The sequence below is a fragment of the Mustela putorius genome, unplaced genomic scaffold (genome assembly GCF_011764305.1).
Source record: "Mustela putorius furo isolate JIRA1106 unplaced genomic scaffold, ASM1176430v1.1 tig00000929_pilon_pilon_pilon, whole genome shotgun sequence".
Lineage (NCBI taxonomy): Eukaryota > Metazoa > Chordata > Mammalia > Carnivora > Mustelidae > Mustela > Mustela putorius.
In genome coordinates this window covers 179,723-301,618 of record NW_025421520.1, presented here as the reverse complement: position 1 = coordinate 301,618, position 121,896 = coordinate 179,723, and the positions used below count along the sequence as shown (strand labels likewise).

At 52.1% G+C, this 121,896-nt stretch overlaps 1 protein-coding gene across 3 annotated transcripts; it reads right to left on the bottom strand.

The window, feature by feature from the left end:
* Nucleotides 1-8,829: 8,829 nt before the first annotated feature.
* On the bottom strand, nt 8,830-67,241 carry VIPR2 (vasoactive intestinal peptide receptor 2). 3 transcript variants are annotated; one of them, XM_004766020.3, is made up of 13 exons: nt 67,014-67,240; nt 64,520-64,619; nt 44,825-44,932; nt 40,927-41,024; nt 25,182-25,279; nt 24,174-24,315; nt 20,225-20,342; nt 19,480-19,540; nt 17,832-17,901; nt 17,241-17,332; nt 14,175-14,304; nt 14,063-14,104; nt 8,830-13,437 (listed from the first exon to the last, which is right to left on the bottom strand). In XM_004766020.3, exons 1-13 carry the CDS (start codon nt 67,074-67,076, stop codon nt 13,264-13,266), a joined length of 1,296 nt encoding a protein of 431 aa, XP_004766077.1. In that variant the 5' UTR covers nt 67,077-67,240; the 3' UTR covers nt 8,830-13,263. The 3 variants fall into 3 exon arrangements, with proteins under 3 accessions (XP_004766077.1, XP_004766076.1, XP_004766078.1); XM_004766019.3 differs by having other exon boundaries at nt 20,225-20,375; nt 67,014-67,239; XM_004766021.3 differs by lacking the exons at nt 8,830-13,437; nt 14,063-14,104; nt 14,175-14,304 and adding an exon at nt 14,323-16,912 and having other exon boundaries at nt 20,225-20,375; nt 67,014-67,241.
* Nucleotides 67,242-121,896: the final 54,655 nt, after the last annotated feature.

The window sequence follows — 121,896 nt, the reverse complement described above, 5'->3', positions numbered from 1 at the left end:
GGCAGTCGGTTTTTATGTATTCTGAAATAAGACCCACCGCCTGAGTTTAAGCTCCCAGGGGAGCGCGGCCGACAGCCGCTACCTTCCAACTTGGGCCAGATCCCTGCACCCTGCTGGAGCCCGCTCGCTGACCTCAACACTCACGTGCGAATCATGATGGGGCAAGTTAGCAGGGACCTGCTTTCTGCAGTGGCTTCTCAGGGTGGGGAGGCAGAGGTGACCGAAATGTCGTTCCTGTCTCAAGAACTCAAGAGTATAGGGGAAAAGGGAGACTAGAACATTCACAGGGAAACTTATCATTAAGTATGAAGGAGGTACACAGGGGACATTAGGAACAAGAGAGGCGCAGAATGGGGCTACCAAGCCGGGAGATGTGAAGAAAGACTTCCCAGGAAGGAATACCTGGTATCTCCTTGTGCAGCCGGCAGAGGAGGGTGTGCTGGTGGGGGCCACACCAGCTGTGAGGACATGGGGAGCATCAGCTGGTTGGGGTGGTGGGAGCCAAGGACCCGTGTGAGTCATTTGCAAGACTCCCACGTTTATGGTGGTGGAGGGCTACTGAAGGTGACAAGAACTCCAAGGTACGTGTTGCTGGAGGGATAGCATGATGTCAATGACATGCTGGACAGCAATTTCTGTGGCTGATTTGGGGAAGGGCTGGGGTGGTCAAGTTTGGCTGAGACCACTTAGGAGACTGCTGGTTTAGCCCCTTGCAAAATAGTGAGGCTACAAAGAGGGGAATGCGGAACCACACTGAAGAGCCAACAGGGAGACAGTGGTGGGGTAGTGATGGCAAGACCCTTGGGTGTACCGGCTGGATGAGGAAGAATTTTGGGTGCCTCCAAGGCTTCCGGCTCGACAGAACAAGAGAAAGAACAGACTGGGAAAGAAGCTGTTGATTTCTTCTTCTTCTTCTTCTTCTTCTTCTTCTTTTAAGGTTTTATTTATTTATTTGACAGAGAGAGAGAGAGAGAGAGATCACAAGTAGGCAGAGAGGCAGGCAGAGAGAGAGGAAGGGAAGCAGGCTCCCTGCTGAGCAGAGAGCCCGATGCGGGGCTCCATCCCAGGACCCTCGGATCATGACCCGAGCTTGAGGCAGAGGCTTTAACCCACTGAGCCATCCAGGCGCCCCTTGATTTGTTCTTCTCATGAAGTGGAAGCAAGATCATTGATTTTTCTCATTTTCTTTGCTAATATCTATATTTTTTTATTTTAAAAATTTTTAAATTTTTAAATTCACATGTAATGTATTATTAGCCCCAGGGGTATAGGAAGTCTGTGAATCGCCAGGTTTATACTTCACAGCACTCACTATATCTATATTTTAAGTTTTAAAATTTCCATCGAGGATTTCTTTAGTTGCATTCAACAAATTTTGATACATTGCATTTTTGTTTTCATTCAGTTCAAAATATTTTATAACTTTCCTTGTGATTTCTTCTTTCATTTATTTAGACAGATGTGTTGCTTAACTTCATGTTCAGTGTTTTCTACTTGTTTTTGTTACTGATTTCTAGTTTAATTCCATTGTGATCAGAGAATCTACTGTGTATGGTTTTGTTCATTTGAAATCTATTGAGACTTGCTTCATGGCTTAACACATGGTCAAGTATCCGTGTGATCTTGGAAAGACACACATTCTGCAGTTGTTGGGTGAAGTCCTCTGCCTGTGTTCACTAGGCAAAGTTGGTTGATACTGTTCAAATTTTCTATATCCTTATTGATTTTTAGAGAAGTGGTTAAAATCTCCATTATGTGTGTGGATTTGTCTGTTCTTATTTTATTTTATTTCATTTATTTATTTATTTATTTAAAAGATTTTATTTATTTATCTGTCAGAGAGAGAGCGAGCGAGAGTGAGCACAGGCAGAGTCAGAGGGAGAAGCTCCCATGACGCCGGGATGATGACCTGAGCTGAAGGCAGCTGCTCAACCAACTGAGCCACCCAGGCGTCCCTGTTCTTTTTATTTTTTATTTTTAAAAAATTTTGTCCATTCTGCTTTGTGCATCTTGATGGTCATTAGCTGCCTGCACATTTAGGGTTGTTTATATCTTCTTGACAAATCAACTCTTCATCATTGTGAGACGGGAAGAAGATGCTGAATGTGGGATGGGCTATCAGGGAGGCTATCTGATGTACAAGTGGAGATAGGAGTTGGGACCTCAGGAAGAGACACCGAGCTGTGTATGAAGATGGGTTCCATCCTTGTCGTAATCGAGACCCTGGGTTAGATGAGCTGGCTTTTCCTTTTCCAGTCCATTTGATCAAAGGTGGTTGTCTAAATTTCATCCTTGAATATTCTTGGCAGGTGAGCATTTGGATCAGATAATTTGCGTTGCACTCTTAATGGTTTGCTTGGTAGAGTTAATCATTACAGGGAGGCACAATGGTGAGTGTTTCCGGTTGAACCACCCAAGAGAGCTGTCTCAGGCAGTAAATGCCTCTCAGATTACACAGGGCAGCGACTTGTTCCTCCTGCTTACTTATGGTGACTCTTTCCCGTAATTTTGAGCTTGTTCGAGAATGTTCAGCCTGTATGTGGCTGACTCAGTGACTTTGCAAAAGATGGATTGGCACATGGCCCCACTTTCCTCATGGTACCCTTGCCCAGTGTGGACCTTCCATGTCAGAGTCTTCATCCAGTAGTCTAAATCACAGGTTATTTAATCATCCTTAAGTGACCCAACATTTTTATTGTTTTCAGTTCTCTGACATCGATATTATAAATAACATCATAATGACCATTTTTGTACATGAATCATTGTGCACAACTCTGAATATTTAATTAGGGAAAACCCCTAGAGATAAACATACTAACTGGAATGAACATTTTAAAGTTATAACAGGTTTATAGGGCACCTGGATGGTTCAGTAGCTAAGCATCTGCCTTTGGCTGAGGTCAAGATCTCAGGGTCCTGGGACTGAGCCCCGCATCCGGCTCCCTACTCAGCGGGAAGCCTGCTTCTCCCTCTCCCACTCTCCCTGCTTACGTTTCCTCTCTTGTTCTGCCTCTGTCAAATAAATAAATAAATAAATAAATATCTTAAAAAAAAAGATAAAGTTCTAACAGGTTTAATGTTTATAGAGGAAATAAATACAGGATAATAATATGCTTATATGGTATAATAGGTATATTGCCTTGTGGTAAAACTATGATAGATAATAAACCCCCCAAATATGAAATATATAACACTATACTACATAGTATAACTCTAACCTTGCATCATCATCACTGAATAGTGCCATTTTGGGAAATTAAGGTATCCAGTTTTTTATTTTACTTATGGGGGTGTATAACTTTTTCCTTATTACTGTTTTTATAATTTTTTGTTCTTTGATTATCTGTGTTGTTTCTGATAGTCAGTTTTCTAAGTGTTGGACTTTTTTGTTTAATTATAAGCTCCTCATGGGAAGATCGACATCCCTTCAATTATGAAATGAGAAACTGCTAACCCTCAGTTAGCCCTTACTAAGGGTTGGGCCTGATTCCAGAGCTTCCTGCAGTTAACAAGCCCATCTTCTCAGAAGTCACGAGCTGCTCACAGGTCTGGCAGTTGGGAGGGGGTTTGGGGTTCACATCTCGATGCTCTGGACCCAAGCTGTCTGCTCACAGGCACACTTGTAGGGCCTGTTCATCCCTTGTGGGGACTGCTGGGACATCTAGCAATAGTGTCTGCTGGAAAGTCATTAAGGCCCTCTCTGATCAGCTGCCTTTGGAGGGGGGTGGACCTTGGGGAGGGCTGAGAGTCAGGGAGGCTTCTGGAGCTTCTCTGATACTAGGCTTCAGGAACCTATTAGATTCCCATTCATTTGAGGGATTAGCTGTGCGTGGAGCCCACCTGAGAAAATCCCAGATCTCCCAGTCAAACCATTTCCTTTCTGCTTCAGAATGACTCCTGTTCTCTGGAGTGCATATCCTGCAAGGTTCATTTGGCTGAAACAGACTGCTTGAGGGCATTTCTGGAAGGGTTGGAAGGACAGAGGGAGCTGTAGGATAGGTGTGCCCAACCCCACAAGAGAATGTGCCTCCATAAGGCAGCACCAACAGCTCCTGATGCTGAGGCCACATGCTGGAATGGGGGCAGTGAATGTCTTCCTGGGCCTGGACCCTTGCCCCATCCAGAGGGAAGGAGAGGGGACTGGGGCTTGGATGAATTCTCAGAAACTTTATTCAGGTGAACTAAGAGTCAAATGCTTTGCTTCTCCAGTTCATTTTATAAATCAAGCAATTTTTTCAGCTTGCTCTTACATATATTTTGGGGTTTCTTTTTTAAAATTTAAATTTAATTAATTAACATATAATGTATTATTAGCTTCAGAGGTAGAGTTCAGGGATTCATCAGTCTTATAGAACGTCCAGTGCTCATCCCATCGTGTGCTCCCCTTTGTGGCTTCACCAGTTAACCCCTTCCCTTCAACAACCCTCAGTTTGTTTCCTATGCCCAAGAGTCTCGTATGGTTTGTCTCCCTCTGTGATTTCATCTTCTTTTATTCTTGCCGGGTTTGTTTCTTTTAGTAACCAGAATTGTGCTGTGTGTATCTTTGATGTGCGTGTTGGAGATATTCTTAGCCTAGCACACTCCTTTTATCCATGATATAGTCCATAGAATTGGTGTCACTATTTGGATTGCTTCATTCTGCAGTTATAATTATGTCCACTTTTGTGCACAAACTTTAGCACAGGGGCTGCAATTTGAGGGGAAGGGTGTCAGTTTCAGTCCTCAATCTGTGGTGAAGGCATGTTGATTTGGCATTGAGCAGGCTGTGCATGTGACTTGGGGAGGAGGGAGGCTGGACTCTAGATTTCAGACTCACAGGCTGATGGCATCATTGTGATGGGAACATGGCTGGTTTTGCTCCTGGTCTTGAATTCCTTTAACTTTTGTTCTTCTGGGAAACTCTATCTCTCCTTCTATTCTAAATGAAAGCCTTGCTGGATAGATTGTTCTTGGTTGCAGATATTTTCCTTTTAGCACTTTGAGTATGTCATGCTGCTCCCTTCTGGACTGTAAAGTTTCTGCTGAAAAATCTACTTATAGTCTTATGGGGTTTCCCATGTATGTACCTGTTTTCCTTTCTCTTGCTGCTTTTAAAATTCTCTTTACCACTGCTTTTGGCCATTCTTATTTACTTTGTATCTTGGTGCAGACCTCTTTGGATTGGTTTTGTTGGGGGCTCTCTGTGCCTCCTGTATCTGGATTTCTCTTTCCTTCCCCAGATTCAGGAAGTTTTCAGCTATTCTTTCTTTCTTTTTTTTTTTTTTTAAAGATTTTATTTATTTGTCAGAGAGAGGGAGAGAGAGCAAGCACAGGCAGACAGAATGGCAGGCAGAGGCAGAGGGAGAAGCAGGCTCCCTGCCGAGCAAGGAGCCCGATGTGGGACTCGATCCCAGGACGCTGGGATCATGACCTGAGCCGAAGGCATCTGCTTAACCAACTGAGCCACCCAGGCGTCCCACAGCTATTATTTCTTCAAATAAACCTTTGCCACCTTTCCTTGCTCTTCTCATTCTGGGATCCCTATGATGCAACTGTTATGCTTGACTGTGTTGCTATGTTCCCTGGCACTCTTCTCATTCTGTGTATCCCCTGCCCTCTTATCTGCTCACCTTGATCACTTTCCGTGACACTGTCCTCCAGGTTCCTGATCCATCCTTCTACTTCCTCTTGTTTGTTACTTATTCCAGGTGGTCTGTTTTCATTTTCATTAAGTGAGTTCATTTTCTCTAATTGGTTCTTTTTAAGGTCTTCTATCCCTTTATGAAGGGTGTCAGGGAAGTCCTACACTCCTTTCTCAATTCTAGTGAGTACCTTTATGAGCATTGCTTTAAACTCGTTACCAGATGTATTACTCCTCTCCATTTCATTTAGATTCCTTGCTATGATTTTGTTTTGCTCATTCATTTGGGACATAGTCCTCTGTCTCCTCACTTTGTCTATATCTGTTTCTATTTCTCTGTTTTAGGAGAGCCAGCGATGTCTCCCACACTTGGAAATAGTGGTTTTGTGAGGAAGAGGCCCTTTAGTGCCCCACAGGGCAACATCTCCTTTTCACCAGAAAATGGTGCTTCAGGGGTATCTCCTATGTGTGTTGCTACAGGGGTGTCCTGCCATTGTGGTGTAGCTCCATTTGCCTTCACTCTAGACTGTGATGGCTCTCTGCCTGTTGTGGGTAGACTCTGGTGCCCGTGGTGTTAGTGGGCTGGTTGGGGGCTGCCTTGGGCTTGAGTTGAGTCAGAGTAGGTGTTTGCCAGAGATGCAGTAGTACCAAACTGTGGCACTTCCCCTGTGTGGTCCCTGAGAAGAGTTTGCTGCTGGGTGGGGCCTGCAGTCAGACCAGCTGCCTGCCCCCAGCCCACTGCTGAGACAGCAGTCAGACTGGTGTGTGTGGTAGTCCTCCCCTTTCCTGGAGGCAGGAATCAATTTGGAGTGATGCTGGCCCTCATCTGGGCTGCTTGTACACCACCCGCTGGTGGCACTGCTTTGATGGAACCTTGCCAAAAGTGATTAGAGGGGCTAGATCTGCGTCGTGGTGGCCTTTTGTCTATGCTTGGCTATGGAGAGTCCATGCTGCCAGGCTTTGGGTTGCTTTCTGGGTTATTTATGTGGATGTAGGTACTCTCTAGGTGGCCACATTGCAAGAGGTAAGCCCAGGGTTCTCTTACTCTGCCATCTTCCCAGCAGGATCTGCTCTTTCTTACATATATTTTTAAGAAGTTTGTTGCGATATGCTTCCCTGTGTGCTCCAGGCCCTGGGGCATCTGGAGGTTATTTTCTCTCTCAGTTCCTCTCGCATGGCCCAAAGCCCTCCCAACAGGCTGTCTGGTGCAGGTCATTTCTCCACCAGGAAAATATGCCGGGGCTTCCTTCTGAGCTCTCCCCTAGGGCCCAGCACCTTCCTGGAGTGACAGGCTCCTTTCTGTGGCTTCCCCAGGGAGCTCTCTCTCAGGTCTGCCAGCCACCATCTCCAGACAGGTGTGTTTGTTGGAGCAGGAGCCTGCTGCCTTGCTCACGGAGGGTTCCTGGGCATCCCGGCTGACCCAGACCTAGACAACCCTCAGGCGGGCGGGAGCTCCACAGTAACGTGCAGTGACGTGTCCTTGGTTACCTCTGGCAAACCAACCCACTTGCATGTCTTCACAGGGACTTCTATCTACATGGGTCAAGGGGGTGCTGAAGGGGCTGTGGGATACGCTTGTGGGCAGGTATGAGCCCTTGAAATGGGCAGGAGGGCTGTGAGGAGGCCATAGTCTTGCAGGGAAGGTGGCTGAGGCAGATTATTCAAGAAGTTCACCCCAAACCACCACAAACCCTGGTGTTCCCTAGAGCAGCCCTGACATTTTGGGAGCAGAAGTGTCACCTGGATCTCACTCTGCTCAAAGGTCCCCAGCATAGACTCTGAAAAGGTCCCCAGCATAAACTCTGAAGAGACTGAAGCCGGTGTCCTTTCCTGATTTCCTCTGCTGGACACTCACATCCGGAGAGCTGTCTTTCATGGAAGGAAATCATCCTGGCCTGGGCCCAGAAACAGGAGGGGACTGCATGGGGACCCCAGGAAGACCTTAGCGTGACTGGCCAGTGCAGGACCGGCTGGGTGGCTGCAGGAGGGCTGGCGTTTTTATGTATTGCTTTGTTGGCCTCCATCCCCAAATTCAAGGCAGCTCACAGTAGCAAGCAGACAGCGGGTGGCTGAGAGCAGGGCACTGTGGGGACAGTTCCAGGGATGTGTTCACCTTGGGGCCCAAGCAATGTCTGTGGGCTGTGTTGACCTGGGTGGACACTGTCTCTCTGTTGCAGGGACATCATATGGGTGAGATGCTGACCAGTGAGGCTGGCAAGCCAAGGTTGAGGGGGTGCCACAAGGGTGTGGAGTGGCTTTCCATGCCATCCTCAGTAATCCGCTTTGGCCCAGCTGGGAAAATGGGCTGTAATATGGATGCACCTTGTGGGATCGACTGGGAATCCCTGATCACAGGGTCCTCGAGGCACCCCTGGACCAGCCTCGTGCTTTTCCTCAACAGCACCCTGCTCGGCACAGTGCTGCTGCCCCCCACCCCCCGCATGGTGCCGTCGGAGACGGGTCAGAACCCACCCAGCCTGCCTGTGTCTGGGGCATAACTGTCCTGCTAACTGAACTTTTGCAGGTCAGACATTTAACAAACGTCCCCCTTCCTGTGGCCCTGACCTCCCCTCCACCCCTGGCTGCCTCTGTCTTGACTTCACGATTCCTGACATCGGCCTGGCAATCTGACCTGAACTTCAGCTACTGAGTCTGGAGGGTAATTCTCACTGACACACCCTCCCCTCACAGCCCCTCACAGCCCCACATACCCAAATGCCCCAAATAGGATTCTGGGGTTTAACTTCCATAAGCATACATTTTGACGTTGCTTACGGGAGCCTGTTGTGTATCTAGCTTGACAGCAAGTGGAGGTCAGGGAGGGTGGTTGCCTCAGGGTCCCAGGTTCGAGCTATGTATGGTCTGTTGAGCTGGAGACCCCATGGCGCCCAGAATTGCTCTCTGGGTTTGACTCAGATTCACTCTGGATGCTCTTTCTTTGTTTCGGCCTGAATCTAGTTGCGCAGATTTCGATGTGTAGCTCTCTTTCTTTGTGGTTTCTTACATCACCGAAAGCACGTTCAGAATCAGCGTGGCTTGGGGTTGTACAAACCCACGTGATCCCCAGAGTCTCTCCTCCATGTCTCTTATGATGTGAGTGGGTTTGTGATGCTGTCTTGTCAACAGAGGAGATCGGAGGGAAAGCCTGTCTCCCGCCTGGCCCTCGGACACCCTCCTTGGGGCTGCTGGTTCCATCAGCCAGACTACTATTTGAGAAAGCCTCGCATTCATTTTATTCTGAAAGCGTCAGAGTAAACGGCGTGAACGCGGCGACCTCTGGCCCATAGCGTGCTTCACTGTCATGTGGGCATCCGGGGACTCTCCTGTGATCCTGGTGTTGCCTCTCAGCAAACTGTCCCACCACAGGTGTGGCTCCCCGGCTCCTGGCCTCGATAGCCTGTGCCACCTTCCCCTCCTGTGCGGACCAAGCTCACAGATGCTCCACGACACAGCCTCTTTCCCAGCCATCAGTTCGCTTCTGAAACACAGCCTCTGCCTCGTCATTCCCCAGCTCCAAAGCCTTGGGAAGCTCCCAGTCTTCAGAAGAAAGCCTGTTTCATCTGCTAGGGGCGTCTGGAGCCTGTCTGCCTGACTGCACCTCCGGCTTCCTTCCTGGACACAGCGGAGCGGGGCCCCTTGGCAAGCGGCTTTAGCCACATCACCCTATTGTTAAGTTGTTCCCTTTATAAATTCCACATATCCCCTGTAACCTCATTTAATGCTGTCTTTTCCTCAAAACCCTCTTTGCCTTGCTGAACTCTTGTCTTGCAGAGCCATGAGCAGTCACATGGCCAGATGGACAGGCGGACAGTGGACATGGGGGTTAGGACACAGTGCAGACCAGATACACGTATCGATCTACGGTCCGTGGTCTCATTCTCAGGGAAGTGTGACATGTGATCAAAAGCACAATCTGTGCATCTCCAGGAATTTGAGCAGTTCATGCATTTTCTTACTCCACAGAGGCCCCTTGTGCGTGCTGGTAGCTCCCAGTCTTCTTTCTTCCTTAGTTCTCGCTCTCAGCGCAGAGCTGCGCCTGGGCTGTGTCATCAACGCCGCCCAGGGGAAGGCCTGGAGCGCAGGTCCCCATCTCAAAGCTCCAGAGGTTGTCTGACAAGGAGGGAGAGAAGAGAAGCTTATGTGAAGCCAGACAAAATCCTACCCAGACAGCGGGAGGGGGGCAGGCGGGCGCACACCCACGGGGACGCGTCCTATCTCAGCGCGCGTGTGTCTGTGTGCCTGCGTGTTTCACACACGAAAACTGGGATGAAGTGTACAGAGATCATGACCCACACCTCCAGCTTCCATAGAGCTATAATAGAGAAGGGTTTTCTCACTGCAGGTTGGCAGACCTGGGAGACCATAATCTACTCATGCTGCGTGAAACTCTGCGGAATTACGAGTGACCTTGAAATGAGGCTTTAGTGGAGTGTGTTTTCAAATCAGAAAGGAATTGTAGTTATTTACGTCGTGATTTGGAAAACAACATTTGCGTATTCTAGATTCATAATTATAATTATTGAAACTATAAAATCTCGTGTTTCGGAGGTGTCGGGTTTATAGACTGCTGTCTTTGACTTGATCACTTACAACCTTCCACCCAGGAGAGGGTATGCATAAGCCGGAATCTTACACAGAGCTGGCATCTTACGTGACCCCACTGTTTCGTTTCCTTCCCCTGTTGTTCCTTCAGTTCTGGGTGTTGAACAGAAGCAGCTTTAGCAAAGGTCCTGTGCTAGCTGAGGGGTCGGTGTTCAGGCTACGACCTCTGACCTTCCGCTCAGGGCTCGCTCTAGGGCATCTGGAGAAGGTGGGACTGTTTTTCGTTTTGAGGAGCGAATCTGCAGACCGCCTCTGCCCGCTCTACTTCCCTAGGAAACCTTTAGTGACCATGAAGGATGTGAGCGTCTTTCTTTCCAAAGAACACTTTTCTGTATAAAAGATGCCCTAAATCCTTTGTAAGGTCCACAGGCCGAGGGGTGCCTCTTTACGTGCTTGTCCGTTGAGACACAAACCACCCACGGCCTCTGCGGAGTCTCGGCCCCTGTTTCCCAGGAATAAAGAAGCAGGTTTGTAAAAGAGCAGCGGACCTGCATTGGGGGTGGGGGACGCCTGCCGGGGGCCGGGGGTTGGGGGCAGCCGTCTCATGGGGGATCAGGCTCCGCATTAATGCAGAACCAAGGGGCAGGTGCTCCTGTGGCTCTTGCCTGGAGGCCGGCAGACTGGGGCCCGGAAAAGAGGAAATGTCAGCGATGCTGGGGTTGGTGGCTGGGGACCGTCCCAGCTGCCACCGAGGGAGCTGTACCTGCCGCCGCTGGTCCACTGCGCTGGGCTGTGCCCAGCACGTGGGAGACCCTGTTCTGGGGGAGTCCCTGGGCGTGCGCACAAATGCTCGTGCGATACCTCGACTTGTATCGGGAGGGAGGGACGGGGAGCCCGGGCCAGTGACTGTTCTGCCTGTTACCTGAAAACCTGAAAAAAGGCCCCTTAAAAGCTGCATTTTTGGTAAGAAAGGAGCAGGCCCGCCGTGGAGAGGGTCTCCTTCAGCGTGGCGGGTGCACAAGCCCACACCGCTGTCTTCCTTGAGCGTCGGGACCGTGGTCCTCCCTGGACTCCCGGGGACACCCTCCCCCCCAACCCGGCGCTGTGCCGAGGCTGCCCTCCTCCCCGGTGGGCCTCCAACCTGGCTCTGAGAGTCTGCATTCCACGGCCTGCCCTGCTCCTCCGGAGGGGAGCGCGGGCTGCGCACAGACGGTGTTGACGCAGATCTTACGGGCCGAGGCGCACGGGGTCGGGGCACTCGCAGACACACATGAGCGTGCACATATGTGTCAGCCCTGCCCCTGCTTCTTGGCTAGGGTGGGTGCCGGAGCTGCTGGATGCTGGGTGGCCACTTCCACTGCCCTGGGTGCCCTGAGGAGGGCAACCTGGCCGGCGGCCTCAGCGCCCCGGGAGAGGTGGCGGCTTCCAGGGCCTTGAAGGCACCACGGGGCTCCCGCTCGCCTTCCTCCGCGCAGCTGGCTAGGCCTGCAGGGAGAGCTCGGGGCACGGGGACGGCCTCCGCTGGGCACGGTGAGTCTGCCCTCCGCGTGGGAGCCGAGGGCCCGGGACCTGCAGACCAGTCAGTCTAGAGCCTCTGGACAGGAGCTCAGGTTTTCCTGAAGTGCTGCACCAGTGACTGTGGACGCCGCCGCACACTGCAGCAGGTCAGGACCAGTGTGCTGACCCCGCGCTGCTCCTAGGAGACGCTCGCTCTCCCGGCCTCCTCCCCTTTCCCAGGCAAGACAGACCCGCCCACACCCGCGGGGCCTCGGCGCAGGCCAGCAAGAAAGAGGCACGTCCGGCTGAGCACGAGCCGTGGCCCCGCGTGAGCCCGGGTCGGGCTTTCAGTGGTCATGGGGATCTGGGGACAGTGACTCATCTGAGGTGGAGGCCCCAGCTCAGGGACCTCTGCACACAGCCGCTGCTTGTCCAGGCTTTGCCTCAGGAAGAAGACCTCATGGCCTCAGGTTGGGGGGCGCCAGGAGCATAAATGGGGTCGGACTGCTGAGTGCAGCAGCTGGGGCAGCTGGACGGGGTATGGGCAGATGGTCCGTCTGTCCGGTGCTGCAAGGCCGGCCGGGCATGGGGGCGGACTCCCTCTCCTCGCCGGCCGCCTGCCGTCTCTGCAGCTGCTCAGCACTCAGACCAGCTCCCGAATCCGCAGACATCAGGGGACCTGGAAACCGGGGCTGCTGCTTGCCACGGTTGGACAGAAGCGCTCAACACGTTTTTATATTTTGTTTGAATAACCTCCGTTTAAGCAGAAATGGACTTTAAAATTATTTTCATTAAAAGATTATTTCATTAAAAGGAAAATAGCTTTCTGCTCCAGATAAAATGCCTGGTGTCGTACTTGCCCTGATGACCAGGTCCTACAAGCTGGGCCGCAGGTCACCCAATCTTCTCACGCCTGCGGGGGGAGGAGGCCTGACGTGGTCTCAGGGGGAGTCTCATTAGGCTCGGGTGCCCTTGCGGGGTGACACGCCACTCGCTGCCGTTGTGAACTGACAGCCTTCTCTGCACTTTTCCTGGTGGACCAGCAGGTAGGGGTGGCCCTGGGCCAGGTGGGGACGAGCAGGGGCACCCAGCAGGGGCAGGCTCTGCTGCACGTCCCTGTGTCTGGCAGATGAGAATGCTGTCCTACTGAGGACTGGGCAGGGGAGGCCAGAGCTGGGGGTTATGCAGGGGGACGCTCCAGCCCCCAGCTCAGGCCTTTGCCCCCTGCCCAGAACTGGCACCATTAGAAACCCACCTTCATTCCTTCCAGGGTGGAGTGGATGGAGCCAAGTTCTGGGCCACTGTGTCCCGTTTCAGAGACCGCTTCATCTCCCTGTTCTCTCTGAAAACAGGTTCCCCTACTTGGCCAAACAGCATTACGAGGAAAACTGCCTACACACTGACGTTTAACAGGGATCAGACTGAAGTCCTAGCCGGTGCCCACGGGACCCCAGCTCCACGGAGGGGACAGGCAGAGACCAGCTCTGTGGAGTCACCCCTGAGTCACCCGCCAGGGCTCTCCCGCTGGGGCTCCCACATCTGTCCGCGCAGGCTCTCCTGGCCTGCGGCTGCCCACATCTGTCCATCTGCAATGGGGCACCCGTCTAGATGACCGAGGTCTCCGTCTGCAGGAAGGATGGGGCACGGGAGCCGCGGTGGAACTGCAGGGCGTTCTCTGAGTCGTTCCTCGAGACAGACGCGCGGCGGAGCCCGTGGTCCAGGCCGCAGGGCCATCCGGGGCACAGGCTGCGCCACTTCCTTTTCAGCTCGCTCTGTACCTGGGCGAGGACGAGGCGACGAGGAAGCAGGGGTCAGGCGGACGTGGGAGCTGACACACGCCCTGCTCTGGGGGAGCCGCAGTACGGAAGATGCGGCCGGCCAGGCGGCCAGCACCATGACGGGCAGCAGCAGGCAAGGGTGCTCGGAGCCAGGTGGGGTCAGGACTCGGGGACCCCCCAGAGCAGCGGAAGGGGAGCAGGCTCCCGGAGGGCATTTGAGCTGAGGGAGGGAGAGGCGCAGGGCTGGAAGCCTGGGGGCTGGGGCCACATGAGGCCTGGCAGGGGAAGGCACACGGGAACAAGCAGACCAGGGCTCTGCTCTGGGGGCCTCACGCACGTCCATCCTCACTGGCTGTGGGCAGGGAGCTCAGGGAGCAGGGCTCCCACCCCTGGGCCCGCCCCTCCCCATCCCGATATCCGGGTTCAAGGAGTAAGGCCTGGGCCACACCAAGGGCAGGATTGCTCTCCGCCTGCCGGCCGGGGAGCTTTCTCAGGAGCTTTCTCCCTGTGGGAGGGCAGGCTTGGTGAATGGGGCTGCCAGGACAGAAGACCTGAGCTCTCCTGCAGGTCGCGGGGCCACGTCAGGGAACCCACCCACGTCCCCCGAGCTGTGACGAGCACTTACTTCGCTGTTGAGAAAGCAGTACAGAACAGCCACCACCAGGCCCTGCGAACGAGAAAGGACTGTCAGAGCCGCGCCCCTACGCGGAGGAGGAACCGCCCCTTCCCACACGCACCTGAAACGACCCCATGCACAGCTCGAACAGAATCTGATACTTGGAGGAGATGCCGATAGGAAACACAGCAAACACCATGTAGTGGGCTCCGAACAGCGGGATGAGCAGCAGCGTGGACTTGGCGAGCCTCCTGCGGGACAGACAGATGCTGAGCGCGGGGCCGGCCCCTGGGCTCCGGGAGTGGCGGGGGTGGGGGGGCTTGCTGGCTCAGGGCCAGGGCCTCACCCTCGGAGCCCTGCTGCTCACAGACCGAGGAAAACCAGCCTCCCCCGCCCAGCCGCGGGCAGAACGTGCCGGCCCGGTGACAAACAGGACCTCCTAACGCTGCAAGGCTCCTCCGAGACCTCCTGCCGGGCCCCCACAAGGACGTGCGTCTGAGGGCAGCCTCCCCGCTCGGGTCGTCAAGTCTGACTCTGTGTTCACAGGAGCAGACTCAGCAGGGGGGCAGCCCCCCGAGCACCGTGTGGCAGCGGGACGGGCGCCCCGGGGTCTGGGTGCCCCCGGCTCCGTGGGGTTGGTTGACCTGGACCCGATGTAGCTGTTCTGTCCGTCGGGGAGTCACTGCCCCCTGATGGACACGCAGCTTCCTGCTCGCTGGGCTCTACGCCTGGAAGAAAGACCGCCGAGCTCACGGCCCCTTTCCTTTAGCTGCTCTCCCCAAGCCCCGGCAAACCGTCTCCTTTCTCTACTGGGGGTCCCGTTCGAAGGCCGGTTGCTGGCCCCACCTTCGCGGGGCTGGCTCTCGGGTTCCTAGAGGTGCTGCCTCTGCTGTCTGGATCCCACTGGAGAGCCACTGCTCTGAGCTGGGGCCTCTCCTTGCTGCGTGTGAGAGTCATCCGTGGAACCTTCTAGAGTCCTCAGTCCAGCCTGCCTCCTCACAGCGACTAAACCAGGTCCCCGCAGCGGGGCCCGCGCTGGCCGCTCTAAAGTGTCCTGGCTCGTCCTGGCCTGTGGCCAGATCTCGTCCTTGTAGCTCCAGCATGGACAGGAGCACTGGGGTCCCGGGGGCTCGTCAGGGGCACTGGGGTCCCCGGGGGCTCGTCAGGGAGGATCCTGCCCCAGGCCAAGTCAGGCCACCCGGTGGAGTGTGTGCATATCAAGGCCCCTAAATGAACATCTGGTAGCCTCTGCAGGGACCCGGCGGCCTGATCCCGAAGGAACCCAGCGAGAAGGCTCCACTCCGCCCCTGCCCCGCCTCCTCCTCTTCCTTGGCCTTAACCCAATGCTTAGAAAACGTCACGAACTTCTTAACATATTTTTAAGGCACTGACCTCGTACCTAGCACTCAGAGCCTGGGATGTACGTTCTAGAAATGTGTCCATTTCTCCTGATTTCCCCACAAACGAACCATATCCTGCGGTGTTTACAAGTGGGCCGTCCATGCAAACCCCAGAAGCCCGGTCGCTGTGCAGCAGGACGTGGTCCAGCCCCGTCGGCAAGGACAGCCCATCAGTGGGCGTCACACCGCTGTCCCCTTGCAGATCCAAACATCTAACCTCACAAGGTTGCTGCATTTCATCCTGTTTCAGCGCTAGCCTGGTGAGCCCAAGGTGGTTGTGTAGGGAGCTGTGCCCTTCAGTTCAGTGTGAGGCACAGAGTCTGCCTGAATTCCCTTAGGTACATGTGGAATCACTATCATGCTCATTTCTGGAGACAGATTTCTAGCAAGGCTGGACCTCTGGGACCCTGTTCGGGGACGTTTGTTACTGTTATAAAGATAGTTCCAGAGAAAAGACATCAAGATACAACCAGAGGGCAACATTGCAGACTCTGTTTCTTTTGTCATCCTGGGAAAAGAACAGATTATATTTTCCTACTTAATTTTGTTTCTAAAATAAAAACATGTATCTCTAAGACGTACTGAATGGACACTCCCAGAGACCCCAAAGAAAAGGTCAGCACAGAAGCTAAACAAGACCAGCTGAAAATCAAAACTGAGTTCGAAGAGCAACGGAGAGCCGTCCTGTCCCCGCCGTGGGCGCGGGCGGGCTCAGGGGCCAGGACAGGTGCTGCCTGCGAGGGACGACATGGCTCTGTCCTTTGTGGTCTGATGTGGAATCTCGTCTGTAGGTCTGGCCTTCTGTGTAGCTTCCTTGAGTCGACAGAGCAGAGAAAGGGATGCCTCAGGTTGTGTGTAGCCTAGGGCATGGTCAGAAGGGTCTGTGCACAGATTTCCCCACAACACTTACTGGTGCCGGCACTAAATGTCTTTCCAGTACTAACTGTATTTACCCTCCTTAGAGATGATCATCATTTCCACTTTATAGATGAGGACACTGAGGCCCAGAGCAGTGAGGTCACATCCCCCCGGCCTGCAGCTGGTGTGTCAGCCCAGCACAGGGCCCCTGGCCACCAATGCCAGGCCCACCCCTGGCTGTAGTCAGGTCACCGGCCCAGGGTCACACAGCTCCAGGCGGCTGTGATTCCAGCTGTCTGTCTGAGTCTGGGGCCCCCACTGGCTGGACCAACCACCCCATGCTGAGCTAGTTCTACTTGATAATAAGTTGTGGGCATTTCCTTTGTAAGTTCTGGACAGAAATTTATAGAATCTTCACGTTCTTTTATCGAGTCTCCAGGTCCTCATTAATTAGCCGGATGATTGTGGCATTACTTGACCTCTGATCTCTTTCCCACTGAACGGACATGATGAAATCCATCATGTAATCATTTGGCCAATAAACCACGAATTATTATCCAGGACGAGGCCTGGCCTTCGATGCCGGCAGGAACCATGTGGTCTGATGGGGAACAAAGAGTCAAGCATGAAATACAGAGAATGTGTGACCGAGGAGCAAAAGTCAGATTACGAAACAGGAAAGCGGGCAGAGGGCTTCCGTGAGCCCTAGAGGGTGTCCGTGCTGAAACAGGGGAGGGGCTCGACCGGAGCCGCCGTCACCGGCCTGGGAGAAGACACCGCCGCCCCAGCCATAAGCACGGTCCCGTACCCACAGGGGTGAACGCGGGCCTTCGCTGCGTGCACAGAGGCACGTCCTCCCCGACTCTGGGTTTCCAGGCCACGGGAGGCTGTGAGGGCAGCTGGGCTCTGGGACCCACACACAGACTCACTTGTACTGTGATGGGTCAGTGCCGCCGACATCTGGGGACGTCAGCTTCTGTAGTAAAATCCGTATGATACTAACAAAAAGGACAAAGTTGACCTGCACAAAGAGAGACCACGTGTGTGTGTGTGAGCTCCCGGTGGGGAGGTGGGTGTGGCCAGGTTGTCTGCAGCCCAGCCCGGAACAGGCGCTCTGCCCTGCCCAGCTGGTGGCGGGGGTGCCCTCAGAACCCCAGCGGACTGGGTCTCCCGGCAGCATCTCAGGACCCTGGCTGCAGGGGCGTCAGTCCTGAGAGCTGAGAGCGGAGGGGACACGGTGACTCCTCCAGTCGGGGCAGGGCTGGCCCCGCCTCCCTGCAGGGTTCCTCCCCACCCCTCTGGAGAGCTTGCCTCTCTCTCCCCACTCCCTCCCCCTTCACTGAGCCTTCCTCCCGGAGGGGGACAGAGTCCAGGGCAGACCTTAGGAGCTGGGCCACTGCGTCTCTCAGGGAGCCACGTGGGACGAGGCTATTCGTATGTAAAACAGCGACGTGGGCTCCCTCTCTGCCCAAGCGCGCAGCCCAATGGATAGCTCACGTTTCCATACAGAGATGACTTACTATAATCGATATCAGAATCGGTGTCCGTATAACCCACCAGGGGACACTGTGGTCATTGGTATCCCAGCAACTAGAGAAAAGAGAGAAGGAAAACCATGTCACCTCCGATTCATGCACAAAGCAAGGGCAGGAGGGTCCACGCACTGCCTGTGGATGCGCCCCTTATGCAGGGCTGGCCACACCGGGCTGGCGCTCCAGCCACGCGGGCCTCTGGGCCTGGTGCGTTCCGAGACCCCTCTGTGGGACGGCGCACGCGGGACCGGGACGGGCGGGTGGCCGCTGTGAGAGCAGAGCTGCTCCTCGCTTAGGGACCTGGCTGCAATCCGCCCCTGGCCAGTGACCTCACTCCTCCTGACGCGGACGTCTGCTAACAGAGACGTGAAGCCAGAGCAGAACTCCCGGAGCAGGACAATGGGACACCAAGCCGCACGGAAGGCCCCTAACTAGGGAGCGGGGGTCTCATGCTCACTCCGGCCGGCGTCCGACAAAGGGGAGTTTTTCTACTGAGAATTAATTTCTTCTCCCCTCCTGAATGGTTTGTGTTTGGGTCTTGAATGAAGGTTTAAAACGTCTTCGGAGGAACTGAGGCAGGCACAGCTAGGAATGTCTGTCCAGCGATGTTCTCACTCCGGTTTCCAGGGTCAGGGCTGTCTCCAGTAGCAAGCTGGGGGTGGGTTGCAACGCCTCCATCTTTCCCTGTTATCCCCACCCCCAGTGGGGCTCTGCAGCCCCTCCCAGCAGGGGCAGAGGTCAGCCCTCGCCTCAGAATCCTAGCGGGTTTTGGCAATAAGATGGGGAGCGCTTGGAACCTGCAGGACAGAAGGGAGCCTGCCAGCTGGTGCTGCCCCCGCCCCGCCAGCCCTCGGCCAACCCAGCAGGGGCCCAGTGTGGGAGCAAGCCGGGTAGCGGCCAGAAGAAGGCCACGGGAGTCTGTCCAAGCTGCCCGGGCATAGGAACACACCCTAGAAACTGCAATTATGTAAGCCACTGAGTTTTAGGGTGGTTTGTTACCACTCGTAGAGCACTGGTAGACCCGGAGAGCCCTTCACGAGGTGCAACATTCATGGTGGGAGCCTGGGGCCTGATTCTGGGGCCCTGATCCTGGTGCCTGTGTCTGGGGCCCTGACCCTGTACATTGGGTTGGTTAAAAACAGAAAACAGAAGAACTTCAGACCCTGCTCTGTTGCGTTTTAGAGAACTATCTCAGAGAGCTGCACTCCTGCTGGCTATTTTAACCTCGTCTTCAGCTGTCACCTCTCCACACCTGGCCCCTGGCAGACGGTACGTGCCTTCTGCTCGGCTCCCGTCTGTGAACACGGCTTCCGCTCCCGGAGGTGCTGCTCCCGCCTCCGCCCAGTTCATCGCAATCCCAGCTCCGCGGCAGGACCTGGTTCAATGCCTCCCTCACACGGACCTTCTCCACGTACCGTCGCCCCAGCGAACCGTCACGAGGTCTGAGGGCTTCCCGTGGGCGGGCTGCTCAGACACTGCCGGTGGAGCTCTTCGCTCAGTGGCAGCCACAAGCACAGACCCTCCTTCCACCCAGAGAGCGAGCTTCTTTCTAGTTTCCAAAGACTTAACGATGCCGGCAACTTGGCCGGGAGTGGTCCACCCCATTTTACGGGCAGAGGCGGGACAGAGCACTCACCCTGTGTCTTCTAAGGAGAGCCTGGCTGCCGTCCATGCAGCTGTGCAGACGGTGGGGATGCCTGCCATAAACCAAAGTCACCTGGTTATCCACAAGCCCACACGAGCTAACAGAGACCGCCCCAAGGGACAGAAGTGTGCACCCTCATCCACCAGGGGCAGCAGGAACCGGGGCTTTCTGATGGACGGGTCAAGTGGAAATGCTTCATAATCGCTCCGACGCTTATGCTCATTACAAAGCAGTGATGATACACGTGGGTTCGCAAGCTGAAGCCCCACCGCCGGCAAAGCTTCGCCGTGCACCCTAAGTGCTGCTGCGGAGTATGGGAACCATGACGGCAGGGGGGCCCCTCGCCGCGCACCCAGGGGGACCACTGCTTGCGCCCCTTCCAATTCTGGCCAATGAAGGTCCTGCTAACTGGTGGGTTGCCGGGACCTCCTGTGAGAAGGGCTCCCTGCCCTCCTCCTCCACGGCACTTCTTTCTGACTTTCCAGCACAGGAAGTTTATAGCAGTTTTAAACTAGGTTCCTGGTTCCTAGAAATCTGAGGGTGCTGCCTCCAGGAAACTAGTCGTGCCAGGAAGGCTCTTCCTAATCTAACCAGAAGGGCATCCTACGGCGCAGCAAAGGGTTTTTCTGAGCTGAAAGGTCTGCATTTCTAGGTGAGAGCAGTGGAAATCAGGCACCTGGAGCGTTGGCAGGTGGCTGCTGGGGCATCGGGCATGCACAGGGGAAACAGTCCTTACCCCATCCAATCAGGAGGTAGGCCACGAAACGCCGGCTGGGGGAGAATATGGCCACCAGGAGGGTGTGCAGGTACAGTCCCTCCACCAGCAGCCAGTAGAAGTTCGCCGTGATGCAGTACTGGAAGAACACCAGGCTCAGCTTGCAGCTGACCTGGAATGTCAGAGACAGAGGAGGAGAGACAGACCCCGTCGGAGTCAGGGACAGAGGCGGAGAGACAGACCCCGTCGGACACAACAGTCCACGGCGGGCGGAGGAGCTCTAGGACGGAAGGCACGTGCGCGTCGGGAAGGACCCGAGGGGCCCGAACAGTGGCGTCGGGCGCTGTGCTCACCGAGGCCCTCGGCAGCCCCAGCCCTGGGGCAGAACTCCCTGGAGGATAAACACGGCCGCTCGGACAGCCGTGGGCTGTGGCGTCGCAGCGGTTAGTCTCGCCGCCTGCCCTCCCCCCGCCGCCGCACGTCCGTGTCCTCGTCCTCTGCCCGCCCCCTCGCCCTCCTCCGGTGGCCCTCGACACCCGCTCAGCAAGAGGCAGAACAACAAAGGGCAGGATGAGAGAGTCCCTCGAGCACGCTATGTTCCCGGCATCTTGAGAGTTTTCCTGGGAGGAACCAGACCCCGCAGACCTTCTTAGAGTCCCACAGCGGTTTCAGCCTCTTGAGAAAACATGAAATTGAGGATTTTAATCAGCGAGTTTGTGTACGTGTGCTGAAGAACGGGACTTCATTTCTCTCCTGCAGCTTTGCTGCCCCCCGACACCACGACATGCGTGTACGTACAAACTGCATACGTGTACAGGCAGACACTCCCTCGCGGAGAGAGGCCACTTTACGTATGTGGGTGTCTCTTCACGTGGACACGTGAGCGTGTCTGCGGCCACACTTCCACACGAGGAGGAGTCCTGTCCGTCTGCACAGCGTGCACCTTGTACGTGGTGTCTGTATTGATACCAGACCCCACAGACACACGTGGGCACGCTGCACACACGTGTGTATGCACATGTGCTTTTATACGTGCGTGCGTGGATATACCGGCGCGCATGTGTGGGGGCGCTGGTGCTGACGGGAAAGTCACGGCAGCCCTTCCATGCCGCCCCGGGGCGGCCAGGAGCTTCCACCAGGTGACCTGTGGCACCTGCCCCCACCTCCCGCGCTCACCGCGCTCCCACGCCGACCTCATCCCGGGTCTCTCTGTCTGCAGTCGGGTGAGCCCCACTGTCTGCGGGGCTGCAGCTACCAGTTCCTGCTTCCTGAGGCTGAGTGCCTGAGGCCCGAGGGGCCGGGAGTGGGGCTGGCACGTAGGTCCCCCCCGAACGTCGTGCCCCCGCACCCTAAGTGGAGAGACGCACTCACGACGCACTGTGGGATCAGGAAAACCAGCCGCGGTGAGCCTGGGACTCACTGAGGGCCACTCACCGGGACGCGGGCGTGTGCTCGGGGTGCGAGGGGAGGTGCTCGGAGCCCACCGACCCTGGGACGCCAGGGAAGCCGCGGCAGACACAGCCCACAGCGGCTCCGACTCTCGGGAAAGCCGCACAGTCACCGGCATCACAGCTGTAGAGCACAGAGCCCTTCGAGGCAGCCTGCATGGCGGCGCCCGTCGGACAGAGCCAGAACAGGCGCAGAGACTCGTGTTGCGGGGAGTCGTGGTGCCCATCATTGGCGCGGTGGTTCCACATGTGACATGTGCTGGGCCACGGCCGCCACCATGGACACCCCACCTGACCCCTCCCGGGGGCTCAGGCTCACGGGGAGCACCTCGGAAAGCCCGAAGCTAGGTTTCTCAGAGTCCCCATCGACTCCACATGTCGTCCGTTCTGGTCTCAGTGAGAATCAGCTGCTGGGGTTGCAGCCCGCCCGGGGCAGCCAGGAGGAGACACACTGAGCCCAGGGCTCAGCGCTGTGTCCAGGGTACGTGGGGAGAATGGTCCCGTGGAGGGGAAGCCTCCTCTTGGAAGGAAATAGACTCTGCCTAGTGCTCGGCTCCTCCAAATACCTTGAGAAACAGACCCTTCGGCCTACTTGGGGGAGATGCTCCCTGCTTGTGAGAATAATGTTGGTTTGGTACCCAGCTGAGAACCAAAATGTCCAAAAAATGCAACTGCAAGAAAAGAGGTTTCTCTGGTCCTCATGCTGAGGTCTGCCTGTCTCTCTAACTTTCTCCAAACCTTGCCCTCTCTGGGAACAAGGGGGGAGACCCAGTCCCTCCTTTCCTCCTGCCTCTGTGGGTGCACATCTTGGTGACATCCTGATGGAGGGTGCAGCGTCTGGGGACCCTCTGGGAACTGGGCAGTGGGACTCTGCACCTGACACCTGCTTCTCACACCTCAGTCCTTAGCCCTGAATCCTTGGACAACTTCAGTGCCAGGATGTGTGGGACACGTGCTGTCTGCATGCTGACCGCAGCCCCAGCCCGCTCAGGAGCCCTGCGTCCTCCCGCACAAATGGGCCGGCGGCTCTTCTGAATCATAGGGCCTCCCCAGCAGCATCCAGCCTGGCACTGGAAGGCTGTCGAGAAGTGGGGAGGTGAAGCCCCAACCCCAGGTGGGAGGGGGGTCAGTGACCTTCAGCGTAGGGGCTGGTGGTGCCGGGTGGCCGTGGCAGGGCCCTTGGGCTGCTGTCACTCCCCCACCCCTCAGGGAGGAGCCCGCTGGGTCTCGTCTGCATGGCTGGGAGCACAGGCCTGGGTTGGATGGTGGGGTCTGTGGCCCACTAGACTCACCAGCCCCTTAATAAGAAGCTCAGGGAGGGGGGCTCCTTTGAGCAGAGATTTGAGCTCCCTGGAGAAAGGAAAGGAAGCTTCTCAACAAAAGAAGAACCCGAGTGGCACTGGGGCTCACCCCTGTCGCCCACGCCAGAAACCTCATTGTGGGGCAAGAACCCCAGGAGCTCTGACTCCCACGTGGGGCTGGGGGTCTGCCGGGTGAAGGGTCTTGTGTTACTTTTATTACGACAAACTCTGCCGATTGACTCAGTCCAAGTATGTCATGAACAGATTGTCCCCAGAAATCTATTTACTGCCAGGCCTGCGAAATGCTGGTGTTCTACGGTGTTCTAGAAGGCTTTCCTGTCTGAAAACTGAATTAACTCAAGTCTGTTCCATCCCGGGCAACAGCCCAGCAGATGGATCCAGCTGCCCAGAGCCCGAGGGGGCAGTGGCCAGCGTCCCGGCTCCTCGTGCAGAGAGGGCTGTCCGGGAAGCTGTGATCACACCGACTGCCGGTTGGCCCGGGTGCCTGCCAGAGGTCCCGAGGCAGCCCTAGGAAGGACTCGCACAGACCCCCGTGTCAGAGGGGCGCGGTCAGCGCGCAGCCCAGCCCAGCACCGCAGGCCACACTCAGCACCAGCATGGCCTGGGCGGGAGCCTGGCACAGGAGTGTGCAGCCGTAGAAGTAACTAGCGTGTTCCTCCTCATGGCAGACAGCTGGGCCCAGCGTGGTCACAGACAGGCCACGGGGCTCCTGGTGGGGGCTGCAGGGGCTCGGGCCCCCCTTGGGAACTCTCCCCCGGCAGTCCACGGCTGCTTCTCTTTCTCGCATCTGGGAGATGGGGGGCGAAGACACTGGCACTGTGCCTCTCTACCACACCGGGTTTTCCAGCCCAGAGCTGCCGCCGCAGCTCCCGTGGGGGTGGCGCCCTCGTGTTTTCCCGGCTCTGCTCGGGGGTGAGCGCTCGCGGCCCACGACCTCCCAGCCCAGGAAGGTGCCTGGGACACATCCCAGTCTCACCTGCCAACCTGGACCTGCTCTGAGCCCCAGCCCCTCGGGCAGCCCCTATGCTGCTCAGCCTGACCCTTGCCCTTAGCCCCGAGCACGAGCTGTGAGACGGCATCCCAGTGTCAGGTGGCAGGGACCAAGGGCCCGGGTGGCGAGGACGGAGGTCTGTGGGGCTGCGGTTCGCACCGGCCACCGTCCCCGCAGTGCGAGGACCCTGCTCCCAGGGGCAGCCTTACCCAGGAGGACGGCTGGTCGGGGCAGTGCCCTGTGCCCGAGCTGGAGTACAGCACACCGTCCTTGACCAACACAGAGACGGCTCGGAGGATGAAGGAGACAAACAGGTTCAGGTGGATGTAGTTCCGGGTGCAGTGCAGCTTCCTGCGGTGAAGACGGCAGGGGTGAGGGGTGAGGGGAGGAAGTGTGAGGTGGGGTGGGGTGGAGGGAGCCATGAACACTTTAATAATCAGATGTAATCTTAAGGCTTCTTGTGTTTTTATGGACGTTACTGTCCCTTACTGAATGTGTCGGATGTTCTCAGTTCTGCATTACGGGAACTATTTCTGTAGGTAAAACTTGGTCCTTTATTTCCATCTCCTGAGGCTGGGGCCCTGGAGCAGGACTTCAGAGCGAGAGTGGAAGCACACAGGGCCGCGGCGGCCTGTGCCCACTCCACAGATGTGAAGGGAACATCTTTGCAGCAAATTTCCTGCAAGACCCGTGTCGAATGCCCTGCCTGTGAACTTCACCTCATGTGATATCTGCTTCTCTACAAAGTGCTCAGAACATTGGTTTGTAACGCCCCTGTTCCACTTCCACTCTGCTCTGCAGAAAACCCGACTGGTCTTTGTTTTGACTTTGACTTTTGATTCAGAGCCGTCAGGACACGACGCCCAAAGCGTAGGAGCATTTCTCCCCGCTTGCGGGATGGCAGGGGCAGGCTCACGGCTTCTGTATTTTCAAAGGATTTGTGCAACGGCTAGGTGTTCAGTAGCAGCAGCTGAACTGAATTCTTATCCAAAGTCGGCATCGTGTCTTTACATAAGAAATGCAGACTAGGTAAACAGAAATGTGAATATTAGCACCGTGTTTTGGTGTTCCACATGGGATTCTCCAAGGAGTTTTCCGGGTGTAACGGAGAGAGAGCCGGCTTGGAGACAGTGAATCTCTTTCCTCCTCGGATGGGCCCACCTGGCTTAAACCTACAATTCCTGGTCTCAGCAGAATGGCTCATTCCCGATACTTACCGGAAGAGGCACAGAATGAGGCTCCCGGTGGTAAGGGACATCAGAGAGACACTGTAGCCCAGCGTGTAAACGGCTTTCACCAGAACGTAGAACGTGATCTGCGAAGAGGCACGGAGAGATGCTGGCGGTCAGCCTGGGCCGGAGCGATGCTGCCCGGCCTGGGGCACGCCAGACAGCACCAGCCCACCTCCACTCTGAGCCCAAACGCTTTATTCACCTCTTTAAATGCCCGCCTATTTCCTTAAAATTCATTCTGAGTGACTCTTTGTGGAGCAGGGAGAGGGGTGATCTGAGGGTCCCCCACTTTGCCGTCTGATCACACATCACAAATCTGAGAGAAACTGCCGATGTCAAGAATATGGGTTGTTCATTACGGGGGACTCTTTAAAAATAAGCTGAAATTGTTCTAAAAAATATTTTTTAAAATAAGCTGATACCAGACAGGGGTTGGGGGGGTGCTTCCCATGAGAGAGTCCCAGAAACCACAGGGGGCTGGTTTTGCAAGTATGTCCTGACCTACCCAGGTTTATGCTGCACTGGCCCAGGAGTGTGGACCCAGTGGATGTTCCACACTGGCCCTGATTTCTCCATAGCCCTGTTCACACCAGCTTAGTATAAACCCTACTGAGGGGATGGTGCCCGCTAGGGAGGCACCGAGCTGATCCCCTGCCCTGGGGGCAGCAAGCAAACCCAGGTCCAGGCCGAGGCAGGAGGGACAGGCCTGCTCCTGCAGCTTCGTGGGGCACCTGTGGGCGAGCCTCCTGCAGGCTGGTCCACACCCCGTCCAGCCCCAGTGTTGTTCTTTACAACAAGGTGATGCCCTTGGAGGAGAGTTTCTGTCTCCTTATTACCCTTATTATTGAAGACTCAATATGGGTAAAGACGTATTTCAGAAGTAAATTGCAAAGTTTGGAAAAAATGAGTTTCTCGTTAATATTTAACGAGAAAATGAAATTGGTATAGCCTCTCAAAGACCCAGATGGGGAACCCGCCTGCAGGAGGGCGCGTCCTTCTTCTCTTCCTCCTGGAAAGCAGAGGCGGGAGGAGGGCCTTCCCCATCACTGCCACGGGCAGACGTTCCGTCCAGCTCTCCGCTCCAGCCGCCCGCCGCCACCCACACCTGCGCGCGGCTCACCCCAGCTCCTCCAGATGCTCCGGCTGCTGCCCCGGGAACCAGCCGCCCCTGCGGGCCGCACTGGGGCTCGGCAATGTGCCTACGATTCTTTACTTTCTTGAAATCTCAGCTGTGCCTTTTCAAGCAACACGGTTACACGCCATCTAGCATTTTCGAGTGATTTGTGCTGGGAATTGTTTTACCTCCAATTTCGTACAGAAGATTTTTATTTCTTGCTGAACACAGTTGGCATTGCCATTAGTTTAATTCACCCTGCTCGGCACATGTACCGGGCATTTCCTGGGAACCAGCGAGCGAGGTGCCTTGGGAACAGGGAGAGTGAGAGAAGGCTCCCACCCACGAGGAGTTGCAGGCACATTTTCACTCCTGGACGACTACCCCAGGACACAGCACGTGAACTGGAAATTGAGAGAGGTATGAATTAAGACGTTTTTTCTGTGTCCATGTAAAAAAAAAAAAAAAGAATATCCACATTTTAATCTGTATTACTTTGCTTAAAGTGGTTTAGATTTCACGTTTCTCATGTGCTCAGTCATTTAGAAGGTTTGGTCTGGTTATTTGCAAATTGCCTTTGTTAAGGGCTTCTCGCCCGAGCACACTCTGGGACAAGCTCGAGGCCTCAGAGGCGCGCAGCTCCGGGGAAGTCTCACCAGAACAGAACGCAGGACAGCCCCAGGGCTGAGCAACCCAGAGCCAAGGCTAACGGCCGCAGGGTGACGCGCTGTGTGAACAGGCGGGACGCTTCTCCCAGCCAACTTCTAAGAGAACGGGCGGATCACAAGGACACGGTCTGGGGCTCTGCTCGAGGACAGGGACGAACAACTTCTGGGGTTTCTGTGTACAGCCGACCCGTGTCGCTGCCGGTGGGGACAGAACTGAAGAGTAAGAATTCATGTTTAGAACATGGGCCCTAGAACTGTGTGGAAATGTCCATCTTTGATGCAACTTTAAATCGATTTTCATTAGGGGGCGCCTGGGTGGCTCAGGGGGTGAAGTCTCTGCCTTCGGCTCAGGTCACAATCCCGGGGTCCTGGGATCGAGCCCTGCATCAGGCTCCCCGATCAGGGGAGAGTCTGCTTCCCCCTCTGTCCCTGCCTGCCGCTCTGCCTACTTGTGCTCTCTCTCTAGCTCTCTAATAAATAAATGAAATCTTTAAAAAATAAATTCATGGATGCCTGCGTGGCTCAGTTGGTGGAGCGACTGCCTTCGGCTCAGGTCACGATGCCGGACTTCCAGGATCGAGTCCCGCATCGGGCTCCCAGCCCCACGAGGAGTCGGCTTCTCCCGCTGACCTTCTCCTCACTCATGCTCTCTCTCAAATAAATAGATAAATTCATTTTCATTAGAAGTGGCTTCTAGAACTGCACGGAGGGTCTACACGGGGCGTCTGGGTCGAGGCTCCAGGGTCTTCCCAGCCTCGGATTCCCAGTCCAGCTTCCTGCCTTGGTTCCCCCACCTGCGGAGACGCGTGCTCTGGTCCACGTGGGGTCACGCTGCTGTGCTGTGTACTGGTGGTTCTCCCGGTGTGACCCCAGAGCGGCAGTGACATCATCCCTCAGGAACGTGTCCAAAAGCAAACGCCCAGAGGCCATCAACCCCTGCCTGCCCCGAACCAGACCCTGCGGTGATTCCGATGTGGTTCCTTTCCGAACCTCGGGTCTACACCACAGGCAGGGTTAAAATGGACACGTGACCCTTTTGGCGCTTGCTTAAAACCCTCTGCAGGGCCCCTCTGTTGGTGGGCAGAGCCGTGGGCCACACCGAGGTGGCTGGAGACCCCTCCTCGTGCTTGAGGCCCCTCTAACCAGACGGCGGCCTCCACCTGCGCCCTCACTGCTGCCTGGAGGCCGCCGGCGCTGCGTCTCCGCGGTCCCGCCCTTCCCCTGCCCAGCACGCAGCACTCTACTCAGGGGGCCCTCCTCAAGGAGCTGCCCTCCCAGCCTCTGTCCTGCCCTGGCCAGGTCACACGGCGGTGGCTGGAGCCCCGTGAGCGCAGGCACCCGTCCTGCCCGCTTCGCCCACCCCCGGCGGGCCCCTGGGAACCAGAGATCGCGGAAGTTAACGGTCTCAGCTCTCCCCCCAATGTCGTCAGATCTTCAGACCGAGGTGAACCCGGAGGTTAGGGTGACGACCTCTGCCCGGCAGGAAGGAGAGCTGCGGCTCACGGGCAGTGCGTACGGGGCACGTGGGTGCTCAGCGGGTTGGGGTCACATCCACGTGCCGGATGGATCTGGGTTTGCAGCCCTGGGCTGCGTCACGGCTCTGTCCTTGGCCCATACGACGGGAAAGGCAGCAGCGACCCCACTCCCTTTTTGGTAAGGACTCTCGCTTCAGCTCCTCCCAGAAGCTGACGGCACAGGGCCCTGCCCTCCAGGGCTTCCCCAAGGCTTCTCACAGGAGCATCGGGGGCAACGTCAAGGCGCGGATAAGTCACTGAATACAGCAGGCAGCTGGGTGGGGAGGACCCAGCGTGGGGACCCCAGGGCAGAGGACGAGGCCGGCTTCTCCTTGCCTGGCGGACACAGACTTCCTCCAGAACAAGGCTCTGTCCCTCGGGGGCTCTTACCTGCCTCTTGCCCCTCTTCCCAATTTTCCTAAGACCACAGAGGGTTCAGGCCCGCCCACCTACGACTGTGCCCTCCGCAGGCCTCCATTCACAGGGCACCGGCAGGAACCGGAGGGGGCCTCTGCTTCTGTGTGGGGCGAAGTGGTGTTGCTCCAGAAGAACAGCTGCTAGATTATTAAGTCCCCGCCATCCCCAGACAAGGGTGAGACCTGAAAGCCCAGTCAGCTCGTGGATCTGGCCACTGCAGGCCGATCGAGAGGGTTCTTTTCTCCGCTGACGGATGTTGTGGGTTTCCTCTCTCAGCCGCAAGCACGATGCAGGACAGAGGAGCCCAGCCTGGCGTGGGGCGCGAGCCGGGGCTCAGGGGACCTCGTGAGGGCCGCGACCATGTCTGAGGTGGCTGTGCCAGGAAGCTGAGGGAGCTGAGGAGGCAGGGCCTGGGCTGCCACCCCGGGAGGGCCAGGTGGTCGGGGACAAGGGGGCGGCTCCGTTTAAAGAGATCTCAGGGGAAGGGGGCCTGGATGTTAGATGCGTCAGGAACCTGGGATTTCATTTTCCATCACCAGAAAACATTCGCTTTGTGTATCATATGATATCTTTAATGTGGTCTTCCTTCCCCCGTGGACAGTCCCTACGATGCACGGCCTCGGCAGGGCCAGGGGGAAAATCTGGAAGGGGCAGCCTGGCTGCTGGAGGCATTCGCTCCCAGGCAATGCTGGCGTGATGCTTCCTTGCACAGAAACGGCTGTCAGTACCGCTCGGGTCCTGAGAGCCACAGCACATGTGACCGATGGCCAAGTTCCACACCCTGGAGCAGGAGGACCACCCTGAGTCCCTTGCAGATACACGGCCATGTGTCGAGGTTGATTTCCTTGGAAAGTCTCTCACCACCATCACCACAAATCAGGAAGACAAAGAAGTCCAGGAAACTTCCCCTTCTCAACACTTCAGTACTTGTGAGGAGCCAGCGAGGGTGAGGGGCAGGCAGTGGGGACCCTCCGCCCTGAGTCACTTCGGGCTGGGCCAGCAAACTCCTGCCTAGCTTCTGCTCGGCAGCCCTGCCTGGGAGGGGGCGACGTCCGAGACGGCGGCCAGGCTGGTCCTTCCCTGCCAGCCCGTGCTGGGGACCTGCCTCCTGAGCCGCCCAGCAAGTGTGTGGACAAAGTGATGCCCTCTTCTCACTGTCCACGAGTGCAGGTCTGTGCAGGTGTTGCCAGCAGACAGAGCTCCTCTCACGGACGCGGAGGGCCCAGCCAGTGTCGCCCAAACAGTGGGTCATAACTAGGGTGACGACGGACTACGGTTGGCTCAGGCCTGGCTTGCATCTGGCGTCTGGAGCTCTCATTACTAGCTCCTCCTTTCTCCCTCAAGAGGCCAGGTTTGGCGGACATACAATACAGTCACCCTATTACAAGCCGTTCGTAGGGTTTGCAACCAATTCAGTGGGCAGCGACCCACATTTGAAGGAGAGTAGCCTGGAGAATGCGGTTCTGTGAGATGTTCGTGCTGCCCTGCCCGTGTGCTGGGTTTCCAGCTGTGCACTTTGCCCGAAGGCGCCGAGAGACTGCTGGCCAGACCAGAGACCTCTGACTCACGCCAGCACAGTCTCAGAAGCTTTCTGGTAAAAGCTGCGCCGCCTGTCACCTCTCCCCTCAGCGAACTTGACACAGGAGCTCCGCGGCGCTCTCTCCTGAACCCACGATGCCTTCATCACACACCCCGCTGGGAAAACAATGGTCTCCCAGACCCCTCGCAGAACAGTTTGCCTGCGCATCAGCAAGCACCTTTGCATCAGGGGCAGAGAAAACACCACGGACACGCAGACCCTTCTTCTTAGGACGGGTCCCCCTTGAACTGGAAGGCACAGTTCCCGTCCTCAGGGCGCATGAAGTCCTGTCGGGTGAACAGCACCCAGACACAGCTGGGAAACGACGCGGGAGAGCTGGCCTACGCGTCTCACTCCGAGTTCAGACTGAAGAGCCGAGCTGGGGCAGGAACACGTGGGTGGTGGAGCTGCCGGAGGAGAGCTCGGCGGGGAGGAGAAGCCTGGGGCTCCAGGGGGGGGTGGTGGGGGCGGCCAGCCAGGTGGAGCAGGGGCGTCGGGGGACAAGACCACCACTAGTGACACTGGCTCTGTCCCTTCCCGACTCCAGGGCTCACGAAGTCCGACCCCCTCGTGGAGTGGCCAGCAAGGCTTAAAGGCTGTGCTTGCTTCACGCAGCAGGACACGCTGGAGTGTGATGGCCAGTCCAGGGGACGTCACCTGGGGGCGTGGTTTCTGGGGCTGCGGCAGGATTTCAGGAGCCTGGGGACTAGCAGCCCTCTGTCAGATGACAAGGACGTGCCTGTTCTCGCCATAAAAAGTGGAAACCTGAGGCTTTCTTTGTTTTACTAATTTGTTTATGACTTATTTATTTGTTCGCGGGGGAGGGGCAGAGGGAGAGGGAGAGAATCCCGGGCAGACTCCCACTGACTTGAAGTCATGACCCCAAGATCACAACCTGAGCCAAAACTAAGGGTCAGGGGCCTAACCTCGGTGCCCCAAGGCTTTCTTTGAAACAAACGTGTTAGAGATCACTAGAAACCACCCCCGATTTATGGGGAATGAGGTCCCAGGATCCATTTATTCCCCTAGTGTGCGGCAAGACATCAAAGTCCCACTCCCAAGACGTGCACCCCGTCTCGAGGTTCAGGGCAGAGCTCACAACCACCTGTTGTAAAACGTCGCAAGCGGAGGTTTTCCTCTTGATATTTCCTGGGCAAGTGTCTTCTGAGCCCCACGTTGTCCACTAAAGCCGTTCTGCTCAGGCGACTGTGGCGATACTCAAAACCTTGGTGGAGGGCTCCCCACTTAATAAAATGTGACACGAAATTCATTCAGTTCTCCCAAGAACCTTGGGACAGAAGCAAGTCCCCGTTAACAGATGAGGGACATGAACTCCAGGAGGGGAGAAGCATGTTTAAGGATACGGGCCCTGAAGCTGCCGGCCGGAAACCCACGGTGCCATCCCCCACGAGGGCCACGGTTACTCTTTTGTTTTGATTTTATTCTTTAAGAGGAATTAGTGCTGCCTGTAAGGGGTGTGGAAGTTGCCACTTCATGCTGACAACGAACGAATCAAATTGAAAAACCAACCACCTTTCTTGGATCAGCAAGAGGGGAAGGACACAGGACCCGCGGCTGCCCCACAGCGGGGGACCGGGCGCCGTCACGGGAGTCCCTGCTTGCCGGGGCAGAGTCATGAGACTGACGACTACTTCCACGGCGGCCATCGAGGCGGCCCGGCATGGGCGAGCGCGGCAAGTGGGTAGGGAGAGAGAACAGGGCCCAGACAGAGAGCCATGGCGTTTGACAAAGGGGCAGAAGCAATCCAGTCACATGCCGCCAGAACTTGTGGCAACGTGCGCCCACCAGGACTGGAGGTTCAGAGCTCACAGTGGCACTGGAATGAATGCGGAATAGGTCAGAGGTCCTCCCGAGAAACACGAACCTAGGAAACTGCTGTTGGACGTCCGAGGGGAGAAGGAGACCACCCTGGCTGCGGCAGCAGAGACACGGTCCGAGAAGGGAGTAGCTAATACGCAGACGCATTAAATAACGCATATGATCGTGACTCCCACTCCGCGATGGAGCTGCGGCTGCAGAGACACGGTCCGAGAAGGGAGTAGCTAATATGCAGACGCATTAAAGCCCGACTCCCACTCCGCGATCAGCCATGCTGGAGAGCAGGAAGATGTGCACAGGCTGGGGACACCCCAATGAAGGACGGGCGCACAAAACACACGAAGAACTCTCAGAACCCAACCGGAAAAAGAGAACCCCTTTAAAAAAAAACACCCATTTTGGAAAAACTAGAGCCCCCACCAGAGAACACGTACAGATGCTCAGTAAGTCACGGAGACACACTCCCCATGAAGCACGGAGCGTGGTGCCCGGGGACCTGGGCTTGTGCTCCTGGGATCAACACCACACACAGGACAGCAGGTGCCCCCGGCTCGGGCCTACATTCCACGTCTGCTTCTCCCGGCCAGAAATGGTAACAACCGTGCTGCGTCCCTTGGCCTGTCGGGGATTAAATGAGACTGTCCACACAGGGCTTCCTAAATGCCCTTAGTAAGTGATTTATGTTACTTGGTCTGATTTTATAATGCAAACCGTTGTTACAACGAAAAAGATCTTAAAGTTTATTAATCCAACGATCCACGTCCTCCTTATCGAAGTGAGGAAACACTTGTCAAGCCTGTCCATGGGCTGCATTCACAGAAAAGGTCAGAACCGGCTGGAGAAGGGGCTTCTCTTTCCCGTCCAGTCCAGACGGGCCCTGCAGGGGAAAGCCAGGGCCCGCAGCCAGAGCCTCCCCGTGGCTGCTTCTGAGCAGTAAATCAGGGCCTTTTCTAGGTGTGGATGTGCTTGCAGAGTCACGAGGAAACAGGCACGGGTCCTGCCTGTAGCCGTCAGAGATATCTGGGCATCTGGGACACGTGTTGCCTCCACGTGGGAGCTGGGCTCCATGGGTCAGCGCACACCACGGAGAGCTCAGTGCTAATGATCTAGGAGCTGAGGCGTGCGTATGCGCATGTGTGTGCATGGGTGTACGCGTGCATGTGTGTGACTGTGCGTGTGCACATGCCCGTGTGTGTGTGCATACACGCCTGTGGCCAGTGCCCCACGCCCTCCTCTCCTCTGGGAGGGCATCCTGGAAGATGCCCCGTGGAGGGGAGGTTGACGTCCGAGACTGTCCCAGACTCCTGCTCTCAATAAACGCTGCTTTCCCAGAGCACCTCGGCTTTGCTCTTTCTCTCAGGGCCCGCGGCGATAACGGTGACCTGACTTCGCCGCTTCTCCCTGCGCGGCTACAGGGCGACATCTGAAGGGGAGGCTCACGCCACTCAGCTCGCCGGGCCGCCCCTTCGTTTGAGTCTCTACGCGGAGCGTTCCTTCGTTGGTGTGGAGGGCTCAGAGGAGAGAAATGACTTTCTTTTAAAATCCAAATACGACATTTCTGAGGTAAAGAGCCGTAGATACGGAGCATTTAATTCCCCTGACACCCAAGTGTCATTGTCAGAAACGTCAGAGTGAGCTCAGCTGACGCCATCTCCAAGATCAGGCCGTCTACTGTATTCTTCAGGAACACATCCCGCACAGCAGAAAGACTGAGGAATGTTCCAGACTGGAAGCCGCTCACGCGTCACAACGAGCTGGTGCCAGGACCCAGCCAGCACTGGGGCCCAGACGGCAGACGGGTAGCAGCAAAAACGGCACGTTTCCCAAGCGGGGTTACAGTGCTGAGGTTAGAGATTACGCTCACTTCCATCACGTTTCAGGAGCCACGGGGAGCCCGCGCAGCCGGCGGTTGGTTGGTTGGCTGGTGCCCACACAGCTCGGCGGTTCACGGCCAGCACCGCAGCCGTGGCGAGACTCTGCCTGGAGAACGGGGGACGTGTGCGGGGCCCCCGCACCCTCCGTGCACGAACGGCACCACACGGACGCAGTGGGACAGTTGGGTTTCCTCACCTCCCAACAAAGCCCCGACTTAAAAGGCAAATGTAACTGAGAAATGATCTGACAAACCTGGCATACTTTTAAGAGGTTTTTCTTTTTGGACTAAAATTAGATTTTATTTGAGTACAAAAGTAACATATTCTTATTTCTGAGAAAGTCATAAATATAACAAAGAGACTTTTAAAGGGAGAACAGAGCTCTTACGAGGACCTCCTGGACCCGAGGAGCTTCTGTCCTTCGTCAGCGGCTCTCGTGGCTCTCAGGCCACGTCCAGCTGCAGACCCCGCAAAGCACACCGAGGTGACCATCCGTCAGCAGGGAGCTCCGTCGAACCTCCTCTTCCTCTTGCTAGGCCTCTGACAGAGCTCGCTCGTACCCAGTGGAGCAAATCCCGTCGACCCTCCCCTTTGTTCCATTATTTCAGTCAGTCCTAAGACGCGAACATCGAACGGAGAAACAGTTGGACTACTCGTTGAAGAGCTGGTTGTTCCCCGACTGCCGGGGACCCTCTGTCCTGCTCCCGCCTGTGGCATGGCCAGGGCAGCTGGCATCCGGGCCCTGCAGACTGCCGGCCACCTCGCCTATCTGTCCCGGCAAGGCTGCTCACGGACAAGCCCAAGGGAAGCAGGGGGCCAGGAGGTCAGACCCTTCTTGAGAGCACTGTTCCGGGTCGAGACCCGTCTGGTGTCATTCGACCCGCTGCCGGGGGCCCCAGCCAGCCACCCGAGTCTGCCCGACACACCCAGGTCCATGGATACAGCCAGTCCTCGCCAGACGGAGGCCTTGTGCTCCCCGGAGCAGGGCCCTGGGCTCGTGGCAGAGTCTTCCGTCTCCTGGGAGACTGCACGGTCTCTCTCCCTGTGACAGTCTGTCTTTATATTTCTTAACTTCTCATCCACATTCTTTTTTGGCCTTGGAAAGACGCATTCTTTATTCAGCAAGTATCACACATCGTTGTCTCCGGTTCAGTTAAAAGTAGCGTGAAAATAGCCCATAATGGTGCCTGTCTTCCGAACCTGCCCCTGCTCACGGTCGGATTTCTGCCCAGACCCGAGTCAGCCGTTCCCATGAGCTCGGGCCCTGTCCCTGTGGCTGCAGCTCCGGGTCCCGCCGCTGCTTCCGGCGTTCTGACCCAGGCTTCCTGACGGTGTTGCCCGCTCTGGGCCCTCGCTGGATCTCCGAGCCCAGTGTCTCCGGCGCCCGCCTGGCGGCCTGGCTCCCAGGGTCCCCTGAGCCATCCGCCAGTGCGGGACTCACGCGCCCCTGAAAGCCACAGTGGGAAGCTCGCTCCTGCTGTGCGACGGGAAGCAGAGCAGACGCAGCCGCCGGAGCTGGGTCAGAAGCTGGATTAAACGGGGACCTGTAAGGGGAGCCAGCACGGGCCAGAGGGGCCCAGATCTCCCGTTAGTTGGCGTAGCTAGTTAGTCAGGTTAGTTGGTCAGGTTAGCTGGCACGCCATACCCAGGGCTCTCCTCCTGGCCCCGCGTCTCCCAGGCAGCTGCTCAGCACATCCCTGGGCGACAGGCCCCCGCGCCGCCCCCTCCCCCACACCGCCAGGCAGTGGGGTAGCAGCACACGCCCTCGTGAGGGCTGAGCGAAACGGTGCGGCCAGACACCCAGCCCTGGGGTCTCTGTTGTCAGAGTGGGGAGCCCCGGGAGGCCACACCAGCAGTTAGGCAGCAAGAGTTACTGGTGTGTCTGGAAGCTGAGAGGAGAGAGCAAAAATATTTTTAGAAATATGGCATAATATGGAAGAAATGTATCCGCTTGATGCATGGGGAGGCTGACGTGCCAGACAGCTCTGTCGGCTAAATTTAGCTGAAGCGCTCTTTCTTGAAGAACCGTGTTAGCAAATATACAATATAGGAGACACGTGGAGGGTTCTGTCTTGCGTGTCTGTGGCACACAGGACGCCAGGGTGTCATCGGGGGCTGTCCCTTGAAAGGGCAGGCATGCGCTGGAGGGGAGAGTCATGCATGCTGACCAGCACAGAGCCGAGGGGGCAGGGGCTGCTCTGGGTCCTTCTGTGTTCGTCTGGAAGACTCCTGGTACTCAGGAGAGAGGAGGAACCTCCGACGCCACGGACACTTGTGGTTGCTGAATTTCTAGGTGTTTCCATGTTTCACCAGCTCTCAGCATCCCTGGAGACGGGATGGGGAACTGAGGCAGGGAGCCTGGCCTGAGGGAGTGTCCCGGGCTGGGGCCTCAGGACTGCCCGGGACACGCAGGAGAAAGGCCAAGAGACTGCCGTGGTTGGGGAGCCCCAGGGCAGAGGGCCGGGCCCGCAGGGACGGACGACCAGGCCGGTAGCTCCAGGAGGAGGACCCTCGCTGGCAGTGCCCCCTGAGGCGGAGGGCAGGACCCTAGGACCGCTTCTTCGGCCCAGGAGACCCCCAGCTCCTGTGAGCAGGGATCCTGCAGAACCCCAGGACGGGGGAGGCTTGGGAAAGGACAGAGGGCCGCTCCTGGCGTGACCTCTGTGGGCCCCCGGGGGGCTCCTCAAATCCCCTTACTGGGAGGAAGCACTTTGTGCAAAGATTCGAAAATCAAAGGCCTGAGAGGAAATTGCTCCTGAAGGTGGTTTTGGGGGGAAAGGGTCAGAGGCAAGGAAGCCTGGACCCGGAACCAGGACCTCGTGACAGAGAGAGGCTGAGCCAAGCCTGGCGGGCTTCACGGTCTCACCACGGCTCGCGATGCGAGGCCAGCCAAGCCCCCTGGGACTCGCGGGCTGCCTTGCTGCGGGGTGAGAAGCAGCTTCTGCAGGGGTTCCCGCAACCCTCTGAGCGGCCCCGGGGCTTCGGATCCCTTCACGGGCCTCCCCTGACTTCATTTTATCTTTCGATTCCCTCACCACATGGAGCCAAGCCTGTGGCTTTTGTGGAGGCTAATTTTTTTCTTGAATTTAATTAATTCAGAAACCAGTGAAGTTTGTACGCACAACACCCAGAGCACAGTCTGGCTGTGTGACAGCAGGAAATCCAATTAAAATCATAAAACCAGGAGGCTGGTGCGCTGCTGATGAGATGAGGAATGACATCGGAAGCAGAGTGTGCCGGGCTCACGGCCAGGGCCGCCCTCCCCTTGGCCGCCCGAGGAGACCCAGCTGGTGCCCCAGCCCCGCCGGGCCCCGGCATGACCGCCACGCCGCGTGGTTCTCGTCTTCCGCAGGATTCCTTAAACAAGCAAGTATTCAGAGCGTGCGAACGGCGGAAGCCGCTGTCAGGAAGGAACGTTACTCACTTTGGTTTTGTGCCATCATTGTCTTCGCGTCCCCATGTGAAAATATTTTGACTTTCTCAGCCATTAGTAGGGAATATGCATTCATGATATTTGTAGAATCTCTGAAATGTTTAACCAAGAGGAAAAATGGCTCCTCAGACTGGACGGAAATGCAGGAGAAGCAGCGACACCGCGCTTCACGCAGGCGCGGCCCGGCCGCAGGCCTCTGGGGGCGGGAAGCGTCGTCCGCCGGTTTTCCTGGGAAGGCCTCCAACGGCAGAGCCTGGCGGGTCACGTGTGCCCATGTGGCCTTGGACGCCAGCTCTCAGCCCTGCCCACGATCACGCTGGGCTCGTGATAACGGGACAGATTCACAGCACCGGGGTTCCCAAGAAACGACCGAATGAGGACGGGCCCACCCTCAAACCGGGACCCACCGGCCTGAAGAAGTGCTGCCTGGAGGACTGGGATGTTCTGCGTCCACCCGCCAGGGGTCCGGGGCACCGGCAGAGAGGAATGATGGTTGTGTCAGAGCAACCCCGACTCCTGGCCAGAGGGCCAAGGCCGTCCCTGTCACCGGGGCCTGTCCTCTTGCCCCTGAAATGGTCTGACCACGCCCATTAGGGTCACCTGGGAGCGGGTGTCATGGGCAGCTGTCCCGAAGCCGCTCCTGGTCACTGTGAGGACGGGCAATCCCCATTCCTGGTCATAACGCAGGGACGGCAGGACAGGGCCTGTGAACTCGTCCTGCTCCAGAACCGTCCTGAGGCTGGGGATCGACTCTGTACCCGTTCAAGACCTAGTCTCAGAATGCCGCCAGGATGGTCTCCTGGTTTGGTCCCACGGAACAGCTGAAAGCAGTTTGGGACGAGTCTAGAACCTGACATCCCCAGGCGTCTTCCTGTGAAAACGTGCTGGGAATCCCGATTTGATGTGAACAGGTCACGGACTTCAGGCCACACCCGGCGTCTGCCTGCCCCACGGGTGACCCGCGAGCTGACGTCCCACTGGGGCTTCTTGCAGAATCCCGTCAGGACGAGAGGAAGGACGTGGACTCTCACTCTGCCGTGTAGGATGCCGTGACCGGTGTGCCACGCCCGACGTGGGGCGATTCCCCCACCAGGAGGCTGCGGCTCGGAGCTGGAGGCTGCCGTTGGAGCCGGTGAGAAGGCAGAGGAGCCGAGAGGGCGCGTTGCGGCCTTCGATGCTGAGCATGTGTCCTTGGAGCGATCCTGGGAGCTGCTCTGCGTCTAGGCCTCCCTGGTCACAAGCCCGGCCGAGGGTGTGAACCACCCCTTGTGTCCTCACATCCGGCCCACGGTCCCCGGACAGCAGGGACACACAGGCCCCATGGTGGCTGCCTGCTGGCCGGAGAGCAAAGGTGCCGACAAAGGCTTCACCGGAGGCTCAGCGGGTAGATCTGACCCAGACGCGTCTGGGATCGCACGACAGAAACCGAGCCAGGCCCTGACCACGTCGGGTCACAACCGAAGCTCAGCGTTTCCGTCTGAAAGGCGGGTGGTCACGCAGACGGAAGACCGGGGGTGGGGGTCGTGAGCGATGTTAGAAAAACTGTAGACTCTCAGCTCTAAGGGAGTAATAGGGTCCGTGTCTCACCCCCACAAAACCAAAATAAATAAATATGTGGGGTGACGGGTGATTGTTTGACCGAGAGATCACTTCACAGTGCGCTCATGTACACGCACCGAAGCACCGGGCTGTCACATGTGCCGTGGGGGCCGGTCTGCTCTGGGCCAGCGCCGAGCGCAGGAGCTGTGACGGAGGGAGTCCAGCAAACTGGTTGGTGTCCTGACGCCTGTAAGGCTTAGGGAGACCGTCGCTTCTGAGCGCGCGACAGCATCATGCCCAAGGAGACGACGTACGTACTTAGTTAAAAACTACTTTATTGTTAGAAAATGCTAATTACCCTCCGAGCTTGCAGCGAAGGCTACTCAGTGGTCACAGGTCACTGGAACAAGGATCCCAGGAAAACATCAGAACTACTGCCAGAACGAGCGCCACGTGACACAGAGAGACGAAGTGAGCAAGTATCTCTGGAAACATGCCCCACAGACAGGGCGGCGCTGCCCCTGCGGAAACACAGCATTGAGGGACGCCTGTTCCGTAAGTGCGTCTGCGTCCGCGCGTCCGTCCTGCCTCAATGGGGAAAGGGCACCCGTGATGACACGGGTAAGCGACGCGGCCCACAGCACGCGCTCGGCCACAGCAACGACGCCAGCATCGTTCCCACGGACCGCGGGCCCCGTGTCAGGAAACTCAACCTTCGCTTAGTGAGACACTGGCTGAAGCGCGAGGTTCCTCCTTCTCCAGGTTTACAGATTTGTTTGTAAAGGAATTGGCTGCGAACCGTGAATCTTAGTGAGGAGAGCAAAGACAGTCCCACTGTACAAGAGGGGCACGAAAGGTGTGTCACCCCCAAGAAGCGGACCTGACCGTGACCCAGTAGAGTCTCCACGGTGGGGAGGCGGGTGCGGGGCTGGAGGCAAGGTGCGGGAGTAGCTGGCTGTTCCCCGAGGCTCTCCCAAGGGCCTCCAGCACCTTCCCACCCCGTGGGGTTGCAGGGGACGGGGAACGAGACACCAGGCCTTCACGTTGATAGGGCGTTCGCCTGTCGCTAACGGGCGCTGGGGTCACGTGAAGGAAGGCGACCCGAGGGGAGGACGGTGACCTGGTTTCCCGGTGGCAGACCCAGTAAAACCACAATCCCACAGCCTCGCTGGCTGAACGAGCCGGAAAGAAGGCCACGCCAGACCAGCCCTGGGGCTCAGCGGAGCTGAGCAGGCTCCAGTCGACACAGCATTTGAACAGTCGCGTTCCCAGAGAAAGGGATCCCCCTGCGCACACCTCTGGGGCCATCTGTGACACTCCGGCCATCAGCACACCCTGGGCACGGCCAGCCGGGAACGGCTGCAAGCTCCAGAGCCGGGCGCCTCTCCTGCTGCTGGCTCGCGGCTAGAAACCCCACTGCACGGCTTCTGGAGAGCCCGCTTTGTGGCAGAGTCCTAAACAGACCAAAGAAACGCATCGGCAGAATGGCGCTCATTAACGCTCCTCTCAGGCCTGCAGAGCCACTTAGCCTCCCTGGAGGCCAGCGACAGAGTCAGGCTCTCCTGCCTCCGAAACGACAGAACCCCAGACCGAAGCCAGGTGCCAGGCCCAGGACTGAAACAGGAACGCGGCCCACACTGGCCACGAGGAAGCAGCTCTTTGGAGGCGTTTGTGTCCGGCAGCTCAAGGACACCGTTCCGTGGTCGCTTCCGGAAAAGGGTCTGGGAAGCACGGGACCTGCACGGGCCCTTACCTTGCTGTCGTCCTCGGCGTCACTGTAGCCGCACGCGTCCACGAAGTCGGGAAACATCTCTGACCAGCCGTGACTCGTGCAGTTTTTGCTTATGTTTCCTGGAAGACAGAGTGCGGGCGTCAGGCCTGCAGGTCCCCAACAGCTGGCCTGAGGGGTGACGGCGGGCACGGCCCCATATGCTTCCTCTCTCTGGCAGCGAGGAGCTCAGCCTCAGCCTGTTCAGCCACTTCACGGCGTGCGCCTTCAGCCCTGCCACCCCCGGGCTCCCCACCCACGGAAGTGGGGTTTGGAGGGGCCTCAGTGGCTCGCAGGTGACTTTCTGGTCACGGGGCCCAGCGAGGTGGCTGTAACGGCTGGTTTCTGATTATTTAGGAGCGCAAGGAAAGGTGACAGACTCATATTCTGCCCAGAAAGAGCGTGATCACCAAACCGCAGCCGTTCCAGAGTCGGCCATTCCCCTGCACCCTGCCCCGGCCAGCTCCCTCGCTCGGTCGCCCGGGGCGTGACCCCACAGGCAGCGCTGTCCCTGATGTAGACCCGCAGACGGTCGGGGAGACGCAAACCGCGTGAAATGAAGGCAGTGCTTGTCTCCTGGCACCACTTTCTTTTGGTCTTAATTAACGGAAACACGTATGTTAAACTCAGGAATGCCACGTTCCCTCTAAAAGAAGGTGTCAGACACCGGGTGTCTCAGTAGGTTGAGCCTCGGACTGTTTCCGCTCAGGCCATGACCTCCGGGCCCTGGGACAGAGCCGGGTGTCGGGCTCTGCGCTCAGCGTGGAGTCTGCCGCAGACGCTCTCAAATAAATAAATAAATAAATAAATAAATAAATAAATAAATAAAATTTAAAGGAAGATGTGGTGCTGAGTGACCTGAGGGCCGGACCCTTGGTGACGGCGGGAGCTCGCGGGGCAGGCAGTGGGACGCTCAGGCCTGGGAAGGTGCTTCCCACCCTTGGCGCTGGGAGTTCAGCGGCCGACCAGCCACCAACTTCCTCCCTGACTCATGGCCCCCGGGGCTCTCCGAAGAGCAGAGCCCGACTCCGGTCGTCTCTGCCTGTCTTGGGCCAGTGCCGTGAAGCAGACTCGGCGGGCATCACGCTTCCCATTTTATAGATGACACTGAGGTTCAGTAACATACCCAATGTTCTGTAATGACTGAGTGGTGGAGTAGGTTTACTCACTCAAAACCCCGGGGTGGCCTGTGTGATCAGTCAGACAGAATCTAGAGCCAAGCACACTCACGCTGAGGTGATAATATGCACAAGCGATTGCCTGCACCTTGCGTGCAGGCCAGTGGGAGGGCCCAGACCCTGACCTTCTGGCAAGAAAGGGGGTTAGGGGACCCCGGCAAAGCCCCTCGCAGGGTCACGTGGGCTTGCTCTCTCACTCTCCAACACGGCGTTTCTGAGTCCAGGCCCAAACCTCCTCCTGCTCTCGTCCCAGGGGCCCTGGGGGCAGCTGGAGGGCAGAGACCCCAGTGGATAGTGGAGGCAAGACGGAGTCCTGTGACGTGAGGGGGCCCAGAGAGGTGGGGGGGAGACTGGGCGGTAAGACGGAGGAGCCCCGGGAGGTGAAGGCAGGACCAGGGGAGGGAAGGTGGAGAGGACGCACCCTTCTGTCCTCTGCGGGTGGACCTCGTCTGTGGGACCCTCTGCCCTACAGGAGCCTCACCACACGGGGGGGGGCCTCTCAGCTCAGCTGCACTGCCTAGGGGCCCTCAGCAGAGTCGTGACGGGTGCCTCCGTCCCTGATCCCCAAGGCTGACCCCGGGCGCCCGGTCCTTCGCTCACGGAGCATACGTCTGCGGCGGCTATTGGGAGGGTCCTTGGTCTTCCCCCGAGGCGGAGGGGTGGGTGCGTCTGCACTGCCCAGAGCACCGTGTCTATGGGGCGTGGAGGTCCCCGCTCTCCAGAGAGAGCAGCTCCCCGTGTGAGCTCCGCGTCGCAGGCGCGGCAAGCCCCACCGCCGGCGTGGGGTCGGACTCCGACGTCCGGCTCATCGCGGGGCTTGCGTGCGTCCTTGCAGCACAGGTGGGCGTGTGCTCCGGCCCCTTCTGTCCCCGACGCGGGGCACACCCACCCTCTCTGCCCCCACAGCACCGCGAGGTCTCGGCCCTTCAGAACAAGTCCTGCTCCTCTCCGAGCCTGTCCCCTGCCCCTTCACTCGGCAGCTCGCTTCCGCCCCTTTTAGAGACTCGTTCTGGTGCTGCACTGGGTCCTCGCTGGATGTCGAGACTTTTATCTCTGCCGAATTTCGTTTCTGGGGCCTCAGTCCACTGTCACCTGATGCCTGTCGGCTCGGACCCAGCCCTGCTCAGCCCCCGGCTCTGCATCACGCCCACGTTCCTCCAAGGGATTGCATGAATGCTCCAAGCCTTCCACGTGGGCCGTGACTTGTCAACAGCCTGTGTGAGCACCTCCTGCGTCACATCTCTGTGACCGGCTGAACGACAGACTGTCCAGCTGTGACTTAGGGAAACGCCTGCAAATCTCTGGTGGGAGAGATGCCCCCCATGGTAGCAAGGCCGCGTCCTCCTCCCGCTTGGACAAGAAAAGAGCATCAAGCGTTTAACCCAAGACAGCCTGGGATTCTCATTCCCCAAAGCAGAGGATGCCCAGGGGTTCCACACACAGACAGGCTCTGAGCGGCCCCGGGCACTGGGCGCCCCGACGGCTCCTGTCTCACAGAGGCTGGGCGCTCACACCAACGCCCCAGGAGCCAGAGCTCTTGTGTTTGTCAGCGTGAACCCCTGGCTGCCCGCCGAAGCAGCCAGAGCCATCTGATGAGGGGAGGCCTGGGTCTATGCTAGTTCGCTTGGGATTTCTGGGAGAACATTCTAGCTCAAACCATTTGGTAGAAACATTATTGACGCACAGGATATTTTCTAAACTTCAGCTTCTCCGAGGTGATTTAATGATTCTGAGCTGAAGATGACTGTGACTGAGCACGACTTCCGTCCTCTCTCCCTGTGCCACTGACTGACTAACCAAGGAACGTGTCCCCTTGCCAGTCACAGAGAGGAAAGAAAGCCTTTTTCTTTCGAGCCTCCTTATTCTCACGCCAGTCTGCGCCCCGGCATTCTGCTTACGGTGCTTCAACAGTTCTGGTTCTCAGTGTCTTTACCCTGTAATGTTTGCTCGAGATGAAAACAGTTCTCTAGAGAACGCCAAATATCAGGACTTTCTAATTTCCAGATGTATCTTCTCTTGCCCATTTTTCCAGACAGATTTTCTCATATTATAAAAATCTGGATCGTGTAAAACAAAAAGCACAGCGCAACAGAACCCCCTTCTTGGGGACAAGCTGAGAGGCTGCACCGCTGTGCAGAAACCTGGCCTAGGACAGGCGGCAACCCCTCGTGGCCAGCCCCCTCGGACCCGGGAACAGAGACCGTGGGACCTGAGGAGTCAGTTGCGATGAATACGATGTCCCCTGTGGACAAGGAGCCGTCTGGGCTCCAGGAGAGGCTGGCCGCCGTCCCTGAGTGCCCTGAGCATCAGGGCTCCTTAGAACCTGTGGGGAAGGCTCCCTGAGAGCTCCGGGCAGCCACACATGGAGGAAAGCATGGAACCACATGCGTGTTCTCGGTGCGCAAAGCCCACTGGCCCTCATGGGCATTGCCACCTCCCCCCATTTTGGTGCCCAGGCCCCGTCTGTCCTGTATGGGGCTCATGGGTCCACGCTTGCCTGAGACCTGCTCTCGCCCGGGGTTTGCTTTCAGGTGGCTTTCAGCAAGGAGCTTCTCCGTTCCCCGCTCCTAAAACCAGTTCAGCCCACGAGGCACAGCTGTCCCGACTCCCTTCGTAAAGGAGACCGGCAAGCTGCTTCCTGGAGCCTCAACGGGGAAGCCAACCGCAGCCTCTGCGCAGGCTTCCACAATGCGGACAGACGGTACCTGGTTTGCTGTAAAAGTTGCTGAACACTTTGGGACAGGGCACGGTGACGGTCTCGCCGATGTCCGCGGGGCGCCAGCAGGTAATGTTGTCCCAGACACCAGTGCAGGCTGGAGGGAGAGACAGAGAGAGAGAAGGACTAAGGCAGCACTAGGGAAGCAGAGGCATCGCTGCTCCTGGGGATGCCCAGGCCGTTGCAGCAAGTCGTGGGTTTTAAAGCTTTGCAAGGAGATAGCCCGTTACTCAGATAGTTGTCTGGCAAATTGCTTGCTTGTGGAAGAAGCCTGCGCCAGCGCTACGATGGGGAGTACTCTTAGCTCTGCATTAATTGTGCTCAGGCTGGAGGAGTCGCCGGGCGTGTGGCAGAAGGTAACTGAGCGTCCCCAGGCGTCCTGCACGGGGCTGGCTGCTCCGAGAATGGTCAGTTACTTTTCTCCAGCTGAGGCGTGTCCCCCAGTGTGACCACATGGGTCCTGTGGGGGTTTGTGTGAGTCCTGAAGGCTTAGGGTCTCAGGATGAACGTACCTGTGTGCTTTTAGTGTGTCTGACTTCAAGGGTGATATGCAAATTTAAATATTTGAAAAGCTCACTTGATTTTAACAGTTAAGACGTCATCTGAGTGGTGAAGTCTTAAGTCACCCCCCTGCAGGTATCAGATAACCTAATTTGTGTAACTTTTGCAGATCTCTTACTGGGTCTCGGCGAAGACCTGCCCTGTGCGAGGCCTGCAGACACACGCCTGTCGTCCCAGAGGAAACGTCTCGCAAACTAGCACAGAATCCACACCTGAACCCAGGGCTTTTTACCCCAAGTCCCAGGTGTTTCTACAATATCTTACGACACTTAAAGTGCTGTATTTCACGTAAACATCAGTGTTGCAGGAGCAACGTTCTAGCCTAGGAGGCAACAATGACCAGCGGCTCCACAAGCCGCTGGGTCCCTTGCGGCTGGTGTCCGGCGCCGGCGGGTCTCCACGGTCCTGCCCGGAGCCCGGGAGTGTTCACTCTAAGGACGCAGATACCTCCCATACAGTGGCTGCAAGTCAAGCTTTGACTTGACTTGAAAGTACTTTCTAAAGGTTTTAAAATAAAAGTGAAAATATATTTATTCTAAAAATTTAATTATATGCCAATGATTAAATGAGTGCATAAATTCATAGTGTGTTAACATTGTCACATATGTAAAGAAATACTGCTTTGGAAGAAATATGCAGAAGTCAGCAAGGACCATGGGTGACGAGTGACTTCAGATGTGCACCTCGCGGCAGAGACCAGGCCGGGACAGGCCCTTCAGTGACACCCCCGTGACACTGTCTGATGTCAGCGCAGGAGACACGTGGCAGCTGAGCCCGGCCAGGGCCAGAGCTCCCAGCAGAGAGCCCCTGGGGGACCGGTGAAGGTGTCCAGCTGTCCCAAGAAACACAAGCAGAGGCTGAGCCCCCACCGATGGGAAAGCAGCGTGTCTGAGCACTGGCCCCTGATTATCGGGAGGGTCCAAGCATCCTCACCACAAAGACCACAATTTCTGCTTTAATAACGGAACCTTGAGGGACACACATTAGATCGACGGGCTCCTTTCCGTCAGTGTTCACGTCTCAGCGGGATTTGATTCAAGCGCCGGGAGTCGGACGGGTCAGCCTTTCAGGTGCCTGCAAGCCTTCCCTTTGTGGGTTTACCGGGCCCCACGCTGCGGCTGTGCAGGACGTTACCTGGGAGTAACCAGCCTCCGGCCGGCAGCCCAGCAGGGAGAGCAGTAGGCCCAGCCCAGGGGCACGTGCGGGTGAGGGCCGGGGGCCGGTATGGAGGTGTTCACACACGTGGCCCGTCTGCAGGCAGGAGACAGCCGGTGGAGCCCAGAACTCCTCTCTTCCACGTCCCAATCCCACAAAATGACGTCAAGTTTGAAAGGGCAGCGCTCAGAGATGTCGGTCAGCTTGGAGCACAGAAAGCACACTCCTGTGCTGAGTAATGAGGGAGAGGCCGCCGGGCCTGTGGAGGGCGAGGAGGAAGAAGCAGGTGGCCTCCCTCCCACCAGGAGGGCTCTGGACACGGGACACCGAGCTCGGCGCGGGGAAGAATTTGGGAGCATCACGTCAAGTTTGCACTCTGAGCAGTGAGACCTGCATTCTTCCTGCCCTTGCCAGGTTCTTCTGGAGCCTGAGCTGATGTCACCCAACTGCAGCAGAGCCCATGGGAGGCCCCGGACCAGCCAGGCCAGCTCAGGCCAGAGGACGGAGCACCCAGGAGAGATGCTCTAAGAAGGAAATAGCACATTGCGAGGACTTTGCGTGTCCAGTTGTCTTGAGAGTTACTGGCTGTCCTGGTGCAAAGTGTGATGCTTAATTACTGATACACAGACAATGAAGGAGCAGGAGAATTAGCCACTTAGTGTTCCCGGAAAAGCCCAAAGTTATACCAGAAACAACGGTTACGTGGTCAGCCGCGACCCTAATAATATAAGCCAACAACTGTGACATGACTGTGCTGGAGGGCAGGTTGGAGGGGGACAGAAGTGTGGCCGCAGGGGCCGGGCCTGGTGAGAAGCAGGATGAGCAGAGACGTTACAGTTGGGAGAAAAGGCTGGTGTAGACGCGGTGAGGCCCCGGGAGCCCTCAGGCCGCACGCGGCTTCTGCTCGTGTCGCACGCGGCCTCTGCTCGTGTCGCGTCCTGGCGGCCTCCGCACCTGCTCACACCAGCGGACTCCAAGAGCCGCCCAGAAGCTGGAGCAGCGTCTCCTGATTCTCCAGAACTCGAAGAAGAAGGTAATGTAAGGAGACTGCTTTAGCATAACGAAGGCACTTGTTTCCAGGAGCGGTATGATCAGAAGTGAGGAAACCCGTGTGCACCCAAAGTCAGGGACCGGACGGGACCTCGCGATCACTGCTGTCCTTGAGCGCCAGCCAGGACTCCGGGCTGACGCAGCAGGTAATGGAAGAAGAACCCAGCGGACCACGTCGGTATGAAGCTGAGAAAAATCCTACAACCGCACTTTCCGGCAGGGCAACCACTGGCTGCATAGGACCCTTTCAATTTAAGTCTAAATTAGTTCAAATCAAACACAGTAACAGACCGGCTCCCCAGCTGCAGCGGCCACGCGTGGTCGGCGGCGACGGCAGCACGGTTCCCTCCACACGCAGCCCCGATCGTCACGGGAAGTTCTCATGGACGCACTGACCCTGAGCTGCGTCGAGGCCCACCGACAACCGACTGACGAGCTGCTCTTGCGCATGATGAAGAAACGCAGAGCAGAGGACGCCCAGCACCCGTCGTAGCTGAACCGAGAGTGGAGGGTGAAGGGTCCAGAGACTTTCTCCATGCGGTGGTTTGTCCGCCGAACGAGTCCTCATAAACGCTCTAAGATACTTTATGAATAAATACAAGTGAGAACCTTCTGGTAAAAAATGTGTTTTTCACTTATCCCACAAATACTTTCTGTCTTTCAAAACCTACCAAGAAGATGGAGGAGAAACCCTCTTAATCAAATGATGGTTAGTAGCTTGGTGAATCAAAAAGCCAGAAAAAATGCCTTAAACATCTATTAATTTAAAACACAAAAGTGTGTGTGTGTTCCTTCAACTGGGAGCACCCAGCCAGAGGATTTTTCCCTCGAGTACGGACTTGTCTGCTGGGCCCCTCGGTGTCCCTCCCGTGCAGACGCCCCCGGAGCCTCATCGGGCCTTCCCACGTGGAGCGTCCAGGCTTGCAGAGTCCTGCCCAGCTCGAGTTCCGGAGCTGACCCCAGGCGTCATTCTCACCTCAGCCCGACAGCGGCTCGGCGGGAACTCGCCTTTGCTAGTTTTCCCGAAGCACACACGCCAGGGTTCTCAGACCGAGTGCCTTGCTGGGACTCCGCGCCTCGCGTGCTGTCCGAGCAGCTGCCGAGCAGAGGACTGAGGGGGCGTCGGAGGAGGCGACGGGCCGGCAGGGAGAGCCCTCCCTGGGAGCCTGGCCATGCCACCTGGAGGGGACCTGCCCATTTCAAGGGAAAGCAGGTCCGGTCGCCCAGAGTGAACAACCCTCTAGACTAAGCTGCTCAGAAAACCCACGGAGCTTTCTTAAACCTCACAGCGTTGTCAGCGAGCCCATACACGACGCCGATGGATATGGCGCAGGACAGGCTGCTTTTGAAACGTGCTCCCGGAAGGTCCCAGAAGCACAAAGAACAAACTCTGAGACTTGAGACTTGAGGCTATCTTGTCCAAGGGGGGAGGAATCTGCCGTAATTGAGAAACGAATCCCCTCAAACCCAGTTCTGTCTCCAAGTCGGAACTCCCACCGAGGAGGCCGCGTGCATTGTTTCGAGTTTGGGATTTTGTTCTCATTTTCTCAAAGACATAAACATCCACTAATTCTCAGGCAAAGCACAACATGAACCTTATCCCTTTCAGGTTACACTTTCTGTAGGGAATGGATTCGTGAACACTCACAAACGTTCACCGGTCCGGAGCCACACATTCTCATCTCCGCTTGTCACTGCTCTCACCCTCGAGGGCCCATGTCCCCACCAGCCCTCCCAAGACCTGAGGGCACGTGCTCCCCACACTTCGGTCTTCCATGTTCGAGATACTGTGTTGAGAGTGCTGCACGGAGCCCAAGGCATGTGCCCGAGGCCAGGTTCCTCCTGAAGCCTCAAGTGGGACAGACACAGTCTCCCCTTCTGCGTGTGGACTCTCAGGGTTTGTAGCAAACGCTCTGCCTTAGGTTCCAGATGAGGCTGTGACCATGGCCAGACACATGATGCTGCCCTTTCTGTGCGAGGGTCCTGGGGTGCTGCGGGCACCTTCCTGCCCTGAGAGAAATCCAGTCCCTACAAACACCAGGTCAGAGGGACAGCTAAGGGAACCCGGGGGGGCTTGGCTCTGAGGGATGGACTTCGTGGTTCCCACATGCGTCAAGTGACAGAGCCGCCCACAAGGGCGCCTTTCTTCCTCCCAGCCTGCAAGTGAGGACCTCTCTCCGCCAGGCTTTGTGGGAGGTCAGTGCCTGTCCACGGGCAGCTCCCGCAGGACGACGGCGGCCAGGATCCCGAAGAAAGCCAGGCAGACAGCCGCGCAGGACGACGGCAGCCAGGATCCCGAAGAAAGCCAGGCAGACAGCCGCGCTAGAGGAACTCCCATTGCTCGGGTGTGAAGGGATGTCTGCCAGAGCCCGTGTACTGGCTTCCACAGGCCCCACGTGAAACTCAGATCCGCCACGTCCGTGCGAGTGAGGACGCCAGACACAGCTGGCTGCCGCGAGACAGACACCGCCGGGAGAAGAGATCCCGCGCGCGCCTGCCCTCCCCACCGCTGGCCGTCTCTGTCGTGCAGGCGGCCTGAACGAGGGGGCGGGAGTGGGTGGGTGGGAGGCGCTGGGAAGTAACTGCCGTTTAGCGGCAGGAGGAGAACGCGTCGAGGCCTCCAACTGGGACCCGCTCGGCTCAGTGGCTCCCTCAGTCCCCCGTGAGAAGAAGCCGCTGGTCCAAGGACCTTCATCATAGACAACGAGACCGCATTTACTTCTCATTTCTTTTAACCTTTGCTCAAGAAAGACCAGCAAGCCTCCCAGCCGGCTCTGCCCACGAGCCTGCGCCTGCCCTTCCTAACCCGCAGCTTCTCCCAGTTAGGAGGAGAACGCGGGTGGTCCCGTCAGCGGCGGACCAGGAAACGCTGAGAACCCAGACGCACTGACCCTGTGACAGGCACTTCACGTTCTCCCAAGGCTGCCATGGCACCGGGCCGCTTGGCACAGACTGGGGCTCCGGGACCCTCCCCTGACGGTCTCCAAGACCGTAGGAGCCGAGCCCAGCCGGGCCCGCAGATACGACCACTAAAGGAGAAGCAGGCGGCGTCACAATGTGGACGCTGATCGCGGTCGAGTGGAGGAAACACGGCGTCCTCCGGGCTGCGCACACCCTCGGCTCTGTGGGCTTGACAACTCGTTCACGTCCCAGAACGCCGAAGGCCACTGGGGCGCATCTCACAGAGGACGAGGCTGCCCGAGAGCCCGATTCCATGGCCTGCGTGTCTCCCCAAGCCCTGGCCTACACAGCCTCGGGCGACTTACCTGCGGTGGCTGGGGTCCCCTGAAGGGCCGGCAGGAGGGCTCAGCCTCCGACCACGCTGGGGCTCCACAGGGGTGCCCGCTCCACAGGGGCCGCGCTCCGGGCTCAAGCCCATGGCAGGTGGGGGGTGGGCTCAGCGGCGCAGCCGTCCCTGTGGCCTGTGCTTTGGTTCGGGGTCTTTGGACGTCTCTGAATGGGGAGGAACAACAAGAAGTGTCCCTCTCTGTCTGTCGCTTTGCCATTTCAGTCCCTTCAGGTAAGTACCAGGGCTCGGCCAGGGAGAAAGGGAAGTGGAAGTTCGAGGACCCACAGGGTCGGGACGGATCAGTCCGAAATACGGCGGGGTGCCGGGGTCGGGAAGAAAGTCACAGCTCCTCTGAAAACCTCTGCTCTGTGGATGGGAGGTTGTGCATCGAAGCTGCCAGATTGTCTCAGGTCGTGAGACCCTCGGAAACACGTCCCAAGCCTCCCAGATCTGCTGTCCCACGTGTCTTACTCCAGGGGGACTCACGCCAACCTGGCGGCCTGCAGCCCGTGGAGGACAGGGTGGGCGGGGCCGGACTCAGCGGCTCGGGTGGGGGCTGCCCACACCGTCTCTGGGGCTCGGGAGGCTCAGAGCCGGCCTCCTCAAAGGCACGACTGGTCTTCCTGTGGGTGCTCCTGGCCACGACCTCCACTCCGCTTCTCTGGACAGTCGGACAGGAAGAGGCACTGCTCTGTCTCCAGTCACGGCCCCCATCCCCGTGCACCCCTGCTCTGCGGCGGCTCCAGGGCGGAGGGCAAGCACGAAGTCAGAGAGCGGGATGAGGTCTTGGCCGGTGCCCTGATGGGAACTGCTGACGGCTCAGTCATTTTTATTCCTTGAAGACAAGGGCCCCCGCTTGACACCCAGTGTTCCTGCAGCAGAAGGACGAACGGAAGAGGAGCAAGACAGGAGCGGCACAGAGCAGGTTCTCACACGCTGCGGGCCGCCAGAAGGCCTGGGCCGTGTGGACTGCATTCTCTGTCCCTCCCACTGAACTGAGAACCAGAGGGACCCTGACAGGCACAGCTCTACAACCACCCAGGGCTTGGCCATGGGTCCTCTGAGCTGCAAAGTTCTAATTTAATGGTCTTTTAAAAAATGAATTATCTTCTTTTTGGTCATCAAAGCCAATGATCTGTTTCCCCTTTCCAGCCCCCTCCATGCCTGTTACCAAATGAAAGAACCAGAAGCTCAAGGTGACTCACCAACTGAGCTGGAAAAAACCCTTTTTACAAGAGCTTTGTCTGTGAACCCAGCTGTTTGCACCCGAAGCCCTAGGCAAGCTGACCCCTGCCCACCTCCGGCCCACTGGCCCCACAGGGCTGGCTGCAGGGCTGTGCTGCAGATGGCCTCCTGACAGGACAGCGGTTTGTCCTTGCTCACCAGGTGCTCACTGGCAGGGGAGCTCACGGGCAAGCTTCGAGGGCCCCAGATCCCGGGAGACGCTGTGACCAGAACTCTCCCCTCACTTAAGAGGCCAGACACAGGGAGCATCCAGGATTTGAGAGGCCGGATGCGGACCCTCTGATTCCCCCAGTGCTGGTCAGCACACCTGAAGTGACCCTCTGACATTGAGGCCTCAGGTTACTGTGGTCGGCTGGGCTACTTGTGATTTCTGCTCTTGGCCCGAAGGCTGCCTTTGGAGCTTTTGGGGAGCGGCCGCAGTTACAACAGGGGGTAACTTGACAACCGTCCCAACCCTCCCTTGCTGGGACTTTCTGCTCAGAGACTGGCCCCTAGGACTACCACTCATGGACACTCAGGCCTCGGTTTCCTGGTGGCCCTGGCAATTGCCACCAACAAGCCGCCCCACAGAAGCCAACCAGGCTGTCCAAGACGCCGCCGGCTGACGACGAGCAGGGTCCCGCGTCCTCACCCTGTGACCATGATCCGGGAAACCCTCCGCTGGACCTGAAGCCTCCAAAACACACTCTCGCTTGTAAACTTTCCCGCCAGCCCCTCCCTCGGTTTGCTCGGTTTCGGGTCTCCTCTTCGGATATCTCTGCACACTCCCTGTCCGGGTGGCCTGTTACTCTAAGCCCCACGGACCCAGTTAATCTGAACACAAGCAGTGACGACCGAGTCCTACCAGACGAGGGATTCCTTCTTCCTGTCGTTCTAAGGATGAGCATTTACATCGTGTGCCCGTAAAATGCCCACCGGTGGGACATGGCGCGCAGCCTCCGTGGCTTCGCTGAGCTGGGCACAGTGCCGCCATTGGGAAGGACGACCCTGACAGCTGTGGGCAGAAGCAGAGTGGGAAGGAGCCTTTTGAGGGGAGACCCCCCAAAGCGATGATAGGTCAGAACTGACGTGCGTGCTTGTCTCAGAGACATCAGTGTGGGTCAGAGACAAGCCCATGCCAGAGGGAGCTGCGGGAGACGTCTGCAGACCAGCAGCCGGAACTGCGTGGGGCGTCCTCGGGGCTGACGCCAGACAGGGCCGGCTCCCACGTAACTTCTCTTCCTTCCCGATGCAGCACAGCTTGTAGCTGAAAGGAGCCAGGCCCTCGCAGCAACCACAGGGACAAGTAGTCATTTCTTCCGCAAGTGCAGACTGCGCACCTGCTAGGCCCCGCGTGGTTCCCCGCACCAGGAGGGCCATGACCGAGGGCTCCTCCCACTAGCAAGCGCCGCAGGGGACTAAGTGTGCCCGCAGAGACATCACTTGGGGCTGGCTCTTCCGCGTTCCTGACTTGCACACGGGCCACAGGACAGGTCAAGCCTTGGTCCCTGAAAGAAACCACTAGGGAGGCCTTGACCGCGGTCGGGGCCATGCCACTCTCTCAGGGCGCCTGCGGGGCCCCCGGCCGGGGCACACCGGGTCTGCGGAAGACGCTTAGGGTGTCCAAGGGGTATCTCACAGACAACGCCAGGGGACGCCCATATTCTGCCCAATTAGGGTGCCGCGAGCAGTTCCCCCTCAGGAGCCGGGACGAGAACTACAGCTCAGGTCTGCACATGCCGTCCGCTGGGCCGTGGCCGCAGGACTGCCCTGTGAAGATGGATCCTTGGAAAGTCTGTGTCTGGGGCAAGAGAGCTGTGTTCTGGGGTTGGCAGCGCAGGTGGATTCCGTCGGAGGGAGTCCTACTCTGGGACTTGAGCTCACACCAAACCTACACTCCAAGTCCAGAATTAACCAAGGCTGTGAAATGAACAAAAGGATTTTTCAAAGAAGAGGTCCAGTTTGAACCTATATATTTAAAAAAAAACATCGAGTCCAATAAATCCTGAGCACGGACTGTCTTCCAAGTTGAGCCTGAGCCAACCCAGTGCCTGCGAGTGGGACTCTGTGCAGGCCCTGCTGCTCAGGGACGGGCTGCCAGTCCCCCCGTGGCGGGAGCAGCACCCACTCCCCTCCTCGGGCCGCCAGGCCTGGCCAGCCTCGGGCAGCTTAGGTAGGCCCTAAAACGGCATCTGTGAGGACGCCGGAGCGTGATAAATCGTGTGCAGACGCTGACGTCTTCCCTCACTACGACGCTTGCCGCCGTGACCTTTCGTAAACAGCCTCTATTTCCTCTTTTTTTCTAAAGATTTTATTTCTGTAATTTTGGGTGGGGGGAACCCATGGGCCGGGGGAGGGGCAGAGTGGGGGAAAGAGAGAGAATCCCAAGCAGACTCCTGCTGAGCACAGAGCTAGACGTGCGGCTGGATCTCATGACCCCGAGATCACCACCCAAGTGGAAACCAAGTTGGACGGTCCGCTGACGGAGCCACCTAGGTGTCTTTCCTTAAAGGTTCAGAGTTTCAAAAGCCTTCCTCCCAATGTCTGTGACAACGTGAGGCCGCGGGAATGTCTGCGCGGACCAGAGAGGCACAGGCAGATATGCAGAGACTTGAAGCTCAGGGAATCCTGCCATGTTACCCCAGGATAATCTTCCACGGATTCATGGTCAGGACTTGGGTGACTTGGGATCACTCCAGGACGTAGACCTACAGTGTTAGGATGAGTGAGACAAATCACACTCGTACACAGCCTGGCAGACGCCCAGCGAGGTGTGACCACGTGTGCAAGGACCCACCCAGGCACAGGAACACTGGGCCCCGTGGTCCCACGCCAACAGGGTCTCTAGCTGCTCTATGGCCAGACCCTGTGGGGGCCCCCTCCTGGGCTGGGTGGGAGGCACGGCCCTGAGCAAGGTCTGCAGGACAAGAGGACAGGTGTGCAAGTCACCCAGGGCCCGGGGTGTCCACCAGTCAGTGCCGTGGGCCCTGGTTCTGGTGAGCCCTCCAGCCCCCCATCCAGCCAGGAGGGCAGCCTCCTGTGGGTCCCGTGCATAAAGCCCTCTCCCTCCTCATTCTGCCCTCCCCGCCCGCCTCTACCTTTAGGTCTGCCCCTGGGCTCGCCTCCCGCCCCTCCTCATTCTGCCCGCCCCGCCCGCCTCTACCTTTAGGTCTGCCCCTGGGCTCGCCTCCCGCCCACTCTTCCCTTCTGCTTCCACATGCGTTCGGGGCTCCCACCCAAGGTGCCTCTTCCTCCACCCTGTCCTGGGCCTCCTGCCTTTCCAGGGTCTCTCCAGGGCGGTCTGCCCCTCTACCCCGCCGTGGGGACCTGCTTGGTCCCCACCACTCTGCAGTGGGCAGCTGGTTGCCCCGGTCCGTGCAAACGGCTCTTCTCATCGCCCTCCGGAGCTGGCATCAGCGTCTCCCACCCGGATGTTACCAGAGGCTTCTCCGTTCCTGGGGCCACACTCCTTGTTCCTCTCAGAAGCCTCTGCCCTTGAGCTGCCCGAAGCGTGGCTCGAACCCCACACCCCACGGCTCAGAGCCCCTCCCTCGGCTCCGCACGCTCAGCAGTCCAGGCTGGGGGGCGACTCTGCTCTCCCGTCCCTGTTCCCAGCCCCCACCCCAGGCTAAGGCTCGGCAGCCCCGACACACGCATCTCCCTCTTGCTGCGTGTCCAAAGCCTCTCCAAGCTCCGGCCCCGGGAAACACTCCCTCCTCTGAATCCCTGTGTGTGTTGTGGAGCCAGGAGACAGTCTTGCGAGGATCTTTTCGTGCCCCAGCGCACGGAGCCCGGGGTCTCACAGGGTCTCACTGGGGGGACAGTAGGACAAACATGTCCTCGTCCCTCAGCGCTACGCCGCCAGGCCTCACCCCCGCTGTCCTCGCAAACAGGCCTCTCCTCCGGCCGCAGGGAAGGGCAGAGCTGTGCGAACTCACAGATCTGCCCGCTGCGGAGCGGGGGCCACTGCCTCTTCCGGCTGCTGGACTGCGGCCACAGCCAGCCTGATGCCCCGGGGGGCAGGGTGCAGATGTCGGCCACTGTGCCGGCCACCTGTCATCCCTGTCACGAGGTCTCCACCTGCGGACAAACCACGGCTCGTGCGGCGGGGCCGCGCTTACACACAGAGAAGTCGAGGACGGACTCGGCCCCACCAGGGCCGGGATGACAAAACTCAGGCCAGAGGCACCAGGAATGAAAGATGGTCCTGTCCTGAGACCTCAAAACCACGGCTGCCGGCTGGAAGACAGGAGACACTGGTCCACGAGGGCTGGAGTGGGCCGTTGGAACCCCTTATCCAAAGAGGTGGCTTAGGCAGGACGCGCTGACAGTTAACGACGAGATGCAGGAGAGGTGAGGCTCCATCCCGGCTAACAGATGGTGGAGTGTCAAGGAACTTCTTCCCTTTGAAGCAGACTTTAAAGAGGAGAGAAGGTCTTTTCTAAAGCATCTTCACCCTAAGATGCCACACGTCACTTTGTAAAAAGAGCATCCGAGTGGGACCGGGGACCTGGGCTCTGTCTGCCGCAGCCTGGATGCCGTGCTCAGAACGCTCTCGGGTTTCTGCACTTCGATGCATCTTGACAGGGCGGCTGACGATTGTTTTCCCGATGAAGACTCGGCTCCCCTGCCAAGGGCTCGGTGCGCATCTCCCTGCCTTGTCCCAAGACGGGGCCCTGCACCACGTCTCGGGGCACAGCATGCTGGGCGCCTTCCCTCTGCCCTCAGCACCCAGTGAGATTTGCAGTCTATGCCTGACAGGAAAGGTCTCTCCAGCAGATGCTTATGTGCCAAGAAGCTGAGGAGCCCTGAGATGGGACCCCACGCCTAATGTGAATGGGGCCTGCGTTTGCTGCCATGACAGAAGCCATACGAAGGCCACATGAGTTGGAAGGGAGACCATGGGGCTCGGCTGGATGGGACTCCATCCCAGGGCTGAGCACAGGACACAGGAGGCCCAGCGGAAACCAGGACCAAGGTCACGGAGCAGGACCGCTGTGCGTAAGAAGCTTACGGCGAATGACCATAGTGCTGATCACCAATTAGCTCGAGCAAAAAGCACCCATTACTCTGGGTCATTTTCCTGTCCATCCTGTTTCTGCCTTTACTCTGAGGAAAGATAACCTCAGTCCTCAGGCATCTTCCTATCATGGTTTTGGTTGCAAGTAAACTGATGTTACTGTGAGTTCACACTCGGGTTCCCTCTCAGAAATCCTACTGTCTCTCGACTCCAAGCCCTGCCATCCCTGCTCACCCACAGCATTGCCACTGGGGACATGATTCCCCATGGAATCACGTGGGGAGGACCACGCCCTGACCAACCTCTCTTCACGCCTTCTGTCCTGGGAGGCACTGAATAAAAACACGCTGCGGCCGCTGATGACAGACGGAATCTGCAGGTGCGTCGGGAAAGGACAGCCTCGTTCTCACTCAGTCTGTGCCACAAGCAAACACTCAGAACCAGGGACCCTGGCCGTGGAGCATTCCAAGGCAGTCCCTGCACTGGTGCCTGACTCAGAAAACTCTAGAAAGCCTTGCAAGAGAACAGCTTCTATCTCCAAGTCCTGGTCAGGAAGGACAGCAGCCTGTGCGGATAATCAAAAACAGGCGAGATCGAAAGCCAGCTTGAAGGCGAGGAGGTCGTGTGGGAGCGGAACCCGTCCTTCACGCAGGAACACAAGCCCTGTGCTCGTGGTTGTGGGTCCCGGTGGCCGAGGGGCCCAGGAAGAGACAGGGGCTGTGTCTGCCTCACAAGCGCTCCCATGCCGGCAGGGGTGGCGGGGTGGGGTGGGCTCTGGAGAGGAAAGGCGGGACAAACTCTGGGTCGTGAACACCGCACAGGAGATCCCAAACATCGGTGGACTTAGAACCCAGGCTGCCAGGGCTCACTGGGGGAGAAACCCAACTTCCACTGACCGGAAAACCTGCAGAACTCGCCCCTGCTGCTGCGGGAATCGGGAGGAGGAGGAAATCTGAGCTCAGGGGGCCACAAAGCAGAGGCAGAAGCAGCGGGGATGGTCGGCCGGCCGCTGGGCCGAGACTCGGCTGGTCTTAGAAGGAAGGACGCAGAAGCCAACGTGGTCCAACCAGGGCAGCGCGAGTCCCCTCCGAGTTCCCTCCTGTGATTTAATGGGCATCAGGTTATAGCTTTCTCCTTCCAAGCAAGATCAGTGATCACCGTGCTGCCAGGTGTGCAGAAGCCCTATCTGCTAGAAATGGGTTTCTGGCTTATGATTCCTGATAGGAGTCTGAACACAAAATTTAATTCAGGTTAGAATTTATTTCAGTGAGATTCATTTCCTCTAAAAAGTAAATTTTAAGTCATTATTTTCAGAAAACTCGATAAATAATTATTGGTTATTTAACTCTCTAAGGCTACCAGCTGATTTTAAGGAGTTTAGAATTAGGAGAAATCTAGTTTAAAAAAAAGAAAAGAAAAGACCCAGTACTAGGAGGGAAACAGATCAGGCTCTTTACTTATCGGCTCACAGAGAAGTCTGGATCAGAACAAGGGCCAACTTACATCAGAGGGAGAGTGAAAGGGAAGGAGCAGGCTTTGGTATCGTCCTGACCCCGGAAAGGCCGCTGCCTTCTTTGCCGGACTGCCCGCTGACATCCCGAGCGGCTCCCTTCAGACGCATGTGGACAGACGGCCGTGTGCGCCCTGACCTGGGTGTCTGCTGAGGACCGGGACTAGCGAGTCACCAACACGGGGCGGGCTCTTCAAGGACGCACACTCCGCAGGGAAGAGGACCACCTCCGAGCGGAGGGCGCACGTGACGGCAGGGCTCTACCTGGGCCCCTCGGCAGAAACAGGCACCCCAACGGGCAGGCATCCAAGAAGAGGTGACACCCTCCCCCTTGATTCCCGGGAGGGAACCCATTCATGAAACGGCCTCGTTCCCTTGTGATGAAGCGGTGCGGAGAAGGACTGCGTGTAAAATGGGACGTAATCGCGTCTATGCTGTGGGACACGAACACAGAAATGAAGCTGTGAGAACGATGTGATTGGTCAAACGATTTCAGGATCAGTGGCTGGAAGCCCACCGTCAAATGCTGCTGGGATGTTTTACTCACAGGAACAAACGCGGTCACTAGAGCGTGGCTCATAAGCTACCCTAAGAGGCCAGGGGTCTGGGACAGACTAACGAGATACTACACAGCTCTTAGCAGGGTAATTACACCAGCAAAGGACCGTCAGCAAGTACACTGCTGAAGTCAAAACCAAGAAAGGAACCCAACGTACAGACGGGCGTAAGGACATAGGGTACGACACTTCCATCAGCAGCAGGAGAGAGCAGGGGCCATGTGCATCTCCCCTGGGCCTCACGTGGGGAGGGCAGCTGCCTCCAGGGAACTGCACGTCTGCAGTGGGAAAAGCTGTCATTAGATGTGTTTCTGAACGGGTTTTTTCCAGGTGCATGTTCGCTTAGTTTTTTAATTTACATATAATGTATTGTTTGCCCCAAGGGCACCTCACTTAGTTTTTAATGTGAAGATTCTCATTAATGTGTTCAGCAAAACCTTCAGCATCTTTTTAAATGCCAAGCGCTGCGTAAGACTCGGGCTGTGACGGGAACAAAATGTCGTCTCCCCCTTGAGGACAGCGTGGCGCAGGGCCAGCACGGCACAGGACAGCGAGCTGCGGTCACAGAGCCATGCTGCGGAGAATCTGCAGGGACTCAGCCCGCTGAGCAGCCACTGTCCCGGAGCTGGAGACACTTCTCCCCGGTGCACCCGCTTTGTTCCAGACTATCTGGGGACACCTGTCACAGTGGCTGCTGGACGGAGAGACTGCTTCCGTGTGGAAGGAGCACGGAGATGAGATAGCATCTTTTTCTGGAGCAAAGGCTGGGCAGGAGTGCCAGAAGCCTCCTTGGAACACTGGGGGCTCCTCAGCTGTGACACAGGCTGCTGTGGGCACTGCGCCCCATGGCTGTCCTGCATCGCTCCCGGGGGACTCGGGAGAAGGGAGCCATGCGAACGTGGCTCCCAAGCTGCCCGAGTGCCGGGGGGCAGCCACGTCTGCCGGGGCCCAGAGTCCCGAGCCTTTGGCAGGTCTCCTTGCTAACCTGCCAGCTTGCAAGTAGGAGACTCCAAACCCCTCACCCTCACCACTCTTGACAAGCAGATCAAAGTCAAAGAAAAGGAAGTTTTTAAGTCTAGCACCTCCCATGGCCCTGGTCCTAAGCTAACATTCACCACCCTACCCCCTTCAGCCGTGCACCTGAACGGGACAGCTCCAGGTGTGGGGCTGTCGAGAAAACACGGGTCCCACCTATGTGGGGGACCAGGCCCGCAGGCCCAGGCCACAGGCCCTCCAGATCTAGGTGTAAACCACAAAGTCCCACAAAAGTTCCTCTCCACTCTGCGCAGGCAGGAAAACTGGGCAAAGCCCGACTGGCTGACTCATTCTCTGCCTGCCACAGGTCAGCACAGGCCACCGCCGGGGAACAGGGCTGGATTTTCACTCTCGTTTTAGGCACTGGTGGCCTCACAGCACCTCATACATCTATTAGGAGGATTAGGTTAGTCTTATCGGTGAGTCAATATTAAACAACAAAGCCCTAAATAGCTCCTAAGCTTTTCTTATACAGTGAATTCTTTAAAAGGGTTTAGAACTGAAATTGTCTTCTGTCTGGATTCCTGTGTTTGCATTTGCTTTAGACCCAGCGCCCAGGAAAAAGAACTCCTATCAGATTTATCCGCGTGACCTCATTAAAATGAAAGCTAGTTTTTCCTTGTTTCTGTTTTCACAGCAACTTCTTAATCCTATAGGATTTAAAAGCAGACACTACAGACCTTCTCACTTTTAATTCCATGAAGCAAATGTACACCCTCTTCTCGCCGGTCAGAAAGCCTTCACTTTCGGCTCCTGGTTTCCCTCATCCACAGTATCTTTATTCTGGTAACGCATTCCTATTTATATCTCTGGCATTTGAGCCATGCATATTTCAACGAGCAAACAGAAAAACGGACTTTAGAACACAAGTTGTTCTCCTTCACCGAAAGCCGAAGGGAGGCCCAGGACACAGTCACATGGCCGCTCCGCTCCTGAAGGCGGGTGGCCTGTAGCAGGCTCTTCCTGTAAGCCCGAAGGTAAAATGAGTCACACGCAGGTGTTTCTGCTCTAGAGCTAATATTAATAATAAGAGCCTTCCATAAAAGAAAACATCCAAGACAGATGCTCGTCACTGCAAGAAAACTGAGCGTGTCTTTCTGGACTGCTCCAACCAAGGAAGACTGTATACAACCTTCATCCCAAACTACCATGTTCTTTCTGCTCCAGCTGATGTCATGGCGAACCAGAGATTTTCAGAGACTCTGCCCTTAGATGTCGCCATCCCACTGTCTGATGTGGATCTCGTACAGATCGCCCCTGAGCCACTCTGAACCCAGGCAGGAGGTGCCTGCGAAGGAGACCTTGTTGAGCATTTAGGGTGTCCGAACCCCCCAGAGGTGCGTCCGATGGTGGGGAGAGGCCCGAGGGGCCCAGACATCCCGGAGAGAGCAACCCGACAGCTCCCGGGCAATGTCTGCCTGCCCCGCAGGAGGTCTGCCTGTCTCCTGCAGAACTTTTTTTTTAAAGAACTAGTTGCAAATAATAAACTGGAATATTTTAGGTAAAGTCTACATTTCTGATATTTTCTGAAAATAGGAAGCTGGGCAATTTGGCACCTGCATTTCCTCACAGTAACAACCGAGGCTTGCACGGAGTAGCTGCCAGTCGCCCCCAGCATCCCCACGGCCCCCCGCGTCGGCTCTGCCCAGCCACAAGGCCATCAGCTCGCCCTGGGCCAATAGCTTATTCTCATGAAGGGTTGGTCAGGGACTAGGGGTGAGACCTGTGTCTTTGGAACAGAGTAAAACCAAAAGGACATTGCTCTGAATGAACTAATGCCACACTCCATCTATGTGAGAAAACCAGTAATGAAGAATCTTTCCTATACATTTAAAAGCCCCTGAATGTGGCCTGTTTCATAATGGCAGAAAACTTAGCTTCCTGAACTAGCCCCATTTCGCATCACATAGCACCTGTCGGGCAAGCCACAGGCACAGACCTACAGATGCCCCTCCATGCTGCTCTGTGCACGAGCCAGCCAACCCCAGGCCTACTGTGAGGAGAATCCGCAGAGGGAAAGTCGCGAGCCGTATGCTATTTTTTAAATGTTAAGTGTTTCTTGTTGCCCACTGAAATAGTGCCAGTGTTCTATTTGTTAACAAAATGTCCTTGATGAATGTGGGGAGTAAAGAGCGACAAGAAAGAAGCATGAAGTATTCCCAGAGTTTTTCCCTAAAGCATCAGCTGTGAGGGCATCGAGGGAAGGGGAGCTGTCGCCCAGGTGCAGGCTAGGACAGGTGTGCCGCTGTAAGGACCGGTCGACAGGGACAAAACGGAGTACAGCGGGGTCTGCAGTTTCATGACGGCCCCGTGCCAGCGGTGTCGGCAGCCTCTTCCTCCCTTCCCCATTTGGGACAGTCTGCGTGTGCCCGTGGCTTGTGGCAGAGGCTGGGAAGTATGGCCTAAAGAAGGCAGCAGGAAATGGCTGCGTTCAGCCCCACAGAGCCCCGTGAACCCTGGAAGATGAACCCCGCAAAGACATGGTTCTGTTCACCGTGGCTCCAGGAGGACAGTTAGTACCCGTGAGTGAATGCCACTGTGGGCAGCCTCTGGGCAGCCTCTGAGCACACCAGTGCCCGGACCGCACAGTGACGGCATGAGGGGTAGGGTTCTCACTCCCCACGCATCTTCAGATGGCCGAGCATCACCTACTGAGAATGCAGCAGACAGCGCGCTGGCCCACCTGTCTCTGAGCTGGAGGTATCATGGATGGTGCTGCTGGGCCTGGGCTCACCAGACGCTCACCAGAGGACTCTAAATTCTGGCTCCTGTCTGCACTGATTTTTCCTAAATATCTTAATGTTCGCTGAAGGGAACAGACCTCAGTGGCCACGATGATAGCTTTGTCTTGAGGCGCTGGCTGGCAGGACCTGTGTCTCATCTATCCTCAGAGCTGGCTAATTGGTCAGCTCATGGCTTTGCACAGGGTGGACGCTCAGCCCACCTTAGCCATGGGGTGAGCCACATCATCTGCCTCTTCCTGCTCAGAGCTCCCCTAGATCATTTGGAAGATGTGGCCTTGGGACCATGTACGCACTGCCAAAATCACAGATCTTTAAGGCTGCAGAGATCTCATTTTTCAGCTGAGGAAGTAGAGGCTCCCCAGGGGACTAGAAAGGGCACAGGATGCCCATCTTAGTAGTGGTCCGAAGCCGTCCTGTCCCGCGTGGGGGCCCCTGGCTGCTGTGAGGACCCGAAATGAGTTGGGTCCTCAGTGTATGTGCTGTAAGCGCAAATCAAATCCTCATTCCTAAGACTTAGTATAAACAAATTCAAAGTTTCTTATCAATATTTTATATTGATTATAAGTTGAAATAATAATGGTTTGGATATTTTTGGATAAAGTATATTAAAATTAATCTCCCCTTTTTTCACATTTTAATGGGGTAACTAGAATATTAAAAATTATCTATGCAGTTCACCTACTATTTCTTCTAGGCAGCACTGGTCTAGAACAAAGCCCATGTGCGTAACTTCTGGTCTCAAGTCCCCCTGCAGGACACCAGCCTGTTTTAACACGTAGTCTTTGATTTCACTTTTTGTCTTGAAAATGAATGAAGAAGAAAGACAAAAGGTTTTTGCTTCTGTTAGAATGTGGGTGCTATCACTGAACCTTCTGAATTTACAGACTGTGAATGTGCCTAGCCAGAGTACAAACAGTTCCAGCGTGTGCAGTTTGACCTGGAGAAGGTAAAGTGAGCAAATCTGCTGTATTCACAATAGGTCTGTCTTCAGGAAAACAAAAGTCTCATTTCCCTGTTTGATTTCTGGTGTTTCCACATTCCTAACTGGACTAAAATCATCTGGGATGTGACTAAAATTTTTAAATGCGAGAAATCAGATAAAAATACTCATTCCATGGATAATGGAGTTGCTTTTGCAAAGCATAACAATGCTCATGAAATTATTTTAGTAATTCGCTCTTGTGTCAAACCACGGGTCCTGTTACTGGTAAGGGTTAAGGCTTGGGGAATAGGGCGGCTGGGGATGGACAGTGGGGAGTGTGTGCTGTGGTGCGTGCTGTGAGATGCGTTAACTCTGACGATTCACACGCCTGTACCCCTGGGGCTAATAATACATTATATATTAATAAAAATAACTTTAAAAAAGTTTATTATGGGAAGGATTCCCTGGCCCCCAGCAGTGGAAACAGACCTCTTTTTTTTTTTTTTTTTTTGGAAGATGCAGGTGACTTTAAAACATCAATTTTCAGAGTGAGGGGGAGCTATCAGCCTGCCCGGTTTCCCAGCTGAGCCCCTGTACTCACCAAGCGGCTATCTTACCTTTGTATTTTCCTGTTTGAGTCCTTAGAAGCTCTGTGCATTTTGTCTCTTCCTCCTGTATTTCCAGATGAAATCGACATTCTGGGTGAACACTGTTCACCTGGTCAAGGTTTAAAAAAAGGAAGTAACTAAAAATTTCACCATAAGAGGAAAGTCAAACAACACTTCTACAAAACAAAACAAACTGCTCATGGTTCTAAACTGCTCCCCAAATAACACTCACTTAAAAGCAATCACCTTCATATTTCTGACATCATTAAAAAAATCACTTTGTAAAAGACTTATAACACAAATATAAACCTAACAGAATTTTTTTCTGAGCAGAAAACAACTTACTAACATAACTAACGTAAACAAGTTAACAACAACTTAACATAACTAACATGAACAACTTCCTAACATTGTATTTTGTTTGTACTAATTTGGCAGCAATAGAGTTTTTTAATCCAATGATCTTTCAATATTTGAGTCCTCCATTCATAGCCCTTGATTTAATTACAGTACATACATGTGTACTCTTAAGACTATTCTTAATGACCACACGCTAGCCCAGACGCCAGCCCGCCTCATCTGCGGACAGCCTCTGCACTTGCTGGACAGACCTCTAATAGGATAACCTTGTTTGCAGAGCCCGAGGTCACTTCTGAAAGTTTAGAGTTTGGTGTGAAGAAGATTTTCAAAAAGATTAGAGGGTAAGTATGGAGAGGAAGAGAGGGAAGAGCGGTATGCCCCCCGACCAAGAGGGGTGATTTCTCATAGTGACCTGTCGCGGAACTAAAGCTGTGGGACAGGGGTGGGGGCAGTGATATGGCCTGTGAGCGCTGGCAACAGACAGAGCCCCACACTTCAGTCTTGGAAGAAAAGAGTCTCTGAGCTTTTATGAAAATCCAACGTTCTCTCTTCTTTATTTCTCCCCATCCCAAGTATTCGTACTGCAGGCTGGAGCTGCACAGCCCTGCTCGGTCTGAAGAAAATCTTACTTCCCCTGGGAGGCTGTCGTACTCTGGGTAGGTGACGGCCACCTGTGTTCACTGACCCTACTATCCAAACACTGGATATAACGTTTCTAAACAGAATTAAAAGAAGTAAATGCTGATACTTTTGCCACAATTACCCTCACTTTTAAAAAGATACAAAGTGTCCTCCCCCGCCCCATTACTACTGGACAGCCACCCACTGTAGAACCTCCTAGTTTCGGACACACTGTACTTCTCCTGTATGAACAAGTCCATGGTCTTTAAATTTTAGAATTGGGAAAATTTTGTTCACTTTACAAAATGTTTGTCAAGGGATAAAAAGACGCTATGGTTCCTGACATTCTTGAACACGCAGAGCAACGACTGACTGGGACACCTTAGGGATCAAAGCTGCGTTAGCCGGAGTAATCCTGGTACTTGTGACGACCAGCTCTTTCAAAGCATTAATGACTAACAAGGGTCTTCTTCTTCTTTTTTAAAGAAAGATTTTATTTATTTACTTGACAGAGAGAGAGAGAGGGGACAAGCAGGCAGAGCGGCAGGCAGAGGGAGAGGAGGGAGCAGATCCCCGGACCCTGAGACCGTGACCCGAGCCGAAGGCAGCCGCCCAGCCCCACTGGCCCCCCGGCGCCCCTAACAGGGTCTCCCTAAGCCCCGTTCCTCCGCAGGACAGACCCGGTGGCCTTCAGCCCAGACGAGGGCCTTTCGTCGGTTCCCACGCCCTCAACAACGAGACACAACGTCACCGCACAGCTGCGTCCGGGGCTTCACGGCCGCGGCTCCAGCCCCGCGATCCGGAGGCAAGACGGACACACGGACGGACGCGCAAGCCCGGCCTCGGCGCGGGAGGAGAGCAAGAACCGGGCCGACCGTTCCTCCGGACACAAGGCAGCGCTCTCGGGAGCCGGAGAAGCGGGTCGCGCGGTCGCGAACCACCCGGTGCTCGGGCGCCCCGCGCCCCCCGCGCCCCGCAAGGAGCCGCGACGGAGGAAGCGGCGCGCGTCCGAAGGGAACTTGGCCGAAACACGAAACAAACACAAAGCAGCGACGAGACCCAGGAGGGGACGCAGCGGCGCCCGTGACAAGGCCGACTCCGGTCTCCCTCGGGGGGGACATGGCCTCGCTCGGGGCGACGACGTGACCGCCCCGCGCGCCCAGCCTCACGCCCCCGGGAAGCAGCGGCCAAAACAGCGCCTCCTTGACCAGGTCCCGCTTCCAGCAAACCGGGGACCACGCGGACGGGACCGACAGCCGCCCCTTCCCCGCCCGAGCCCTCGTCTGGCCCGCGAGGGAGGGTCCCGGGGCTCCTCCGACCACCCCGTTCCCGACCCGGACCCCCGACCCGGACCCCGGACCCCCGACCCGGACCCGGACCCCGACGAGCGAGGATCCTGGGCCGCCCCCGTGCCCCGCGCCCGGACGCAGGAGAGGAGCGTCGCGGGCGGGAGCCGCGCCCCAGTCCGCGGAGGGAGGACGCGCGTGGGCTGCGGGAGCGCGGGGGCCGCGGACGCACTCACGGGGGCGAGCAGCCAGCCGCAGCAGGTCAGCAGCGCGGGCGGCAGCAGCGCGGGCGCCCTCATCCCGGCTCGGCGGACGCCAGCATGGGCCGAGCGCGCACCCCCGCTCCGGCCCCGGCTCCGGCGGTCGGAGCTCCGCGCGCCCTGCAGCTGCCGCGGGGCCGCCGGAGCGCGTGGGCAGGCCGCCTGGTCCCCCCCGGGCCGCCGGCCTGGCTGCTCCCCGCGCCCGGCGACTCCGCCCCCGGCGCCCGCGGCCCCGCCCCGCGCCCCTTGCTCCCCGCGGCCCCCCACTCGCCCTCCGCCTCGCTCCCAGCGTCCCCAGCTCCTCCCCTCCCAGCCCGGCGTGCTCCCCGCTGGGCCCGGCGCGGTTCCCCCTCCGCCCCGCGTCCCCGCCCCGCGCCCGCTCCCACCGCGCACCACGTCCTCAGCCCGGCCCGCGCGCCCGGCGGCTGTCGGAGCAGAGGGAGGAGCGCAGGCAGGCGAAGGGCTTGCGGTGGCCTCCAGGCTGCACGTGGAGAGGTCAGCGGGAGAGCGACTTGGGAGTGACCCTCTTTGGGAACGAGGAAACGGCTCTGGTCGTGGACCGCCGCGGGTTTGCACCTACCTACGTCCTCCTCGTCAAAAAATAAGCTGAAGGCGCCCCCCAAAATGTCCAGAAACCCAGTCAGGTTGGGTGTGCTGCCTTCGAAGCCAGTGGGGTTGGGTCGGGGCAACTGAAACGTAAGAAGAAAGTTGGGGTGCGTTTGGGTGTGGGCGGACCCCGCATGTCGGCGGGTCCTGCCCAAGCCAAACCAGGAAAGCCATTTTGTCCTCCCGAGTGGCGAGTGGCGAGCGGCGGCAGCAGAGGGGCCCGAGATGGAAATGCGCACATCCGGCAGCATCCCCTCAGCTCTGAACACCCCAAAGGATTATTTCAGCGCTAGAGCTGGCTGCTATCCAGCAGATAGAAAAGCACCTAGAAATGCAAAATGAAACGGGTAATTTTTGTTGTGGTGTTAACTTCCCGTGCGAAAATAACTGCTTACACGAAGCCTAGAACAAGAAGAGGACGAAGTACCCCCTCGCCCTCTACCCAGATTCAGCTGGGAAGTCGCACCGCCTCGGCTTTTTATCACTTGTGTCCTCTCTGACCACCCTACCCCCCCCCCCCGTATCAATTAATATCTATCAGTCATCTGTCTGTCATCCGTCTAGCAGTCTGTCTGTCATCCGTCATTCTCTCTGTGGGGGAGCAGTCTTAGAGGCCAAGACCAGACGTTCTAGGTGGGTAAAGCGTGTGGTCTAGAAGCGTGCTGACCTTGGGTCCTATTTGATAAAGATCCCTTTTACTCACTACTCAACCGGTGACAAGCCAACAGACTTCCTGAGTGATATGCCCATTTGTAAATGAGAATAATGACACTTGCCTTCTCCCTTGGAGGGTGGCTGTAGGAATCAAGATCATGACTGCGTCTGTGTTTTGCTGTTCCTCAAAAGTACTACCCTGGGTTCAAGGCAATGTGTAGGGAGTTCATGTGATGGGAAGTAAGTGCGACCATAGTGAGACCTAGGCTAATGGGAGAAGGAGACGTTGACTGCCTTTGGGAGGCCCTGGAGGAGAACATGCGACTGGTTAGGAGAACGGTTACGGGTGATCAAGGGTGGAGAGAGGCAGCATCTCAGAAGCACCAGGGAGCCACCAATGTGCTGAGAGCATCACAGACATCAAGAAGTATGGCCCATTCGTGAGGCTGGAGAACGTGAAAGACTGTGTTGACCCGAGGGAGGGTGAATCAGTGTTGTGTGCGTCCTGCTCCCTGACACCTCTTCTGACCGCACCTGCCCTCAGCGCCCGCACCTGACTGTGTTCTGAGGCGTCTGGGAGAGGCTGTAACTTTTCAGCTGCCCTCCCCACCTCCTGCCCGGACACCCCTTCTGCCGGCCAGCTCCCCCTTGCCCACACAGCTTACCCGGCCTGGCACTGTTTTTGCCAGTGGCTTCCCTGGGTTTTCCTGGCTCAGCTCTGAGCCCACGGTGGAAGCTGAGCAGGTCAGAAGCCCAGAAACCCATTGGTTTAGTGAAGGGAAGCTTTAGGGCTTTGTGGTCAGAAGAGAGTGAAATAGCTCAAAACTAAATACTTTCCAAAAGAGAAGAAAAAGCTTTGAATACTCATAACTCTGAGGTCCTTCAGTCCTTCTGCCGAGAATAGATGAATAACTCAGGACCACACCTGCTAGGGCGGAGGGTCATGGCCACACTGCACGAGGCCATTGTTAACTTGGACCTGTGAGGAAACTCACCGTTTGCTGTCCTGCAATTTAAGTGTCTTTTAGAAGCCTGGATGCTAGAGGTCCATAGAATGCGCACTTTCTTTTCCCGCCTAAGAAAGCCTTGGGCTTTGGGGAACACTTCACGTCATTCATGAGCTCACAGCGGTGTGCTGGGGAGAGCAGCAGAGCTCACAGGAGTGCCCTTCCGGACCCAAGCCCTGGCCCTGCACCTCTCGGGTAGAGCACATGTCCCTGGCCCTTCGACGCCCTGACTCTCAGGGAACCCTGGAGCACAGCTGCCGCGTCGCCTAGTATCAGGAGGCTGCGTCAGCTCCCCAGGCTATGCAGTACCGTCCCCAAGATGCGCATGGCCTACTTCTCAAGGGATTCTGAAGATAGAAATCAAACATGAGCCACGGAGAACACTCGCACACATTTTTAAAAGTATATGCATGGGAAGTGCTGCTTTCAGGATGTGCCCCCCTCAGCCCCAGACCGGCCTGGGCTTCCTGGGTGCACAGATGCAGTGTGGACTCAGGCTCAGGATGGGTCAGTGGGATCTGGGCTGCTCGTCTGTGCAGGCCGTTTCTGGCCCTTCCTATTTTCAGCCACACCCAACCTATTCAATGAGATGGATTCCTTTGAGTAAACTTCCCTTACGCCTGTGGCTTTGTGACACCCTGGCAGCCCTCGGTTCTTTCTGGTGAGGATCTCTTTTCTAGATAGAAAAGGCCCAGTGCTGTGGGTTAGCAACACCTTCAGCTGCTTAATTTAAAATTCTCACTTCCCTCCTCCACCCTAGCCCCGTCCTGCACCAGCTGGAACCCGGGGCCAGAACCCAGTGCCGGGAGCTGTGCACAGCACCATAGGGTAGGAGCCTCCCCTCCCCGGACTTACCCGCACACCCTTCTGCACTGCAGCCCGGGCATCCTCCAGAGGGAGGGTGGGAAGCGTCAGGAAGCCCTACTTCCCCAGCACAGTGAGGTCTGCAGGCCTCCTGTGCTCCCACTGTCCTCAACACCCTACAGCTGTTGCCCCTGGGTGCAAAGGGTGCCCCTCAGGATGGTCTCCCTTCCACTGGGATCGCCTTTCCTCTCCAGACCATTTCTCCTGAAAGTCCGTCTGAAGATGGTCCTTGGGAGGCGACAGCTGACTAAGGAGACAAAAACGTGACCTTTGTTTTTCAGACAGAGGCAGCCAGCCAGATGCAGCCTCCTGTTCAGACTTCCCAGGTGTCAGAGTCACGGCTGCTTCCTTCAGAGAACACAGGCTGAGCTCCCCAAATGGGTCTTGAGGTGCTTCACCTGGGTCGGGGGAGAGGAAGCACCCCAGCTCCCTGGTGGAGCAGGGCCATGTTGAGCACAGTGGGGTCTCCCCTAAGTCTGCCCTGCTGGCCTCCTTCTCTCATTCAGCTTGGAACAGAGCTTGGCAACCCCCCGTCCATGGCCTAGCATCTGACTTTGAAATGTGGGCTGCTCCTCACAGCTCTCTGGCCTTTGGGTTTCAATGGCTGAGCCACTCTCAATGTTCTTCCAGCTCTGCTGAGCCTGGCCCAGAGACCTTCAGAAGAGGGTCTGTCCCTGGGGAGGCCGCAGAGTAAAGGAAGCATGGTAGTGTGTGTAAGCCGCACCTGGAACGTGCAGTTTTGTAAACAGCTTCGTCTGCCAAGTAGTTCACGCGCAGCAAACCTGGGTGGGAGGAAAGGGCTCCTGCATCCCCGTCACCTTTCCAGCCAGTGTTCTTTTATTCCCTTTAAAATTATTTTTATTAAATCATACATGGACAGCAGCTTCTTAGCTCTACACATGTATCTACGTTTTTTTAAAAGAAACATCCTGGCTAATAGCTTTTAAGATCTTTTTAAAAAAAAAGATTTTATTTATTTATTTGACAGAGAGATCACAAGTAGGCAGAGAGGCAGGCAGAGAGAGAGAGGAGGAAGCAGGCTCCCAGCTGAGCAGAGAGCCCGATGCGGGGCTCGATCCCAGGACCCTGGGATCATGACCCGAGCCGAAGGCAGCGGCTTTAACCCACTGAGCCATGCAGGCACCCCAGCTTTTCAGATCTTTGAGAAAAATCTTTAAAAAGGTTTCACATGTCACCTGAAACCTACAAATTCAGCATTATCAAAGGAGGAATGCTTCTACACTCTTTCTTAGTTCTTTCTTAGTTCTTTACTAGTGTGTAGCCTTTTTAGGTAGGCTTCTTTCACATACCAACCTGCATTTAAGGTGCCTCCGTGTTTTTCTGAGGCTTGTTAGCTCAGTTCTTTCTAGCACATTCCACTGTCCATCTGTTCCACAGTTTAGCCACTCACCTGTTGAAGGATGTCTTGGTTACTTCCAAGTTTTAGCATTCTGAGTAAAGCTGTTGTCAATATTCATGAACAGATGTTTTGTGTGGACATAAGTTTTCAGCTCACTCAGATAAATATCTAGGGGTGTAATTGTTGGATCGTATGGTAAGAATATGTTCAGTTTTGTAAGAAACTGCCCAGCTCTTCCATAATGGCTGCACCGTTGTGTTCCCACCAGCAACCAGTGTGAGTTCCAGTTGCTCCACTTGCTGGCCAGTGTTGGGCCTTGTCAGTGTTCCAGATTCTGGCCATTCTAGGAGGTGTGTAATGGTATCTTATTATCTTACTTTTATTTCCCTGAGACCATATAAGGAAGAGCATCTTTTTATATGCTTATTTGCCATCTGTATATCTTTTTTGGGTGAAGTGTCTCTTTCAGATCTTTAGCCAATTAAAAAATGTTTTAAATTTAATTTAAATGTTAAAAAATTGTTTTCTTAATGTTGTTTTAAAGTATTTTTGGAAGTTTTTGTAGTCTAGTCCTTTATCAGATAGGTGGTTTGCAAACATTTTCTCCTGGTCTATGGTTTGTCTTCTCAGTTGCTTAATGTGTCTTTCACAGAGAAAAAGTCTTTAATTTTACTGAAGTCCCACTCACAGTTTTTTCTTTCTTGGATTGTGCTTTTGGTGTTGTATCTAAAAAGTCATCACCAAACCCAAGGTCATCTAGATTTTCTATTTGTTATCTTCTAGGAGTTTAATAGTTCTGCATTTTACCTTTAGGTCTATGATTCATTTTGAGGTAGTTTTTGTGAAAGGTGTAAGATATGTGTCTAAATTCAGTTCTTCTGTATGTGGATGTACTCTTGTTTGTTGTTCCAGTAGTATTTGATGAAAAGACTGTCCTTTCCTTATGAATTCTGTCTGTTTCTTTGTCAAAGATGAGTTGACTGTTTTTGTCTGGGTCTATTTCTGGGTTCTCATTCTATTCCACTGGTCTATTGTCTAGTCTTTTAACTGTCTTGTCTTTTAACATAGTCTTTCAACGCTGTCCTGATAACTGTAGCTTTAAATTAAGTCTTGAACTCTTAATAGATTTGTATTAGTCCTTTGAGTCAGTTCTCCTTCAATACTGTGTGGCTGTTCTGGATCTTTTGCCTCCATATAAATGTTAGAATCAGTTGTCCATATCCACAAAATAGCTTCTTGGCATTTTGATTGGATTTGCATTGAATCTATAGATTAATTGGGGAAGAACTGACCTCTTGACAATAAAGAATATTTTTATCCATGAACATGGACTATCTTCCCATTTATTTATTTCTCCTTTAATGTCATTCATCGAATTTTGTAGTTTTTCTCATGTAGATCTTGTACATATTTTGTTTGACTTCTAGCTAAGTCTTCAGAGGTTTTTTGGTGCTAATGTAAACAGTAAGTTTATCTTCCAGTTGTTCATTACTGGTATATAAGAAAGCAACTGACCTTTTTTTTTTTTGACAGAGAGAGATCCCAAGTAGGCAGAGAGGCAGGAAGAGAGAGAGGAGGAAGCAGGCTCCCCGCTGAGCAGAGAGCCCGATGCAGGGCTCGATCCCAGGACTCTGGGATCATGACCTGAGCTGAAGGCAGAGGCTTAACCAACTGAGCCACCCAGGCACCCAACTGACCTTTGTATATTATCCTTGTATCCTGCAACTTTGCTATAATCACTAATTGGTTATAGGAGATTTTTTGTATTGTTGATTCTTTGGGATTTTCAATCTAGACAATGATGTCATTTGTGAACAAAGGTAGTTTTATTTCTTCATTTCCCATCTGTGTACATTTTATTTCTTTTTCTTGTCTTATTTCATTAGCTAGAACTTCCCTTATGATGTTGAATAGGAATGGTGAGAGGGGATATCCATGCCTGCCTGATTTTAGCAGGGAAGTATCTAGTTCCTCACCATTAAGTATGATATTAACTGTAGAGTTCCCTCCCTAGCCCCCCAATCTTTTTTAAATTGAAGAAGGTCCCCTCAATTCCTACTTTATTGAGAGTTTTTATCATGAATAGGTGTTAGCATTTGTCAAATGCTTTTTCCACATCTATTTTATGTAATAACATGATTTTTTTTCTTTAGCTTGTTGATGTGATAAATTATATTAATTGATTTTTAAATGTTGAATCAGTTTTATATACCTGGAACAAATCCGACAACTTTGTACAGTATAAGTATTTTTATAAATTGTTGGATTTAGTTTGCTAATATTTTGTTGAATATTTTTGTATCCATGATCATGAGAGATATTGGTCTGTAGTTTTCTTTTCTCACAATGTTCTTGTCCAGTTTTGGTATTATGGTAAAGCTGGCCTTATACAGTGAATTAGGAGTAGTCCCTCTGCTTCTATCTTCTAGGAGAGATTGTAGAGAATTTGTACAATTTTTTCCTTAAATGTTAGGTGAAATTCACCAGTGAACCCATCTGGGCCCACTATTTTCTGTTTGGGAAGGTTATTATGTATTGATTTAATTCATTTCATAGATACAGGCTTATTCAGATTTTCTATTTCTCTTTATGTGAGTTTTGGTAAATTGTGTTCTTTAAGGAATTATTTCATCTTACCTAAGTTATTGAATTCATGGACATAGAATCATTCCTAATATTCTTTTATTATCCTTTTAATAGTGATCAGTAGTGATGAACTTGCCTAGAAGTTTATCAATTTTATCGAACTTTACAAAAGAACTAGCTTTGGGTTTCATTGATTTTTCACTAATGTTTTCCATTTCATTGATTTTTGTTCTAATTCTTCATTTTCTTATGTTTACTTTGGACTTAATTTACCTTCTCCCCCTCTAATTTCCTGAAGTGAAAGTTTAGATAACTGACTTTATCTTTCATCTTCTCTAATGTGTGCTTTCAATGCTTTAGACTTCCTCCTAAGCCCTATTTTTCCTGTATCCCACAGATTTTGATAAGTTGGATTCAAATCCATTTTCAAAAAACACTATACCACGACAAAAGACACATCCTTGTATAGATATAGTGACAAAGAGCAGGAGAAGAAAAAACACTGAAGTCAGCAGCTCCAGGCTTGCATCCCAGTGAGGACTGGCCACGCTTTCTCTCAGGCCTTAAAGTCCCCATCTATGAAATAAAGAAGTTGGCCATGACAATCTCTCAAGCCCTCCTCTGGTTCTAACACTTTGAGACTTTAATATGTCTCTTGGGGAATCTGTTAATGCATGGAAATGTCCTGTTCAGTAAATTTTTCCTTAAAGTGTAAAAACCCCCCACATTATACCACTTTATAGGTAGAACAACTACCTTATAACAGAGTATCCTCAATAAATCCTTCTGTCCTTTATAATTTGTCTTTCAATTTATGTGTTCATAAGCTATAACAAAAAGCACTTCTATTAGTATTTTGAACAAATTGTTATTTGTTAGATCAATTGGTATTAAAAAAAAAAAACACCCAAGATTTAGTTTTACCTTCAGTTCTTCCTTCTCTAACAATCTTCTTTATGGGGATCCAGGTTTCTAACCTATACCATCTTCATTTTCAACAAAGAATTTATTTTAATATTTCTAGCAAGGCAGGGCTACATGCAGTAAATTCCTCAGTTATATTTGCTTAAGAAAGTCTTTATTTCTCCTCACTTGTGAAGGTTACTTTTGATGGATACAGAATACTCTATTGGTATGTTTCTTTTCCATTAGCACTTGAAAACATTTCACTACTTTTCTTTTTGCTTGCATGGTTTCTGGTGAGAAGTTGACTCCAATTCTATTATTTATTTATTTATTACTCCTCTATATGTAAAGTTCTTCCCCCCAACCACATTTTCTGGCTTATTTCAAGATTTTCTCTGTTCTTAATTTTCTGCAATTTGAATATGAGTACTTCCACCCATTAGAGAACTAAGCCCAAGCTCCTTAGGACAACATTAAGGCTCTTCAGGACATGACCTTCAATACCTCTTGTTGGGTCAATAGGGAGAGTGCGGGCTTCAGAGTTAGGTGCTAGACTCTTATGTCTCCTGCTGGCTTGCTGAGGGTTCCACGATCAACTAGTTAAGGCCTCTGAGCGCCAGCTTCCTCAGAGTACTATGAAAGCATAGAAGTCACACTGACCTTCCTTGTGAGGTCAAAATGTCTCATACCCTTCCATACCTGCCCAGGTGTACACTTCCTCTTCCTCCTTCCATATATCCACATGGAGGGGGCACGGACAGAGAGAGGGGCACAGAGGGAGAGAGAGAATCTCAAATAGGCTCTACACCCAGTGCAGAGACCAATGCAGGGCTTGATCTCAGGACCCTGCGATCATGACCTGAGCCAAAATCAAGGGTTGAACGCTGAACTGACTGAGCCACCAGGTGCCCCCTCCCTTCCATATGTTCTGTTACTTGTATTTCACATGGCTTTTCTCCCTCACATCCCCTACCATGAATAAGACTGAATGTTTAATAGGGGTGTGGGCTGCATGTCTCTCTTGCCCCCATTTCATCCCTGTGTCTAAGTGTAGATTTTTTTGATACTTATTCTGCTTGGTATTCTCTAAATTTCCTGGATTTTTGTTTCCCACCATTAATTTTGGAAAATTCTCAGTCATTATTGTTTGAAATATTTCTTCTCTTGACTTCTCTTTTTCCTTTTCTCTGTCTTCCACTATGTGTATGTTACAGAGAAATGTTCTTGGAAATTCCTTGTTCTGGAAATTGCTCTGGAAAGTTCTTAGACATTTTGTTCCATCTTTTTCATTCTTTTTTCTCATTACATTATAGTTCTGGAAGTTTCTATGGACATTTCCTCAAACTTACTGATTCTTTCTTCAGTAATGGCCAGTGTAATGATGAACTCATCAATGCATTCATTTCTGTTAATAGTGCTTTAATTTTCTAGCATTTCCTTTTGATTCTGTCTTAGAATTTCCACTCTTTGTTTACGTTATCTATAGGTTCTTTTATTTTATTCACTTTTCCCCTTAAAGTCCTTAACATATTCATCATAGTTGTTTTAATTTCTAGGTCTAATAATTGCAACATTTCTGCCATATCTGAGTCTGTTTCTTATGCTTGCTTTGCCTCTTCAAACTGTGATTTTTGTCTTTTAGTATGTCTTGTAATTTTTTTTGTTAGAAGTTGAACACAATGTACCGGGTAAAGGGAACTGAGGTGAATGGGCCTTTGGTATTAGTTTTTATGTTATCTGGCTAGGAGTTGGGTTGTGCTTCTGTTTGCTGTAACTGGATATTGCAGGCTACAGTTTTCTCCGGTACCTTGTTATTTTCTGCTCTGCTGTCTCTGGATTTCTTAGAGACTTTTAAAATAAGGTCTGAGATGTGTAGTTCTTCCAGTGTCTTTCCCTGTTGCTATATAGGAATCTTACTGATGTGCAGAGGTGAGGTGGGGGAAGGGAGGGCTGCTATAGTCCTAGTGTTGGGTCTCTGTCTTTTGGGGAGTCTGTGCCTCTGGACCATCGACTTCACTAGAACGTCTCAGGTTTTTCTTCCCCTTCAGTGGGATAGAATGGGTGGAGTGGGCTGCAGTCGAGTAACTCCCTTTCCTCTGCATAGGTTAGGCTCGGAGAAACCCAGCAAGTTAGGGTTAGCCGTTCCCCCTGAGGCAGGTCTTACTAAGATCAGGGGACTCTTATGTTTTTAAAAACAGGTTCTTTCCTTCCCCCACTGCTGGAGGCATGAAGGGATTTTTCTTTGATGTTCACTGTGAGAACCTGATCCATACCTGGAGGTAAGTCATCACTGTGAGGCCCCAGGCCTGGCTCTCCTGCAGGCTTTAACTCACAGATTTGTCCACAGTGAATTCATCAGTTAGTCAGTTACAGCTTGGGGTCCCCCCCCACACACTGGTTCCCACAAAGATTTCTGCTCCTGGGATCCTGCTCATGGAAGCTGTGATTCTCTGCATCAGCCTGTCTCTTCAGTTCTGGGAGCAGTGGTTTGCTCTCTGACCTCAACTCTGTGATGAAACTAAGACACATTTTTGATTTTCAGTTTCTTCAGCTTTTTCTCGTTGAGAGGACAGGAGTGATGCCTTCCAAGTTCCTCACATGCTGAATTAGAAATTAGAAATCTAATGAAAGCTGTTTTCTTAAAAAAAAAAAAAAAGTACAAACCAGAGGTTAGGGTGGACAGAGGTAGGGTAGAATGCAGCACATTTTTATAAATGTACTGGATTATTTTTCAAAGTATTTTCCAGAGTCTACATTGGGTGGACTCCACTATTTACGTAACATGTGGTTAAGTTCAGATAGAATAAATCAGCTGATTACTGATCAGCACGTTAACTATAAATCAATGACAAGATGTTCTCTACTTTTTTAAACCAGGAAAGCCTCCGTAGTTATAACCTTAATATTTTCCACGGCAGGCTGAATTTATGGAGCTAATAAATTGCACCCGAAAGGCTGAAGATTAAGAGCTTACAGACCAGAGTGACCTCCCCTGAACGATGCCTTTTACTTCTGCTGCACTCACTCCATTTGGTCTAGAATCCTTGGAACTAGTTCAGGCTGTGCATTATTTCCGGCAAGAGAGAAGGGGAAAAACAGAGCAAACGTTCCAACACACCCAACTCTACTTGGCTTCTGCAGCCTGCGCTCTGCAACTCTGTTCTGCCTTTCTCTTGTGTCTTAACACACATTATCCCTCAGTGGTGCAGTCAGGGCTCTGAAGCCGCTAGTGAACCCCCCCCCCCCCCCCCCCCCCCCCGTCGGCACCTACGGCTCCTGGAGCTTCCGGCAGGGCAGAGCCCCAGGGCTCAGGAGCGGCCCCTCCTCGCTTCGTCCTTTTCTGCTCCTGCCTCTCTCCCTGTCGCAGTCTCCTCCACGTGCAGCTGGAATCTCCTGGCGCTTCGTCTCTTCCCTGACTCACAAATGGCATTGGTGTCCTGACATCCATGTATTTCTGTTCTAAGGGCCCAAGCCTCGGGCAAGGGATTTAATGCTTTTCATAGCCAGATGGTCCAGGGGGCAGGGCCAGGCTTTCAGATGTGTGGACCCTTTACAGGTAAGACTGGCTCTGGTGCTTCCCCTCCCCGGGCGCTCACTCCCCCGGCCCCTCGTCTTGCTGCCAGGTGCACTCTGCATCACAGAGTTGCGAGGCCTGGACCAGCCCTGCCTGAGGGGGCCTGTGTGAGGCTGCCAAGGTCCAAGGGCACAGACGGGTGTCCGATGGCTGCCCGACGGCTGCATATTGATGGTTTTCAAACCACAGATCCAAGTTTCTGAGCTATTTGGACAACGTCATTGGATTTAGTTGATTCTTCTATCATTAGAAAGATGGCCACATGAGGCATTTCTTAACAATAAGCTACTAGGGGACACAGCAAGGAGTGACCCCAGGACCCTAGTCACCCACCATTGCTCAATCATCACAGACCCCAGCCCGGCTGCCTGGAACTCCATGGACAGGACTCCTGGTCCAAGGTCAGCATTGAAACAGAGACACTGGGTGGGAAGTGGGAGCCTTATATTGGGCAGTGAGGAGGGTCGTGCCAAGAAAATGGAGCGTGAGCCATGGGGGAGCGGGGAGATGAGGAGGAGACCGTCTGAGGATGAATTCGTCAACTTCGGATTCAAATTGTCTGTGACTTTACTCTCAATTGAGCTAGTTTTGTGCTAATTTTGTACACTAAAATGCAGAGCTCTAATCTGGGTCTCTTGTATTTTTTTTCCTATTTCTGTGTATTTTTGCTAAACTTTCTAAACAATTACTTTATAAACAAAAATGGAAGTTATTTTTGAAGTTTTTAATGGAACAATATATACCTGTAGAAATACATTTTCCTTGGTTTAATTTTTTATGTAGTTTTGCCTATATTAAGTTTCATAATGTCATACATTTGTTAGTCTATCCACTGTGCCGTTAACCGAGCCAGGTGCTGGGAAGCGTGACCAGCCACAGGCTTGTCTCTGCCCACCAGGGGCGGGCATCGTGGTGCCAGCTCAGACGTTAGGGAAAAACGCGCACACACACGTGGGCACACACCACATGCCTCACAGAGAAGCTGAACGATTTTCTCTCTCGTTCCAGGGCTGAGATGATCAGGAGACTTTGGGACGTTGCTTTCCAGCTGGCACGATGCTCTTCAGCCCCAAATTGTAGGGGACGGGGATTTACGTGCTTTCACTGAATGTAGAAAAGTGTCCGAAAGCAAGACTTGTCTTCCAGGGGATTATTGCATTAGTGACAAATTTTGAGCTTAGAAACACCAGATGAAAAAGTCCCTGCTCAGGTGGGTAAGAGACAACAAGTGCTTCAAGCTGTTCAGGCCAGAAGCAGCTGGTGGTGTGTTTTCCAGAAGCTGGTGCCTTCTCCAGCTGGTGATGGTATTGCCAGCAAGGTTTATTACCAGAAATACACAAGTTTCTGGATTCAACTAAATGGTGCACATGTCTGTTCTTTGAAGCACATTCTCTCTCTTTACTCTCTAAAGCTGAGTCCGAGGTTGCGCAATGTGTGTTTTACGTATGTGTGCCCCGGTGGGACCAGAGCTAGAACATTTCCAGAAACCAGGGGGCTTCATGGCACCCCCTTCACTGTCCTATCTCACCACCCAGCACAGTTGTGTCAAAACCACAACGTGGTGATGAGTAGAACACTGGTTGGGCCTGGTCTGATGGGCCGTCCAGGACCAAGACCGTGGCTGGAGCCCGTGTCCCTCATTTTGACATCGAAGCTCGTGCTGGTGACGTGTCTAGAGCTGTTGGTCATGTGGCTTCACCTCCCAGCTGGGTGGTAGACTCACCAAGTTCAGGCCATGACCCACATTTCTGCCGCTCCTGCTTCCCACCTGGCCATATTTGCCGTGGATTCATCTGCACCGTTCCACCACCGACCAGCCCATCCTCAGGTGATCACAAAGATGGGAGACCTCATGGTCCAACAGACTCGCGCGTATGAGCATGAGCGCGTACTTAGCGGGGGTGAAAGACGTCCTGAGAACCAGGGACTTGCTGCAGGCGCACGGGGTGGACAGATGTCCCATAGTCGCAGGAAGACCACACTTTGCTCTCATACCTCAACTAGACCATTCGTCACGCAGGGTGAGTCGCTGGAATTCGCGGCACGGTGAGGACGGGCAGATGGTACGTGAAATTAGTACTGAGCTTTGACTCAAAGGCCTCGATGCGCCGCCTTGGGCGCCGCGGGGCTGCAGAAACGGGAGGTTTGTTGATCCACAAACCGGCCCATAACTCCCCGGAAAGTGTTCCTTCATTTAACTGAGAGCTCTTAACCGATTCCTGAGAATGCCCCCTCCTTCAAACAGGTCATAGCCGCTTTTGTTTTCTTTACGGACAGGATTGTCGGATGTGTTTGACAGGATTAAAAATAGCGTGTGGAGAAGCTGGAAGAGCTCGTGAAAAAGCAGAACTCAGAGAGCACGGCTAAGCGGGCCTCGTGTTGCTTCTCCCACGCCGCCCATGGGAGGCAGACGGCTTGGGGAGCGGCCCTTCCGATCGTCGCTCTACAGGCCGTGTGTGTGGGTGCCGGCGTCGGATTATAGGAGCTTGGCGGACCCCACGATGCCGTCGCCAGTGCCAGGCTCCCCCAGGGGCTCTGCAGTCACACCACCAGGTAAAGCGCCACAGGGGCCGAGGGCCCGCCACGCGCAGGGCACACGCTTGCTGGCTGGAGGGTGAGGCGCTTTCTGGGGAACACAGAGCCCCAGACTGATTTCCTGACCCCGGGCTGCCCACTCCCCTGACCGTGGGGCACGAGGGCCCGGAGCACATCGCGACGCCCCAAGGTGCCCTGTCCTCGGCGGTCCGCTCCGAGACGGCCGGTGCAGCTTCTGGGAAGGCTGTGTCGAGCGCGTCCGGAGACCTGCCCCAGGGCCCTGCTGAAGTACCAGTTTCCGCTCCGGGCAAGAAGAAGTGGCGGCGTACGGGCTCACAGGTATCTCCACGGCGACTTGGAGTCCAGCTTCTCAGCTCCGGGCAGGGGCAGTGCAGGGCGGCACCCTCCGGAGGGACTGTGCTCCCCACCGCCTGCTGGCTCTTCCAGGCCGCCTCCCACAGGCTCCGCCCGAGGGCCCGGCAGCCAGGTGCTGGGCACGAGTATTTCATTCAAGCCCGTCGTGCCCCACTGAGTAAGTGTTACTAGTCTTCCTGTTTGAGTGACAAGGAAACAGAAGAGAGCGGGACGCAGATGTAGTCCGTGGTCAGGCCTGAGACAGAGCCCCAGGCTCCTCCTGTCAGGGGCTATGACTTAAAGTCGACCTCCCACTCCCTCCTGGTTTTAAGATGTTTCTTTTCTGGGTTTCAGAACGGCAGGAGCGAGCCACCAAATGGGTCCCACTGAACCTCTGCCCTCCGACGGACCGGAGCGGGAATGACCCTGGCGGCCCACAGGCTCGTCCAGCCACTTTCGGACAAATGGGGACTCACCGTGGGGGGAGCTGCCCGGCAAGGGCCAAGCCTGGGTGTCTCCCTGCCAGGCCCTGGTCTCGCCTGTTCTCGGGAGAGAGAATCCCACGACTCCACATTCAAGTCGTTGCCTGGTCGTCAGAGAAGAAAACCTCAGTTATCCAGAGACCATCATTAGACTTTAGAAAACATGCCATTTGTTCATGGAGAGACAAGGCCCAGCCGGCCTGCTGCCAACACCACAAACCTGTTTTCTTTCTCTCCCTCTCACTCCTTTTCCCTCCCCCCCTTCTTCTTTCTGTCTTTCTCTTCTTGGAGAAAATAACTATTCTTAAAAAGAACCATTGATTTCCTACGCACCCAAATGGACGAACCAGCCTGTGGCAAGCCCCTTAATTTCAGGAAAGGGAATCAGAGTAAGTTAAGGGTAGATTTAGGAGATTAAAGAACCCCATTAGAAAACAGGTCACTATGACCTTTATTAATGCGCTTTTGCTGCTTCATATTCTCTTCCCTTTGAATAAAAAATATTTCTTTCAATATTTCCATTTCCGGGCAGTTCTTTATGAACAGAAGCGGATAATGGTGTACACCGAAGTCCATTTGGGGAAAGACTGAGATCACTAACATTTCACCTTTTGGATTCTTCTCAACCAGTTGGTGGATTTTCCTTTATATGTTAGACATTTCGCATGACTTCAAGGGAAGTCAGTGAAAGTGTGACGAAACTGAAAGCCAAAGAAAATACTCTCTGAGGAAAACAGCAGGCACCGTTTCATAGCAGCACTCTGCGGGGAGCTACAGCTTTCTCTCCACATCACGAATAGTGACGCAGCGGACTCTGGGCAAGGGGTTTAATCAGGATATGCCGAGGGGCTAGTAGGGCCGTGGGGACCAGAGAAGGGAAGAGAAAGGTCCTTTACAAGCAGTTTGCTGCTGTCGGCACCTGGGCTCAGTCCCACTGGCATCCCTGGGAGGTGATATAGAACGTGCCTCAGAAGTGCCCCATCCAAGGCCAAGCATTCACCGTGCAGGTCCCATGGGTCCCTGGTGCTCCTGGGGCAGAACTCTGCACCAGAGTCCAAGTGGAGACTTGGAACCGCTTGAGGCAGGCATGCCCCGGAGAGAGGGAGTGGGGGCCACGATGGTGTCTCCTAGCCAGCATGAGCTCAGAACATCAGAATTGTTTCTATCTTATATCTGAAAATCAAAATACATTCTTTTTTTCCTGCCAGCACTTTTCCTTTCATCACAAATCTGCTGTTTAGAACCAACATGAAGTGGAGACAATCACTCAGGCATTTCGGACAGGACCTCCAGACTCCTGATGTAAAATCTTACTTGATTTTGGTTCAGATGAAACCCTCTCCTGTGTGTCTCACTTACGGGGGGGGGGGGGGTCTGCCTCTTTTCTCCCCTCTGGGGTCCTCCTCCATTCAGAGCTGCTTCCGTCTCACACAGCAAGTTTCAGCTGTTAGGACTCAGTGAAGACCCTCCCCCAAGCTAAAGTTTCAGTTATTTCCAGTAGAGAGAGACATTTTGAAAAGAAATTTTTATTCTTTTCTATTTGAGCTTGTAGCCAAAACTCAGTTCAGACACCAAACCCATACTATGGGCAGAGCAGGGCCCTCCTTGGGGTTCGTCCGAGGCAGAGGGGCCGAGGGGAAAGACCATAAGGAGAAGCAACTGATCTGAAATTGCATCATTCCAGCCAATACCCACAAGATGTCTGGGCAGCTGGACTGTGCAGGAATGTGGTCGTTGGCCCTGGGAGATTTACTGTTGTCCGTTCCTGGCACTGTCACATCCTGGAACACGTTCTGGGGAAACATCTGAAATGAAACCAGTCTGATGCTAGGCCTGGTACTCCGGTCTGGTTTGCTGACGGTGGAGATGAGTTGCACGATGCCCAGTGTGTCCCTTTGCTTTGCCCTTCTTGTGGCATTGGCTGTCACATGGGATGTCACTGAGAGTCACTTACGAAGATCGTTCTCTGGATTGCAGTCTACAGAGTTGGCAGTAGGGAAAACCATCCAGTTTGCACTGCGTCAGCAGTAGAACATGGTCTTTGACCCAGAGCATGAACCTAGGGTTACCCCAACGCTTTCTGGTCCCTGTGTGTCAACTTGCTGAGGTCCCTTAATCTCTAGAAGGCAGAAAAGGCCCTTAGCAGCACCATGAAGATCACAGCAGTGTCTCCGAAACAGGTTAGCGTGAAGATTAAATGAGATGAAGCGCACAGAAACTCGAGAAGGGTCCGGGCCCAGTGCAGGCCCTCAGTCGGTCTCTGCTGCTGCTGCTCCGGGCATGGCTCAGTGTCCCCTGAAGGCTCTTGGCCTCTTTCTCGCCGCTTGTTCAGTCCTCCCTGTGGCGAGCCCGCCTGTTGTTCCCCGCCTCCCTCAGGGCACTTACCCGTCCCTGTCCTCTCCCCCAGATCCCCATCCTGGGCAGGCTTCAACCCCACAAAGCATTGAGCTGCTAGTGGGTGGTCACAGCCTGATGTGGCAGCCCACTCAGGTGACCTTCTACTTCTGGCTTTTTATAGCAGCCTCCAAGGAGTCAGTTTAACCCAAAGAAGTTGTTCAACCCAAAGGAGTGAGTCAAACAAGCAAACAAACAAATGAATAAAGCAACTTAGGGACAGAGGAGGGTAACCCCCTAACACTGCTAATGTGTCTTCTAAATGTTCACCTAGATCTTGGCAAACCTTCCTTCCTAACCAGCCCACTTAGGCCCAACACAGCTGCTGCTGAACAGCAAACATCTCAACTCTCAGACCTAGAGGCCCCTGTCGCTCCTGGCTGGAAGCAATGCTCCCCCCCCTCCGTTCTGCAGACGGAAGGACCCTGGAAGCAATGCTCCCCCCGTCTGTTCTGCAGACGGAAGGACCTTGTTGGAACTGCCCCTCATGCCGGGGGATTGCCAGCAAGTCACGTTGCCTCTCAGGCCTTGTTAATAAAACAAAGGGTTTGAATCTTGATATTTTCCCTCTTCCTGAATGCCGAAGGGTCCCTGGAAAGCACTATCATGCTGGATCCCTTCTCTATGACAGAAACTCTCGGACACCAAGCCAAAGAAAATGGCTCTGAATCTCCTGTGGGTGGACTGACACGCACAACCAGGATTTATGATTTTATTTTCCAGACAGAAGAAAGTCTAGTTTCTTAACATTTGAAGATTTTCCACTCAAGAATGCAGGAAAATATTCATTGATTCCAGGGTCGGTCATGGGCCCAATTTTGAAGCAGGTCATTGAAACCTCTTGTGTTTCTTTCCTTGCTTTCTCCTCTCTGAGCTATCTGGGACCCCCTGGGGCACACTTCACTGCCCGAGCGCCCTCAGTGCAAGGCATGTGGTCCCCGAGGGAAGCCAGAGTGCACGTTACACTTTCCCGCTCCCTTCTTTGGGTGGCCTGTCAAAACTCCTCTGTCCTGTATCTAATTTTTTCAGAAAATTGTGACCGGCTTGCAAACCCTCTGCAAAAGCAATCATTGCTGAGGTAAGACATCTGATAATGGCTTAATACTGTAATTTCTGATGAAGCTTCAGTAGGCATTGGCTGTGATGATTTAACATTTCTGGGCCCTCTTTTTTTTATTTTTATTTTTTACCATGTTGATGTAAAAGTAATAGATACAGATATAATTCTCAAGGAAATTTGGTATTAAACAAGCTGTGTCTGTTTTTAAAATGTGACTAGAAATTCTCCATATTTTTCCCATGAAGAAGTGAGATCTATGTTTCCTCCCCTTTGATCTGAGCAGGCTTGTAACTCCTTTGACCAACTGAAGCTAGCAGGAGTGCTGTAGGTGACCTCTAGGGCTGGGTAACAAAATGCTGTGCTGTTTCTGTCTGGTGTTCCCTTGTGAGCAAGTGTCCTTGTGGGGTTCAGTTGCCATGCTGTTTGAAGCTCAAACCATGTGGAAACCCACCAGGTTAGACCAGCATCAGTGCCACATATGTGAATTAAGAAAGCTTCTAATGGTTTCAGCCTACAGACTTTCAAGTCGACCCAAAGGCTTGAGTCTTCCCATTGAGGTCCTTCCAGACAGGATGAGCTGAGACCAGTCCTACACGCTGCACCCTGTCCACAGTCGAGCCACAGAATGGCTGAGCAAAGTAAACTGCTTTATATCACCAAGCTTGGGATGCTTACTCAGCAAAAGATAACTGAAATGTAAGTCCAAACTTGAATCATGGGTAGACAAGTCATCCTTGAACTTAACCATTTGGGAAAATTTTACATTTCCTGGAAGGATCTCATCTATCGTTTCTCATGGAAATATTGATTCCTAGAATCTGGGACGTGGCAGTTCTGAAATAAAAACTTGGAAGAATCATAAAGCAAATATTCTTTTTTTAAGGAGGACTAATCTTAAAATACTCTAGACATTTATTATACAATTTTTTTTTTTTTTTTTTGGAGAATGTGTAACATGCAAGTCCTATTGACTGACCATGTTCTCCCCCACGATTTAAAAGTTGAAATCCTTACCCCAGTGTGGTGGTGTTGGGCGGTGGAGCCTTTGGGAGACGATTAGGTCACGAGGGTGGAGCTGTCATGAAGGCATCACTTTTCTTACAAAAGAGACCCAAGAGCTCCCTAACCCTTTACCATCCTGTGATGACACGGCGGGAAAGTTGTTTTTGAATCACAAAGGGGGCTGCTGAATCTACCGGAACCTTGATCTGGCTCATCTTATAAAGCAAATATTCTAAAGTCTAACACACTAAGGGGGTTTAAAAACAGCCTTAAAATAATGTGACTTATATCTGCTTGGAGGCGAAACTTAGGTAACAAGGCTAGAAGATTAAAACACTGTGGGGTAGAGATACCAGAAGTTGCACATTGGGTGTGGGTTGGCTGGGAGACTTCAGAGAATTGGTTCAGCTAAGGCACTAAACAGTAAACTGCTTAGCAACCAATCACTCCAGGGAGGGGGAAATAAGTAGTGAGTGTTGCTATGATATATTATTTAAAACTTTTTAAAACAGAAATTCAATTTTTAACAAAAAGATTGTGAGTTATACAAAGAAACAGGGACGTGTGACCCATATACAAGAGTAATAGAACAGGTAATAGAAACTGCTTTTGCAGGGGCCCAGATGGTCACAAAGACTTCAATGTAGCTATTATAAAGGTGTTCAAAAAACTAATGAAACCATACCTAAGGAATTTAAGGAAAGCATTACAACAATGTCTCATTAAATAGGGATTATGAACAAAGAGAGAAATCACTGGAAAGAATGAAATAAAAATTCTGGAGATGAAATTACAAGAACCCGAATGAAAACGTCACTGAAGCATCTCAGTAGTGGGTCTGAGCCGGCAGAACAAGCTGTCAGCGCACTTGGAAATGGGTCGGCAGCGGGTACTTACCCCAGAGACAGACGGAGTGAAGAGAAGGGCCGTCTGCACCCCAGTGTTCATAGCAGCGATGGCCACGGTCGCCAAACTGGGGAGGGAACCAAGATGCCCTTCAACAGACGAATGGATAAGGAAGATGTGGTCCATATACACTATGGAGTATGATGCCTCCATCAGAAAGGACGAATACCCAACTTTTGTAGCAACATGGACGGGACTGGAAGAGATTATGCTGAGTGAACTAAGTCAAGCAGAGAGAGTCAACTATTATATGGCTTCACTTACTTGTGGAGCATAAGGAATAACACGGAGGACAAGGGGAGAAGGAAAGGAAAAGTGAATTGGGAGAATCAGAGAGGGAGACGAACCATGAGAGACTGTGGACTCTGAGAAACAAAATGAGGGTTTGGAGGGGACAGGTGTGAGGGGATGAGGGAGCCTGGTGGTGGGTATGCAGGAGGGCACGTATGGCATGGAGCACTGGGTGTGGTGCATAAACAATGAATTCTGGAACACTGAAAAAATTAAATTAAAAAAAGCAAAAAGAAAAAAGGTCAGTAGAGATTATGTAACTGCAGAATAATGAAGAAAAATAAACGGCAGTGCCTAGTAATTGGGGCTGCATTAGGTGAACCAACATATGTGCGATGAAATTACCAGTGAGAAGAGAAAGAGAAAGGAAATGAGGAAGTATTTAAGAAATAATAACTGGCAACTTTCCAAATGTGATGAAAATATTAATCTCTCTATCCTAAACATTAAAAGAAATAAAAGAATAATAAAAGCCAAGTCATCCACACCTAGACACATCACTGCCAGAATATTGACAACGAAAGGCAACACAATCCTGAAAGCAGTAAGAGAAAGATGACTCATCATGAACAAGGGAACCCCGGGAAGATTAAGAGTTGACTTCTCTCAGAAACAATAGAGGCTACAAGGAAACATGATGGTATATTCCAAGTGTGGGAACTAAAAAAAAGTCCAGTGAAACTACCTTTCAAAAATGAAGTCAGGATAAAGGCATTGTCAGATCAACAAAAACCAAGAGAACTAACTGGTTGCAAGAAGACCCACCTATAAGAACTAAGTTCTTCAGGCTGAAAATGAGTGACACCTGATAGTATTTCAAATCTGTACACACAAAAGGAGCACTAAAAAGATAATTATATAGGTCAATACAAAATAAGGTAACATTGCACAGTTTTTCCCTATTCTTCTTTTGATTGGCTAAAAATAATTGCATAAAATAACATGACTATATTATGGTATTTGTGAGTCAACTACACAGTGAAATGTAGTCTACTGGACAGGAGCTGCACGTCGGACTGTGGAGGAGTGTGCAGGACCACGTTATATCACAGTAAGGATATGACACTGAACAAGAGCTCCGGTCCGCAGGAAGAACTTGAGAAAGCCAAAAAGAATAAATGAAAAGCTTCCCATGACCAACTCTACAGGAAAGTGCTTGTCTTTCCTTCTTTTTTCAGCTTCGACAAAAAGACAGAAGATTATATGAAGCAATAATTATTAAAATGTATTGCTGGACTTGGAACATATGTATATATTATATATAACACTAAAAATCACAAAAAATGAAAGAGTGAAGATATACATAGGAAAAAATTTCTGTATTTCACTAGAATAAATTCAGTATAAATTAGGATAAATTGGAAGTAGATTTTGATGTGTTACGATGTATATTGTAAGCCCTGGAGGAACCACTAGGAAAAGAACACAAAAATTATGTTTTACAAAAATAAAGGAGTTGAGGTGTGCCTGGTAGCTCAGGTGGCTAACCGTCGGACTCTCGATCTCAGCTCAGGTCATGATCTCAGGGTTGTGAGATCAAGCCCCATGTCAGCTCCCATTGGGTGTGGGGTCTCCTGGAGATTCTCTTTCTCCCTCTTCCTCTGCCCCTCCCCCTTAAAATAAATAAAAACAAAGGGATTGAAATGTTACACTATATACACTTAATGCAAAAGAAGGAAATAAAGGCAGAATATATGAACAAAAAGTAAGAAACATAAAAACAAAATGGCAGATATAAATCCAACAATATTAATGATAGCATCAAAATTAAATAATCCATTTGAAAGGTAGAATTTGTCAAATTAGATTTAAAAAAAAGATCCAATCATATGTTACCCATAGGAGACACACATTAGATTGAAAAATACAAATAGATTACAAGTAAAAGAATGGTTGAAAATAAACCATACATGACATATAAAAGAACTAGAGTAGCTCTACCAATATTAGTCAAGACAGACTTTATTTTATTTTATTTTTAAAGATTCCGGTTTTTTCTTTAGATTTGTGTTTCGGTAATATTTTTTAAAATTTAACTTTATTTTTCCAGTGTTCCAAGATTTATTTGCTTATTTGAGAGAGAGACACAAAGTGAGAGAGTGAACATAAGCAGGGGAACTGGGAGAAGGAGAAGCAGGCTCCCCACTGAGTAGGGAGCCCCATTCGGGTCTTGATCCCAGGACCCTGGGATCATTACCTGAGCCAAGGCAGACGTTTAACAACTGAGCCACCCTGGTGTCCCCTAAACAGACTTTAAAACAAACAAAAAGGTTACTGGAAATAAAGAGAGACGTTGTATAATGATTAAAACGTCAATCAACCAGGAAGACATAGGAATTATAGCATACATTCACCTAACAACAGATCTTCAATATACATTATATTAAAACTGGTAGAATTGAAGGAAGAAATAGAGAATTCAAGAATAATAGTTGGAGGCATCAGCATTCCACACTTAACCCCGGACAGAGCATCCAGACAGAAGAGCAGAAGGAAACAGAACGTCTGAGCAGCATCGCGTTCCGAGAGACATCCGTGGGGTACTGTATCTAACTGCAGCTAATCTATATTCTTCTCAAGTGAACAGAGCGTTCACCAGCTGAGCCCATACACTAGGCCATAAAACAAGTCCTGATAAATTTAAAGTGGTTGAATTATAAAAAACATCTTTTCCATCTACAGTGGCATTAATTTAGAACGAATCATTAATAAATGAGTAACAGCAGGAAATCTGGGAAATACGGAGACGCGTGGAAGCGAGAGAACGTCCGTCTCACCAGGGAAGGGGAGTCAGGAAAGGAGTCGTCAGGGATGCTAGAAATGCTTCGAGATGAATGAAAATAGAACACAAGATACCAACACTTCTGACAGCTGAACTACATCTTAGATGTTGTAAATGCCTGTAGGCAAAACAAAGAGAGCTCGCAGGTCTAACTTGGCCTTCCAGCGGAAGACACAGGGAGAAGAGAGGGGTGAAGGCAGAGCAAGGAGAAGGAGGAGGCGACAGAGATCAGGCGGCGCCGGCCCTGCAGGGGCGACAAAGCAGACAGCAAGACCGAGAGTCAGGTCTTTGAGAAGACCAACCAGATGACAAGCCTTCTGGGGCACTGATGGAGAAGAAAGAAGAGACTCAGGCTCCTGACGTCAGAATGAGAGCGGGGACACACCACTGGCCTTTCACAAATAAAAGGTGGTCGGAGGAAGTGCTTGAGCAAACACACGCCGACAGCCGAGTACTTCCGACGAGACCGACCGGCTCCCAGGGACACAGAAGCTCTCACGGCTGACAAGCGAGACTCTGGAAGACCGCAGTGGCCACCCCGGGACCTGGTCTCTCCACACAGACACCCACACTGACAGAACTTGTCTGGTGTAACTATTCTGGAACTTTGGGGCCTATTGAAGCCTTGAACATTTTTCTCTTTTCCCCGTTTTGGGCGCCTGGCCTGGAAGACCAGGACATTGAAGAACTGCGCACGCGGCTGTGCACCCAGGGCCTAGTGCAGGCTCTGGAAAGATCTGACGAGAGCTCAGGCTTATCCTCGGCACAGACACAGCTTATAGCTGTCGGAAAAACAAAAACAATAAGCAAAACAATAACTAAAGCAGCAAAACTTCAGGAAGGGGGAAAATCTGATTACCAGATTATTAGGTTCAAATTTACAGCTTTTGAGAACAACAACATCAAAACCACAAAGCACACCGAGAAACAAAATGTACGGTGCCTCCAAAGGAAAATGAGTAAACGCACAGCAGCTCTCCGAATGCACCGCACCTGTACCTGATGGCAGGCACAATGGAACCAGAACTTAGAAGAAGTTTCTTAGAGATGCTTGAAGAACGAACAAAGATGTGGAGAAAGTCAAGGTCTTACCACTTGTATTCAACATCGTATTGGGGTTCTAACCAGAGCATTTGGGAAAGAAAGAGGAACAAAACGCCTTCATAGTGGAAAAGAAGATGTAAAACCATCCCTCTTTGCAGATCTTGAATATATAACATCCAGGAAATCCATGAAAACTGTTATAACTAATAAACATGTTCAGCTAGGTTGTAGGATACTAGTCAAGTATGCTATTGATATTTTAAAAAAATCAATAATATTTTGTACTCTGGCAATAAAAATCCAAAAATGAATTTAAGAAAACAATTCCACTTTATCATTAGTACAGCATCAAAAAGAATAAAATACTTAGGAATATATTAAGAAAAAAGTGCAATACTTGCATACTGAGAAGTAAAACACATTTGAAGAAATTCAAAGACTTAAATAAATCGGAAGATATGTAATGTTAATATATTGGAACACTGAATATTATTAAGATGACCATACTTCACAAAGTGATCTACAGATTAAGGCAATCCTTATAAAAATTCCAGTTGCTTTTTTTTGTTCCAGAAATTAAAAAAACTGATTTTAAAGTTCATATGGAATGCAAGAGATCAAGAATAGCCAAAACAATATTTTTAAAAAGGAGAACAAAATGGAGATTCAAAAACTTACTAAAACCACAGTAATCAAGACAGTGTGAGTTTGGCATAGAGATACATACCAGTACCAGTGAGATAGAATTGAGAGTCTCAAAATAAACCCTCACATTTATAGTCCATTTACTTTTGACAAGGATGTCAAGAAAATTCAATAGGTGAGAGAATAATCTTTTGAACAAATAGTTCTGTGACAATATCCACATGCAAAAGAATGCAGTTGGAATCCTATTTCCCAGTATACACAGAGATTAACGCAAAATGGATCATATAGCCAAATGGAGGCTAAAACTATGAAACTCTTAGAATGAAATAGAACAGTAAATCTCCTGGCTTCTTTAAAAATTAAAAGCATAAATGACAAAGAAACAAGAAGAGAAATTAGACTACTAATATCTTGTGTGCTGCAAACAGTACCATAGCGATACCACCGAGAGAGCGAAAAGCCTACAGAAGAGAGAAAATACAAGTCCTACATCTCTTCAGGGCCTTATACTGAGAGTATAAAAAGAACTCTTGGGGCACCTGGGTGGCTCAGTGGGTTAAAGCCTCTGCCTTTGGCTCAGGTCATGATCTCAGGGTCCTGGGATCGAGTCCCGCATCGGGCTCTCTGCTCAGCGGGGAGCCTGCTTCCTCCTCTCTCTCTCTGCCTGCCCCTGCCTACTTGTGATCTCAGTCTGTCCAATAAATAAATAAAATCTAAAAAAAAAAAAAGAACTCTCACAACTCAACAACAACAAAAAAGGCAAATAGTTTAATAATAGGCCAAGTATTTGAACAGACAATTTTTCACAGAAGGTATACAAGATACAATGGCCAACCCATGAATGAGAAGATGTTCAGTGTTTTTAGTCACTGTTACAGAGTGCATAATTCGTGTGTTGTGTCCTCCCCAAATTCATATGTTGAAGCTGGAACTCCCAGTGGGATGGTATTAGGAGGAAGAGCTTTGGGTAGTGATGAGGGTTAAATGAAACCTTGAGGATGGACCCTCCCAGAGGAGATCAGCGCTCTTACAGGAGGAGAAAGAGGCTAGAACTTCGGGCCATGTGAGGACCCACATAGGGTATCTTTTTTCAGTGCATAGCATTTGGAACCTGCATAGCTTAAAAGGGGGCAGAATTTAGAAGATACATTCTTGATACAGTGGCTAAGTTTGAAAGTCTATGATCTTACTTCAATTCTCATTTCTTTCTCATTTACTTATTTTTATTTTTTAATTTTTAAAACTTTTACTTCCAGTGTCAGTAACATGCAGTGCTGTACTAGTTTCAGGTGTACAGTTCGTGGACCCGGTGATCCCGAACGTCATTCTGCTCCTTGTGATAAGTGTCCTCTTGATCTCCTCCCCAATTCATCGGCAATTCTCATTTTTTGAACTAAAGGGGCTGAATATTTCTTTGTAAAAATTCTACTACTCTCCCCACCATTCTAACACAATCACTATTGCGTGAAGAATGCCTTAATGTAATTGGGGTCAATATCATATATCGAAAAAGACAACAAAATCACAGAAAAATTTCAAGGCATTATCTGAGTTCACTCCCTACACATACTAACGGGGAAAGTCTAGGAGAAACATTTGGTCCCTTCTGCCCCTTCTGGGTTACATATACGTGTGTTAATAGTCGTCTCACAGTAGCTCAGCCCCTCTCCAGCCTCGGTTTCTACCCCTGGTTGTGGGTATTTTAGAAAAGACAAAAGCAGGCCAAAGAGGTAGAACTGGTTCTCACACTGCAGGACGGGCGGGTGGCCTGGGGACGCCAGGTCCAAGCCCAGGTTCCTCGGATTCCTCTTTCCGCAGGCTCGGGAGCGCGCTGGTGAGGCGTGAAGGTCGCGGCAGTCTTTCAGGCACACGCGGTGAGTGTCCTTTGGGTTAAGGAAGCAGATGCTCGTCTGCACTGGACACCGGGCCAGGAGCGCGGTGGCTTCTTCAGAGTTGATTCACCGCAGTTGTTTCACAATCCTTTTCTGGAGTTCGCGTTTATTTAAAGGGTTTTATTTGAGTGGAAGAGAGGAGGGAGAGGGAGAGAGCGCGCACAGGCGCAGCGGGGGCCAGGGAGGAGCCGGCCACTGGCTCAGGACTCCGGGGCCATGACCTGAGCCGAGGGCAGGTGCTTCAGCCACTGAGCCACGCAGACCCCCTCACTTTTTCTTTTAATCTGAACGAATCTCCGAATACTCCCTCTTCCGTCCGATGCTGCCGTGTCGGAGGTTCCCGTGAACCACCGCAGGGCCTCGTGCTTGCTGTGCGCTCTGCAGGAGGGTGGACGTGCCCAGGGCCCTCCGCGGAGCAGCCTCACCCCGGGCACAGGTGCACCTGCTGGTGGAAGCACGGGGACGCGGGAAGGAGTCAGAGGGAGCAAACCGCGAGCCACTCCTGACTCTGGGAACCAACTGGAGGTGGCCGGAGGGGAGAGGCGGGGTCACTGGGGGCGGGCACGAAGGAGGGCCCTGGTGGGATGGGCGCTGCGCGTCTAGGACTGAGGAGCCCCCGACTACTGCAGCAGAGGCTAATGACGTGCTCTCTGTTGGCTCGTTGAATTTCAATAAAAAAGGAAAAAAAAGACGAGGGGAATCGGGGGCGGGGGGGGGGTGAACCATGAGAGACTGTGACTCCAGGGAGCAAACTGGGGGTTTCAGAGGGGAGGGGGCGGGGGATGGGTCGCCCGGTGGCGGGTGTTCCGGAGGGCACGGGCCCAGGGAGCTCTGGCCGGTACACGCAAGCGGTGAGTCTTGGAACCGGACATCGAGCAGTAATGACGGACGGTGACGAATGTAACACTAACAGCAAAACAAAGCCAGAAAACTGTGCGGCTGACGGTGGGACCTCCGCGTGGTCCCGTGACTTGTACCAGACTTCTCTTCCTCCTTGGTAGCGGAGAGGGACCCGCAAGGGAATGGACAGTGAAGAGAAGCAAACCCGGGGAAAGAGAAGGGACACGACGCTGCTGGTTGGAGTGAGTCTGGCAAGCCCGTGCTGACCAGCGAAGAAGAAGCCTCAGTTAGGGGCCGCGGTGGTTAATTTTCTGTGCCCGCTTGCCTGGGCCCCCGGGTTCCCAGACGTTCGGTCAAATGTTATTTTGGGTGTTTCTGTGAGGGTGTTTTGAGTGCGATTGACATTCAAATTAGTGGACTCTGAGCAAAACAGGGTGACCTCCAAAATGTGGTGGACCTCCTCCAGGCAGCTGGGTTTGCCAGCCTCATAACCACATGGCCCAACTCCTTATAATAAATCTTTTTCTCTGGATATGCATGTCCTATTGGTTCTATTTCTCTGGAAAACCCTGATCCAAGCGGCATTAATGATTTATTTTCGAGCTGTCATTTTAAGGAGTCAAATTGAAAGGGACTCAGTTTCTTTGGTGCAGCATGAGAAGGGACCCCAGGGGACACGGTGGGGTCACACTGCAGGGACCACCATGCTTTGACTATCTTCTTCCAGATTTTCTAAGTCCTTTTCAGTGGTTCAGGCAGGTGCCTTGAGCCTAGACCAGGACCCACATGGGTCCCACATGGGTCCCAGTCTTCCCCTTCCCCTTCAAGACATTCTCTAGCTTCTCCCAACCCCAACATACAAGCCTACCTCTAGCCATGTTGATCAGATGCTGATGATCTTTGAAATTGGAGTGTGTGGGTCTTGGGGGTCCCTGAGCCCAGGCCCTGGTTCCAGAGGGTGACATGTTAAGCAGATCACTCTTGTATGTTTCCTTTTTATTGTTTTGATTTGACATAAACATGAAAGCCCCAAACTGATGCATCTTCTGTACTCCAAATATATAATGAAACCCACAAATGCCCACTGGCCTTCCAATAAAACATGAAGCCAGGCCTACCCATCCCATAAACTTATGAGCAAAGGCATTGTGAAAAATTCGAAACTACTGCCAGAGACCCAGTGACAGGACCTCAGCTGGCAGCTTGATTAGTTTTATGGGCTAAAATCTTCTTAGCAAAATACCACTAGAATTTGTTGATGTGGCCTTGTTAGTAATTACACAAACTATTTTGTCTCAGTAAAATCTCAGTTTCCCTGGTGACACAGGAAATCTGACTCAATGGAAGGACCTCGTTTCTGAAGACCAGTCATCAGCCTCAACACAAATAGTCACTGTCCTGCCATTCCTAAGAGGCAGCTCTGCCCCAGGATCCCCTGTTGCCCAGGCAACCTGTGTTCCAGCGCCCGGGTGCTCAGTACTCCCGCTCTGGGCCCCACGGGGCTCATGTCGTACTCTGATGCTGCTTCCAGCTGATAAGGTTGTCACTGACGTTGCTTTTAAATTCTTTTCTCCCCCTAATCATGGAAATATTAACATTCGCTGCAGAAAACTTGGTAGACACAAAGAAAACTAAAATTTCCTAAGTTTCTATCTTTCAGGGATCATCTCGTAATGTTTAGGTCTATGTTTTCTGCACCCTTTCATATATATGTTCATTATTCAATATGCATGTAATTATGGGTGCTTATTATGTAAAATGGATAATCTGAAGGTGTGGGAAACACAGTCAAGTTCCTCAAGGTGCTAAAAAGATCAGCTGAAAGACCTCATGTACCTATATGATTTCATTTCACAAGCATTTGTAATTATCCTGTATGCGAGTGTCCCCAGGTAGCTCAGAGTTTGGGGTAATGGTGGATGTAGAGGATAATGCGATGTGTGTGCAAGCCCAGGTAACAGGCATGTGAGCAAAAGCAGGTTTCAAGTGTAGATAATGGAGTGAATTTTTTGTCCCCTAGTTCTACTGCTCTACGCTGTTACACTGTAGTCCGAGATAATCAGGAAAGAGATGTCGTATGGCCAAATTTTATTAACTGACAAACAGATGATAAACATCGTGTTTAATTAAAGCTGAATTGAGATTTTTAACAAGGGCCTCCAGAAGTTGAAAAGGCAGAGATTGCCAAGTGAACAAGGAAAATTAAGTGGTAAATGCATCATGATGTTTTGTTTAAATGTAACTAACCCTAAGAAGAACTATGAAGTTATTGGTCATTGACCCCTTTTTGGGTTTACTTAACTGGCTAAAAAAAAGCTCCAGATGGTATCTCTGATGGGTTGGGAAGGAAGATCGAGAGTGAGGGACAGCTGAGGGGGGGTTCTGGAGAGTGGGAGTTTGAGGAGAGGGAGAAACACCAGGAAGACTGGGGATGCTGAGACCCCTGGGTCAGCCTTACCTACATGCTTGTTCCAAGGTGTTTGACTGACAATATAAGGCTATGAAACAATAGATCGGTATTTAAAAAATTCCTGAAAACTATTTTGGTGAACAGTGTGTCCACCTGGGCAAGAAGCTTTCCAGTTTATAGGCTGTTCACTTGGACACATATCAGGACTCCTTTCAAGGCCCCAGCTTTGCTGTGGACATGACTCCTAAAAGAGCATAAAATAAAATTCCTCAGTCTCCATCAGTTCTCGGCATTGCAGGGTGCACCTTAAACCACAGAGTACGGACCCACGAACCCTCCTCTGACTTCCCACCTCTGAAGCACAGCAATGTCTCCTGCTTCTGTCCAGCTGGGGCTTCCCTTCCCTGCGCAGAGTCTGATACATTCCCTGCGGCATGATCACCCGCTGTCTTTTGGTACTTTGGAGAGTTGACTCTTGGCCATCCTCAAGTTCTCAGTCCCCTGGTTGTCATGACCCATACCCTTGACTCAGAAGTAATGAGCCCCACAATGAGATAAGTCTTGCACTAAGGCTGAGTGAGACAGTCTCACTTCTTAGGAATATTTTCACTATTCAATCAGATTTTCAACTCTCCTCATTAGTGTAGTCTCTTTCTCCTCCTGTCACTTTTTCTTGTGTGTCTATAAAGAGGACATCCATAGGAAGAGGATGGACATATGCCTGATAAGATCGGGCAAGGACTGGTGAGTTCAGATTTTCAGATTAGAATTCTTTGGGCAGAGTTAGCCTTGACTACCCTAACCCAATCCTTACAAGTGCCCTCCGTCAACTCAGTTTATATCCCTTGGGTCTGCTTTGTTCAGTTTTGTCTTTCTGGAGATGATGGTTTGGGCCTATTGATGACGACTGCATGTTGCTCTGGCTCCAGGGGCATGTAGTTACAAACAACATTTTATTAATGATTGCACTTTCTTGCAGGTTGTCACAGACTCAATTCATACCTCTTCTGGGCAGGACCCCTGCTTCTTACCTGTGCGCATGCCCAACTCTGTTCTTTACAGGGGTGCTGTTTCCTCATGGATAATTCATGCTTGCACAGGCCAGTTGGGGAAATGTTCAATCTAAGCAAAACTGTTCATTTGAACTTTGCCTTAGAGCAAAGAGAGAGCGAAATCATGCACACCCCTGGGTCTATATTTCCTGACGGATAAAGGAAGATTTTAACAGACAGACACATTTTGAAACGCTTCCTTAAATTATATTTCTTTTGGATCCCCCAAATCACAACCTGAACTTAAAAGCTGTCGTCTGTTTCTCCTTACCAATCTCATACTTTCATTAAAGAATTGTGCAAAGTGCAAAGTCTTCTCACTCTCTCTGAAATGTCACTATTCCCATCGACCTCAATCTTTAAGAAAAGCACATAAGCTGAGAGCATATTAACACTCAAAGAGGCCAAACCGTCTGGCAGCCCCAGACTTCTCTGGACAGCAGTGTCCCTTCCAGCTCTTGCGGCCATGAGCGGCACTGCCTCCCACACTCAGAATCACCTCACAAGCATGAACAGACAGTGCTGGCTTTTACAGGTGACAGGTGGACTTTCTCCTAGTTTCACTTTGTTTGGGTTGACACCAGATGTGGGTCTTTCCGTCCATCACATGCCCCTCAATCCATTAGGGTCCAAATCTCCCCTGGATCCAGTCCTAACTCCTCAGGTCTCTCCACATTGCCCTCAGTTTAGTTTAGAACAGTTTAGTTCTTGCCTCCTTATCTCCATGTCTACATTTATCCCTCCGCAGTCAACACACTTGAGCACTCTGGTACCTAGGACTTGCCGCTCATTAGAATAATACAAGGTAGCAGCTACAAAGGGATTTTAATCTGTCTAGCATACTGTAAGCTGAATAAATGCAAGTTGTTGTAGTTAGGCTGTGTCATTAGCCAAAACAATTTTATCTTAATAAAGTAATTCTGGGATCTGGGGGGATGACAAATACATTTTTCCCCAGAAGTTAAACACGTCATGTGGTCCACTGGGGGAAGGACTACCTGCTCTGTGTACAGGTGACTGTGAGGCACTGTTTATGTGTCCTTGGGGAGAGGCAGCAGGGTTTGAAGGACACTGAGAATGAGACTATGTGGAGAAAACGGTCCTTGCGCTCAGCGTTGTAACCAATTTCAGCCACTTTCACATCTAGGCATTTTATGAGTCTGTAAAGTAGAAATGGGCCAAAAGGGCACATTTAATATTTAAAATAACTCTTCTTTCCTGCCCATTTGGCATAAAATTTCAGTTGGTTTTCTTTAAGGTTTGTTAATCCTAGAACTTCCTAAGGCACTCATCATTGACTCCCCAAGCAAATGGGAATTTGCTTAAGGATAAGGAAACCTAGCGATCTATGAAACTTAACTGTAATGATAATAATACGACCCATTTCCTAACTAAAGAAATTGCCATCTTAAGCTATTCTATAACATCTCACTGTCATAAGATAGAGTTCAAATTTACATTTGAGAATAAAAGGAAAATAAAGCTAAAACCAATTTATGTCTTATTCTTGTGTTTACTCTGAAAAAAATTAAAAACAGAGAAGGGGGAAATTTCTGTCCAGTTGAAAAAAAAATACCATTTAATTTTTTTTTTTTTAATGTGGGGAGAACACTTAACGTGAGATCTACCCTCAACACATTTTTAAGTGCACACTATATTGTCAACTATAGGTACAATGTTGTATAGCAAAACAAACAAACAAACAAACAAATAAACAAGTGTTTTTTCTGAAAGGAAAACTATGGTTAAAACAGAAAATAGAGACATAGTTAACGTAAACTCAATGATGCAATGGATCCTAATGGGATATTTTGTTTTGTTAACCCAGGCCCTTTTGTTCTCCAATTGTTTGAAAGAAATAACCCACAAAGTCTTAAACATAGCTCTGGAAAGCACAGAGAACACTTTCATAGTAGGTAAAGGCTTTGGTTGAAGGTGAGACCACCCGAGAAGTCTCTGGCAATGAACTCCATCTTTAAAACAGACATACTGTGATCACCAGTGAATTTTCACTTGGATAACAATAGACTCATATTCAGATGGAAATTAAGAGAACCAGAACTCTTATCTATATTTAAACCACATGGTCTGAAGTGAAATGAGAACAGACCTCCTGGAAGATCTATGTTAGGAGAGTGGAATGAAACATAAGGGCTTTTCACCTAACCAGATTCAGAAGGAGATGGATCTGGGCTGTAATTCAGACTCTGGCTTTCTCTCCAGCACTGTTTATACCTGTATCTTCTGATGTTTCTCCTTCTTTGTTGACATACTGTGGCTAGGGGCATTCAGGGTGTGCCCATCTGAAAAGGGGTTCTAAGAGGAAGACATTGAGCAAATATTGGATTGGCTTTTCTTTTCTTTTCTTTTCTTTTTTTTAGGCGGGAGAGAGGTGGCAGGGAGGGGCAGAGGGAGAGAGAGAATCTAAAGCAGGCTTCATACTGGGCATGGGAGTGGGGAGGGTGCTTGATCTCACGATTCTAAGATCATGACCTGAGCCAGTATCAAGAGCCAAAGAGGCTGCACCAACTTGCATTCCCACCAACAGTGTAAGAGGGTTCCCCTTTCTCCACATCCTCTCCAACACATATTGTTTCCTGTCTTGTTAATCTTTGCCATTAGAACTAGCATAAGGTGGCATCTCAGTGTGGTTTTGATTTGAATCTCCCTGATGGTTAGTGATGATGAACACTTTTTCATGTGTCTGTTAATCATTTCTGTGTCTTCTTTGAAGAAGTGTCTGTTCATGGCTTCTGCCCATTTTCTGACATGATTATCTGTTTTTTGGGGTGTTGAGTTTGAGGAGTTCTTTATAGATCTTGGATATCAGCCCTGCCCTTTGACTGTAGTGTCATTTGGGAATATCTTCTCCCATTCTGTGGGTTGCCTCTTCATTTTTGGAGATTCCTCAAGAAATTAAAAATAGAGCTTCCCTATGACCCTGCAATTGCACTACTGGGTATTTACCCCAAAGATACAGATGTAGTGAAAAGAAGGGCCATCTGTACTCCAATGTTCATAGCAGCAATAGCCACAATTGCCAAACTGTGGAAAGAACCAAGATGCCCTTCAATAGACAAATGGATAAGGAAGATGTGTTCCATATACACTATGGAGTATGATGCCTCCATCAGAAAGGATGAATACCCAGCTTTTGTATCAACATGGACAGGACTGGAGGAGATTGTGCTGTATGAAATAAGTCAAGCAGAGAGAGTCAGTTACATACGGTTTCACTTACTTGTGGAGCATAAGGAATAACACGGAGAACATGGGGAGATGGAGAGGAGAAGGGAGTTGAGGGAAATTGGAGGGGGAGATGAACCATGAGAGACTGTGGCCTCTGAGTAACAATCTGAAGGTTTTGGAGGGGAGGGGGGTCTTGGGAGGGCCTGGTGGTGGGTATTAAGGAGGGCACGGATTGCACGGAGCAAGAACTTAAGGACATTGAGGTAGAACCATCTGAGAACAACATAGTTTGTTATTTTTATGATTTAAAAAATCTTTTACAGAATTTTGCGGTACTGACTTAAGCCATTTTTTTAGCAATTTGTTTTTATTAATTTTTAAAGATTTTATGTATTTATTCATGAGAAACAGAAGGGGAGGCAGAAGGAGAAGCAGGCTCCCTGCTCAGCAGGGACCCCGATGCAGGGCTCGATCCCAGGACCCCGAGATCATGACCTAAGGCGAAGGCACACTCTTCACTGACTGAGCCACTCAGATGTCTCTCTTTCATTAATTCTTTAAAAAGCTTCAAAGCCTCAGTATAAAACAGCAAAAACCCATCCTCACTTGTCCGTTTGTATTCCTCAGGCTTCTGTGCTATCAGTTGGTGGGGTCACTACGGAGTATGGGGTTTGCACACGTGCTGGGAAGACCCGAGGCTGGGGTGAGGGGGTCAGGGTTGGTGGGGCCTCTGGCCCGCTGCTCACGCCGGGCTTCAGTCAGTTTGCGGCTAGTACAGCACGTGGTTCTATGGGTTTTGGTTTCAACAGCTTCTGTTGTCAGGAAGCGTGTCATGAGAAAGGCTCTAGGGAGGCAAGAATGAGGGCGTGGGCAAGTCTGTTTGTGGACAGGCTGGAGGGGTACTCTGAGCCATGCCATTCGGGAAGAGGACGTGTGTTCCCGGCTGGCGGTGAGCGCCCTGCGCAGAGCCTCACCTGAGCGGCCAGCCTGGCATCCATGTTTCGTGACCCCGAAGCAGAGGACACCCTGTCCAGGGGGTGCCCTTGCCCTCCAGGGAGGGGGGCCGGTGGAAAGGTGTCGAGTCAGGAAGTGTCAGGGTCAGGTTCCACTCGTCAAAACAGCTCCAGGAGCCGGGCGGTGGTGGGGTCGGAGTGGAGAGTGTCGGGAGACAGGCCGGCGAGGAGATCTCACCCCAGCCAGAGATGACTGCGGGCGGAGTCTGGGCAATGGGGCTGGAGAGGAAGGGCCAGGCTCCTCAGGGAGGGCGACTCCCCTGGCCACAGAGCACTGAGGCTGCCGGCGGACAGCTGTGTGGAAGCAGAGGGGACACACGACTCAGACCGTCCCACAGGAGGCTCATTAAAGCAGCAGACAACGGAGGCCAGAGGCTGGGTGGCTCACCCAGGATCACACCCCTGTCTAGGGCCACAGCCTCCCGTCCACATGGGAGGAGGAGCCCCTGTACTCACCTGCCTGTCTGGGAAGAGGTGTCAGGAGTGTGGGCCCGAGGTCAGCAGCGATCTGAGGGAGCAGGGCGGCCTCGAGGTGCAGAAGGGCACAATGGAAGAGTTCTAGAAGGAGACGCAGTGCGACTGGAGGGACAGCCTGTGGGACCAGAGAAGCTGGCTGAGGTGGGGCAGCATGGAGGGACACAGACAGACACTTGAAAGGAAAAGAAATCCCTTAGCCCTGACTGCGACCCCACAGAATATTCCAGCCTACACCACTGCATCTGTTTTACAAGCGTTACCTAATTTTATTCACACATTTGACCTCTGAGAGGATCGGCAGTCATTTAGTCCCACGCACAAGCATGTACACCAGGAGCAGCAGGAAGGAACAGCTTTGCTGCAAAAGAAGGCAGCCGCCAGCTGCACCGAGGCTGGAGGTCCTGTGAGGTCGTCTCTGGGGCACTGCCGGCCCCTCCTGCCACGGGGCCCCGGGAGCGGTGCTGGGGAGATGGAGGGAATTGAGCTTCTTTGAGGGTTTATTTTATCCCTCTTCAATGCTTGTTTGGCAGTGAACTACAAAACTGAAAAAAGAATATGCAATTAGAACTTCAGTAATGTCAGGACTGAGATTTGTTTTTTGTGCGCTTTGAGGTAACTATGTTAAGAAGCACTTTGAGGAGAAGGAAAGGAAAAGTGAGTTGGGGGAATCAGAGGGGGAGACGAACCATGAGAGTGCAGACTCTGAGAAACAGTTTGAGGGTTTTAGAGGGGAGGGGTGTTGGGGGGTTGGGAGGGTCTGGTGGCGGATTGCATGGAGCACTGGGTGTGCTGCATGAACAATGAATCATGCAACACTGCATCAAAAACTAATGGTGTATTTTATGGTGACTACCATAACACAATAATTAAACAAACAAACAAATAAATAAATAAAGCACATTTAATAGAAGATTTAAAAAGAATGTTTGGAGAAATCCAGCCTACTGGCGATGGAAAAGGCTTTCAAGTCGGTTAGAACTGGAAAGGGTTCTAGCGTGACCCAGCCAGTTCTTACTGAGAGTTTGAAGCACTCCAGTGGTTCAGAAGCTGAGAGGGGAGACCTGAGAGTCGGGGGACCTGAGAACTCTCCCTGTGGGCCTGTGGTTCCCCAGTAACGTGGCAGAAACAGAGTCGAGCCTGGACTATGCGGGTGGGTGCCCAGGGGAGCCAGAATTAGCCGTAGCCGGAGGGGCCAGTACAAGCTGTGGCCTTGGGGCGTAGCCAAGGTTAACAACAGAAGAGCAGGCCAGCCAGGGCGTCTAGAACATCCTCAGGTTGTCAGAGTAGAGACCAGCATCCCGGCTGTGTTTTCTCTCTTCAACTACACTGGTTTAGACAAATAACACTTCGAAAGTGTGATTACTTGAAAGCGTTCTCCCACAGCCTTTCAGCGAGTTTGTTAATGCCATTTCTCCAAGTGGCTGTCTTCCGTAGCAACAACTTTCTCCTTTGGACGCCCTTGGAAACCGAGGAGCCTGGGGGCTACTTGGGTGTTGTTCCCCTTCACTCATCCACGGGAAAATCTCCAGACCTTGTGGGCATTGCGTTTATACCTGCTGGTGCTGGAGGCAGATGGGGGTCCTGGTTTTCAGGGCCACAAGCCACAAGCCGTGAGGGTTTGCAGGAACAGAAGCGAGGCTGGATGGACCACATCGGCACCAGGAACGCCTGCAGTCCCTTCCTCAGCACCACCCAGCTGGTCAGCCCTTCTGAAGCCTGTGGCACGGTCTCCAACCTCAACACATCCTTTATTCTCCATAAACTCGAGGTAGCGTAGAGTCTCTGTCCTCTGGTCAAGCAGCCATTTCAGAGGGCTCCGAGTTGCCCAGGACTTTGGGTCCAGATCCAAGAACTTTCTCATTATTTTTCTTTGAGGATTACAGGGATTCTGATATGGGGTGAACTGGCAGGGAAATACGGAGTGAAACCTCTACCGCTGCTGGACTTCACAGTTACGTGAGAAAAAACCCCCATTTTTGCAAACTGGCTTTAGTTTACTCTGGATCGTCACAGAAAGGATCTTGACTCGACATCCTGGTTTGGGTGCTTGCCTCCATGCCTGACCTTTTGTCTCACTCATTGACCAGTCCCACGGGCCCTACCCTGGCGGGCCTGCTCTTCTGTTGTTAACCTTGGCTACGCCCCAAGGCCACAGCTTGTACTGGCCCCTCCGGCTACGGCTAATTCTGGCTGCCCTGGACACCCACCCGCATAGTCCAGGCTGGGCTCCGTTTCTGCCGCGTTGCTGGGGAACCACAGGCCCACAGGGAGGTTCTCAGGTCCCCCGACGCTCAGGTCTCCCCTCTCAGCTTCTGAACCGCCGGAGTCAAACACCGGCTCCTGCTGGCTGTTGCGCTGCCCGGACGGGGCCGGCCACTCCCTCCTCGCCCCTGCTTCTCCCTTCCCGGGCCGGGCCGGCAGGGCTCTGTGGCGCCCGCTCGCCCCGCAGAAGCCCCAGCGCCGCCGCCCGCGACGCCTCCGAGCCCTTGACGACGGCGGGCGCCCTTCTCGGTGTCCACCCGCGCTTTGCTGCTCTCTCCTTTGTTTTCCCTGCCGGTGCCCCCCCCCCCCCCGGGCCTGCGCTCCGCGATGCTGGGACACGCTTTCAGGAGCCGCAGGTCGGCCCCAGTGCAGGAAGGTCGGGCCGAGCCGTGCGCGCCCACAGCCCTGGGAGGGACTCCGGGTTCCCGGTCCGGAGGGTCCGCCGTGTGCGCGGCAGCCGCGCGGGTCACCGAGGAGGGACCCCCGGGAAGGGCTTACTCGCGGGCAGCGACGAGTTCGTGCGCGGAGCCCCCAGAACCATCGCAAAGGCTCGTGCGCGCGGGCAGAGGAGAGCGAGAGGCCGCTGGGCGCCGGGGTGCGGGCGGGGGGCGCCGCGCGCCGCTGGACTGGAGCCCGGGGCTCCCGCACTTCCGAAAACTGCGGAGCTCGGACGCGCGCGGGACCCAGGGGCTTCGGGTGTGGCTCTGGGGGACCCCTGGGCCGTGCTCGCTGCCCACCCGCGTGTCCCAGGGCCGCGCCCGGGCTGCCCCTCCCGTCGCTACAGGCGCGTGTTCCCGATTTGGTTCCGTCACTTTCTTACCGGCTCTCCTGGGAAGGAGCTTGCTCTGAGCCTCTCCGCCCTGGCCCGGCAGCGATGACTATGAAATGGATTTTTACTAAACACCCGTACTTGATTTCTTTTTAGTTTACTTTTTAAGTAAGTTCAGGGAGAAGGTCAAATTTATGGTGTATATTTGCAAAAACTATCTTTGAGGAGATAGAAAATGGGTTGAAGGGAAATAAAACATTTTTCTCAGCTGTCAGTCCCGAGAAATAGCGAACAAAAACGGTCTTTAACTGTAGCCCTGCCCTGCAGGTGCCGGACAGAGCAGGTGCGGGACAGCAGCCCCACTCTCTGCCCCCTGACCCCACCCACGCCGTGGAGAACCGGGAACCATACGGCTTCCTTCCCCATTCCTCCTAAGGAAGCTGGAACTTACATGAGCCTCAAAGAAAGAATCCTAAAAGCCTCGTGCGGAGAAAGACCTGATAATTTTAGGGACTAGAAAAAGAGGCCTAGGCAGGACAATGAGTGGTTCCCGATGGTAGAGCTGGATGCCCGGCCTGCAAACCTTGGCCGTGGGAAGGATTGTGGGAACCAGTGGGCTAACTACCCTGGTAACGGTGGTATGGGGACACGTTGAAGGTAGATTTACAGCTGCAGATTAGAAATTGCCCAACATGGGATTTCTATCCGTTTGTGTGAGGCAAGCATCCCAGTGGGTATCACTTGCTGATGTAATTATAACCTTAAGGTATTACAACTTGGGACTCCAGCAGGAGCTAATATGTACCTTATGAAGTGATACTTTATCCCAAAACTTCTCTTTCTAATCTAAAAATTAGGTAGATCTTGAAACACTTTCTTGAGCCAGATAAAGGAAAGCAAGTATAAAGATGATTTGAACTTACAGTATATTTTTTCTTTCTGTGTTAAGTTCTTTGCTTTAAAAAAAGTTAGGGTAATTACTGATCATTAAGGAATTAATTTTAATTTTTTTAAAAGATATGCTTCCTTGTGAATTCAATAGTCCTATGCCAGTTAAACCCGATTTTGCTCGGGACCAATGACTGTAGAGGAGCTCGAAGCATTTTCTAGTACTAAGCCTATGTCCCTCTGAGAATAGACTCAATTTGAAGCTAGTGTAGATTCAAAAAAACAATTAGCTAGCCTCTTAGAAGGGAGTTTCAACCCCTGAATTTGCCAAAGGTCAAATTATAGATAAATGGATAAAGAAGACCTACATATACACAAAGGAATGTTACTCAGCCACAAAAAAGAACGAGATCTTGCTCTTTGCAACAGTTTGGATGGACCTTGAGTGTTAATGCTGAGCGAAATAAATCAGGCAGAGAAAGAAAAATGGTATTTGATTTCATTTACTATGGAATAAAAAATCCCCCACAAAACAAATGAACAACCAAATGAACAGACTCTTGAGCACAGAGAATAGACTGGTGGTTGCTAGCGGGGAGGTGGGTAGGGGATGAGCAAAATAGATAAAGGGATGAAGAGGTACAAACTTTCAATCATAAAACAAAGAAGTCACAGAGCTGAAAAGTACAGCATAGAGAATATAGTCAATACTATTGTGATGGTGACAGACGGTGACTCTCCTTACCATGCTGAGCACTGAGCACTGTATAGCATTGTTGAATCGGTATATCGTACACCTGAAACTAATATAACATTGTATCTTAATTGTATTTCCATATTTTTTAAAAGTGTGACCTTTAAAAAAAGTGAGGAGCTATGTTTTTTGCAGAACATACTTTGCATAGAGATTTTAACGTCCATGTCGATGAGGCCCTGGTCATTTGCTCCTTGAAGGTGAGGAGTGTGACTGCCGTCTCGAGACTTGCGACCCCGATCTTTCTGCGGATCTTCCCCATCCAAGGGCACAGCAGTATGGATGGAGCCACAGTAAGGAGGGAGCTCCGAAGGCTGGGAGCTCCGAAGGGTGAGCATCGGGTCCGTTGGCTGTAAAAGTACCGAACAGAGGACTGTTTAAATGCAGCTGTCAGTGAAGTGCAGCCAGTGCTCGTGGCGATATCGGCCTGTCTTGTTCCTTGAGCTCCAAACTGGGCTGGGCTGTTGCTATTGGAACAGCTGCACTGGGTCACCAGCTTCTGGGGAGAAGAGCCAGCTGCATTAGTCCTGCATTTGCCCACCCCTAACACAGTCCTCTTTTGAGCGGACGAGGACACGAAAGTCCACAGATCTTTATATCCTATACTCTAACCCTTAAAACCGCAACAGAAATCAGTGGTTTTAAGCCTTGCAACAATTCACAGTCCATGCTCATTTTTGCAGTCGTGCTGCCAGGCCTCTGATACTCCTGCCGGCTGATCCCACTGGGAAACCTGCCAGGTGCTCTGGGGGGACCGTGAGTGCGCTGTCCTCTGAGCCCTAAAGCAGCTGTTTACTGGCTCTCGGGAGTGTGATACCAGCTGCCTGGAAGCTGGGGAGGCAGCAGGAGGTAGGACTCCCTCTGAAGTCAGCACATGGCTCCTCGTGGTTTGGGGTTTCAGTTTTCTGTGACTGACACTGGGAAATAAAACCTATTTCTGATCCAACCTCAGGGGTGAAGACCATCTCCCAGAATTCTTCAAAGAGGTACTTTCCCCATAATAACTCACATTCTGGTTACCAAATCATCTGGCAATAGCAGAGATTTTGTGATCTGTCATTTTGAATCTTTTCTTTCTCTTCTTGTCCTACCTCTATAATCTTAACAAAATGGACCATTACTTTTCTTTTTTTGAAATTTAAATTCAATTCATATAGTACTGTTAGGTCCCCCAATAATGGGTCTGTGATCAAAGGAGCGAGACTGACACACAGCGAAGGTCAAGCAAAGCTTTATTTCACGCCAAGCATGGAGAATCAAACCGACCGTCAAGCCGACAGGTCGGGCCCTCTCTTACAAAGAGGCGACCCCTCTCTGCCTTACCCACTAGGTTTTAAGGGCAAAGGCCATGCTATTGGGCCTGGCTGCACACAGGTGGCCAATGAGATTGTAACACAGAGAAAGCTGCACAGTCATGCTAGGTCACACATAAGTGACCAATTGAATTACAGTTTACCCTATAGTAGATATTTGAACCAGCCTATCACCTTGGTCGGAATTGGCGCCCAAAAGTGCCCAAAGGGTGGGGCCCATACTCCTTGGTAGCTAGGGAGACAGTATGCGCCCCACTGATTGGATGTCTCCACCTGGCCTGACCTGCCCTTGTAAGTTGGGCTTTGTTACCTGGGACTGGGCTCCTGGACTTGCTTCTAAGTTCCCCAAGGGGAGCAGGGTCAGTTTAAGTTTTACTGTATAAACAACAAAATCCCTGTTCAACCAGATGGCATCGCTCTGGCTAAATAGGCCCTTACAGAACATCGTTAGTTTCGGTGTAGAGTTCAATGGCTCATGAGTCGTGTGCGACACCCAGGACGCGGCACACCCCGAGCCCTCCGTATTGCGCAGCCCCGCGCCGCTCTTCTCACCTACCTCCCTTCCCCAACTCTCAGTTTGTTTCTCCCCGTCTAGAGTGGAGGCTGCTGCCCTGAAATGACTGTGACTCAAAGGGCTTTATTCCCGTTTCTTCTTCACCCTCTTGCCTGCATTTTATATTCCAGAAAATTGCATTTTACATTATTTTCCCCCTTCAATTCCAATGTTGACGAACTAGGGTGAGTCACATCATATTCTTAGGTGGAGAATAAAAGGAAACTGCCATAAAACACTCAGGATGACAAGGAGATTCATAAAATATCAGTTCGGGTACACTTTATGCTCTCTGAAATAGCACAGCTCCCGCGAGGTAACCGTTCCTCCTGTGGTGGCTCTTTATTGTGTCCTGTGGCTAACTGTGCTCAGTTTTTATGCTTTCCCAAAACCAATTCCTTGGATTGTAAATAGACGCGCAGCTAGGAAGCTGTTGTGACATCTCAGAGTTATTTAGAAATCTCCCCCAGGAGGTTTTCGCCCCAGGAAATCGGAAGAGCCAGCTGCAGACAAGCCCCCACCAGGAGGGTGGCTTCTGTCTTGTTCACTGCTGCTGAGGGGCTCCCGACTACCCTCCAGTCTGTTCCCTTTCGGTTTACATTTGGGGCCTCCTCAGCCACCTCGGCGTGGCGAGTCGGGGTCAGCCTGGCCGCCCCTGACGCTGCCGCACAAAGTCCCGCACCAGCCAGCTGTGCTCCTGGGCCGGGGCTCGCGCACGGCAGGCTCCCGGCTCCCGGCTGGGCCGAGACCGCGATGAGCCGCGCTGCAGTACAGAGAAGGACCTGCCAGAGGAGCGCAGGGAGAAATGGGCACGTCGCGTAGTAAGAGGAAGGCTTCCGAGATAAGCGACCTGGTGTTCTGGCCTGTCGGGCCGTCACTTGAATAAAAAGCTGCCGCCGGGGTTGGCGTTCTTGGCTCTGCGTGGACGACGGAGGGACTCCAGCTGGGTGCAGCACAGAGCGCGACTTTTCCGCTCTCAAAGGACTCTGGCCTCTCTGATCCCACTTCACCTCCCCGGGTCCAGCTCTGGGATAGGAAACCTGGACTCTAGGGGTCTCTTTTGCCAGCTGGCAACGCTGGGGTTTGTGTAGCAGGTGGCAGGTGTGTGGCTTCTGCCGCTTCGGGGAGCCCCCCTGCCCAGCGAGGCTCTGCTCAGCCTGTGCCCTGCACGTCAGCCTCCACCTGCCCCACAGACCCGAGTGTCCCCTTGAGGCAGGGGTGCTCGTCTCCGCTGGCATTTCTTTGTTTCTTATTCTTCAGGCCTTCCGTGTTTGCGACTTATTTAGTCGTCTCTAAGTGCTCTCTGCATTTTAGATCTTGGCCACCTTTTAAGATTTCCATGTGCAGGTTAAACAGCACTCCCAGAGTGTGGAGTAGGGACCTGAAAAATCTGTTCTTTGGTAAAAATAATGAGAACATTGGCAAAATTGTCAAAATAAACTTCTTCAGGGGCACCTGGGTGGCTCAGTGGGTTAAAGCCTCTGCTTTCGGCTCAGGTCGTGATCCCAGGGTTCTCGCTCAGCAGGGGCCCTGCTTCCCCCTCCCTCCACCTGCCTCTCTGACTACTTATGATTTCTGTCTGTCAAATAAATAAATAAAATCTTTAAAAAAATAAACTTCTTCAATGTGCTAGAATTTAACCAAAGCCTTGCAACATCGCAAGGAGTTTTTATTCAAGAAAAATGAGTGAATCTTGGTAAGCTCTTCTGTGGCATTTTAACTTTTCCTATTCCAGCCCTTCTGCACCCATTCTGCAGTGGCATTGAAAACAGGCAGCCCCACAGCCGTGGGGTTGTGAGAAGTAGCAGAGCAGAGACCAGAAGTCCCTGGATCCAGGAGTAGGACGGGCTTGAAGCTGACCCAAGTCTGTGCCCAGATAACTGCTGCTACTGGACGGGTCTGGCAGTTCTTGGGATACCTCCATTCAAGGACCTGTCTTTATTTGACCTGGTGAAGAGCTTCCTCCAGGTAAACAGTCTTTTCCCTGGGGCATTTGTTGAAAAACACCAGTGGCAATCACTTAACATAATAGCTGCCTGAGGCAGCAGTAACTCTGTCGGCAAACAAGATGCTGACCAAAGTAACAGAATGGAAATCTGTGGATGACATGCTCACAGGGATTTGGGAAATTCCAGCATATTCCCAAGAATATAAAATTCCCAAGAATATAAAAAGCCACACCCATGCTGCCCAGGAAAGACCTGTGAGGGCCCCAGTCTCTCATTTTGTGTCTGCCGTGAGGGTCTCCACAAGCAGGATGGAATGTGTGACCCAGTGTGGTAAAGTGCCTGCCAGAGCATCCAAGAGACCCCAACACACACACGAAGCCCCACAGCCAAGCTTAGGGAACTTACGGATCCAGACTTTGAGGGGAGTCTCCGTTCAGTCATTATCTGGCCACAACGCTCCTTGAGCAGAGACTTCAGTGACCACATACAACAGAGAACACAGACTTCACAGAATTAATTCAGGAAAGTCACAAAACTAATAGCAACAGAATAATAATAACAAAGAGAAAGAACCATAACACTTTTGGAGCAAGGAAATGGTCTGATTCCTAGAGCTGCCACATCTTACTATTTTAAAATGCCCAGGTTTCAACAAAAATTATGAAATACCCCCAAACAGGAAAGCTTGGCTCATCACAGAAAAAAAGGTCAAGAGAAACTCTTCATGAGGAATCAGAGACATTGGACTTTGTAGGCATAGACATTAAGTCTATGTACAGCTATTGTACACATGTCTTAGGAACAATGTTAGACTCGGTTTGAGGTCCAAAGAACTAGAGGAAAGTACAAGTGTGATGTTTTACCAAAAAGAGAATATGAAGAAGCAGATAGAAATTATAAACTAGTACCAAAGAGAACGTCAGAAACTGAAAAATAGGATGACAAAAATGAAAAAAATTCAGTGTAGTAGCTAAGAGCAGATTGAGTTGTCAGAAAGAAGAAACAGAAAATTTGAAGATAAGTCCACTGAGATTATCCACCCTGAGTAACAAAGAAAAAGAAATAAAGACGAATAGCAGGGTCTCGGAAATCCGTGAGGCACCATGATGCGCACCTACACACGCGTTATGGGAGTCCCAGCGGAGAGGAAGGAGAGAAAGGGGGAGAAAGGATATTCTTGCCCAAATTTGATGAAAAATTAGAATCTACCCATCTAAGAAACTCAAACAGATTTCAAGAAAACTCAAGCAGAGACACACCTAGAAGAATCAAAGTATCAAGAGACCAAGAAACAATCTTGAAAGCAATAAGAGAGGAGTGACCTCTCCTGGCCAGTGTATCCTTAATAGCACTAACAGCTGATTTCTACATGCAGCAAACTGTCCTTCAAAAAAAGAGAAGGAAAAATGGTAAAGTAAGGAAATCCAAAATTTACCCCTCTACAAAATCATGACTAAATTGGCAAAAATTACTAAAATCAAAATTTTTTAGAACTCTGGTTTTGATTTCACTAGGCCTTCAAATCTGAACGGGACCAAACACTGTCAGGGTAAAATTGTGAAAATTCTGAATGTGTTTCTTGGCACTTTTTATTTCTGCTATTAACATATTGTCCTTAGCTGTGAGCCTAACCTGTTAAATTATATCCAGCATGTTCTGCTTCCTTTCAAAACCTTTGTAGTTTTTCAAAAAATTTAAATGTAGTTAATATTCTGATTTATACCTGGGAAGTTTCCCAAAGTTTTCTTTTTAAACAGTGGTCTTACAATGTTGAACTGTGTGATTCTGTGCAACTGGGTTGAAGGGCACATCTTTCAGCTCTAAGACCCTCTGTACTCAGGCCAAAGTCTCCAATACAAAGCAAGACCCAGTTTGACTTATATTTCACTGGGACTATAAATGAGAATGCAGTCAAGTAACAAATGTTCTTCAGCCTTAAATGCTATATTCAAAGTAGTATAAAGAAAAGCACTAAAAGGCCTTGAATTTTGTTGATTTTTCTACTTCGGAAATATTTTGTAGGTATTGAAGTAAGCATTAAGGTAAATGCAGAATCAGAAATTAAATTTTGAAATACATAATGGATCATGATTTATAAATAACTAGTAAGAAAAATTCAAGTAGAGTAAGCCAGCATTTTTATAGTCTCTAGAGAATGCATTGTTAATCTAGGAAATGCTGAATTGAAAAAGACATACACATTACCTATATGTAATTTTAAAATTTGAACTGTCACTCAAATTTTATGTATTTGCATAAAAGTGTAGATAGAAGATTGGCCCTCTCAACAGGCTTACCTTTCTTTTGTTAATTATTTAATTACAAGCACACACATAACAGGTGAAAGGTATATTTCATACATACGTCAGACAATATAAATAAAGGCAAAATCTCCTGAAACAAAGAAAATTATTTTTTATGCTCACAGACGTTTCACTCTGTGCACATTCCTTGCATTGGTTATGCTTTCTCCCTCCGTCAGGGCGCAGGTACTGAGGTATGTTGGAGTGTGACTTGGATGTGAGCCAGCGGCTGAGGGTGACTTTGGGAGAAGTCCTCATTTCTTCATGACAGACTCCTGGTTGCACCCACCTGCTCTGCTGACAAGCAGGACGTGTGTTGCTGGCACATTTGCTTCAACTGTGTTCCTGGTGAGGCCACCGGCTGCATTATATTTAGAATAGCATCTCCAGGCCCTTCTCCAAATAGGTCTCTGGTGATGTACATTCTGAAATTATACTGTTACAGATTATTATAAACACATTCTTTTTTAACTTTAAGGTATTTTGTGTTAAAAAATTCATCTTTCAAATCCATGAACTCCTAGAAGGAAAAACGGTTGCAGAAGCAGCCTAGAGAAATTCCACAGGCTTCGATATTAATTGAGAATAACCCCTGATTGTAAGATTTCAGGAGAAATAGTCTGTAGGACCATAATCATAAGCATGACACCTTCCATCACAGCCCACAATTGGCTCCACAGAGCACCTCACTTCCTGCCAGAACGCTAGGGCAGCCCCCTCGCTGTCCCGTGATATCTCCCTGAGAGCATTCCCCAGGACTACCTGACTGTTGTGGGCTGATCTCACTAGTCACAGTAACCTCAGCACCCGGGACTGTGCCAGGAACATAAATGCAATCAGTATTTGATAGTTTGATTGCATGTGGAGAGATTTTCAACCTAGAAAGGCCTTGGTCTTGGCCGCACTTGGTCCATTTCAGAATCAACTTGCTAATGTCCATCAAAGAAATCCTTTTGGAATTTTGATTGGTATTGCATTAAATTTGTATTTACTTTGAAGGAAATTTTAATGATATTATTCTCCTACCCATGAACATGATTTCTTTTCTGTTTATATATTTTAAAATAAGTTTAATAAGATTATATCATTTTTCCCTAAGAATTTGGCTCCTAATTTGTTAGATTTCTTCCTAGATATCTCATATGTCTATTGCCATTATAAATGCACTTGCTTATCATTACATTTAAACTGCTTCTGATGTTTAGAAAGGTAATGAGTTATATAAAGTGTAAAGCTTAAGCCTAGGGTGCACTTGAAAATCATTAGTAGGTTACTAGCCTTTCTCTACAAGACCATCTGAATTCATCTCTCAACCTCATAAAGTAAGCACTAAAAATATCCCTCTGAATCAAAGTCCAACTGTTAGTGGTAGGTACATGATTCAGACTTAAAGATTTTTTCTTTATTTATCTGACAGAGATCACAAGTAGGCAGGGGCAGGCAGAGAGAGAGAGGAGGAAGCAGGCTCCTTGCAGAGCAGAGAGCCCGATGTGGGGCTCGATCCCAGGACCCTGGGATCATGACCTGAGCCGAAGGCAGAGGCTTAACCCACTGAGCCACCCAGGCGCCCCCATGATTCAGACTTAAAACAGTGACTCTAATTTATGACTGTGCTTATTCAAACCTGAGGAAAGAGTATGAAAGTAGAATTGTGATGCTTTGTTTTCCAAGGTTGTATTCTGGGAATATAGCAGGCGCTGTGGCAAACAGCACAGGAGAAATGTCCAACATTTTTCAGGGACCTTCTCAGTTACAGCTCACTTAAGGCTAGCAGAGATACACAGCGTCATCTTATTTATTAGCATGATAACTGCAGCAACTTTAGAAAACACAGAATATGCAAAGAAGGAAACAGCAGTCCCCGTGGAGAACCACCAATGATCCCCAAGTCTTCTTACCTTCACCCCTGCTTCTCTGTTTGTAGGTTGCCTGAGAGTTGACCTGGGCTGTTCAGGTGGTCCCAAGTTACAGGTGGTCCATGCCTTCTTTCCTTGTCTCTCTTCCTGCCAGTGCGCTAGCCGGGTCAACACTCCTCTGGGCAGTGGCAGAAGCATGGAGGGCAAGGCCCCATTTCAAATCTTCGATAACATCTGCTGTCATCCTGTTGGTCAGTGCGAGACGTTGGCCAAGCCCAGCCTCCGTGCGGGAGGAAATAAACCCACTGCAACGGAAGGGGGGCAAGCTTACATGGCACAGAGCTTGTGTGCGGGAAGTTCAATTTATCATCATTCTTTGATTCCAACAACAGAATACATCGTGCCTGCTCTTAATTCAAACACTTATGGTGCCATCATTTGAGTGTTTTACTGATGGACATGAGCAGAACATGGGTATGTTTTTAAAATGTCATTTGCATAAAAAGGGCCAATTTTGTCAGACCCATGACTTCCTAAGCCCTGTAATGCTCTGCAAATGTTTGTGAGTTGCTGTAGGTAGAGGGAGAATAACCAACTGGAAAATTTTTAGATATTCATATTTGAAAAAGCGGTCTATTCTGGGCAAATCTTTAAGCCCCGAGCCACTAACACCTTAGCAACAAAAACTAGCATATGAGGCACTGACCACAGCCCCGCAGGGACATTTACCTTGGGAGACTGGGCTCCTCTGCTGGCTGGTGCTGGGGCACTCGTCCTGTTTCATCTTTCTGACACAAGCACAAGCTTCTTTGGAGACCTGCTGTCTTTTCTATGTAGAAATCAGTAGGCCAATAATAGGAATTTGGGGCTTAAGGAATAGTTGCAGATTCTTAATTGAGGATGAGTGCAAAGAGTGACAAGGTGGTCTGGGTGGAAATTTGTCTGGAGGTTCCCACTGCTGAGAAGCTGCAGGATTCAGGTCTTGCCCAAATGTTAATCTGTGTGGAAGCATCATTCTCCTATGATCATAAAAGGAGCAGGGTGATTTGAAGTATTAGGGGCATTTATGAGGAATCACCCCACACAACCAGGTGACACCATCTCAAAACTACTGCCAATGAAAGAGCATAGAAGGCAGATGATTTTGTGGTGCTTTTGCTCAAGTTCATTGGAACGAGCAAATCTTGCCTGATGTTAAATGAGTTATTAATAAATAAAACAGATTTGACAAAGTCCAGGCTGTAGCTGAAAAACTGGTGATTTGGCAGAGAATCTGGTTTCACATTCTCACTTATAAATGTGACTTTTAACGTAATCTTGGACAACACTTACCAGTTAACCAGCTGTTTATTCCCTAGAAAATGTTGCCCTTTCCTTAGCTTCCAGCAAGTGTGTATGTGAGCAGAGGCCGGAGCTGGGGGCGTGAGTGGAGGGAAGGAGGGGACTGAAGGAACAAACCGGGTCCTAACCCTCTGACAGCAAGGCAAACCGGGAGAAGGAGCCTCTTCCCTTCTATCAGCCCCACATAAGTACACCACACCCCAGAATGATCTTGTTAACTGACTGTGCCTCCTACTAAATTGTGAACTCCACCTGTCCTGATCAGTGTTGTATTCTCAGAGCCTGGCCCAGCTTCTGGGCTATAATAACTCTCAACAAACATTTTTAAACGAGTGGCTGGACATACGCGAGGGCTGCCGAAACCACAATGTCCAGACGGAAGAGTTTGCTGTGACGGGCGAAGGAAGCAGAAAATTGTCTTACACTGTTTCTCATGTCCTCTTTCAGTTGGGTCTTTCCTAAAGAGGGGCAGTACTGGAGCCAATGACATTATGGAAATACAATTAAAATAAGGAGAAACGTTAGTGCACTGTTGGTGGGGCTGCAAACTAGTGTAGTCACCTGGAGAACAGCACGGACGGTCCTCAGAAGGACCTGACAGAACATGCTATGATCTGTCAATCACACTTCTGGGGTTTATGCCCCAAATACAAAAGCACCCATGCAAAGGGCGACGTGCCCTTCTGTGTTTATAACAGCATTGTTCACAACAGTCAAATTAAGGAAGCAACCCACACGTCCATCAGCTGATGAATGGATGAAGAAGATGTGGTCCATATGTACAATGGAATATTACCCAGACACAAAAAGGATGAAATCTTGCCTTTTGCAACAACACGGATGGAGCTGGAGAGAATTATGCTGAGTGAAGTCAGTAAGTCAGAGACAGACGTCATGATTTCATTGAAGAAACACAACCAAGCAGAGAGAGGGGTGGGAGCAAATCAGGAAGCAGACTCTGACTAGAGAGAACAAAGCGGTGGTGACGGAGGGAAGGTGGGTGGGTGACAGTCAAACAGGTGACGGGGGTGAAGGAGAGCATGTGTGGTGATCAGCGCAGGGTGTCGGACAGAGTGTTGAATCACTACATTGTACACTGACACTAATATTGCAGTGTATGTTAACTAACTGTAGTTTAAGTAAAAAATTAAGAAATTAAATAAAATAATCAAGGGGATAACTTTGGTCTGAGGAGATGGCCCAGGAGGTATAGGAAGGCAGGAGCCGATGGTAAGCAAATGTACAGAGGCCACAGCCTTAGGAAATGCGTGTGGTGCTCTCTCTCCCTAGGCCATGGACTCCTCAGATCACAGCCACAAGTCCCTACCACATCTGCTGACCCCATCTCACTCCTTCACCTCTGAGACCCCCCAAGCCACCCAGAGTACTGGTCCACATGGTGCATTCACACCCACCACCCAAGTCAGTAGGGGCTGGAAAGAGCTCCTGGTGTCATTTAGGGAACTCAGAACAATTTTCAGTCCAACCCAAATCTTGAAAAGTTTATGTGACCGCTTCTCTGTCTTAGTTAATAAAGTATAATATATCTAAATTTCTGTTTGCTTATTGAGCAAAAAGTAGTTTTATTCACTCAAAAGAATGCTTACAATGCTTTTAGTGTAAGAACATTTGTACAAAGCACATACTTCCACTCAGTGTTTCTCAACATTTGCAACTGTGTCCCACTTTGTCAAACACCACAATTTATGAGCTCTCTTAATGTTTTAACTTTCCAAATGAACAGGGTAGCTAAAAACAAATCAAAGCAGGGAACAAAGCACCCTATTTCCCTCAAAACATTTTCTCTTACTCATTTGGGAAGTTTCTGCATTATACAACTCCCATAGCAAACCTGCAAAGTAAGCTGGAGATATATTATCATTTCCATGTTTCAGATGAAGGGCAGGAGAAAGGATTTGAACTGACCCAACCCCCACGATCGGGGCCCTTCCTGGGAGTGGAACCAAGTTTATAAATTCTGGGTCCAGCCTCTCATGGGTTCTAATTGAAGTTGACTGTTACGGGGTTGATGAATGTCTCCCACTGAAACTGTGAGATCAATACTGAAACACCTCCTAGAAATATCTTTTTACTGTTAAAATAAAAGATTCCTACACTGACTTTTTTCTTATGTTCTTTGTTGCTCAACAACTATTCAGGTTAATGAAGGAACATGAGAATCATTTTCTACAGTGCATAATTAAAAAACATTCTATTCAAAAGAGAAGAGTTTATCCTTTGAGTTCATAGCCAACAATTAATTTCAGTCTAGGAACACGAGAATAAGTTACCTTAAAAAAGCGGATTTTCTTTTCCCAAAATAATGTTTAAGAATACAGAAAAAAAATGTATAAACCAAATTGTTTAAGTAGATCAAGCAGCTGAGACTCAGGAGGATGACGGCGTACGAGAAAGGCCGTCCAAGGTCCCTGATGAGGTATTGTTTAGGAGTGGAATCACTGTCCCTGATTCTGAGAGGCAGAGAAGATGGTGAGCCCCCAAAGTAGAAGGTGTCTCAAAAGACTCTCTGGCTTCCTGCTAAGTAGCAGAGTCATCTGTCCTGCTCCCGCTGGGTGGGAGCTGACTCCCCCAGGGTTGCCGCAGCTCTCACAGCTGAGTCAGTCCCACCACACGATGTCCTGGGTGAACATTCCAGAGTCACCGGAGACAAAACGTGACTATGCTGGCTGAGGGGAGAAAAGAGGAAGAGGTGGGCAACATATGGGGATGGAAATATGCTGCTAATGGAAAACCATAATGGAATTAAGAAGGAAGGGAAGAATGAAGGTTGGGGGTATCAGAGGGGACCCGAACCCTGAGAGACTGTGGCCTCCGGGAAACAATCGGAGGGTTTCTGAGGGGAGAGGGTGGGGGGTGGGTGAGTCTGGTGGTGGGTATTAAGGAGGGCACAGATTGCAGGGAGCACGGGGTGTGGCACGCAATGAATCATGGAACATTACCTCAAAAACTCATGATGGGACACTGGGGAGGGCGTGTGCTGTGGGGAGTGCCGTGAAGTGTGTCAAGCTGGCGATTCACAGACCTGTACCCCTGGGGCTAATAATATATTATATGTTTATAAAAAAATTAAAAATTAAAAAACCAAAACTAATGATGGACTGTAGGGTGACTAACATAACATAATAAAAATAATAAAGATGTAAAAACAGAATGAAAGAAAACTTTCCCACTCCCACTGGAACGAGTGTCGAGAAGAGGAGGTGTTTCTCTCTCGGCTTCTCTGCCGCTGTGTCTAACTGCAGAGCCTCCCAAAGAGATCGTAGAAAACCCCACTTCGGGCAGACATGAACGTTCCCATGACTCATGCCATTGTTTACCGGGAGTAATGATACAGAAGTGACGGGTAATGTTTACTGAGCACTTGCTATCCCCCCCAGATACCCCCCAGCTGCTATGACTGCTTTCTGCACCCCCGATCTCATTTAGCTCCTGCAGCGATTCCGAGACGTAGGCCTCGTTCTCCCGCCTCCACGGACAGAGAGTAAGTGGCGCCTCTGGAGCTCAGATCCTGGCTGGCCGGCTCGTCGGAGCCTGGGTTCATTGTTTTCTCTTCACGCGCACATGTCTCTGCTGCGTAGACGGCCAGGAGCAACGAAAGGATGCGTGGGGCCCAGGCCATGATGAGGAAGGTGCATCCTCCTCATCCTCCTCAAGGATTTGGTGGAAAAGTTTTGAATTTTTGAGCTTTTAAAAGCTTTGTCAAACCAATTGCATGCCAATTCACAGGAAGTCTTGCCTAGTACGACCTAGAGAACTGAAAATTTTGTGTGTAGTGATTACAAAATTTTTTAGTCAATTCAGTGGTTGTTGTGCTAGGAGCATGCTTCTGGGGCGGGGAGGGCTAGCTGTAGGGCTCGTCTATTGAGATAAATGAGCATGAATGGAAATCTTTGGCAGGTCTGGCCAGAATCAAGTGCCTGGTTTTTTGAGGTATTTAGTTTGTCTTCTTGCAGATGAGTGTGATTTTCCCCTTTTATTAAACATTGGCTCCTCACTAGAGCATAATTTCCCTGCAAACAAGGATTTTGCTGGTTCTGTTTCTCTCCTCTCTCCTCAGAACGTTTCCCAGCAGGTAACACACACTCGACAGACACACGTTCAGTGAACTAAGTGGGCTGACATCACACAAAATGTGGCAGTTTGACTTTCTGCCACAGCTGTATTCCACCAAATGCTTTCCTTGTTTATAAGCAAAAGATGAGGCCTGATCTCACTTCCCTCTGCAAAGAGTTTCCTGATAACAAAACACTAAAGATGTGGGACTGGGATCTTCACCATCAGTCTCTGTTTACCTGTTACGGTTGAACTTGGCCAAGCGGATCAATGTTTGAAGGCAGGAAATTTGAATGTCTGCTTGAAGCTGATGAAAATACACAACGTACGGAGCTAAATTCAGAGGGACCCAACAACACAGGGCATGAAGATGTAAATACAGATGTGGACAGACAGACAGACAGAACATTACCCTGTAGACTCTCCGCAGCGAATCTGGTTGCCCTCAGTGCCCAACTGTAACTAGTGAGGAAGATAATGAACAGCAAAAGTAAATCTAAAACTTGTGTGACATATCAACACTAGAAGGTGGGAATGACTATTTTTAAAAATATAAGCTATTCGATGAGGGCGCTAAGACCATTTGGTTGGGAAAGAGCAGTCCCCTCAATGAGTGACCCTGGGAGACTTACTAGTTACCTTCAGAGAAAGAGGTTGGGTGTCTACCTCACACTACATAAAAAGTTAACTCAGGATGGATCAAAGACTTAACACAAAAGTTAAAACTATAAAACTCTTAGATGAAGACATAGGGGAAAGAGTCATGATGTTGGTTAATGATTTCTCGAGTATCAAATAAGAAACAAAAGAAACAAAGTAAGAAACAAAAGGAAAAAACAAACAATTTAGACTTCATCAAAATTAAAACT

Bases quoted from the DNA above. Each gene is read 5' to 3' on its own strand.
- VIPR2 (XM_004766019.3), bottom strand. From the start codon at position 67,076: ATGAGGGCGCCCGCGCTGCTGCCGCCCGCGCTGCTGACCTGCTGCGGC. The intron at 64,620-67,013 runs GTGAGTGCGTCC...AACCTTGACCAG, and splicing joins GCGGCTGGCTGCTCGCCCCC to GTGAACAGTGTTCACCCAGA. The intron at 44,933-64,519 runs GTAAGATAGCCG...CTCTCCCTCCAG, and splicing joins TCAAACAGGAAAATACAAAG to CCTGCACTGGTGTCTGGGAC.